The 119,188-nt window shown below is 51.5% G+C and overlaps 5 protein-coding genes across 10 annotated transcripts; 2 read left to right on the top strand and 3 right to left on the bottom strand.

The window, feature by feature from the left end:
- Positions 1 to 19,062: 19,062 nt before the first annotated feature.
- CNTN2 (contactin 2) lies at positions 19,063 to 34,394 on the top strand. The gene is made up of 22 exons (XM_074163519.1): positions 19,063 to 19,117; positions 23,572 to 23,716; positions 23,984 to 24,159; positions 24,491 to 24,586; positions 24,770 to 24,979; positions 25,567 to 25,666; positions 25,922 to 26,097; positions 26,780 to 26,916; positions 27,452 to 27,581; positions 28,456 to 28,606; positions 28,889 to 29,016; positions 29,385 to 29,560; positions 29,695 to 29,815; positions 30,086 to 30,244; positions 30,387 to 30,536; positions 31,287 to 31,357; positions 31,549 to 31,783; positions 32,219 to 32,334; positions 32,701 to 32,887; positions 33,219 to 33,331; positions 33,420 to 33,588; positions 34,285 to 34,394. The coding sequence occupies exons 1-22, from the start codon at positions 19,063 to 19,065 to the stop codon at positions 34,392 to 34,394; spliced, it is 3,111 nt and encodes a 1,036-aa protein (XP_074019620.1).
- A 10,859-nt stretch (positions 34,395 to 45,253) lies between these two features.
- On the bottom strand, positions 45,254 to 46,120 carry TMEM81 (transmembrane protein 81). Its single transcript, XM_074163481.1, has one exon. The coding sequence runs from the start codon at positions 46,073 to 46,075 to the stop codon at positions 45,254 to 45,256; it is 822 nt and encodes a 273-aa protein (XP_074019582.1). The 5' UTR covers positions 46,076 to 46,120.
- A 1,518-nt stretch (positions 46,121 to 47,638) lies between these two features.
- RBBP5 (RB binding protein 5, histone lysine methyltransferase complex subunit) lies at positions 47,639 to 58,904 on the bottom strand. Of its 3 annotated transcripts, none has more exons than XM_074163320.1 (14): positions 58,856 to 58,904; positions 58,685 to 58,710; positions 58,402 to 58,574; positions 57,422 to 57,562; positions 56,784 to 56,946; positions 56,211 to 56,320; positions 55,915 to 56,034; positions 55,472 to 55,625; positions 55,289 to 55,360; positions 54,568 to 54,685; positions 53,743 to 53,812; positions 53,399 to 53,628; positions 52,892 to 53,086; positions 47,639 to 49,577 (listed from the first exon to the last, which is right to left on the bottom strand). In XM_074163320.1, the coding sequence occupies exons 1-14, from the start codon at positions 58,872 to 58,874 to the stop codon at positions 49,549 to 49,551; spliced, it is 1,620 nt and encodes a 539-aa protein (XP_074019421.1). In that variant the 5' UTR covers positions 58,875 to 58,904; the 3' UTR covers positions 47,639 to 49,548. The 3 variants fall into 3 exon arrangements, with proteins under 3 accessions (XP_074019421.1, XP_074019422.1, XP_074019423.1); XM_074163321.1 differs by having other exon boundaries at positions 47,730 to 49,574; positions 58,856 to 58,874; XM_074163322.1 differs by having other exon boundaries at positions 47,731 to 49,577; positions 53,009 to 53,086; positions 58,856 to 58,874.
- A 2,243-nt stretch (positions 58,905 to 61,147) lies between these two features.
- On the bottom strand, positions 61,148 to 87,732 carry DSTYK (dual serine/threonine and tyrosine protein kinase). 2 transcript variants are annotated; one of them, XM_074163385.1, is made up of 14 exons: positions 87,489 to 87,720; positions 83,740 to 83,748; positions 79,973 to 80,358; positions 72,735 to 73,398; positions 69,987 to 70,261; positions 69,514 to 69,597; positions 68,175 to 68,351; positions 67,755 to 67,884; positions 67,348 to 67,504; positions 66,493 to 66,625; positions 66,190 to 66,303; positions 65,597 to 65,711; positions 64,341 to 64,475; positions 61,148 to 63,336 (listed from the first exon to the last, which is right to left on the bottom strand). In XM_074163385.1, exons 1-14 carry the CDS (start codon positions 87,718 to 87,720, stop codon positions 63,149 to 63,151), a joined length of 2,799 nt encoding a protein of 932 aa, XP_074019486.1. In that variant the 3' UTR covers positions 61,148 to 63,148. The 2 variants fall into 2 exon arrangements, with proteins under 2 accessions (XP_074019486.1, XP_074019487.1); XM_074163386.1 differs by lacking the exon at positions 83,740 to 83,748 and having other exon boundaries at positions 87,489 to 87,732.
- Positions 87,733 to 88,701: 969 nt separating this feature from the next.
- TMCC2 (transmembrane and coiled-coil domain family 2) lies at positions 88,702 to 114,720 on the top strand. Of its 3 annotated transcripts, XM_074163261.1 has the most exons (7): positions 88,858 to 88,869; positions 97,877 to 98,341; positions 101,515 to 101,530; positions 105,978 to 106,015; positions 111,546 to 112,480; positions 112,741 to 112,876; positions 113,451 to 114,720. In XM_074163261.1, the coding sequence occupies exons 2-7, from the start codon at positions 97,904 to 97,906 to the stop codon at positions 113,760 to 113,762; spliced, it is 1,875 nt and encodes a 624-aa protein (XP_074019362.1). In that variant the 5' UTR covers positions 88,858 to 88,869; positions 97,877 to 97,903; the 3' UTR covers positions 113,763 to 114,720. The 3 variants fall into 3 exon arrangements, with proteins under 3 accessions (XP_074019360.1, XP_074019362.1, XP_074019361.1); XM_074163259.1 differs by lacking the exons at positions 101,515 to 101,530; positions 105,978 to 106,015 and having other exon boundaries at positions 88,702 to 88,869; positions 97,877 to 98,383; XM_074163260.1 differs by lacking the exons at positions 88,858 to 88,869; positions 97,877 to 98,341; positions 101,515 to 101,530; positions 105,978 to 106,015 and adding an exon at positions 107,509 to 107,848.
- Positions 114,721 to 119,188: the final 4,468 nt, after the last annotated feature.

Below are 119,188 nucleotides of genomic sequence, written 5' to 3'. Positions count from 1 at the left end.
CTCAAGTATTATAAGGCACAGTCAAAATTTTAACATTTATTTGAAACTTCCCCTAGAAATTTTGGAGCTGAAAGAAAACTCTAAGTTCAAAACTCATCACGAGCTTAACATTTTTTACTCCCTTTAATAAAGACTCAGTAGGTGTTTGCATGTGCAGTTACTGCATCGTGGGGAGCAAAGCCCTCACTTGCTCCCACCACCAAAACCTCTGACAGGGTGACCCCCCCCAAAATGCATTTGCCCCCCAGAACCAGCCAGGGCCAGGCTGCACCAGCACGAGGGCCACGTGTGGATGGAGACCCTGCACGAGGACCGGTGGTGCTGAGGGGTCTTGTCCACCCAGCTCTGCCTGTCTGGGTGTCCGCCTGTCCCCAGTGTCACCCCACGGGAGCTGCTTTGCTTCTCCATCCCGGGCTGTCCCTGTCCGGAGGGGACAGGACAGTCCCCTCAGCTCCTGCTACCTACAGCGTAACCCCAGGGTTCGCAGAGATGCTCGGGGGAGCCCCATATCAGCACCCTCTGCTCGAAGGGCAGGACCCCTCCAAAGGGGCCTGTCTCCATCACAGGGGACCATCCTTCTCTGGGACCTGCACAGCCTCTCTGGAGCAGGACACACTTCCACCTTTTCTTCTGCAGAAGATACATCTTCATAAAGGGTTTAAATTAGGGGTCAACACTTAATAGATACGTAAACAAAGAGAAAGAAGAGCCAGACCCAAAATCAAGCGCTCCCAGAAGCTGGGGAAAAGCAGTTTGGGTCCAACTCCCAACTTGCAAAGTCGAGCCTGTTTCTAAAACGCTCTGAGCCAAAAATCTCATCCATGTTCTGGAGGCGGATGCAGACTCTGCCGGCTGCATCCGGGCCCAGGGACACAGCCTGTCCCTCCCTGACGCCTTCTGCTGCTTGGAGCCCTGCACGTGTATACAGCAGCCGATACGAACCGCAGGAGCACGAGTGCGGGATACGAAAGGACAGTTGCCACGTTTACGTGATCTTGGGGCTGCTCCTGTTCTCCCTGAAGGGATGTTGGAGCAAGAGATGGAAAAGCAGCGGGGGAAAAAAAAAAAAATAATTGTGTTTTGGTACAAGCCTGGAAATCCCACTCCCAGAAACACCATCGGTCCGTCCCGCTGACCCCACACCACCTCCCCGCCAGCATTGCCTTCTCGCAGATGACGGACCCCGAATCCATGTGATTTGGTCACTTTGGACCAGCGGATGAGGAGCCAAACAGCTCCTGCCGTCGGGGGAGCGGGACGGGTGGGAGGGCAGAGCCGCGCAGCATCGCCCCTCGCCGGAGCCGAGCCCCTCGCCGTGCCTTACCTGGCATGCAGCGCCCGCTCCGTCCCTGCCACCGGCCCTCCTGGCAGTGTCCCCACACCTCTCCTCGCCGCGTCCAGGTCCCAGCAGAGCCGCGAGTTCAACCTGCAACGTAACGTCCGTCGTACCAGGCTTAATTGTGTACTAGCAGCAAACGATTTCAGTTAAGCAATAAAGATAAACAAACCTTATTAAAAAAAAAAAAAAAAGAAAAGAAAAAAAATAGAGACCACATTCTATTTCTTGCACTAAGACCTGTTTTATTAATGAGAATAACGATGCTTTTCTGGTCCTAACAAAACCCCACCGCATCAGTAGCTCCCCTTGCCCAGCAGCGCCTGTCTCTCCATGTCCTTCGCCAGTGGGCATCGGGCTTTGGTTGTCAAACGCCGTCTGAACCCCGTGTCAAACCCGCAGAACAGACTCCTTCCTTCGCAGTACAGAGTTTTAAATGTTCGTTCCTCCTGCTCACATCAGAAAGAAAGTATTGGACTGTTTCGTTTTTCTTTAATTTGTAAATATATTGCCAGCCATCCATCCTCTCTGTAAAACCTCCTGGTTGTTCTAAAGTATTCTATGTATTTATTTGCCTTTTCTTTTTTTTTTTTTTAAAAGCAAAAAACAACACCTTTGCGTTAACCCACTTGTTCCAATGAGAAATGTATAGCTGAAGCTGTAAAAATAACAGTTTACAGCGAGAAGATTTACGGACTACAGAAAAAAAAAGTTTAATATAAGGACTTATAAACCGACTGCATGAGAGATGAAAGAAGGCCAAAATACTCAGATATCATTTTTTTGAATCACTGTAAAAAGAAAAGACTGGATTTTTTTGTATAGAGAACACTAAACATATAATAAAACATTGTTCAAAACTCACACTAAGCCTGAGATGTATTTCTCTCCGCTTTCTAAAGGTAAAAGCCAACCCCGCTGCCCACCCACAGCCAGCACCGGGCGAGCGCTCCCCAAACACGTGGCCCTGGGAAACCCTGCTGGTCCCCAACGTCCCCCGGGTCACAGCCTGCCCCAGCACCATCCTCCCTCCCCAAATCCCTCCGAATCCCCTCATCCTTCCCCAGATATTCCTCTGAAACTATCCGAAGGGGAAGCATTGCCCGGCTGTGGAGACGCAGCACATCCTTCCAGCAGGTCTGTGCTTCTGCTGAAGAAAACTCAACCAAGGGGTTTAAAAACCTCACTGTCTCCTCGGCCACCCTTCTAGAACACTTTTTTAGGTTTATCCAGGCGAAGCAGCACAAACCCTGGGCCAAGACTGGCAGCGACAAGACCCCGTGGATGCTTTGTTTTCAGGAGCATCTCCCAACAGCCAGGCACAAAGCTCAGGGCGGCTCAGGACCACGCTGAGATGCGAGAGCAGCAGCCAGGGTGGTGGGACGGGACCGGACCCTCCAGCACAGCCCTCTTGTCCCAACTCATCCATCCTGCGGGCACGGGGCGGAGGGGATGTTAGGTCCCAGTCCGATTGTTGGTCCCCGAGGGGTTTGTAAAAGCTCTGGCAAGCTCAGAGGAGCTGCAGTTCCGCATTTCTGCTGCTGCAACAGAGCACAAGAGGCTCCCAGGAGGCTGCAGAAAGGGCCTGGGGAGCAGTGGGTCTTCACTCCGAGCAGGCTGCAGGGATGTCCTGGACCAGGCAGGACAGATCTCCCCGCTAGAACGTTTACAGCCGCCCCAACCCCGACTCTGGGTGCTCTGACATCTCCCACCCGCAGCCAGGAGATCTGCTCAGCTGCATTAAACAGCGGGAGATGCTACGTTCAACCTGGTAGAGGTTGAAACATGGGAGTTTCAACGCCAGGATACGATGCTGTCTCTGCTCCGAGCCCATCAGGAGTAATCCCGGTGAGCGGGATGAGGGTGGGTACGGGGGTGGGGAGATGCAGAGCTGGCACATCTTGCTGCACATCACCCTTCGAGGCTTGTTTGCACCGGGGGAACCACTCCAAGAGCAGCAATAACCACTCCCAGGGCAGGAACTCATCACAAAACCCTTGCTGAACGCCTTGGGCACCAACAGGACCTCAGCACAGGCAACAGCATCCTGTCCAGGTGGGGAAACTGAGGCACAAAGGAGAAATGGTTGCTCACGGACAAGCCCTGAATGTGGCTTCCTGGCACTGCCCATGCCCGTGATGCTGGTTTGGCATCTTTGAGACACCCTGTCCTGGCAAACAGCGGCTCTGCATCCTTTCCGGTGCTGGCTGCGGCACAAACACCCTTCAGAAGCACATGATACGAGCAGGAGAAGCAGCCCCCCCCCCCGCCATGGCCCAGCAAACATATGGGAGCATCAGGGTTTAACCCAGATCCCCCCTCTTGACCCAGCACGTCCTGGCAGCGAGCGATGCCTCCCCCCAGGACCAATCCTGCACCCCCCAGCCCTTCCTGCCCCCGAGGCTCTGAAGTGCTCTTAACAGAGGCTCCCTGGTGCAAAGCCTTGACGAGAATGGGCTGAAGGAAGGGGGGTGAAAAAACAGCAGAGCCAATTTGGCTAATGAAGATGTAATTGCTGCAGCCTTTGCTAATAGGATGAAAGTATTAGTGCTTCCTGCTCCAGCACTACAGAGGGGGCTTTGCGTGTCCCCCCCCACCACTTACTTGAACAGCACCGAGGAAAAAACAGAAAAAGCACCTTTTGGCCAGTGTAGGAGAGTTCACCAGTGCAGACTGGGGCGATGGAGGCACCAGTCACACTCGGTCCCTGCCCCAAAGAAGGATGAAGAAGGGATTGGACTTAGCCTTTGATGCAAAAATTCAAGGTACCTGGAGCCCAGGGACCCCTGCATTACCCCAAAGCCACCATGTCCCACTGCCCACAGCCACGGGAACCAGTGGGGCCCGAGGTCTCAGGCTGTGCAGGCAGCTGCTTCCATCATTCCCACCGGACACATGGCGTTTTTATCATCCAGGAGCGAGCGACAATGGACCCGTCCTCATCCTCGCGATCGATACCGGGGCAGACACGCACGCATTAGCACTCGTCCCTTTTTATGGCAGGATAACGACACCCATATCTTGCCTGACCTCTGCCTGCCCGGTGGGGCAGCAAGGCTGGATCAATGCCGACAGACTGCCTCCAATTACCCTCCTCCTCCTCGCAGAGGCAGCTCCAGCCCATTGCCCATTACCGTAGATAAGAGCCATCCACTGTCGGCACCGGGAATATCCGAGGGAGCCCTTACAGAGCCCCCTCCTCCCCCAGCCACTATCGCTGCGGTCTCAAAACATGTCTGCACTAGGACGAACACCCGAGAGGTCACCGATGCCATTGTCACCTGCAGAGAGACCCTTGGGGAGCTGCAGGTAACAGAGACACAGAGTAGAGGGGACAGAGGGCAGGTCACCGTCCATCCACTGGGAACAGGGCTCGTCACCTCTCTTGGGTTTCCCTCTGCATGGTCCCTCCATTAGTCCTTTTCCTGGGGGTCAGGATCCAGCCCTGTTCTTCCTTTCTGCCCAGCAAAAGTAAGTGGAAAAAATACGCGCCAGCTTTTCCAGGTGAGGTCTGCAGGAAGGATTGTGGCCAGTTTCTCCCAGTCTCACCCCAAAATGGCAGCAGGGAGCAAAGGATGGGGCAGCTGGGCAAGGGGAAGAAAGGTGGGACCAGCAAAACGTCCCGCTCCACCATGGGCACTCTCCTGGCTGCACCCATTTGCTGGAGGAGTCTGGGCCGCTGGAGCTTTGCCAATAGATAGAGATACTAATGCCTTAATTACTCCTCCGTAATTGCAGACCATTAACCTGTGGACAGCCCCAGCGCCCATTGATCTCCTTACATCGTTAACAGGTCTGGGCTGGAGCTGGGAGGGATGGAGAGTGCAGGGTGGTCCCTGCCTGAATCCTCCGCATCCCACCTCGCTGCGCAGCCCAGCGGCAACCTGCCCCCAGCAAAACCCACCGCGGGGGTCCCTCGCACCTCAGCAGCGATGGGATCGGCAGCATCTTTCTCCCAAACCTCAAGTGCCTGCAGGGTGTCGTGGAGCAGGTCCTGAAGCGTCCCTGTCACATCTCATAGCATCACTCGAGATAGGGGGCACATCCACTGTTTGCAGAGCGCTGCCAAGGCGGGCAAGCCCAGCCCTAAGCCCCTTGGACCACAGCAACAGCCAAAGGTGGCTCTGCACACCCAAAAAACCCAGAGCTGACCCCGGCTGCCACCCCCCGTGTCTCCCCGGCAGCCTCTTGGTCCCGTTCTGCAAATCCTGCTGCGAGGAAATCCCGTCCTCCCCTCCCCAGCGCAGCGCAGGTCGGGTACCACCTACGACAGCCGCCCTCGGCTCGATGGAGCTTCCCAAAACCCTGCCATAAAGCAATCTCCCCAGCGCAGATGTAAGCCTGGTTATGTGTGTGTATATACAGATATACATATATATATTTAAGCACGGGGGTGTGCATATATACAGAAACATGCACACACTGCACAGTGGGGGGTGTCCCCTGCCGAGACACCCCCTAAGGGCTAATCCCTTTCCTGATTCCACCCCACAGACGTGGGCTCGGACCCCCCCCACCGGGCTCACACCTGCTCCAGCCCCAGGGACGGGGGGGAGCCGGGGGCGATGGGCGCAGGCGAGGGGTTTCTGCTGGGGACTGGTGGCTGAGGAAGGGCATGAATTATGCATGATGCTGCAAGTCGCTCTGCCTCCCTGGCTGGTCCTTGGACTGTGGCAAGTGAGGTAAAGGCAGAAGAAAAAAAATACCCTCTCCAGGGACCGGCGTGGTGGTTGGCAGCGAGCGAGGGAGCGCGCACGCAAGGAGGAGGAGAGGGAGGAGCACATCCTAATGCAGAGATGCTGCAGTGGCTTTGGGCACACACATCCACACTTGGGCAAGCACCAGCCAAGCGCTGCCTCGCAGCCGAGCCGCCAGCACACGTACCCACCCCGCGCAAGGTAAGCGACTTCTCCATCCTTCCTCCATCCCAGAGGGAGGAAGGAGGCTCCGGGTTTCAGGGCACCATTCCCCAGTGGAGTCAACTTGCAGGCGCGCTCAGCTTTGCTCCGGCGAGAGGGAACCTGCCAGATCCCACTCGCCTCCGGCGGGGACGAGGAAGCAAGAGCAGGGCTCGGTTTGGGCATTTCTCGATGGCTTTTGCAGGCGATGCGGGCTCTGCCTGCGCTGGAGAGGAGCCGGGGGTGGAGGTGGGAGGGAGAGGGGGGGCTCCGGCTGTGTCACTTGTGGCAGGGGCTGAGCAGCCGAGGTCGATGTGGCTGTCAGTGGAAATGTCTCTTATGGAATAAGTCTGAGAATATTTTTTTTATTATTAATTATTACTGCTGTGCTTTTCCCGGTGCATTCTGGCTGGGGGCACTTTGAGAGCCCGCTGGCTGGGTCAGGCATCTTGAACGTGGCGCCTGGGAGGGGTTGAGGGGGGGCTCCCACAGCTTTTGCTGCACAAAACTACTTCAGCATCTCCAGCAATGGGCTGGCAGAGCCCGGAGCAGCCCAAGAGACCCGGGTTTCCTCTCTAGGGAGGGGGGATGAAGAAGACCGCGGTGTCCCAAGTCCTTATACACCCCCCACGAGGGCAGATGCTGGGTAAGGGGTGGCAGATGGGGCTGTTCTGGGCACCCGGGAGTATTTCTGTGTCTGAGGCTGGTGGGGGCTTTGTAGCATGTCAGGGAAGCTCAGGGCAGTGGGGAGCTGGAGGGGCTTAGTGCAAAGTCGTGGACAAGAACTTGCCTCCCCCCAGGGCATGGGGGACACCATCAGGCAGGGCGCTGCTTCGCCCTTTCCCACTCGCAGCAGGATGGATGCTGGGAGGGGGAGGCAGCCGGCAGCAGGACAGGCTGGGCTGAGATTTGGGGGGCTCCAGTCCTCATGTCTTAAACTTCCCAAGCTTCCCCTTCCCTTTGCCTCTCACCCGCCGACTCCCCCAGGCTTGCACCACTCCTACCAGCCCCGGCTTGGTTTTTCTGGCTGGACTGGGGAGTATTCATAAGAGCTTGTCATCTCTCTAAGGAAACACTAGTTGCTTTGAGAATGGGAGGCAGCAGCCTCTACATCCGAGGGCTTGGAACAACCCCAGCCCTCCCCAGCAGCAACCCCGGCCCAAGACTTCAGCCAGAACCCCCAGAACGGCTCTCGCTCCTCCAGGGCCACCTCCATAACAAGTTCTCAGGGTACAAAGCTGAAGCACAGGCTCTTACACGGAATTTAGGAGCAGGTTTGCATCCACAGATGCACCTCTCAGGGCTGTATATTTGGCACTGAGCGCACCCGACAGCAACGACACCAACCCCAGAAGCCGCTTGATTTGCTAATACAGGAAAACAGCGGGTCCCAAACTTTCTAGAAATAACTGTACTTCCCAGGGGTAGATTAGAATTACCCAAGACTAAAGAAAACAGAAAACGAGAGGGTCATGTCAAGCCCAGCTGCGTGTTCTCCCTGGAGCACGATTAGAGTAGACCGAGACAAAGGGATGCTAATGCTCTTCTCCATCACCCGATCAATTACTACCAAACAGAGCAACCACGACTTTTGTCACTCAAAATACATCTGCAGAGAATTTAATGGCCTGTGTTATCATCCGCTCTGCAGATTTACCACAGGCAAATCATAGAAGGCAGAAAACCCAACCGTGTCGTTAGGGAGGCAGTTCCCACACACGCACCAGAGGCACCTGAACGCGGTGCAGGGAGGGTCTGACCCACGGAGCCGGGAGTCCACACGGAGACTGAGCTCACAGGCATTAAACCACCCCACATGCTTTGTGCATGTCCAAAATCCAAATTATCCATGAGAAGTCATCAACCCCCATGACAGACAGACACCTCCCTGTCTTTCTCAGAGCCTCCTCCCTTCATCAATGCCTGTGAGCCCCCGGGTCCCCCACAGCACTTTGTCCGTTTGCAATGGCCATGCCACCCCCAGCCCCCCCAAGTCTTTGAGAGTTTTCCTTGAGGGTTCTGGGCATGAAGCAAACCCACGCAGTCACCTGGAACACATCACATCCTGAGGGAGCCTCCCGACAGCTCCCCAGCCGAGCCGTGCAGGACTCCCTGCTCACTGGAGCAGAGCTGCAGGAGCTGGCTAGCCCCAGGCTCAGTGGCCATAGGGCTAGCTCCCAGCACCGGGCTTGCCCTCACCAGCCAGCCCTTCTGCTCAAGACAGCGATGGGTTTTGCTCTGTCTCGTGGGGACTGGCTTAGCAGAGTTAACTACTGCCTGTAGTTATCCCGCACAGCTGGAGGCACGTCTTCCTCCTTCCTAAATCAGTGCCGTGCACTCTCAGCCCTGCTTTCCAGGGATGAGGAACCACAGATGCCCAGAAAGGTTTCAGGATGGGCTGATGGCAACCCTGGAAGTCCAAGGCTCTGCAGCAAAGGGAGCATGTCGCTGCAGACACCCCCTTTGCAACAGGTTGGCTTCCAGTGCTGCCGTACAAAAAAAATACACCACGCAGGAAACCCCAGAATTGACCCAGGGGCTTTTAAAAATGCTGTTAAAAGCACAGACACACAGAAAGAGATACGAGAAGCTTCCTTAGAGACTCCTTTAAGAGTTAAAAAACATAGAGGGAAGGGAAGAAACATTATTAAAATCTGCTGTGATAAGCTGTTATCAGGCTCTTTCTAGACACTTTCTGTCTTTTTCTGACACTAGATGTCTTTGGGTGCTTGCAGAGCTGTGGAGAAGGAACGGGTCTCGGCAGACTCAGAAACAAAGTCAGGTCTCAAGCTATACAAAAGCGGTTTCCTTGAACCCAAAACGTTTTCTTCTCTATGACAAATGCTCTTGGTCCCATTGCCACAAGGCAGTTGTCGGGTCCAGGATCCTCCTGGGGAGACGTTTGACACAACCACGAGGGAGTTGTCCCAAGACCTCAGGGAGCACGAGAGGTATTCCCACCCACAGCCGGCTGTGAAATACCAAACCCAGCCCCCAACAGCAGCCTAGGTCCTAAATTATTACATGTATTATTTATTGTACAGCCCGTAGAGCTGTCAGTCCCGCACCAGAAAGCCATAAAACAGGGAGCCTACACTGGAGGAAGGAAGAGGGATATACGTTTTGTGCTGGTTCTTGCTTGTCTTTATAAAGGAGAGAGCAGCCTGGTGCTATTTGGAGACTGGATACTAAAAACCACTTTAACAAAGGCAGGCGAGAAGGTCGGACACAGAGATGATGCCTTCCAAGGAGCAAAATAAACATGACACCGTTGCAGGGGATGCCCTAACCTTCTCCTAGGAGGGAGAGGATTTTAGCGCTGCTTCAGCAAGGTCCCTTCGGTCTGGGGGTACCGCATCCCCCCAGCATCCCAGTGCCCATCGCCCCCCAGCATGGTCAGTACAAGCACCACTGGTGCCACGGCGAGGGCTGAGGAGCTCCGTGGGGCTGGGACAGATGCCCACAGGGCACCATCCCTGGAGGTATTTAAAAGATGGGTAGACATAGCGCTTAGTGACGGTTTTTACCAGAGTTAGGTTGATGATTGGACTCGATGATTTTAAAGGTCCCTTCCAACCTGGACAATTCTACGCCTGCTGCCCTGCACGGACCCCCATCACACCGGGAAGGGTCCTGCCCTCGCTGCTGGTGTGACCCTACCCAGTGACACCAACAGGGCAGCCAGATGTTAGGGCTTCCCCATATAACGCATCACCTTCCCGGGGCCGCGTTAGCCAGAAGGCTTCCCCAAGCTCTGCACTTGTTTTTCCTCCCTGCAGCCTCTCCCAGGCTCCTGCCAAGCGATTTTACCAGGCAGGAGAGGGGAGGGGAGGGGATGGGATGGAGCCAGGCTCCATGGCAGGTAGGGAGCTATTTATACCGGTGCCACATCAAAGAGTTTCTGCTGCTGACGCCACGGTGGCACTAATAGCAGAAAGTGGGTGGGTTTGCGGGGCTGGCAGCGCTGTGGATGTCCCAGGGTTTAGGCAGAGCTCCCCACGGCCGAGCTGTGCGTGGTGCCGCGTTGTAAGAGGAAAGGAAAACCTGCAGTGTGAAGCTTTATTTTGGGAGTGTTATTTTGGGGAGACGATGGCAGCACGTGCAGCCAGACCTCGACTCCCTCCCCGTCCCTTCTGCTAACACAACAGCCTGACATCCTGCCTGTCTCAGCATCCCCGGGTTAATAACCTGCATTTCCTAAGCAAAGAGGGTGTAAGCTCATGCTCAGCTGGGCTTAGAGACTGGTTTGATGTACAGGGAATCTGCAGGGGACCGTCTGTAAGACAGGCCCGATATTTGGAACTTTGGCAACTGTAATCAGAGCATTAACGAGGATTTCAGGCAGACATCACCTCTCAAACACCCGCGCGCTAAACTGAAGTCACTTGTGGCCTTGTTTTCAAAGACTTTGAGCATCCTTCCAGCTGCTATCGACTCGGGCTATTGATTGAAATACAAGTCTTCGGGGAGAGCTTAGGAGCCACATGCTGGCAGCCTGGGTCGGACACGGTGCTCGTGCCCAGCCCGGGAGGCAGCGGGCAGCTCCTGGGAAATCCCCTCCCCAGCAAACCTTCCTCCATCCCCCTGCCCTCAGCATCCCCAGCCGGCAGGGGAAGGTCTCCAGGGCTGTTTCTGTCGCTCTTCTTTGCTCTCAAACACGCCGTCCTGGTCCCCGCAGCGTTTCCTTGGGGCCAGGGACCCTGAAGTCTCGCCTGAAGGTGGCAGGAGCCTGGTCCGGCTGCAGGGAAGCCTCCAGGTCCCACTCGGAGCTTCAGCTCCAGAACCCTGGGGATTTACCAAGGGTTTATTGCAGGAGAGCTGAGAATTTCACAGCTCGGGCCAGATTTCCAGCACCCTGAGGCAGTAAGGTGATTGCAGCCAGAGATGGGATCTGGCAGGTTCAGGGTGGAAGGAAAAAAGGAGGAAAAATTAAACAAAACAAGAAACAACAAAAAAAATGCAGCAAAAACACTAAGTACAAAGCTCAGATCTAAAATTCAAACTGCCTGAGTAGTAAAAGCCCATTCATAACATCACCTGTTTTATTACAATTATTTATTACAAATTTACTACAATTTATTACAAATTTTACCACTGCAGTGACTCCGGTCCCAAAGCCATCACATCCCAGCCTGTGTCTCCGCACCAAACGGAGATCCCGGCTTTGTCTCCTGCACAAAGAGGGACTGAGCCGGGCACAGGCACCGGGGTTTGCCTGTCTGGGGCGGGGGGGGAGGAATCTTGCTGGCTGGGGGCTGAACCAAATGGAAACTCCCACCGAGACCCTCTTACAATGAGGTGCCGTGACCCGCGATGTACATGAATGCACCAACCAATTATTAGGAAAAAAGCGCTTGAAAAGACACAGAGAAAACAGAGGGTACTTGAAGACCATGCCTTAATGCAGCTGCCCCGCTGGGACCACATCAGAGAGCCCTGCCTGCTCCCTGGGCTGGGATGAGGAGGACTAGACAGGTCTATTTTGTCCCCAAGTGATGCTAAACCTCTCCCTGCCATTCGCAGGAGCTGCTCTTGGGTGTCCGGACCACCCTGCCTGTGACACACCACATGCTTGTCCCCGGGGTAATGGTTTTAAGTTGGAAGAAGGGAGATTTAGATTAGATACTAGAAAGAAAACCTTTCCTGTGAGGGTGGTGAGGCACTGGCACAGGTTGCCCAGAGAAGCTGTGGATGCCCCATCCCTGGAAGTGTTTAAGGCCAGGCTGGATGGGGCTTTGAGCAACCTGCTCTAGTGGAGGTGTCCCTGCCCGGGGCAGGGGGGTTGAAACTCGATGATCTTTAAGGTCCCTTCCAACTCTAACCATTCTGTGATTCTATATAATCTACTTGGAGTAACACAGCCCCAGAGCAGCAGCTCTTCTCCCAGCACTTTGCTCAAACATGGGTCCATCTAACTTAAAAATAATTGACGCAAAAGGCATGAGCGAGGGAGCCTCAGTCCCCTGCCGGCAGCACAGGGCTCTCCCCAGTCACACCAACAATACATTTACTGAAGCAGAGTTTCCCGTGTCCCACTGGCAGGGCTTTCCCTCCCCTCGCAGAGATTTTTCTCCCATCTTTCCAGGATATTGGATAATCTGTGCTGCCCCCTCTCATTGCACACACACACCCCCATCCCTGAGCCGCCCCCCTTCCTTCACCTGCCTCGGCAGGAAAGTGCAGGAGCCACTGATCAAATATCGATCCTTATCAAGCCAGTTCCATTACAATTAAATTAATCACTGATTGATAAGACACAGCAGCACAGCCAAGGGGCTGGTGCAGCTGAGAGCACCCATCCCAGCATGTCCCCTTCCCCGTTGGTCTCTCAGCCCTGGGAAAGAGATGCCCAAAGCCTTTTCCTCCCCCGGGGCAGGCAGCACAGAACTTCCTGAACAGCAAGAGTATTAATTACACCCAGCTGGGGTCACTACTAACCGTTCCCTGCTGCCACGTCATCCCAGGCACACACAAGCCCACGTGTGGGTGCCCCACACGTCGGGATGTGCCCGTGCCACCCAGCAGGCTCACACCTGAGGCTCTGCCCTCCACCCATCTCACACCCCAAACCCCACAGCCTCCTGCGCTCTCAGAAACAATTAATTAGGGCCCATGCACACACCTTGGCCCTTACAAGGTCTGCTAGACAGGGAGCAGGAATGGCATCACTCCTGATGCTCACACGTTAGTTTCCATGGATATGGTGATTCAGAGTTGCTCCCGATGTCAATTGTTTTGCAGCGAGGGGGCCCTGCAGCACCCCCTGCCCAGCCCCACGAGGCAGGGCCAAGGCACCGGGAGCATCCAACTAAAAAATGACAGGATCAGAGCCAGATCCAAACCAAAGGAACCCCCACCCCAAATAAAAACCCACCCCTGAGCTCCAGAGGTGCCCCAGCAAACACACCTAACTTTTCTCCTAGCAGCAAGCAAAGCAGGTTTGCAGAGACTGGGATTTGGCTGCTTGACTTCTTTTTTAAAAAATACAATATATTTCAGCCGACAGCCCTCAGAGGCTGGCAGGATTCTGGAGGCTCTTGGGAGGGAAGGGACAGGGACACAGAGGTGATGCTGGGGGTTAAGACCACACTCAACTGGGGCAGGACACCCCAAACTGGCAGCAGTCACCAAGCTTGCAGTGCGAAGCAGCCAGGGCTACAGACCACCCAGAGAACCAGAGCAAACACACAGCACCAGCTCCCAGTCACCCCAGTGATACCAGCCCCAAGGGAGCTCAGCCCACCCTTCCCAGCCACGCTAAGGGGGAAACCCCCACACCATCATCTCCTGATGGGGTTCTGCCACACTGCAGCTCACCACCACCTCCTCCAGGCGCTTGAATACCCCCAAATTAAAACCTTTTTCTCTCCTCTTTTCCCCCTTACCTCTCTCCATCACACCCTCTGGTCTCTGCGCTGAGCTGGGAGGGCAGAGCCCAGCCCTGCCTGCAATTATACTAACGAGGGCTGGTTGCAATTGCTCACACCTGGGGTGCAAGGCGAGGGCAGCGGCTCTGGGGGGTTCAGGTCACCCTGGCCTGTGAGAGCCCCCTCTCCCTGCTTGGTGGCTCTGCTCTCATCCTGGGGCTCAGACCCTCTGCCATGGACTGTCCCCCTTGTCCCCGAGCCAGGTGGTTGAACGTCACAGCCATGGCATGGATGTCCCCTGCCTGCTGCCTGCCTGGCCCAGGTGCAAAAGCATTGGCGAGAGCAGACAGACAGACAGACAGACAGACTGGAAACACCGGCTTTAACCCACCCCACCTGGGCACGAGCTCCCATTCAGCTGCCCCCTTCCCCCAGCGAAGCCTTCCCGAGGCAGGACACGCCGTGCTGAGCACTGCAGTGGGGTGCAGAGCGTGTCCCCCCCTCTCCGCGCCAACGCCTCAGCCCATCGGGCAATAACAAATGCATCCGGACAGCAGAGCCCCGGGTCCAGCCCCGGCTGCGGGGGGCATCGCGGTGGCTCGGCAGGGAAGGAAGCCAGGCTGTGAGCACCATCTGCTCCCACAGCCCCGGGCTGGGGGCTCCAAGCATCCTCCACCAGCCTCGGCTCCTCCTGGGCAAGCACAGCCTGGGGGGAGAGCCCTCCTCTGCCAGGTCCCCGCTCTGTCCCATCCCTCTGCCCCCCTGCCCGGCTCCTCGGGGCAATGTCAGGAGCACCAAGCCCAGGGGAGGTGAATGTGCCCAGTGAAGGCGAATCCCACCCTGCAGCGGTGGCAGCAGCCACCCCCTGGGCTCTGTCCTGGGATGAGGGTGACAGGCTGGGACAGGGACAGCAGGATGTAGCTGATGGCCGGGAGCCTCCCCGGGGAGAGAAGCTCCTGCTGCTCCTCTCCCTCAGCTTGCACAGCAGAGGAGAAGACCTGTCCAGAGGTCTTCTCCAAAGGCAAAGCTTTTGGGACTTTTCCAACATGCCAAGAGCCATCCAAACCCACCTGGGCAGGAGAGAGGGCACACAGGACACCCCCCCAGCTACTGCTAGAAGTGTTTCTGGGACACAGCTCTGCTCCAGCTGGGGACAGAGCCAGCATGCCGTGCCAGCAGCACTCCTCTTCATCAGGTCCTGACCCGTCCCAGGGAGCAGGACTCCCCCAGTGACTGCAGACAGGGTTTGGTGTCTGTAATGGGGAGACTGGTGAGCCTAGGGAGGGCTGAACTCCACCACTGGGCTCTGAACCCCTCCGAGGGGGCTTGTGGTCCTCCTTTGGACCTTGGGGACTTCACTGCATAGGATGGGGTTTGGGTGGCCCAGGACTTCTGCAGCAGGGGCTGCATCAACAGATCTGAATCCCAAAATAAAGCTCAGGAAAGGCTGAATCCAGAGTTTGCATCTAAATCAACCTCTCCCGAGCGCAGGTGGTTTTACAAGAGCACAGATATATTACAAGAAAACCATTTGCAACTCATTGAAACACGCTGTTCCGGAGACGGACAAAATGTACCTAACCTTGAGCAGGTTTTGTGAGCCAAAAAATCCAGCAAAGATCAAACGCGTGCCCTTTCCAGCCTTCGCGACGATCCTCAGTGAAAGGGACGCTGGCAGTACAGGACCAATTCCTGCGTCACCCACCCTCAGGAGCAATCCCTCCCCGGGGAACGCTGCAGCAGAAGGAGCTGCCCCACTTAGACCCAAATGCTCATCTCAGCGCCTCACTACAGGAGATTGAATTACACTCATTTAGCCTGGTAATAGATCGCACTTGGCCTGTGATGGCCGTGTCATCTCCCATTAAAGCCTGTCTCCTACCAAAAGCCATCTCTGGCCCTCTCGCCCCATCCCGCGCTCCTGCCGGAGCTGCCTCCTCCAAAGGATGCTGCTCCACACTCAGAACTGGAGCTGCGGGCGCTGGACCAGGCAGCATCTCCTCTCCCAGAGGCTCAGGAGGACTCAGAATCTCTCCGTAGCTCTTTAACTCTCCCTCCGTGATAATGGATCGCTCCCAGCTCCCAGGGGCTCCCGAGGAAAGGGCTAATGCACGTTGTTTTCCAGTGTGCCCATGCCTCCCTTGCTACTGGAAGTATTAATGACAGCATCCATTAGCAGGGATGACAGATCCCCTTTCAGTACAACAGAAGGCTCTCGAATGATTGTCAAAATACCCTGTGAAGAGGGGAAAGAACAGGTCCCCCGTGGGCCCCCTCCTAATTAAGGACGGAGAGCAGCCCTAAGTATCAGATGCAAAGCGCTCGCCCGCGCTGCGGAGAAGTTCAGAGTCAGATGCAGGATCCACGGCACGGGGTCGCGGCTTTGAGATGCCCCCAGGGTCCCAGCGCAGCCCCAGGTGCCATCTCGCGGTGTCAGGCCCTCGGGCACAATTCCATCGCGGCACTTAGGTGATAAGACAATCAGGAACACGCAAACCAGTATCCGAGAGGGTCATTTCATCCAGTCTCTAATTGCGAACAAATACAGCGTCAGCACTTGTAGAGATTACCCTGTTACTCTCTTAACGCGTGCGTTTGCCGTGGATCGCACTGGAGCTCTCCCTGGTTATCCCATTCCTCATATTTTACACAGGAATTAAAGCAGGGGGTTGGGATGAGGCTGGATTTAAAAGAACAAACCAGTAGCATCTCCCCGTGCCCCAGCTCAGCCCGAGGAGCCGCAGCACCGCACGTCTCGACTTGGGAAAGGGACCCAGGTGTTTCAGGAGCAAATAAATACACGTCTGAGTGTCGGGAACAGGGAGGATTCCGGACCAATGGAAGGGATGGACACAAGGAAGCAAGAAGAGAAAATGATGGAAACGTTACAGACCAGAGCAGATGTGGATGTTGGGGTGGAAAGAGGGAAGCTGCAGAGCCGGAGCTGACAGCAGAACCGGGGATCAAAGCCCTAGTTTACATTATAAATAATGAATCAATAACTAATTAAATAATTCAAATCAGCCTAATTTTTACAAGATACTGGCTTTGCTCGGCCACAGGGAAGGAAGCTGAAGGGTGATGCTGGCAGAAGTGTTCCCACAGAAGGGCATCGCAGCTCTCCCTCCTCTCCACATCTCAGCTCAGCCCTTGGGAGCGCTGCTTGTCTGGGTGAAAGCACCCAGGAGGGCTCAGGTGCAATATCCCCCTTTCCTACAGCAGAGAGTGCAAAGGGCTGATAAAATCAGAGAGGCTCAGGAGCAGCCTCGAGGAGCCTCCAGCCCCCCAGGAGGGCCGACGGCTAATATCACCCTCCCCGACCTCCTCGTGCTGCCCGCTCCTTATTAAATACAACAAAATCTGACTTTCCCCCCCTCTTTGCTGTTTGTTTTTAAAGTGAGAGGGGAAAGGAGCAGAAGGGAGCAGAGCCACAGCCAGGCAGAGCCTTCGTGGGCAGCTCCCGGGGCGCAGGCAGAGGATGGAGCCTCCGGAAACGGGGCTGGCAGCGACGGAGCGAGACTCTCTCGCTTTGATTTGCTGCCGCTGGGTGTAGGACCAGCTTCGACGCCCGCTGCCTTTCACAAACCCTGGGCGTTGGGAGAAGAAACCAAACCGCAGAGACCGGGAAAAGTCAACTTATTAATTAGCCCAGCGCCTGGCGTTGCCCGCGAGCCCACTCCGCAGCGCTGCCTGCGCAAACAGAGCCGGCAAAAAGCTGGTCCTTGTCCCAAAGCGCTTACGCCGCCAGCACCAGCCACAGGAGGGAGAAGGAGGCCGAGGGGGAAGGCGGGGGGGGGGGGAACAATGGGACAGTGTTCGCCCAGAGGCCGTGGGTTCAGGACACCGTTTGGGGCATGATGCTCGTTGACATCAAGTGATTTCATGTGACTGACTCACTTGGGGGCCGCTGGGACGAACCGCGCCGAGCAGCTTTCCTGTCGCTGCGTCTCACGCTTTGTCCCCAAATCGCCTGTTTCTTAACGCAGCGCGGTCCCCTCCCGCCGTTTCTTCACGGCAGGGGTCCCTCCTTCCCCGGCCACGCAGTGAAATTAGGATGGAGCCTTATTTAGGGGCCTGGCATCTAAAATATATATATAACCAGGGGGCAGGCAGGCTGGGCTCTGCTCTCAGCGCTGGCCCGGGAGGATCCAGCCCTCCCACCCAAGCAAGATAAAAATCGAGGAGGATTTGGGATGGGGGGCGGGGGGGGGTCTCCTCCCTTTCAATTGTTGGGAGCGAAACCTTCTCTTTGGGGTGAGGACACAAAGAGGGTCCCCACAGGCGGGACGAGAAGCAAACACGGGACTATCGCTGTTTGCTCAGGTGCGTTTTCAAGGGCTGCTGTTAATGAGCCGGGCTGCATCCCGTGGGATAACGAGCTAATCCCTGCTCAGAGGAGCTCGGGAGCAGCGCTGCCTGCTCGGCAGATGGGCAGGGAGAGGGGTGGAAGCGGCACCAGCTGGAGCAGAGGGATAAGATGCACTCGCAGCCCGGCTCTTGGCAGAGCCTTCAGCAGCAGCTCCCCGGGGGTGGGCGTTTGGGAGGGCACGGGGGAACACGGGGCTCCGCCGGGATGGGGGGGCTCCTCGATGTGTTATTTCAAAAGCGTTTGTTAACAAAAAGGGGAAAAAAAACCAACCAGCCCAACATCCCCCACCGGAGTTACGAGGACAGGGGTGCGTGTCTGAAGCTGGTCCCGTGGGGGGGTTTAGCCAAGGAGAGAGCAGGGACCGGGGGCTGCACAAACAGCTCCGGGTTTTGGTTGGGTTTTTTTATTTTGGAGAGTTGCTGGGAGACAGGAGTCTGCAGAGGGGACTGGAAGTCACCGCCCCACCTACTAACGTGTCTCACGGCATCAGGAAATGCCCTGGGGCTCCGTTATCTCTCGATTAACTATTCAAATGCATTAAACTTAGCTGGGGTGCAGTGCATGGGGACGAGCTGGGGCCCCCCAGCTTCTCCCGAACAAGAGCCGTGGGGCTGGCACGACACTCGGAAGCAGCCACTGCCTGCCTGAGGAGTTTCAATTAAAGATGCCTTTTTTTTTCACAAAATAACAAGAATGAATTATTCCTTCCTTCTCCCTGCCCCCCCCCCCAATATCCTGAGCGCTTCTGGTTTTGCATTTTTTAATAAAAACTGGTAGGAAGGAAGCCTTCTTTTTGGAGGAGGGAGAAAGAATAGCACGTAGTAAGGGAGGAGGAACAATTTCCCAACCAGATCTGTCACATCAGAAAGAAAAAGAGCTCCTTCAGCCCCCTGCCTGTTCCTCACCAGGCAGCTGGGTGTTTGCTCCCCAGTGACTGTCACCCCGGGCCAGTGGCCAGCGGGGACGGGCAGCTGGAGGCCGGACCCTCGAGCGGAGCGGCAGAAACGCTGCAGATCACTCATTTCTCTGTCCCTCGCAGGGCTGCCCTCCCCGCTCTCCCGCAGAGGCTCCGTGACCGGCCGGAGGCGCAGGATGGGAGTCACCGATGGATTTCTCCGCACGTCCCTGCCTGTCCTCACCGCCCTGGGTAAGAGCAGCCCCTCGCCTCGCCGGGCAAGGGGGATTCCATAGGGAGCCGAGAGGGGCTCTCCGGAGGTGCCAAGGGGGACATTGCCCAGGACGTGCCATGTGCTTGTCGCGTTGTCCCTCCCTGCTCCGCACGGGGCTTGTGCGGCCGCAGCGATGGTGATGCCCTATCTCCTGGGTGGTTTATGCAGCCAGGGGATGGGTCTGTGCTACGTCCAACCTCTTCGTCCCACTCAGGAAAGAGGACGGGAAGGGCTGACACACAAGTCTCCCCCTTTCTGAATTCAGATGTAGGTGAAACGCAGGAGATGCAGATCCTCAGGCAAAGCCTTGGCAGGAGCAGTGCCCTCCGCAGCCCGCACCGCCCGGGCTCCTCCTGGCCCCGGCACAGGGACTCGCTCCCAGCAAAGCCTCTTCGCCTCCTCTTTTTTCCAGGGATGCCTTTTTGGCCATATCCTGACTGCAAAGATTCCCCCATCCATCAGGGACCCTTTCTGGATCTCAGGGAGTCTCAGGCTGTGCTCTGAAGGCCCCTTTTCAGCAGGGAGACATTTCATTTCAGACAACTGAGAATTAGATAATGTCTTCAAGCTAATTCATCATCCCGGGCAGAGACCGCTCGCCTGTCCTTATAAATATCTAATTACCTTTTAATGTTCTCTGGATCCCCGAGGAGGCAGAGGGAGGGGTGGCTGCCCTAGATTGGGAGGCAATTAGCCCGTTTGGAAATTGGTCTGACCCAAATCTGGTACGCAGGCAGCGAGATGGAGTTGGGTTCTCCCATTAACCAGCTGAGTTCGTGCAACTTGCTCCCCCTCCAAGCTGAGCCCACCAAAAATGACTCACTGTAAAGCCTGGGGGGGGTGGTGTTTATTTTCTCTTGACCTTTGGCTGATGATGCAATGGATCTCGGGAGGCAGCTGAGAAATCCTCACTGGGAACATCAGTGAGGGACCAGGGACAAAATGATGCCAGCTATTAATGAGGCTCAAGGAAACATTCCAGGGAGGGCAAAGACCCGAAGTCTCCAGATCTGGGCTGTTGGCTCCAGCTCTGGGGAGAGGGGTTGGCAACGTCACCCCTCCCTTGGCCCTATCACCAAAAGGATGGCTTCCCAGCCAAACGTAGAGGTTTAAAGCTTATGGAGCACAGAGAGACAACTCTCTAATGAACAGGGCTGTCAGGGAAGTCTAAAAATCTCTCCGGCCTTTCCTCATTCAGTCAAAGCCACGGAAAATTTTGAAATCTCAGGGTAGCCAAAGCGCCGTCCCTTTGTTCCTCAGACAGCTCCTCGTTAAAAATAACTCTCTGTTCCTCAGAGAGCTGCTCTTTAAAAATAACCTCTTTGATTTTGTGCACGTGTGCGTGCGTGTGTGTTCAGATTTCCTATAAAACCAATTAATTGCCCACCTCCCTCACGTGCCGAGGCTCCAGGCTGCGGTCAGTGCTCGGGAGCTGCCCGTGCTCAGCAAAAGGATCGCTGCCGACGGCCCCAGAACCTGGAACACATCTTGGAAAACGTTCAACTGAGACATTTATCATTTCCTGGTCTCCACAGCCAGCGCGGAGCTCAGCATAAAGGCAAAGCATTGGGCCTCCTGGACACCTGGGCTTTCCAGGTCTGACTTTCAGCAGATTCCAAATACTAATAATAACCCAAAATTTGCCCTGCCAGAAACAGGCCACCGCACGGGGCGGGCACTGGCAGCCACCCCCCTGCTCGCTGCAGGGGCAAAGGAGAGAAGGTTTGAATTTTGTCTATTCCAGCAATATCTGGTATAAAATTTGGAATATTTTTTTTATCAGCACAGAGACCGCTGTGTCCTTGGTGGTGTATTTCATGATACGGTATATTTTCTCTCCCAAACAACAGCACAAGTCACTCCTGGAGCACTGTGGGGAACGTACAACCCTTTCTCCAGCTCTTTTTCCAAATCTTAATTTTCAGATGTTCCCTTTTCACCTATTCCTATTTATTTTGTTCACATTTATTTTTCCTAATAACAAATGTTGTTCCAGAGAGGCGTAACAGCATATTTACCACCATTTCTGCTCTACTAGCTGGATTTTTAACACAGAAAGTAGGGCTGCATAAGGCATGCCCAAATCTGAGCCCATTACTCTGCACACTTGGCTTGAAGACCTTTCTTTTGTGTTTGTCTTCTCCCCGCTACCCGAATGAAACACCCCAAGGAAGGTACCTGTTTTGATACCATTAAAACCTAGAGTCCTGGGGTGACAGAAGTAGCCCAGAGGATCAGGCTGAGGGGTGCTGAGATTTACCGCTCCGCTTCGCTCTCAATCCTCAGTCCTAACCGTGCCCTGAACTTGTAACTGTTTAATTATTACTTTAATCTCACAGTTGCTTTGCTTAATGAGTGAGATCCAGGCATTTCACCCCCAACGCCAACCAGACACCTTGGAACCGCAGATAAAAATTCATCCGAACTTCTGGCATTGATTACCTTTGAGAAAATCGATGTCTGACAGTTGTATAGTCCATAACCTTGGCGGGGAAAAAGGGACAGCAGTGAAGAGCAACGGGGTGCAGGCTCCGGGTGGAACCAGAAGGGATGATTAGCATAATTTGGCTTGATTGGGAAAGAGCACCCCATGAGAAAAAGCATGCATGTGAGTGTTAATAATATATATTTTATTTGCTAAATAAATAGAAATTATTTACCATATGCTACTGATTAATCTCAAAATGTAAAGCTGTTAAACCTTAATCCATTCACCACCATCTACCAGAACACAATTAATACACTACTTTCTTACTAATTCTCCATTAACTCATGATTATTTCACCTGCTGGCCAGAGGAGTTATTTCCAGCTGAGACTCGCTCAGCACAGCTATTGCTGACCCAACTGAGAGAACATTTCCAGCTTACACAAGCTTCTCCTTCGTGAATATAACTAGTTTTAGAAGGAAAATGGCACCTGCACTGATTTGGAGAGAATACAACCCTCAAAATGTTGCTTTTCTCTTATTCCAAAGTCCCTCTCCCCTGTGTGACAGCAGGGACATCAGGCTCCCTCGCAGCAGCACGTCCCGGCTGCCGGAGACGAGGGCTGGGTAATTGGCTGCTGGTCGGACACAAGGAGCAGCCACCAGCTGCTCTGAACCCACCGAGCCAATTAGCGGAGCCCCTCTCCCGTCTCACCCTCCTCTCCACATGCGAGAGCAGCCGGAACATGAGAGGAACCCCAGGAGCTACAGGTAAAGGGCTGCTCCCCCCCCGAGCCCAGGAGAGCCCAGCCGGCCGTTCCCTGCTGGAAGTTACTCTTGCATAAAACATCATACTTACTGGAGTCACTTAATTTAACCAGCGACCGTGCTGCGTACTGTAGGGAAGGAAACAGATTGCCGGTTGGCATGGCGGTTTTAAGACAGTTATTAATTCAATTACAAAGCATGGAAGGATCCTGGGGCCAGCTAAGCATCTCAGAGCTTATCGCTGCAGAGGCAGAGGGGGACCGCGCTGGGAGCACACTGCCTTGGAGTGGCTCTGTCCCCACCAAGGGACAGGCATTTCTCAGGGTGCCAGGGAGGGAACAGACCTGCAGTGAGATTTCCAGGCAGCTTCTGCTCTGTTCTTACTTATTTGTGCTGCTGTTTCCATAACACCTGTGTGGAAGGGGCTCTGTTAGCTTTTGCCATTTATCTGACACACAGAGCCACTGGGGACAGCTGGCACTTTGCAGTGAAACATCGTCACCATGCCAAAAGGTGGCCCAGGCACAAAGGAGGAGAAGGCAGGCAAGTTCTTACGTTCCCCTTGTGCCTGGTACCTGAGCCATGCTCGTGACAGCAAGATCAGAGTCAAATCCATGTCTGAACGCTACAGAGGAAGCTTCAAGCTCATCCCGTTAGTTCAGAAGGGAACCGATACTGGTTTGAGCACCAGCAAACAGCAAGGTTGGAGTCATCAAGAGTTGATGATGTTGTCAACGCTGGGATGGAGGGGATCTGCCAGGCATGTGCAGGGAGGCAGCAACAGAGCTGGGAACTCACTGCGACCATCCAGGTTCTCCTCTCTCCTCCCTTGTCCTGGAGAGGACTCAGGAGGAACCAACCAGTACAGACTGAGGAGGAACCAGCTTGTCTTCACTGCCAGGGAGAAGGAGGGCATCCAGGGGTTCTCAGCTCCAGTCTCATCTGTGCATGGTTTTCCAAGAGGCCTGTGTCAGTATTCCTTCATCTGGACATCTTTAAGCGTGTCCGGTCCCCCTGGCCCGGCAGAGATGGTGTGAGATGCTCAGGAAACGCACGCTCTCTGCCCAAAGCCATGGCTGGGGCTGGGCCGTGGTGACAGATGGGTTGCAATTTTCACATTGCTCCTTCTTTTATTCTAGATGCCGTTCTCAGGCTGCCAGGGACACCCTACAAAACTAAAAATGAGAATTTTTAGAAAAAGCTAAATTGAGCTGAGCAGGTTTTCCCTCTCTTACAGTTTGGTGCCAAGCCCAGAGTAGCACAAGGAACTACGGCCCCGTGTTTGAAGAGCAGCCCGTGCACACCCTCTTCCCCGAAGGCTCAGCAGAAGAGAAAGTCACGCTTTCCTGCCGAGCCAGAGCCAGTCCCCCCGCGACCTACAGGTGAGCTCGCTGCTCTCTCTCCACACCAGGGCTGGAAACACAACCATCAAGAATTTTGCTTTCCCTTCTCTGCTTTTATATAAAGAAAATCACGAACGTGGGAATCGGCCTCCTCGTCCACACGTGATGTGCATCCTTCCCAGGTCACAGAGCAGATATAAATCCAAATCCCGACACACCACAGCTGGAAAAACACACATGCACAGCCTCCTACGAGTGCTGCGATGAGTATTTACCCCCGTCACTCTTTACACTCGTTCTTGGCAGGTGGAAGATGAACGGCACAGAGATAAAGATGGAGCCAGACTCCCGTTACAGGCTGGTTGCAGGCGACCTAGTGATAAGCAACCCCGTGAAAGCCAAGGATGCTGGCTCCTACCAGTGCGTGGCATCCAATTCCAGGGGCACGGTGGTCAGCAGGGAAGCCTCCCTCCGCTTTGGCTGTAAGTTTGTCTCCACAAGGTAAATGAAACGCAGACACAGTTACCCTGGGGGTAAACTGAACCCCCCCTGCTCGCGTTAATAAAGGTTGGAGAGAAGAGAGAAGCTCTCCTGTGCACGGTACGCTTGGAAAAATCCCCTGGCACTTCCCATTTACACGGATGTGCCGTAGAAATTTGATGCACTGCAGAGAAATTCAGTAATATCTTTGGATCTCCCTCCGTGTACAACCACTGAAAAGACCAGCGTGTGGAGGGGGAGATAAAATACAGTCATTCCTCCAGCTGGTTTTTTTTTTTATATCCACGGACAGGTTTCACTTTGCATGTTTAGTTTTGCAGGAATTCTCCGCAGAGGAGCGAGACCCCGTGAAGATCACAGAAGGCTGGGGAGTGATGTTCGCCTGCAGCCCTCCTCCCCACTACCCAGGTAAGGTACAGACTCTGTAAAGCAACAAAGCAGAGGTAGGACTTAGCACGTGGGGAAAACAAAGTACCATCCCAGGACCAACTTCAGCTTCGGCTGGTCTAGAGAGGGGCTGGTTGGGTTCAGTCCCACCCAGGAGGTGACAGGCAACTTGTGCAGTTTGTTCCTCTTTTCTTTTCCCCACAGGTTTATCCTATCGATGGCTCCTGAACGAGTTTCCCAACTTCATCCCAGCCGATGGAAGGCGTTTCGTCTCTCAGACCACAGGAAACCTTTACATTGCCAAGACAGAGGCTTCCGACCTGGGGAACTATTCGTGCTTCGCCACCAGCCACATCGATTTCATCACCAAGAGCGTTTTCAGCAAGTTCTCCCGGCTCAGCCTCGCTGCAGAGGGTCAGTGCCCTTGGATTATCATAAGGGGACTGGGCAAAGTGCAAAATTAACAAGCCACCGCAAAACACTAGGGCTTCACAGCACTCCAGCAGCCTCTCAGGCGAGCTTAAGAGCTTACAAAAATATTAATTAATTGGCTGGAAACTGGGGGAAGCAGCCCTGTCTCCAGGCTTTGCTGCTTGTACAGTTGCAAACCCCATCCATGGAGTTTCCCTGTTTGTTTGTAAAAGAGAAATAGTGGAAAGTGCAGCCAGTGCTGGCTCAGATATCCCTGAAACTCCTCTCCTGCCTTCGGTGGCCTTGCAGAGGGGCAGCTAAAGAGACTTCTTGGGAAAGGTGAAAGGACTTAAGCAGGTAGGGAAGTAAGGAGAAATAGCCCTGAGATGTTGTAAAGAGGTTTTTAGAGACTTTAGTAAGAGCTGTTTTAAGAGGAAAATTAAACTCGGTCTCTGCCACCTGTAAATTACCCAAACACACAAAGATTTTGCAGAGCAGTGCAACCTTGCGGGTACCTCTGCCCTGTAAGACCTCACATGTGCCATTTTGAAGTCACCCAGAGCTCCTCAACGGTGCTTTCTTTTTACCAGATGCCAGGCAGTACGCCCCCAGCATAAAAGCCAGGTTTCCTGCAGACACCTACGCTCTGGCTGGGCAGGTGGTGACTTTGGAGTGTTTTGCCTTTGGAAAGTGAGTGCAACGTCCGTGTCGCTCGGGCTGGGGACGGGGAGGGCAATTCAGAACCTGCAACTTTCACAGCCCCTCTCTAAAACAGGTCTGCTGTAGACCAGAGATAGAGGGGGGACAAGAGGAGGGAGGAGCTGGCTAAAGCCATCTGTCCTGCTGGCCAGGGCCCAGCTGGGATGGGACCCGGGTGTTACACTACGTTGTAGTGCAGCACGGGGTACCTGAGAGCTGGCCTTCACCGGATTTCCTTTTACATAGCCCCGTTCCTCGAATAAAGTGGAGGAAGCTGGACGGCTCGCAGTCCTCCAAGTGGATCGGCAGCGAGCCCCTCTTGCAGATCCAGGACGTTGGCTTTGAGGATGAAGGCACTTATGAGTGTGAGGCTGAAAACATCAAAGGGAGAGACACCTACCAGGGCCGCATCATCATTCAAGGTAAGACATTTAAGCACGCACCTTCCCAGGGCACAGCAAGATGCCCCCAGGAACGGACTGAGCCTTTGGGAGTGAAACCACCACCTCTGATCCTTCTATCAGCCCCAATTAAACCTATTGCAAAGCCCTAACAAGACCTGCAGAGATCACTGATAGCTTTCCTCAGTGGAGACATTTAAGTGATGGCAAGTAGAGAGAGACCTCCTAACTTGTTCTAAAATAATACTACTAAAAATGAGGTAACCAGGGAAGGAAGCATAGTGGTAAAAATCAAACTTGGCTCTCAACCAAGATCCAAGCCTGAGTTACTTCCCCAAGGGTTAATGCTTGGATCTAGTCAAGTTACAAAACTCAACCTGGTTCTCTTAGTCTGAATCCAGTCTTTCCTGAAGTTCAGGAATGACTGTATTCACTCTTAAGAAGAGAAACCATAACGTTCTTCCTCAGATCTGGACTCTGCTGTAATTTTGTGCAGTCCACACGCACAGCTGCAGCCAGACCCATAGAGGACTCAGCCTTGCATGGCTGCACAAAAGGCAAAGGCTGTTACTATGGTGAAACACGCTGTGAGAAATAAATCTGCCAGCAGAGATGACACAATGAGCATCCTTCTGCTTGCCTGGCATGACAAACCCTCTCATCTGATCTTCTTGGCTCTGCCGCCTCTCTTGCTCCTTCGCAGCTCAGCCGGAGTGGCTGAAGGTGATCACCGACACGGAAGCCGACATCGGGTCCAACCTGCGCTGGAGCTGCGCGGCCGCCGGCAAACCCAGACCCACAGTTCGATGGCTTCGAGACGGGCAGCCGCTGACCTCCCAGGTACTGCCGGCGCAGGTCTGGCAGCGAGAGCCAATGCACAGCACAACCTGCGCTCTGGAGAACCAAACACGCGACTCCAGACTTAGACCCTCTCCCGCCTCCCTGCAAACGCATCTCAACCCCCTTTGATCACCCCGCATCCCTATTCCATCTGCCCCCCATGAGGCTGCAAAGCGATGCCACAGTCCTTACCGACGGCAAGTTCCTTCTCCCGTCGCTGTCATCCCAGCCATTGCTTCATGCAGCCACAGGAACTCACGGCCAGTTATCAGGGCGGATAAATAGCACCTTGTGCTGGTCTCTGTGTGACCTGCACGTCGCTGCTCAGACACTCAGAGGTCTCAGCAAACAGAGCAGATTGACGTGGAGTAGTGACAGGACACACAGAAAAAACGCCCTGCGTTTTCTCCCCTGGAAAACCAGGCTGGCTTCAGACTGGCAAAGAGTCTGCGATGAAACTCAACCCTGAACACATGAGGCTTGAGTTCCATTTGTGTTTTTCTCATCTAACGGGTTCATCCTCTTGTTTGCACAGAACCGCATCGAAGTGAGCGGTGGAGAGCTGAGATTTTCCAAGCTAGTCCTGGAGGACTCTGGCATGTATCAGTGTGTGGCTGAGAACAAGCATGGCACAGTATATGCAAGTGCTGAATTAACAGTGCAAGGTAATTTCTCATTTCCCAGTGCTCTGGGTTTCAATGGGACACTGAAGCATTTTAGATCTCTTCCTAATATCCCACGCTTGTGATCTCAGAGTAAGATAAGAGCAGACAAAAACTGCTTCACTCACCATTGAAATATAGTTACTGGTTCAACAAGACACTCGACAACCCTTGAAAATTTACATCTTGTGCAAATTCAGTAATGCTGAAAGAGAACAAGGACATCTGTTTAGCTGCAGAAAGTGTACAGGACAGACGGCAGCACAAGCTCCCTTCCGCCACACAGCCCTCCTCTTTTTGGGGGGAAAGAGGGGAAAGAAAGGCGTTCAGTATCCATTCAGCCCGCTTTGATGGATGGCGACTGGAACTGGACTGATGCCAAACCTGTTCCACATGAGTCTAAAAGCTTATCTTCTCCTGGTCAGTAGATGCCAGAGATAAATTAAAGGCCCTAAAGCATCAGCTCTTCAACATTAACACACTGCAATGCGTGAGGGCAACAGATAAACCCCAATTGTATCTCTGTAGTTCCAGGAGCTGGATGTCTGCATTGGTGACTTTGGTCAGGATATTACAGAAAACACCCTCTACATTTTCAAAAGCAGCTGTTCTTGTGTCTCTCAAAGACCTTGCACTTGTTAGGGTCATATCCCATTGCTACCTACGGCCCGTACGTCACGTAACATCTGCCTCGGCAGGTGTTAGAGACCACCCGGCAGCAGAGGAATCGCTCCTTCATCCTGCTCACCAGATACTGCCACGCTTCTGTTACCGAGTCATCCAACAACAAATCAATACCTAGTTACACAGCAGCTAAAAGGCTCACATAGCAGGGTTTTCTAATCATTCCTTAATCCTTTTTTTTCCCCCCCTCTAGCCTTAGCACCAGATTTTAGACTAAACCCAGTGAAGCGACTGATACCTGCAGCCCGAAGCGGGAAGGTCATCATCCCGTGCCAACCACGAGCAGCACCAAAAGCCACCGTGCTCTGGACCAAAGGGACTGAGCTTCTGATCAACAGCAGCAGGTAGCAGCACAGAGTCAGCTTCTACCTAGAAACCATAGCTAAAATCACATCTCTTTTTCTTGCCAGAAGACCGGACTTGATGACCAAAGCGTGCTGCTACATCCCTGAATAAAGCACTATTTTACTTCTCTAGATTCTTCTTTAGAAAACTCCTATGTAATATTTTGCAGTCCTGTCGTTATCACCAATTTCTCTAAAATCAGCAAGTTGATGGAAATTGTCAGATGTACAGAGTGAACAGACATTTTAACCTTCCTCTTGTGTGGTTCTTCTCCTTTCCAGGGTGACTATTACCACAGATGGCACCTTGATCCTCCAGAACATCAGCAAATCCGATGAGGGAAAGTACACCTGCTTTGCTGAGAATTTTATGGGCAAAGCCAACAGTACTGGAATCCTCTCTGTTCGAGGTAGAGATTTTTGCCTTGATTTGGGGTCAATCAAGCAAGAAGCATCTAAGAATGCCATGATGTGATACTTCTCTCCTTATACTCCCCAAAATTAATGCAATACTCAGGGAATCAAAGACATTTCAACCTGTGGAGCAGCAAACCTTCTGCCTGACCCACCAAATCCTACCTACAATCCTATCTCCTTGAGACAAGCATTTCCATTTTCTAACCACTGTAATCCCTCATCTTCCTCCTGAAAAACTACAGCCGTTAGAGAGGGGTGACAACAAGTTGGAAAGTGTTGGTTTGGATGTTCTGCAGCATTAAATATACATCTGGTATATGGACATTTACATCTAACGGCCCTCCCTGCTCTTTCTCTGCAGATGCCACCAAAATCACGTTGGCACCATCTAGTGCTGATATCAATGTAGGTGAAAACCTCACGCTACAGTGTCATGCGTCCCACGACCCAACTATGGACCTTACCTTCACCTGGTCACTAGATGATTTCCCCATTGACTTTGACAAGTCGGAGGGGCACTACCGGCGAGCCAGTGTGGTGAGCAGAAAGGCCAATTATGTACCACTAAAAAGGGACAGACAACCAATACCGGCCTCTTTGTTTGCACGTTGAATGCTGGATTGTGATGAAGCGTGTTCAAATGCTCTCCCCGCTGTCTTTTCTCCATGCAGAAGGAAGCTATTGGAGACCTCAGCATCTTCAACGCCCAGCTGAAGCACTCGGGGCGATACACGTGTACAGCCCAGACAGTTGTGGACAGTGCTTCAGAGTCAGCCACGCTGACCGTCAGAGGTAATTTCTCTGTCATAAGGTCCCCTGCTCCTTACAAGCCCGAAGTAATGACATAGTCCCTGCAAGGGTCCTCCTCATCACCTAATATTTGAACTGGATGGGATGGGATAAGCTTCTGAGTTTTTCTGGAGGCCAAAATTGGACATGAGGCTTCCCAGCTTCCAGAAAAGAAAGGCCTGATTTTAATTTATGACTTGTACACTATAAAGAGCACTAAGCCTCCAAATCTTTCCTCTTAGTAACATGTCCATTTGTCTCTCATCACCCCAGGACCTCCAGGCCCCCCCGGAGGGGTGGTGGTGAGAGACATCAGTGACACCAGCGTCCAGCTGAGCTGGAGCCGTGGTTTCGATAACCACAGCCCCATTGCCAGGTACATCGTCGAGGCGCGGACCCTCCTCTCCAGCAAGTGGAAGCAAATGCGTACCAGTAAGTGTCTTGAGGGCAGTGGTGGTGGCATGGTCCGTGCTGGCCATGGGCCACCAGCTCGCTGACAAGTTCTTGCTCCGTGCTCGTACGCTGGCTGCCACTCACTCTATTTCTTCTCCTCTCATCTTATTGGATTATATAGATCCTGTAAATATTGAAGGCAACGCAGAGACAGCCCAGGTGGTGAACCTCATTCCTTGGATGGATTATGAGTTTCGGGTCTTAGCGAGTAACATTCTTGGAGTTGGGGAGCCAAGTTTACCCTCCAGCAAAATCCGTACCAAAGAAGCAGGTATGTGCAGATACGCTCAGAGGCAGAACGGGGACTTGGAGGTAACCGTCTCTACGTGCTGGATGGAGGAGGGAGGCTGGCTTGCAGCATGCCTTGGGCCCAAACAATTAGTCATCTCCTTGAGTGCTCCCAGAGGTGATGCAATCACAACATTTTCTGCCTTTTTGCCCATTTACATATCAAAGACAAAGCAGTACCAGAGCTGGCAGCTAACTTCACCAGCATCAGATACATATAAACCATTATAAACCCTAGCTTCAAATCCGGCACCTTCTGGGCAGTAAAGATTTGGAAGGGGGAAGAGCCCTATTATATCACAGAGCACAGCTCTGCAAAGACAAGGGAAATTTCCCAGCAAATGGCTGTGAATGTTCGTTCTACCTTCTGCTGCTTGAACGTGCAAGCGGAAGGGATGCAAGAACAGCGGGAGAACTGCTCTCAACACACCAAATGCATATTAACTCCTTTCTAGTAAAAGCTCTCCTCCATATCCCTGCTTTTGAGCTTGATTCTTGTCCCCTCTGAGAAATGCTGCCTTCAAATAAGCTTGTTGGGCACTGGCCAGTACTCTAGATCTGATTTTCACAAACATCTGAAATACTCACGGGCTGAAAACATAGAAACCAGCACTTTCATACGAGCTGTCAAAGCCTGGCTACCCCAAGTCCGCACGGTGTCTGTGCTCATCTCCATCACTATTGTCTCCTTAACTCAACCTGTGCTGTCTGCTTTTGTTTGGGGACCCGACAGCACCTACTGTGGCACCATCTGGGCTCAGCGGCGGCGGAGGGGCTCCCAACGAGCTGATCATCAACTGGACAGTAAGTGGGCAGCAGGGCACCAGCCGTGGGTGCTGGGAGAGGGCCAAGGGGAGGAGCACGTCCCGTTTCTTTGGGAAATCAGTGCTGCCATTACAATTTTGATATGTAGTCGAGCCAAACACTGTGCTCAGTCCAAAGACTTGCTTGTTTGAACGGACCAAGGCTCCTCTCTCTTCTCACCCCCCTCACAGCCGACGCTGCGGGACTATCAGAACGGAGACGGCTTTGGCTACATCCTGTCGTTTCGTAAGAAAGGCACCCAGGGGTGGCTGACGGCAAGGGTGCCGCACGCCGAATCGCTGCACTACGTCTACCGCAACGAGAGCATCGGTCCCTACACCCCCTTCGAAGTGAAGATCAAAGCGTACAACAGGAAAGGAGAGGGACCAGAGAGTCTCACGGCCATCGTGTACTCTGCAGAAGAAGGTAAGGTGGGACTGCAGCGATCTGGAATCCACCCTGCTTTGTCCAACCTGTCCTCAACCAGCTCCCTGCAGAGCTCTGTCTGTCTGGGAGCTCAACGATAGGAGAGGTTTCTTTTACTCGAAGAGCAGCCGACAGTGATTTCAGCACAGCATTTTTATCTTCTACTTCAAATCCACAGCGAGATGTTTCCCTAAGCCCAGCCGTGGCTGTACAGCCAGAGCTGGAGAGCAGACACAGATCCTCCCAGCACACAGCTGTAGCCCTGCTTGTCCTGCTAAGTCCCTAAATCCCTTCCCCTCGCTCCGCTCCGTACACATAATACCAGCCGCCTGGCTGCTCGGTAACGGTGCTGAGGAGAGCCCCTCGCTTCAGGATGGTGATTACGCTGCCCAGAGCGAGGAAAAGGATTTTATTCCCTTTTGTTGTCTTTTACAGAACCGAAAGTGGCTCCTTTCAGAGTTATGGCCAAGGCTGTTCTGTCCTCAGAAATGGATGTGTCCTGGGAGCCTGTTGAGCAGGGAGACATGACTGGAGTGCTTTTAGGCTACGAGGTACGAGCCTGCAATGGGAATGAGAGACACTGAAACTGAGATCCAAGAGCCCAGCAAAGAAAATTCCCCCAGGCCAAGTGAGGTGAAAGGAAACAGCATTTATTTCCAAAGATGGATGATAATTTATGGACAGCACGAGGCTCTAACGGGGCCAGTCCTACTGCTCACAAGAGAGATTAGGAAGAGAGAAACATCCCTTTTTTTCTGCTTGCCTTTCCACACAGGCTGTCACCTTATTTCTGGGCACACACTAAGGAAAATGCATAGGAACAAATACCAAAGGGTCTCCAGCGCTGGTGGTGGATGGGGCTGGTATCTGCAGATGCCTCTACCCTTACTAACCCCATCACACCCTTTTCTATTTAGATCCGGTACTGGAAGGATGGCGATAAAGAGGAGGCAGCTGACAGAGTGAGAACAGCGGGGCTGGTCACATCGGCTCACGTAACAGGCCTAAACCCCAACACGAAATACCACGTGTCAGTCAGAGCTTACAACCGGGCTGGGACCGGCCCCCCCAGTCCCTCTACCAACGTCACGACAACAAAACCACGTGAGTGAGCCCTGACCACCTCCACTGAGCACCTTGTACTCCCTGGGGGTGCTGAGTCCTCCAGAGAATCCCCAGTGATCAGCTTTTGCATCTTGGTGTTCTAATGCCATTTAGTTAGTCCATAAAACAGTTCCCTGAATTCCCTCAGATCAGCCTTATGGTCTACGCATTCCTTGCCTGAGAAGATCTGTGCTCAGAGTCATGTTTGCTGGGTTCTTCCCTCTAAACCAGCCACCAGCCTTGTTGATGGTTGTAGAGTCTCAGGAGATGGTTGTAACCTTCTCATCGGTCCCTGACTTACTCAATCCTGGTCTTGTTTTCTGTCTCTTAGCACCGAAGAGGCCACCTGGCAATATCTCCTGGACTTTTTCTGGATCTACAGTCAGCATCAAGTGGGACCCAGTGGTGGCAAAGGCAGATGAGTCTGCAGTCACGGGGTACAAGGTACAGGCAGCCTGTAGCTGGCCTTCTCTTATAACTGACCCTAAGGAAACCCCAGTGAACATAAACTCAAACTTGCCTCTTCCAACAGATGCTTTACAGGCAGGATTCCCACTCTGCTCCCACATTATACCTGGCCAGCAAGAGCCGGATCGACATCCCCGTCCCTGAAGACTTCACTCACGCCTTTGTACAGATCAGGGTGACGGGCCCCGGGGGAGACGGAATCCCAGCAGAAGTTCACATCCTCCGAAACAGTGGTACGTTCGCTCCTCTGACTGTCCACACTCCATGCACCAACGCTCATTTACAGGGGGTTTAACAGACCACTGGAAAACGAGCTCAGAGAGAGGAGTTAACCTGCAGGACTACTTGTCTGCCATTCGCTACCACTCTTCTCTGATAAGTAATGACTTAGTCATACCTCCTCCCCTACGGTCACAGCACAGTGTAATAACAATAATGCTATTCTGTTTTTAAATCCCACTCGCCCTTCCAGGAACACAGGGGAACATCCAAGCCCAGTGTTTTAGGCTGAGACTCTGGTCTTTGGTTCCCTTGTGCTCTTTGCTCAAAGGATCTTCTGATGTGTTCTTCCCCAGCTGACCTCTCCCCAGACTCTGAGACCCTTCCAGTCTAGTCTGCACCGGCCTTAATTTTATTTGCAGCTAAAGCCCTCGAGGCCCCACGTGAGCCCAAATCACATTCACTAAGAGTGAAATCCCGACCGTTTGTAGGGCCCCAACCCCCAACTCCAGCAGGTTCCCTCGATTCAGGGGGTAAGTCCTCAGCGCCCATTCCCACATACAAGTGTTCCTGGGAGGTTCATCAGCAACAACCACAACATGAGCACAAAGAACCCCAGAACTAAGAATTTACCGACCCTCCCAACTCTTTCCTCAAGGTTGTGTCTGTGCAACAGGACAGTTGCTCCTTCCCCGTTCCCTTTCTTTCAGGGACAAGTATGATGGTAGAAGACTCCGTGACGAGGCCGGTGCCACACGCTGCCGTTATCACAACTAACTCTCTGGTAATGGTGGCCCTGATCAGGTACCTGGAGCTCTGACGATGGCCAGCGCGGCTCAGGACGCCCAGACACGCTTCCTCCCAAGCCAGCGGGGAACTACGTGACACTTGGCTGCTGCAGCTTCAACTTTGTACCACAGCAGCATCACAGGGAAAGGATTTGACAACGTTGTTTTAAGGGAGGAAGAAAGAAACAGCTTGGTTTTGTTTGTTTGTTTTGGAAGAATATAAGCTTTCATACAAGACATGGGTCTTTAACCAATTAAAATTTTTTTAAAGAAACGAGTAATCAACGAAGAAGAATTCGACATGAATTCTGACAGCCAACTGCCCCACACACTGTATCCAGTAGGTTTTCTGCCTTATGAAGCCATGTACTAAAATAACCAGACTGCTAAACTTGACTTCTTTTTTTTTTTTTTAATATGTACAGTGAATTTTGGGGAGGGGGGGAAGGGGGGGACGGGGACTGAGGATTTCACAGCGATCAGCATGTTCCATACCAATCCCAGTCACAGCCATCTCTAACGAATTATGGGACAGGATTTTTCACACATCCCCTCACCCCCCCCATAATATGAGCCAAATTCTGCAGCAACCAGCCCAAGGAGAAAAAGCCACAGGAGAGACTGAGCTCTGCCCCATCCTGAAGATGGGCAAACACAGAATTTAGATTGTGAAAAGCTTGGTTTTTTACGACACTGGTGTTAATTTGTAACCCCAGCCTGTTGTTTGTATCAACTGTTATGCTGTGAGGCACAACATTCAATGTTACCCATATCCCACATGCTTTTGGGGTGTTTCTGCTATACTGTTTGCTTCTTTCCTTTTTTTTGAGAGGGGGAGGAGAAGGGGTAAGTGAAAAGGAGATACTTTTCCAGCATCCACTAAATTGGGGAGGCAGCTCTGCCTAATAATGGAGATGTCAACATACCCAATTTCAATAGACAGGGTCTTAAAGGAGGAAGAAAAAGGAATATTACAGAATTTAATCAAGAACTGGAGGCTCAAGGAAGCCATCACTGGAGTAACAAGGAAAATCTGGACTCAGTCAGATTCATCTCCCTGCACAAACAGTGCCATCCAGCCAAAATACCAGTCTCAACTTGGGAGTGCAAGACTGAGATTCAGTCACTAAGTCAGGCTGGTTTCAGGCCCAAGGCTCACACAGCTGATGGAAATGGGAGGGCTGATACCCCAAAGACGCATAGGGATGTTAACTAAAAAAATAGTTGGGAATGGATATTGCATATTAAAATCTCTCTGTCTCCCAGCAAAGCAAGCAAACGACCAAAGTTAACTAGGAGCTGATTTGCATTGCTTGCTGGTTAGATCCCAAGGGAGCTTTTAAGGACCTTTACCTGCCCATACCTTCCCCTTCCCAGTGGACAACGCTGAGCAATCTCAGTTCCAGAGTTACCTGACAAAGGGTTACACTTGCAGGACTAGGCAATGGCAAGGGACTGACGTACAGTTTCTACACTAGATACCAATTCCTTGCCCTTGCTAATCATTTTAAAATTCTCATTTCTTAGGCCTCAGTGAGCATTTGAGAGATTACATGCGTAAATCCCTGGCCTCCCCGAGGAGTTACATCTATTGCATTTATCCACAGTATCCCTTTACAATTCTTTTAGCATCTGGAATCAAGCAGCACCGGGAGGTTCACATGGTGGGATGCAAACAGGAAAGCTCTGGAGTGAGGAAGAAGGGCTCCTAGGTATTTAACAAACAAGAGAACTGTTTCTGGAAACAGGCAAAGAAAAATAAACCTAAGAGTCTAAACATTTAGAGCACAGCTGCAGCAGAAAGGGTGCCTCACCTTTTCCATTACAAGTAACACCTGGGATAAAGTGGAAAAAATAAGACAAGAGCTCCCACTGACACAGGGCAGAGCGAGGCAGGGAACCATCACCCCAGAGCCCCTCCTGAGCTCCCTCCGGGTCCCTCCACAGCTCTCCACGAATTACCCCTCGGTCCCTCGAGCAGGCTGAAACACTTCTTTCAGAAGGACAACAGCTAAAAAGAAATTCTATTTTTGTATGATTTATGTTCTTGAAGATTTTAAAATATTTTTATTGATGTTTGGAAGCTTTGTTTGGCAAAAATATTTTATGTTGTTGATTCTCCATTTTCGTTATCACCTCCATCCTGTTGGGCCTTCAACCTTTCTCTCACAAATGATGGGATGAAAGGAAAATTAGGAATTCAGTGTTAGCTCAAAAGCAAAGCAAATTAGGGTTTGGGCAAGAAGTTACCTGATCGATATGTGGAACTGGCAGTAGTCATGATGATAAAATTAGGAAGCATAAACTGGACCTATGGAGCTTCAGAGCCCTGTGGGACGATGCCGCCCTGCAGAAGCGTGGGCCCAATTCGGGAGAGGAGCAAACAAAAGCAGCAAGGTTAGATGACGTGCCCAGAACCTTCACCAAGTGGAGACGGAGATGCTGGAGGCAGGCCAGGTCCTGCAGAGCAGCCAGCAATCTGCAGGGGGACCAGAGCAGAAATCCCTCGCACTGAAGAAGTTTGCTGCGCTCCTCAGGAGGAACCGCTGGGTGGGAGGGAGCCACTTCGGTCCACAGCCCGGCCACTGCCACGAGGTTTGTACTGGTTTCAGGCACAGACTCTGTGAACCCAGCTGTGTTCACCCCATCGTGCATCAAAGTCGCATCCAGGGCAGCCGAAACACCGGCTCCAGCAAGTGGCTGCTCCGCCTGCACGCCCACGGACACAGCCAGTTCCCTTCAAGGGGGACACCAGGCACCTCCAGGGCTGAAGAACGTGCTTTGATGGACCACATGGTGTATGAACTCTCACAAGCAAAGCAAAGCAAGGTCCTCCTGCCAAATTCAAGGGCTTGAGGTTCAGTACCAGCCCAGGTCTGACCACGCAAGGTCTCTTGCAGAAACTTGGTCTCAACAGATGCTTCCAAATGTGGCTGGTAACGCTGGAGGCTCTGTTTTATTGAACTTTACAGTGTTGGAAAGCAAGATGCTTTACAGCAGGGTGAAAACAGTATCTAAAGTGGGTTTTAAATAGCAGCCACCTGCAACATTTCCCTGGTAAGCTTAATACATTCCCTATACGTTTCTCTGTTAAACTAGATCACAGGCACATTTTATATAAGAAGTGAAAAACTACATGAGTTGGATTTCAAATGTTCCACTTTGCACTGCTCTGCATTGCAAATGGGCTGAATATATTCCAATTTGTAAAACTGACGGGATAGTATTTTCTAAAGCCTTCAAATGACGAGTAGATCCTCTTGAAAGTTAAATGTCTTCAGTCTGAATTCAAGCTATGCCTCTTTTTTTTTTTTTGAGAATGTAAATTGTCAGTGCAGTTTCATCAGTATGTATTTTAAACCAAAACACTGCTGAGTTTTAGCAACATTTTAAGGATGACACATAGAAGCAAAGAGGTATGACCTAGTGATAGCCACAATGGAGCAGCGAACTCCTGCCAGTGCAGGCTGATCAGTCCCTGTCCCAGTCCTCGGTGACAAACCTGTCCTCATACCCGTGCTGGCTCTGCTGCCCACTCCTTCCCTAACTCGGCCACCGCAGCTCAGCTGACAGCAATGTCTCCTGAGCATCAGCATGAAGAAACTCTGAAAAACGTACATGGCAAACAGGCAGTCTCTCCCCCACAGATTTTTTTTTTAAATTTTGGGGAGAATTTGTTGATACTCCAAAGCTGCAGAGGGGAAAAGATAGTGGCACGTTATGAAACTGCACAGGGAAACACCCCGGGCGAAGGACAGGGGACATTGGGAAGGGAGGGGGACAGAAAGGCCAAGTTCAGGCCCAGACAGTTACAGGCTAAACCCCACTCCAGACAAGACAGCTCAGTTTTTGTGTGCAGACACGAGCCACGTTAACACAGAAACTGTCTTGTCTTCAGCAGTCCCTTCTGCCATTTCATTTATCGGGGGTTAGGTGACCCACAGAAAAGGAACTGCACATGCAAAAGCAGCATTTGTACCTAGTTAAACTTCATCCAGGTTATAAAAAACCTACATATAAAGCCTGGCCAGAGCCACCAACATGAGAATAAGGTGTGGAAGAAACCTTCTGTGAAGCCACTTAGAGCTTCCTAATATGCAGCACAGGGGCTAAAAGGAAAGGTGTTCAGAGCTGGGGAGAAAACTTAAGATTTCAACATCTTAACAGTTTACTGGCTTCACGCTATTGCATTACATTGCAAATCAATTTCCTGTCTCATTAAGAACCCCCTACATTTAATTGCTCTGAGCATTTGCTTTAGAGATTAATTTACAGGGATGAGTTAAGCGCCGTGGTTTCTGTTCTCAGCACTGTAAGGGCTCACTAAGGAAAGTCATCTCATTTCAGAGGGTCCACCCGACCCTGTAGTAAAACCCACCCCGACAAGGGTGCTGTGAGGAGTTTGCAACAAGGGTGAAATGTTTTGAGACTCCCAAATGAGAGGGGTTTTACAGAAACTCTCTGCTGTGAATATTTTAATCCAGCTTCACTACACAAACAAGGCAGTTTTCTTCTCAGTAACTTTGTTGTACGCTATTTTTTTAAGAAAATCAAACAGGAACCATTGTAAGCATACTGTAACTTATTGTAATTATGGTTATTTATTGGCTACAGTAGCACGCAGTTCATAAATAAAGATCTTCAGAGACTTTAGAAAACTACAGGAGCCTGAAGTACTTCTGTCCAGCCTTAAATGCAATTAGTTCCTCGCTTGCTCAGGAATCCCCCTGGCCTAGGACTGTATTTTTCCTGACTGCCAATTACACCTACTAATACAAACAAGGAGCCCAGCGAGACCCCATCTGCACGGAGCTGGTCCCCTCAGCAAAAGTTAAGTCAACTAAGATATAGCAAACACGAATTCTATCCCATGATAGTGACAACTAACCAAAAGAGCAAGGAATTGCAGGTGTTGAGGGTCTAGTTAGAGATGTTAATATAACACGCTCTCTCTGGCTGACATTCCAATGGCGAGGAAGTCATGCTAGAAAACTCAATAATTTCATCCACCTTATTAGTAGAAAAGGTAATTGATTGTTGGAATAACTTGCCAAAAAGCTTCATCATCAATCAGAGCCTTTAAACCAAGGCTGGAAGTCTTCCAGGAAAGATACCCACTAAATCAGCCAGGAGCTAGCAGGATTGGGAAGGTTCACTTAGATCACACAAAATCATTTCCTTCATTGCAGGAAGAGCCGCATGAAATCACCTCATCCCCATTATGTCAGATTAATTCATCACAGTCATTCCTTCTTAAGAAAAATAATCTACTGGCTTCCTTCTCCCTTTGGGAAGGATGTCAAGAGATCAGATAGAGCAACTGTACGTGGAACAGGCCTGAGGGTCTTCGCTGGAGTTCACGAGCTGTGCTGGGGAGTGGGCAGACGGGAAACTGGGCTCAGCAGTACCGGGTCATGGGGAGTCTCACCCCAATCCTTCCCTCAGCCCATCCTGGATGCATTTGCTTTCCCGCAGCCCCTACAAGAAAAACCATGTTTGACCACGGGGTGCAGAGGGGGGCTCAGGCTCTGGCTGCAGCAGGATGTGCTCCCAGGACCCCCTCCAAGCTCCTAAGGATGGATGGAGGGATGGACGGAGGGATGGAGCTACTCCTTCTTTTCCCAGAAGCTAAGCTCGAGGGGACGAGCGTATTTGATTGCCATGTAACACTGCCCAGCTCCAGGTGCCCAAAGAAGCCGGGCTCAGCTGTGTTCAGACCCCAGGCAGGCTCCTGCCCCTCTGTCCCCTGTTCTGCAGAGTTGCAGGCGAGGCAGCTCATCACCGGGGCTGTAATTAGCTCTGGGATTTATGCTTTGTAAAGGTGAGGGCAGTATCATTAAAGAAACCAGCAGGGAACAGCCAAGATTGAGATAAATCCCTCCCCGGTTCACCCCCCACAAGGGCACTCCTGCTTTCTCGGGAGCCATCATTAAATGCCGCTGCACAGGATATAAATCAAGGAGACAAATGCGCCGCCGCTGAGTAACAGACGGGTCCTACCGGGAAGGCAAGCACAGCCCTGCGGAGAGAGCACGGGGATGAAGGATGCTGTGAGGCATCACTTGCACCCATCAGCCCCAGAGAGCCAGCACCAACGGACCACGGTAACCTCAGGAGAGCTCAGCTGCATTTAAGACCAAAACCCAGTTTATCCAGGAGTGTCAGTGTGTTTCCAGCAAAGGCTCCTACGCAGGTTTCAGGCATTGAGGCTGTAGTCACTATGAGTACAGCCCTTGCCATATTTTGCCAGGCCTGGTCCCAACAGAGTTATTTTTCTACATGTAAATACCAAAGGGAAATATTTAGCTAACTCTCTATGAAACTTACAGCATTTCAGTGTAAGGTTCAAATTATTATGAGTTGTTTAGGGTTTTTCCTGGAGGGGGAGGGCAGCTGAAATGGTTTAGTGCTCCTTTGTTTAAAGTCGCAGAAAAAGATAGTTCAAGCAAATCCCTTTAAAACGGTATCAAAACAAAACACTTCAAGAATTGCAAGGAATCTACCCCAGAGCTAATGGTTCGTGTCCCACCTGAGAGAACATCCTCCTCCTTACTTCCCCATGGGAGTTTTAAAGGATTTCTTGTTTCTAGGTCTTACATTGTTGGGTCTCACATTTGCTGCCTACACAGCCCCGTACGCTGCTGACCGAGACCCCAGCCCGGACACTCACAGAGAGGTTTCCTTCATCGCTTTCTATACATCACTTTACTCGTAAATACCAAAAGGGCGAGCAAAGGATTTACACCGATCCCAGCCTCCTATCACAGAACAGTCATAAAGAGACAAATAACAATCATCAGAATTAAGCACAGAAAAAGCCTTGTGGTCTGCATCTGACTCATCATACGCTGATTTAGAGTTAACTAAAACACTCCTCCTTAGGATTAGTGCTGCATTAGTGAATTTGCTTTTCTACACTCAGCCTAAGATGACACATGAATTAAGCCCACGGTATTCAGCTCGCTTTACCAAAACACGCTGCTCTGTACACGAGTTCCACAGGTCTATGCTGGCATCACCACAGACAGGCAACAAAGGAACATATTCATGCAAAAAATCACTGCCAAAAAGCTGCAGTTTCCTGGAATAAATGCAGGGAAGAACACAGGCAAAACATCGATAGCGGCTCAATATATCTGTGCTGGGAGAAGGACAGAAAAAGGGAAGGGGAGAGTGAACTCTGAATTTCCCTGGTTTTCAAAAGCATCATTCCATGGAGTTGGAAGGAAAATGTTCATTGGCAAAGTGGTTCACGGTTCACCACACCCCGGCAGGTCGCTGAACCGGTGCCGGCAACCGCGGGAACAAGTGAAAGAATTAACAAAAATGAAGGTGCAGAGGATGGAAGAGCCCAACAGCCCCATCTCGGCGCAAAAGCAGCATATGGGGTTTGTTTTTCTCTTTTTTTGTGCTGCCACTCGAGTTCCAGCAGTTAAGGCAATCTAGTTATTCAATTTAGATAAGCTTCAGTAGCTAACAGCAATTTAAACAGCTGCCTATGCCTCACCATTCTGTTATTACCTCCTTCTTTCCAAGTGCTAATGCCATTAGCAAATTGACTTCCTCCCTCATACAATCTGTCTGGCTTTAGTATGTACAATACTAATTGCTTCCTAATACTTAGGACCGTCAGCAGAAGTTTGTACCACAAAAAAACCCACCCCTCCAGCTGGGAACTGGCAGCACACGCAGGGTCTGCATGCAGTCCCGGCCATCCTCTCCTCCAGGTGAGGCAGGCAAGGGTAGGAAAAAGATGTTTAGGCACCATATTACCAATTCAGAGCAGAAAGAGACCCTTTTCTTTTCCTGCAATTCAGCCAGTTATGTTGGGAAGAATGGGGAGAGTGAGTAAGAAAACAGGCAGATTACAGGGAGACACAAAGAAATGGAGGGAAGGGGAGAACATGCTGTTTTGAAGGGTCCCTGCTCCAGCTGCTTTCGCTGACCTCCCTGTACCTTCAGCTTTCCCTGCTCCCCTTTTGTGACCTTTCTTTCCCTCAGCTCAGGCTGCTCTCCCTTCCTTCCCCTCCATCCCGCAGACCTGCTAATGTAAACATCAGCCAACCTACTTTATGTTGTTGTAAAGCTCAAAAGCTTACACGGAAAGTGCCATTTGAAACAGCACCTACACACAACAGCCTACAAGGAGAGTGTCATTTCAAACAGCAGCTACACCAGTCCCATCCTTTCCAATAGCTGGAGTGACACTGCCCATCACAGCCCTCCCTCTTAAAATAAGCATTAAAAAAAATATATATTAATCTTCCCTGCTCCAGGCATCTGTCTCCCCTCAGGAAAAAAAAAAAAAACAACACAAAGGGAGGACACAATGAAAAGCCGAAGGACCCTTTTGGTCCCACTCTGACCTCCCGAGCTAAGCAGTGAGAAAATGGATTGCCCTGGACCTTTCATGTCATCTTTCTGCATTTCTAAAACACAGCTGCCCACAGGATGCAAGCCCTGCATTTACATTACAAAGTGCAGAGAGGGTCTTCCAGATGGGACAGCTTCTCTTTGTGGATTTTAACCATTAGCTCCTAGCTCCCACACCAAGCATATGTCTGTTCCCGCTGTCCAGAGGCTGTGGGAAGAGGAGAAATTCCTGGGGGTGAGAAGAGTTTTGTGGGATGGAAATCTAGGGTTTTTTTTACGCAGAGATCACTCACTGTGGTGTTAAATCTGGGCAAAGGGCTGAGTCAATGTGTTTCCCCCTGCACAGAAGAGGCTCACTCTGTTTTTCCTCAAGTTGATTAGAAATTGGTTTTAAAAGAAGACAGTTGACCTAAAGCAGGTATCAACAGGGCAGCTGAACACTAAATCAATCCAAAACACGGAGTTTACTGGAACCTTTTTTTCACATTTATCTTATAAGCACACTTGAGACACAAAGATACGATTTCCTCTCCCACCTCTGCAGCAGAACGAGGAAGCAACTAAGAGCCCTACCTGCAGAGATCTCCTTCCCCAGTCTGGAGAGATACTGCTGAGCCTCTGAGCAGTAAATGCTGTAGTGGAGCTACTGGTTTTGGGGACTGGGGAGCTCTTTGGCAAAGCGAAGGAATTCTGCATTAAGGAACAGAGACAGGGAAAAACATGGCAGAGCCAGAGGGAGCAGCCAAGCAAAGACAAAGCCAGTGCTGAGCACAGGAGAAACCTCAGCGTTGTGGAGCTGGGTCAGAGGAAACTGAGGAAGAACCAAAGCAAGAAAACCATGGACAACTGGATCACCATCCAGGAGCTTCTGACCCACAGGATCAGGTCACCAGATGGAAGGAGGACATACAGTCCCCTGGTGTCTGTCACAGGTGTAACAACCCTCATGTCCCTTCCCCAGGCATGAGGAAAGGACAGTGCATCTTCACCAAGGCATCTTCTGCCTCTGCAGAATGGTTCCCCCCAGCATTTCCAAACTTCTGCCAATTATTGTGCCCATTAAAGTCTCCCCACAGAAACAGGGAACTCAGCAGAACTACAAACTAGGAATTCAGGCCCGATGAGAGGCTTCATTCTCCACTCAAATACAGGTTGACAAGCCCAGGGTCCACAGATGGTTGTATTGATACAGTTATTACCACCTTCACTGTACCCAAAAATTTGGATCACTACATTTCAGTCTGATTTTTTTTTTTTTATGTAGGATTCTCTGCAAATAAGGTATTTACACCCATATCCATCTCTTTCTCTATTAAAGCTTTTTTGTTGTTGTTCTGGTAAAAAGAAAAAAAATAATAGTATGCGTCAATCTTTAATAATAGAGAGTGGTATCATTATTTTCCCCAGAACTGCGTGTGCTCTGCATTCCTGTACTTCAGTTCCCAGAAAAAAAAAAAAAAAAAAAAAAAGAAAAGGAAACAGACTTGGTAAATATAGTTGTTTACTGTAAAATAAAAGACAGAAAGTAGAAAGAAGGCACTTAATAGGTCCCTATGTGGATTCTGCTACCAAAGGGGAAACAATACTCCCTACTGAGTTGCTGCATGTTTTATACTTATTAATCACCAGGAAAAATGAAAGATCCACAAAGCCCACTGAACTCTTCCGTTCCTCCCCCTTTAAAGATTTTTAGGAATGAGCTCAGCTCCGATTCTTTATTAAAACCGCCCAGTTATGTTTCTAAGCAGCAGTGCTCAAACAGAAGATTTGCTTGTGTGCCCCCAACATTCCCTGCTTTGCTGTTCTACACTTCAAAGGGAACAGGACAAGCTCCAAGCTGTGGCTTGAAGATACTTAGAGTTTTCTGGGCTCTAATAGAAGGAGATAAATCTCTCTGGAGGAAGCAGGCAATGGTGGCCCACCCCTCGTCCCCATGCTGCCCCACGGCTGCTGAGACCAGAGCACTTGGAGCTGATGGAAAGGACACCAGAGAACCAGGAAACCTGGTCTGAGAGCCCACCTCCAGAGCATCCTTACTTCTCTGCACCTCTTGCTGGAGAAACACCATCTACCAAATACTGACCTATGCCAGCTCACACCACCACAGAGCTCTGGGCAAAGCAGAAGAAATAAGACAGAAATCAGGATTGTAAATTATTAGCTAAATAAAAAAATCCAGACACCTAGACGTAGAATAAAGGGCAGCTAGAAGAGCATGGCAAGGGAGTTCGCAGCAAGCAGTGGGCAGTTTCTCTGCCTCAGTGTCCTCTAATTCCCACCTGGACCACTCCCGACCATCCTTTCACACAACGTGGCTGCAAACTGCCTTGCCCCATCTGGAGCTACTGTCTGCACCGCTCCATTGAGACTCGAGCTCTGGTGCTACCGTCCTGCACTATCTCAGCAGACTCCGAAGCTTAAGAAAATATTTGGCAATAAACTGCGTCAGCCAGAAAAAAAATTACAGATATTGCCATGAAATACTGCATCAATACTAATAGAGAGACAAGCAATTGCATTAAATTGCAGTTCGTTTCTTTGCAGCTCTCCTTCCCACAATCTTCTGCAAGTAGTAGAGAGCCATGCTCAACAAGACACCCCCTAGCACCCCGCTTACAACTCCTATCAAGCCTTCAGAAAACAACCCTCCTCGCCAAAAATACCGCTGCTCTTGCACTTCTTCATGGGTGCTATTGTCTGGGTAGTATACCAGCTCCTCGTTTGCTGCTAGCTTCTGTTCCCAGGTCAAGAATTTTTCAAAGTTCAGATCCACTAAGTTCTTTTGCACCACTCTGACCCCAAAGTAGACCCTCTTGACGACTTTGAGCGTCTTCAATATCCGCACATCGCATCGGTAGGTCCCAGCATCAGACTCCTTGGTAGGGGAAAATTTGACGACAGAATCCGGGTTATTGAAAGGTTTGTACAGTACATCGTTTGTGGTGATAAGGCCCTGGGCAAGCCTCCACGTGTAGCTATAGTCTTGGCTACCAGAGCTGGCTGGGTCCGTGGTCAGGCAGCTGAACTGGAAGGGTTGGCCCACAGGGACGGTGAAGTGGAGCAAGCCACAGAGCCAGCTGGTGAGGCAGTAGGACCTGCGCAAGGTACAATTCCTCCTCTCTCCAGAGGGAGTGATCTCGCATATCTCCTCCAGCTTGAAGCCCGGCCCACAGGTGACGCTGCAGGACGTGGCGTTGACTGGGTATTTGAGGACAGCCAACTTCACCTCTGCTGGGATGGTCACTTTTTCAAGGGAAACTACCAACGGCAGATAGAAAGCACAAGATAACATCCCGAGGATGTGGCTGTTCCCCAAGGTCTTCATATCAGGGTTATCCATCAAATGCGCTGCTTTCTAAAGCCATGCAAATTCCGTAGTCAAAAAAAATAAATAAAATTATTCTTTGTAAATCTTCAAATTAAGTATTTCTGAAATTCCACCAGCATCATCTTCAAGACCTAACTCTTCCATTAGGAAAAATCCTCCAACAAGAGAGGCTTGAAGTACAGCACTGCTAAAAGAGATGCAACACATTACTACGTCGGTCAGAATGTGAATGGTGAACTCCAGTTCTTGTAACAGGGCAGCAGAATGTTTTAACCCACTATATATCCAAATTTGCATATATTTGACAATTTAATAAAGATGAAGTCCTCCCTTCTCTGTAAGATTTTACATACTAGTTTAGATTCATTTCCACTGTAAAGTAGTACTGTTCCAGTTTAATTTCCTCACCAAACCACAAAGTAATAGAAGTAACTATTACCGGAACCCTTAAAAATAATGCTGTTGAGCATAAGGAAATCTTAATTCCTTATGCAGCACCTGTACAGTTCTGTCTTACACACACATATCCCAAAAGCTAAAGTACTCCCCAAATTACCAGGATCACAAAGCCACGATTTCAGGCTCTAGATAATCTGATGGCACTGCCATCAAAGGGAAGCTGAACACTATTTTATGACTGATGACATCCACCTCTAGGCAGGGCTCAGTGCAGTCACCCACATCTCCGTGAGCCCAGGGTTCTGGGGGAGTGGTGCTGATGTCACAGTCCTGCTGCACGGGTCAGAACGTGGCCCCAGACCTTCCAAGGCAGAACAGAGAACTTCCCCCAAGTCTGAAGCCAAAGCGAGTACTCCGAGATGAGGACTCAGTGTAAACCCATTGTTTTAGGCTCTTGACATCCACCATCAGGCTCAGAAGACATTCAACAGCACTGGCCTCACGGCATCAGAGGAGCCGTGAGCCTGAGCCCCGTGCTCTGTGTCACATAGAGCCACCAACTCTGAGATCTGAGCCAAAACCTCCACCTTCAGCTGATGCATCTATAAAACACAAACCACTCGTGTGCTGCCATCGCAGCAAAGCGCTTCAAGAGGAGACATCCCAGGCTAACTCACTTAACGCTCATGTGTTCTGAAAGAATAATGCACTACTAAACAAAGTTCTTCATGAAAAAAAATAATAATATCTTAAGTTCCTTATTTTTGATGGAGTAACTGAACTATGGGCAAGGCAGTTCAATAATGAGCCTCTCCTTACAGCAACAGACCTATGGATTGCAGAAAGGATTTGGATTGCCACGTTCTTCAACTGTTCTGCTAATGAATATCCATATTTCTCTTCTGAACACTCCTTAATTTATTAAAATGAAGGCTTCTGAAGATGCAGTATATGTACTTTCCACACTCAGTTTCCCTGGAGGCGTTCAGCTTTGTGTTCAGCCCCACTTCCGCACGTCTGTCTCCGAGAGCCCAGGCTGTGCTCAGGTCGACAGGCTTTTATCGAGACTACAGATTTACTCCTCTCTCTTGAAAAGAGATCATCAACCAAATGAAACACTAAAAAAACCCAAACACCACCACACCAGCTGTAGGAAGGCACAATACGTTTGTGTTTCCACCCCAGGTATATTGTAGAATTTCTAAAGATTGTCACAATACAAACAATCATGGGTGTATGGAAAAGCCAAGACTTACCCATTGACTTTAGGAAATAAAACATACCTCTTTATTTACAAACACAAAAACTAACATCACTGCCATATACTACCATCAAGCCAGTATCTGACAAATATTGTACAAAACTACAGATACCAAAAAATAAAATAAAGAGATGGAAGAAAATAAACCAAAGACATATACACTGTACAGAGAAGTTTTAACAGAAATGAAGGCTGGAGTCTGTGGTAAATCATATGCTTTAAAATAATCTAGAGAAAAATGCCTGCAAAATGCATCTTTTAAAGCTCGTGGGGTTGACCACACCAGACACGGGTGGATTTGACACAGCAGAGTGCCAGGAAAGACGCAAGTCATCCTACAAGCAGAAAGAACAAAGAAAACTAATACTGTTCACATGGGAAAGGATTTCATTAAATGAAGCAGGCCACTGTACCAGAGCCGGAAATGAAAATACCAGTTTTAAAAAAACCTTCTGATTTCAAATGTCTCCCCTCTTCCCATGCTTATCTCTCCTGCAACTACTGCATACTTCTGACTGCAAATTAATAAATCTCTTTATGAGTCCTCTTCTTGGTTTTTAATGTCTGCAGGATACTTTGAAAATTTAAATACGTAGTGATAATCTCAATAATTACATCTGGGGAAAAAATGAGAGTAATTGCATAGGAACTACAAAAGTCTATAAAAGAAGGGGCATTAGGAATGAAAACTTTCCTTTAACAGGCAGTTGGTCTAGTACAGAGAGGTGTCAGGATTTAGCTATTGGATAAAGTATCTCTTCCCATTCCCACAAGGAAAATATTACAACCCTCTTTACGGAATAAAAGTTTAAAGCCTGGCTGGGAACGAGCTGTCAGCATTCATCTTTCTTCTATTCTTGATCCAGAAGTGGGGCAAAAAAAGCCTGAAAAACTACTGTTTCAGTTGTGGAAAACATTGGGTCTGTTTTTTCTCTTACTGCCAGTACCTACCAGCTAAGCAGGAAACCAATTGTTTCTGGTAGGGCACCTCACAGGTAAGAGAGAGAATAAAAACACTTGTGAGGACAGGAAGAAACTGCCAACAACAGCTTTTCATACCACAGGCTAGAGGAAAGCACATAAACTGAGTATTTTATCTACAGCTACTTTCACTTGTTCCTCCTCCCATAAGCAGAGTCATCCTTCACGTCTAAAATATTCACAATACGAAGATTCATTCTTTGCAGACTTCAGAGGCGTCTTGATTCTTCCCGTTAGATCTCTACGCACTTGAGATGAAATCAAACCCGGCACATAATCAGCAGCAGCGTTTCACTACGCACGTCAGCACAGAAGACATCACACTGAGCTAACAGAACAGCCAAGGCAACGTGGCTGGTCCAGAAGGACCTACAACTCACCGAGATAAAAATTAACAGCAGAGAAAGGGAAGCTTGCAGAATACACAGTCGTAGGGCATCAGGAATAAAAATACACACTTTGGGTATTCTTCAATCCAGGAACAACCGAAAAAAATAATAAAAATGCAAAAGACAATGGCTGATAAGCTCTGGAGTGGCAGGGTGTCGGGTACCAGCTCGCTTTAGAAATAGTTACATACGTCAACACAAAGGCGGTCCAATTAGTCTCTTTGCAAATGGCACGACCTGAGAGTCAGCATCTTACACTGTTCGACGAAGAGGCAGTTAAGGGGAAATGAAGGCCGTTTCCTCTTCCATATTCATTTCTTACAAAAGTCACTCCCTGAATCCATGAACAATCAGTCTGCTGTATTAGTCAGTCCACTCTGACTGAGCATTTCATCTATTTTCCACATTATGGCGCCAATATAGGAAAGAATACAGGAAGATAAAGAAGAGTGTCTTCATAACAATTCTGAGATTGCCCCACCTGCTAAAGAGATCAAAGACAAGTGAAAAATAAGTAACCAGACTCAAAACAGATGTTACCAGAAACCAGAGACCACCACATATGGTAGCATTGCCAGGAAAAAAAAAAAAACACGAAAGAAAACAAGGTTTTCTAGGTAAAGCCATTCTTTTCAGAACAAGATATAATCAACAAGATACTGGAGATCTTAATTTGTCATAGATGGTATTTCTGCATTTGGATGTGAGATCACGTGCACAGGGGTGGCCAAGGTGGCTGAGGAACTCTGAGCTTTTCCTCCACAAAGTCACGAGCAAACTTACCTGGCGTAAAATTTTTTTGATTCATCGATCCCAAAACCTCAGAGCAAAAGCATGACTGAAAACAACAAGTTCCACCTAAGTTTGGGTTAAGGCAGATTGCCCTAAGGTTTTTATTTTAAAACTATCAAATGGATCGAGCTTCTCAGTTTGTTTATACTGAAACCTGATTTTGAAATAGCAGCTTTAAGAACAAGACGTTTCCTGCCAGACCATACAGCACAGTGACACAGACACACTTGCAGCTGGCTCCAAGGCCCGGCCACACAGCTCGCAGAAAGACACTGTATTAGGGCATATCACAAACATTTTCCAGTAGAAATGCTTGTGTGACTGTTTTAGTGATCGATTAGTTACTTCAGAAAGCAACAAGCAGAATTAACAGCTTCATGCACGAGAGATAGAAAGGAGTCGGGCTCCAGAACCCCAGGCAGGGTGCATCTGCACATGGTGGAACATCAGCAACCCCCAAAAAAACCTGGCTGCCCAAAATAGGAACTTTAAGTGCAAGCCTTAAATAGAATGAAGGAAGACAGACACAAACTTCATGGATTAAAAGACTGCTGTGAGTTTGGAAAGACCCAAGCGACAGTTTCTTTCAGTGGACAATTTGTTCTTCTCATAACATGACTCATACAGACACCTCCAACCACTGAGATCTACTGCATGGATCCATTAGATCCTCTGAAGTCAACAGTACTGTAGAGGGAAGCACAATAACAGGTCCTAATGAGAGACAAAAGTCCATCATAGCATTATTAACTGAGCTATAGCTCAATCAAGCTAAAGAACAGCACCATGGAAAAACACCTTATAGTGCTTACGGGCAACAAAGGCTAAAAGTCAATCTCAGAAAGCTCTACCTTCCCAATAGATGGGTAAAGTAAGCAGGGAACTTGGGTCTAAACCCATTTGTTTGTAAGAAAAGAAAATTTGCATTTTACAGTGCCCAAAACCCAGCACTAACTGTACTGGGACAGGTAAGCACATCCCAAGCTCAGCAGCAGTAAAACCCCACTGTTGTCTTTTACAGACTTAATACAACAACTGCACGGGAGCGTTACAAGCAAAACCACACAAAAATCCTCCCAGGTAGGGCTTTGCAAGGATGTGTGAAAAAAAAAAAAAAACCCAAACAAAAAAAGGAGTCTGTCTAGAACATTGCTTCGTTTGAAAAGTGTTAAGAGGAAACGGGAGTGTTATTTTTCCAGCTCTCACAAAAGACGAATGCAACAGCGATCACAAGCTGCAAGAGGAAAGCACACCGAGATCTGCCCACAAACGCAGATCAAGCAAATTAGTAAAACAAGTCGATAACAAAGTTACATAAACATACCTTGCAGAAGTTGAACAAAAACACTTGCTATCAAAACCACTTCTCTGAAAACAGACTGCTTATACAGCTACTTAAACATGGAAAAGTCAAAATTCCCAGCATTGCTTTTTTGAAGCAAATTATGAGTGAAATTCATTTTGGAAGCCACATTGTTAAGTTTCCAGTGCACGATCCTTTCTCATTTATATTCTTCTGCATATGGTTGCGTTAATTAACAGCACGGTAAAAGAAAGCAATCAACAGGCCTGGTTATACTCATTCGGTCTTCAAACTGCTCTTGTCCACCCAGGGTGGTACAACAGCGTGGCAGGACGTGTGACAGATGTCAGCAAAGACACTCGAGGACCCACACAATCCAGGTAATTCCTTACTATCATACTTTAAAACATATCGGATGCCCCCTAACGACGTCAAAAGAGAATCACTCTGTCCCATAAATCCAACACTAATTGGTACCCCCCAGACCACAAACAAGGTTCAAGGATATTCTTGGCTGTTTAATTTCTGGATTTTGCAAGACGCAGCGTGAAAGGATTAAATAGAAGCCCAAAAAATATCCATCATATTTTTCCATGTATAGAGTAAGTTTCTTTTATCCCATTCCCTTTTTCTGCAAATAGCAATTACTAGTACTGGTACAAGCAACGTAAGAGGAGCTGAGCAGGAAGGACAATGAGCAAGGTGGGTAGCGTAGGACCAGCAGTGAGGGAAGGAAGGGGGGGAAATAAACTCACTTCTGTACAGTCTAAAATCCACAGCAGCAGCTGCTGAGTTCAAGGAAATGCAAAATTTGATATCTGAATTACATTGTGTCTTTGGAACTGTTTATGTATCAACTCTGAGGTCATTACAATCTAAAAAATTGGAGTCTACATCACTTAATCCAAACATGTGCTTTCTTTACTGCGTTTCAATCGACTTCTCCCGACTAAGAAGCTGAAGTAGCACATGAGACAGACGGGAAACACTCAGTTTCTCTGAGACTAAGTCTGGGCCCCAACAAAGGTGACTGCACCAGTCCTGCTTTAGTACACAACCAACAAAATATGACCAAAAAAAAAAGAGAGAAATCCACCAAAACCAATCCTCGTCTCCTGCAACTGTTACTTTCTGGAATTTAACTCCGGCTGCTGTAGAGCCAGGAATAGAAAATTCAGCTCCTGAAGTTTATCTCGGGGTTTGTTTATCAAACAGCCCATTATCAATGCTCCGTTTCCTAGTTCTGCTTACAGAACTTCCCTGTTCTTCACCACTCTGCCCAGTATCGATGGCACAAAACATCAATTTCAGCTTCGGAATCCTTCACTATCTATATTTTTCCCCCTCAAAATAGACCCACCAAAACCAAACATTATTCCTCTTTATGTACGAGTTGATAGAAGTTATTGAAAAGATTAAAGTTATCAGAAGATTTTTTGCTTCTGAAATAGTGCTCTCTCTCTTTTAAAAACCCTACACGCTCTTTCTACGCAATAAAACAGGCGTGGATATCAGTTTTATTAGAGACATTGAAAGCATTTCCACTTTAAAAAATGTAAAATTTTGCCTATCCTTGACAGCAGCTAAACGTTTAGTGAGCAGGTGCCATTTGGGAAGATAAAAAACTATGACTATATTAAGTCAGGGTCTGCACAAAGCAAGGCCACCAAGCAAGCCAACGACGCTGACGCTGGGTTCCTTACCTGTCAAAGGCTGTCCCAGCTCCGCCTGCACTTTACCCTTCGCTGCTCCTTCCAGAGGTAAAGCACCTCTGTCCCCTTTGTAGAGTTTCGGTTTAAATGGAGAATCTTTGTCTTTACCTTTTGATCCTTTAGGCCTGCCTGCTTGCTTCTTCTTGGATTTACCATCACCCTTCACACCCAGCAGCGGATGGACTTCTGCGGAGAGACAACGTGTTACCCAAGTGAATTATCCCTTAGGATGCTTTTATCAGCACGTACAGCCCTTGGGTTTACACACAAACAGCACTAAAAATACAGCTCCAGGGGTGCCTTTACTCATTCGTAACTCGCGAAATGCCAGCACATTTGCAGAGTTGGTGGCTATTAATAACTATTGTAAGAAGTGACTTCTAAGGAGAAAATTAAGGAGTGATCTTCTGAACTTTTGGTCTTCAGACAAAGCCAAAGCAAAGCTAAAAACCGTCTCAGATGCAGAAGAGGCACTAAAACAGAGCAGCTTCTACGCACCATCATTAGGTACTCCTTGGAGTTCAATGTTGGTGGTTTTGGGCTTCTTCTTTGGTGCCTGAGGTCCATCAGAGGAGGACTGCCTCTTCTTCTCAGAACCCATTCCCTCATCAGTCAGAGAGCTCTGAACCGCGTCCGGTGGAGGCCCATAGGGGTTTTCTTCTGGATCTTCCACTTCAGGAGCAATGGGTAAGTAAAGAAGAGCCTTGGAGTCCTCCAGTTCTTCATCGCTGTGAAGGAAAGAAGTTTGCTTTCATTTAAAACTAGGGGTTGTTATAACATATTATACAGGGAATATTGGTGATACATTTTGTATTCATACTTTAAACAAAATGTTCTTTCACCTGCTACAGAAGGCAGCAATGGGATCCACACTAGTTACATCCACTTCTTCATCTTCTGCAGCATCAGCACCTGAGAACCAGGGAAAAAAAAAAAAAAGACAAATTAAAGACAGTAAGGAAAAGACAAAGTTACTTAGAAAGAATGGGACTGACTGTGCTTAAATGTCTCAGAGTGCAGAAGTGAGAATTAAAGCAGAAAACAAACCTCGAGTATTTCCTCTTAAATCCATCAGGTTTTTATTTTATTTTTGTATGTTCTAATACAGACCTATTGTTATAAAACACCACTAAGAAAGCCACATAAAGGATTTAAAGTGTTCTAGACGTTTTGTTGCTTTCACTGAACTAGTTCTAAATCTGATGAAATTTATTTTAACGTTTAATTCCCACAAGCCAACATTACACTTGAATATTAGAAAATACTAAGGAACAATGAATCTAAATATGAGAAGTGCTGCAAAGCCTGGTAAGGAGGAGAGAGCGAGCTCTGGTGTGCTGGGAAAAATCCTTATTTCTTTCCCTAGTTTAAAGGCAGCCTTTCACATCACACAATTTTTTGGCACCACCCAGTGGCCAGGTTGCGCTGGTTTTGATCGCAATTCAGCATCGCTGCTGTTCAGAGCAAGCCCGTACGATGATACATTTCTGTTTGCTACTACTTTCTGCTTAAATATATATCAGAGAGGGGAGGAATTTCTAAAAACAATGTTGCACGTCAATTAGCAGGAGTCATATTGACTGTGTTAGCTCATACAACTTCATGTACCCACTCCTCTTTTGTCATTCAACAACCCACGTGTGCCGCAAACAAAGTTTCTGCAGTACCTGTCTGTTCTGGTTCACTTTTATCTTCATCTTCAATGTCAAACTCTGATTCTCTCTCTTCATATTCTACATTTTCATCCAGCTCCTTGAAGTCAGGCGCAAAGGCACTCCAGTTTTCCTAAACCACAAATTCAAAACCATTTTGACCTTCCGCAAAGGAACAGGAGCCGCAGTGAGGACTCACGCCGTTGCGGTCTCGTTCCACATCACAGCCCCCAAGCCCCGCACCGGATCACACAAATCAAACCTCATTCAGGTCCACACTCATGTGGCAAATTACAAACTGCACGAGTTAGTTCCTACTGAAAATATGACATCATAATTCCTTATAATTAATAATTCCTTAAACATTGCAATGCATGTAATAATTACCCTCTTTGGTAATAATCACCAAAGCTGTATGTTCGTGTTTAGCCACTTAATTTTGGCTCGCTCACACAGATTTTCTGCTCTTACACCACACATTCAGGACGTCCGTTTCCACACAAAGTGTCCCTGTGATGATATTTAAGGTTTAACACAAAGTTTCACTAATTCATCAACTGAAGTATGAGCATCCTCCTCACGTTCAAAGATGGCAAACATCTCTCAAGTCAGGCAGGTGAACCTAACCAGCTTGTTGAACTGGGATTTAGTGAAGGATTTCAACATGCAACCGTTCAGTCTACTGGGATGGAGACCACTGGGGAATCCTCTTAAGGAAACGATCTCAAACACTCACCACTTGATTCTGAGCCCATATTGACACAACACCACTGGAAATAGAAGCTATGATGGGTCGGACAGGATGCCACTAGATTTATTTGAAAGAGCAAAAAGGAGAAGCTTAATTGGTAAATGGAATTAAGCAAGCTTAGTTTTCAAAATAACAAAAACCATAATAATAGCAGACAACTTTTCTTACTGCTACATCCAAGAGCAGCTCTCCTCTGGTCCCGTGGAGGATTTTCACCAGGTTTCCAATACTCTTCTCCCAAATGTACAGGGCATGCTGTCGTGCTGAACCTGCCACTATATATTCACCATCCCCAGAGAAACAACACTTCTTCCACGGTGTCCTGCGTGCAAAGACAACACCACAAGTTAAACAGTTAAACAACAGCACAACACGGAGGATGGAGAACAGCGGAGTGGGCTTGTTCTATACATTGAGATCTTACACTCCCATCCACCAATAATATTTTAACTTCAAATTAAACTGAGACAGACAGGTTTTAAATGAAAAAATCTGTCCATTACACTGAGTAAGATACTGAGCTGCTCTTCATCCAGAGACTCCCATTAGCGCCAAGAACACAAACCTCACCTTTTCCAGCCAGGCCAACCAGTCATTCTGCTGCCTCTTACCTGTTGACTAAATCCTGCAGCTTCTGCATGGGTTCAGGCTCCCCATCCCGTCCACAAGTTAGAATTTCGCGGCCGTCGTACACCCTGATTATCCGGTCAGCCGTGTTTATTAAAAAGCAGCTGTAGGAAGGAGGGCACAGAACACACATTGCGTTAAAAGACTAAGAAAATAAAAAGAACCAGAATATGCTCCACGAAAGAACCGTGGGGTTTTTAAGACCCTGTATTCTCTGTCAATCTACCCTATAGTTTCCATTCATCTTTAAAGACACCACTTGACAGATGACGTAACTCACCTTCCTTTCCGAGCAAATTCAATCGATTTAATAGCTGTGGTGTTGCTGGTTCCAGTTGTCACTCTGAAGGAAGCAACAAGATCCTGAGTGTCTGTTTTTAACACCAAAATCTGAAGATTAAGGAGACAGAAGGCAATCAGTGTCTTCATTGTAACTCATTCCCCTTTCGGTACCTTTCACATCAGCTACTAACCCTGACAAGAGAAGCCTCAGCAATCTACACAGGAATAGTTGGGATCCTGCAACTGCAGTTTCTACTACAGTTTCTGCGACAGTTCTGCGACATAAACACTGCTTTGTTTACACTGGAAAAGGATCCAACAAATATGGTGAAAGACAACAGCAACACAAAGACCTAACTCATAGTATTATAGTCTAGAGATCTTCAGAGATAAAAGTGAGATGATTTGTTCAGAAGATCATATCAGCGCGATATCAATTATTCAAGAGACACTCAGGAAGCTTTATTTGGGTATTAAAACAAAGAATGTGACCCAGAGACGTTAAGTATCTTGATAAAAATGGGAAGTAAATCTAAGCTCTTGCATCCAGTGCTGCCTGCTAAAGTCTCACCTTCCCCTTGGCATTGCCCGTATAAATGTATTCCCCTCGCCTGTCAAAGGAGGCCACCACGTTGAGATCAGAATCATCATCCACAGGTAGGACAACGTGTTTGGAGTCTGACAGTGTCAGCATCACTGGCGCCGACTTCATGGGACAAACCAAAACTCTATTTCTGCAAGCAGAAAAAAACAAAGAGTTAGTAGGTTCTTCTCTGGAAAAGAAGTTTCCACATTTAGAAGTAAGAAAAAAAAAATCTCAACCCGTATCAAGAAATACAGAATACCTCTGTATTTTTATTATTTTATTTCAACTTTGTTACTTTAATCACAACACGACGTTAAACCAGTGTTTCATTTCCTTTCTTTTTCTAGGAGCTTCTCCAAATTTATGCAGCACTTGTAAAAACTCAACAAGACATTTCTATACACATTTCTAAGAACTATTCTCTTGTTCATTCTTTTCCTCTCCTGATATTTTCATAATAAAAAGAGCCACAACAAATCCAGTTAGGCTTCTAATCACAAAAAGAATTTACGCTGACAGCATCTACTAGATTTGGAAAACATCACTTGGCAAATTACAATAAAAGCAGTTTAATAACCCTTAGTTCTAGCAAAATAAGAGCATCTTTTTTACAGAGGACTTACTGGTCTCGAGGGTGGTACTGAACTTTCAAGATAGGCGAAGGAAATCGAAATCTCTGGTCGCAGTCCCCAGAGAGCACATCCCATTGCGACACAATGTTATCGGTCGAAGCACTCACCAGTTTGTGACCATCTCGACTCCAGCTACAGTAACGAGAGGCAGTTCAAGGAAAAGTTACTCCTTAAATACACAAAACACACCTCCACAGTTTAAAATTATCAGAGCAAATTATCAGACTCAGATATGTCTGTTAGCCTGAAGAATAATCTAACATCCAAAAACTTAACAGACGTAACATATTTAATAAAGGCAGAAAGGGATTGAGTTTGCCTTGCCATGACACCAAGCTGTGTGGAGCGGTCCACACGCTGAGGGGAAGGGAGAGCATCCAGAGGGACCTGGATAAGCTGGAGAGGTGGGACCATGTGAACCTCACAAAGTTCAACAAGGTCAAGTACAAGGTCCTGCTCCTGGGTCATGGAAATCCCAAGCACAAATCCAGGCTGGGCGGAGAACGGATTGAGAACAGCCCTGAGGAGAAGGACTTGGGGGTGTTGGTGGATGAGAAGCTGTGGCTGCCCCATCCCTGGAGGGGTTCAAGGCCAGGCTGGACGGGGCTTTGAGCAACCTGATCTGGAGGGAGGTGTCCCTGCCCAGGGCAGGGGGGTTGGAACTCCATGATCTTTAAGGTCCCTTCCAACCCAAACTATCGTATAGCTTCCAAACTCTCTTAAATGAAACTATCCTACAGCATAACTGATTATCCCACAACGGGCTGGCATTTCACCAAGTGACACGCCCAGGTGTTAAGAGCTGCCAGGGTATCAGAGCGCCTGATGCTCAGCAACCACGGGCACAAATGATTCCGTGAAATTCTAACAAAAGTAAGAACAGCCTCTCACACCTGGTGCACAAGCTACGAGCTCAATTACGACTAAACACCGAGCCCACTCCCTCGGAGGAAAACCGAGCCTTTTCTCACCATAGCGAGCAGACGGGGTGGATGTGAGCGCTGATGATTTTGGCGATGCCCCTGGTGAGGAAGTCCCAAATGACGATGCGCCCGTCGTTGCAGCCCACGGCCAGCAGCGTGCCCCAGCGGTTGAAGGTGCAGGTCAGGGCCATGCTGATGCAGTCCAGCGTCCCATCCGCCTCCTGCGGGGAGAGGGCAGCCCAGGGGGGCCGGTCAGCCCAGCCCGTCCCGCCCGGCCGCTGGCAGCAGCCGACGGGCCGGGGGCAGCTCGGCGGGGCGGGGGGAGGTTTACCTCAGGGTAGTTCTGGCCGAACGACTCTGCAACAACGAAACGCAAAGACGTGAGGCGCGCCCGCCGCCCCCGCCCCGGCTGACCGCGCTGCGGGGGCGGCGGCTCGGTACCCGCCTACCGACGGGCCCCGGCCCGGCCCGGCCCGGCCGCCCCCCCTCGCCCCGGACCCACCGAGCAGCTCCAGGTTCATCGCGGCCGCCGTCCCGCTCCCTCCGTCCCCGTCGCCGAAGGACCCCGTTGAGGGGACCTGCGCTGAGCCGCCCCGGCGTTCGCCTGACGAATCCCCGCTTCCCTTCTCCACCGGTCCGGCCGCCCACCGGCGCCTCACGGCTCGGTTCGACAAAACGTGAGGACGGTCGGGCTCGAAGATGCCTCCTCGCGGCGCGGCGGCGGGGCTCGGTAGCGCGGCGGAGGTTCAGGCAGCGTGGCCAGACTCAGGCAGCGCGGCGGACAACCCCGGCGCCTGCGCGCGGAGGGGTCCGGGCGGGCCCCGCGGCCGCGGGCCCGAGGTTCCGGGGGCGGCGGGTCGGGGAGCGGGCTGGGGGCGGCGGCTACTGCAGCAAAGGGAGCGCGAAAGGGGGGTACCGAGCGGATCGGGTACAAATAATTAACAATAATAATAACGATACGAAGATGCTGGGAGGGCTGGAGCCCCTCTGCTGTGAGGACAGGCTGAGAGAGTTGGGGGGGCTTCAGCCTGGAGAAGAGAAGGCTCCGGGGAGACCTTGGAGCCCCTTCCAGTCCCTAAAGGGGCTCCAGGAGAGATGGGGAGGGACTCTGGATCAGGGAGGGGAGCCATAGGAGGAGGGGGAAGGGTTTGACACTGACAGAGGGGAGACTGAGATGAGATGTGGGGAAGGAATTCTTTGCTGTGAGGGTGGTGAGAGCCTGGCCCAGGTTGCCCAGAGAAGCTGTGGCTGCCCCATCCCTGGAGGGGTTCAAGGCCAGGTTGGAGGGGGCTTGGAGCAACCTGGTCTGGTGGGAGGTGTCCCTGCCCAGGGCAGGGGGTTTGGAACTGGATGGGCTTTAAGGTCCCTTCCAACCCAAAGGAACCGTTCCGTGCTAAAATACAAGGGTTGAGCCAGGCTGTTCCCATTATCACGCTCTCTCCTACACACTGGGAGGGGAGGGCTCCCTGCATTTCCCTGTAACATTTCCTACATTTCCCGGGGCTCCCCCCAGCCAAGAACATGAAGCCACTGTGAGAACACGTAGTGCTATTTTATTTTTAAGCCCCGAGGGAGGGCAAAGCAGGTAAAGGGCTACATTCTCCTTAAAAGGGCAGCGCCGATTTAGGGGAACAGTAAAAGAAAAAAAAAAAAAGTTACTTGTGAAACTTATTTAAGCTAAAATTAGCAGGGCTGAAGGCAGGGGGCTGCGCTCTCCCTCCCCAGACACCACAGCAGGGCAGTGCAGGCTCCCAGGGTTTTCCATCCCAAAACAAGACATTTGGAGTCAGTGATAACCCTCTGAATGTGGTGCTTCAAGACACAGGGTAAATGTCCTGCAGGCCCCTGCTCCAGCAGCAGGACCCAGCGTCACTCCCCCGGGCTGCTGCAGCCCCCCAGCCCCTGCAGGGTTGAGGGTGTTTTCTCCCAGCTCATCCCACTGGCTGCAGGGTGAAGGAAAGGCTGGATACGGGGCTGGGGAATCTGGAAGGCAGAGGAGGGTCCCAGCAGCTCCTGGGCTGTACTTGAACCTTGCAGTGACCAACAGCTCTTCCACCAGAGCCACCTCAGCCATGGCAGCGTGTAAACCTCACACCTTTGTACACAAAGCTTTTCTCCAAAATGACTTTAGACCTTTGGGATGGGACAGGGGAGGTTCATTCCTCACCCTTCGCAGAAGCCAGCCTCCGCCTCTGGGATTTACTTTGTTGTAAGTAGCAATGATCAGAACAGCACACGCTGGCTTGTGTCCACGTGCAACAGAAGCCAGTCCAGTTCCTGGGTACACGTGGTACATCGTACAATACACAAGTTGTAACTACCCTTTTATAACATAAAAACATACTGTAACAAACATTTTCAGCAGGTTGAGGCCATAAATGTTGCCTTATCTGGGGGCAGACTCAGAGACCAGGCTTGGGGGTCTTTGAGTTTGGCACCACTTTCACTTTACAGGCTGTGGAATCTTTCAATACATAATTATTCACCTTGTTTTCCTTGTTTTAATGGAGGGGGGGAGAACACTAGTTTTAAAGATAAACAGGGTGTGTGAAATCTCTCAGAACAGGCAGAACCCAACGGAAAAAAAAAAAAAAAAAAAAAAGATATAATGCAGAGAAGCAGCTGGACTGAGTTTGGGAAAACACCAGCAGCTCTACAACATCCCACACGCAGAGAGACAAACCAGAAGGGAAACAAGACATCGAGGCAGCTACAAACAACACTAAAAAGGCATCAGATTAAGTGTCTGGGGATGGCTACAGAGGGAAAAGCTATACAAGACATTTCTGGAATTGCATATACAGAGATTTCAATTTTATTCATACCTTTATTATTTACACAAGCTACCTCTATTAATCGCAAGAGACTGACCTTGACTCTCCTCCTAGTTTTAAATAAGGTTACTAACCCTCGCGCGCAGTAGAACAGAGTTAATACTGTTAGTGTCATAGGTGGCGTGAGCGTGCACGGCGGCAGTGGAACGCCAATGGTTCTACTTTGGAAAAGTATTCGTTCTCCTGCGCACGTGGTTCTCGGTCGCTGCACTTTCAGCTGGCGATGCCGTGTCCGTATAGAACCGTACCGGGAATGCCATCACAGACCAGAAAAATGCCCACACGTGCAGGTAAATAATAATAATAAAAAAAAAGGTCTTTTTATATATATATAAAAAAAAGCATTAATTCTGTTTATTGCACAAAGAAAGGAAGATTTCAACTAAACTAATACTGCAGGGTTATGTATCCCTTTCCTTTGTTCAAGCTGTTTAACAGGCAGGCTATGGGTTGTAATTTTGCTGTCTACTAGCCAATAAATTCCAGCTACAAGGTGCAGTAATTCCACACGCCTACACTACTCGGGATGCAGCATGCGAGCTTTCCTGGGAAACAAAGCCATTGCGTGCCCATCCCCTGCAGCTGGGAGGACCAGCAAACCCAGGGAGAACTTGCCAACTCAGTATTTCCTCATGTAGTAAACAAGGTGCATTTTCTATTTCAGCCTCCACCCCACAGGTACGGTACACGTTAAGATCAACCGACCTTGCCCCAGAAACGCCAAAGGCAAGGGGCAAGGATATTATTTGTTTTTGGGAGCAGCCCCCTTGGGAAGGGCGGCAGGACCACCCCAGCCCATACCCTCTTTGCGAAGGATTCCCCCTCCCTCCCGTTTTTTATTCTTCTCGATACGGTCGAATTAGAGATCCCAGAGTGAAACGATCAGAGCCACAATCCACAGCTCCTGAAGAAGAATGAATGACCTGTTTTCCCTCGAGTATGCTCTCACCAAGCATGTGACTTTAAAACAGCTGAAGAAACCTTATCTTTTTTAAAAAAAATATGTCTGTCCTAGTTAGCACTATTTAAAACTGTCATTGCCTTTACAACTAATTCAAAAAACCCAAATTTAATTAAAATGAATTGGCATTTTCCCCATGGACAGTCATTAGTTGTAATGACTTTGTTTCGGTATTACAATACGTAATCTCTGAGCAGTCTTCCATTTTACCAGAAGACTGTTAAAGAAAGGTTCAGGTTTCTTCAGACATTCAAATAGCTATTATGAAGCAAAATTACCAGAAAAGAGCTCGTTTACATAAGTAAGAGGTGAAGGGTACATAAGAGATAAATAGCTTATAACTTGGGGTATTTGCACTGCAGTGGAACAGTAGATAAACCCCCTTCGGTAAAACACGGAAGCTTTGCTCCTGTCAATGTAAACATTTGGAGTGTTGCAAGAAGCTAATACAGAGAGATGCTCTCGGCTTCTAAACACTTTCTAGCCTGGAGCCTCTGTTTCTCTTTCCTCTCCCACCGCACTGTAATTGGTGCCAATCGCTAAGTGATTGGGATAGTTACGTGGGGACCAAAGCCCACTCAGGACCATCAGTTAACGGGAAGAGTTTTTCCTTTACTGAGTAAAGACTGTCGTGATCAACTCCTAGCAACGCAGACGCCACCTGGAACACACAAGATGCTTTCCTTTGATTGGTATTTTGTGGGGGACTGGCAAAACTCCCTTTCAGTTCAAGGGCGTGGATTTTCTAATCTGATTTGCACAACTCCGTAATAAAAGCTGCAGCGGGGTAACAAGCATCAATGGGGTGTACCAGGGGGGATCTCTCTGGCCGCTATTCAAGGTGGAACATCTCCGAGGTCTCACCTCTATGAACAATCTTCTGGTTGCTATTACCTGTCCCACTCACGTTAGCCACAAAGAGCTACATCTGAAGAAGCCATCTGCAGAGTTAGGGGTTCCAAATTCTCCCACAATTAAAAATTTCTTCTGTGCTTCCTTTTCAAGTAGAGTCATCCAAGCCTTTATTTGGGTGCTCAGAGCTCGACTTGCAGAGCCTGTCCATGATCCCCTGCAGCATGGGTTGAACAATCCCCAGGAGAGGGCGCTGGGAAGAGTCTCCATCCCAGCAGGCTTCCATCAGCTGCCAGCATTCCTCATCGAACACTGGGAGCCGCTCCGGGCGAACCCCTGGAAAACAAAGAGGCACATGGTTACCATCAGTACACAAGAAATCGGAGAGAAACTGTTGGATTCTCATTGCTTTGTGCAGGTTGAAGTGACCAAAGTGGACTGTCTGGGGTCTAACGCTCTTGAGAAAAGCTCACATTTCAGCAATGCCACCAAGACATCATTGGGAGCACTGCTGAAGTCACCCAGGAAATCATGCACACTCCCAGAGGACGGCCAACGCCGTTACTGTCACCCGAGCCACAATTTGGGAGCAAAACGAGTACCCTCCCCTGTAACTCCACCGGACATCCACTCGTAACGGTGCCTTCGGGAGCAAGTTTAACACGAGGAGGAGCAGGGAGTGCAGCCTTCTGACCAAATCCAAGGCTCACTCATCTGAGTTAATCTTTTTCACATGAGAAGGGGAGAGATTATATGGCCAGGAACTAAGGACACAAAGCAGTAAAGCATTCTCCTACCATGACGCAGGACGAAGGATTAAACTACCACTAAATACAGTGCTACACTAAACCTACAGAGGTGTAAGAACAAGTTTATATTTGGGGAAAAAACATCAGTGTGTTTTACTCAGCATCCAGCCCATCAGTGACAGCTTCCCCAGCACCTGAATGTACAGATCTCCGCTGTCCCCAGAAATTGCAAGGGATTAAACATTCTTTAGGGGATCACGCCTGGCTGGTTCCGGGATCTGGTTTACATCACAAGTGTTGAGCTACTTCCCATGGTGTAAGCGGGTACTACCACAGCTCCTGTGACGCTGTGGCAAGCAGCTGGTTAACTGTAAGCTTTTTTCTATCCCTGCTAATTTTAGTTAGTTTTTCAGTAGAATGTGTCCAAGTTTAGCTAGATAAATGCGTCGCTTCATTGACAGTCTGAAGAGTAACAACTTGTATTTTTACCTTTCAGTTACAAGAGTGTAACAATGGATTTCCTCATCTCCTCTCAAATTCTACTCAAGCATAAAGTTATCAACCAATAGAGTTCAAATAAACCATTTATACCTCTTCTCACATTGTTCCAAAGGTGATCTTTGCTTGCACATCTCTCAAAAGCCTCTGGTAACTTCACGTGTCCCGAACAAATGTACCAAAACAGAATGCCAAATGCATAAACATCCACTGAGTTATCGTACTTTCCTGTGACAAAAACACATTTGATCAGCAGGGCAAACAACGTCTTGACCGCTGGAGACTGAGCAGCCTGAGAACTAATTTCAGTGCTCCGCTTCCTCAAATTCAAAGCACAACAACTTTGCCAGAAGGCAAGACTTGTACGAAGCCTCATAACATCAGGAGTCATTGCCAAAGGTGGAGGGATAAAAGTTAAGCCCTTCCAATTCTCGGAGGATTTATACACGTCACCTGTACCAGCAGCTCCCAAGCTGAGTTTCATGGGCCACTGTGGGTACTCAGGTGTCTTTTGGAGACAAACATCAACATCTAAGCTTATCAGGTCAGTCTGGCTCTGCTGCTAGTCCAGGACACTGGCGGGGCCAACATCAGCCTCTCAACCCAGACTCTGGCAATTACTCATTTCTAACAAGCTCATTGATTAAGAAAAGCAGAGTGAGTGCTCAAATAAGGAAGGCTACACCAACGCTCACCTACAAGACCAAGGTCTAGCCTGCCCAAACCACAACAGAGTCAGGAGTATTTCCTGTTACTGGGGAGAACCACCTGAATAATATTTTCTAAATTGAACACAAATAGGGTTGCTTCAATTTGATTGCAGTCTTGTCAAAGCAGGGACAGCATCCCAGGCAAACCGAAAGGTTTCTGCTAAGTGTGGTATGGACCTCTAAGTGCTACTGTAAGATGTTTACTCCGGGGAAAAAAAAAAAAAAGCTTAGAGAGCACATCTGCCGGAACCACAACACACAGTGAATTTGAACAAACAGATCAGTAACAGCTTGAAAATTCCTTACTTGGCATCTATACAAAGAACAGGGGATCCCTTCTGAAGTATTTGCCTACGAAAGCCAAATATTTCCAGCTTCCCAATAGTTAATAATTTAACCTTCCAATTGCAAAAGTATTAATCACTTCAAGCAAAGTTTATGAATCCCACAGGTCTCTTTCAAGTAAACAAAGATCTAAGATTGAGACTTAAAATACAGGAGAAAATATATACACTATGCATGGTAAGCAGGTAGTCTTTTATTTTTCCCTCATAAGCAAGTTGAGATATTAATTCAAAGTAATGGCCTTCAAAATCCAAGCCAGAGTGAGACAGTAGTGGATTCAATCAACAAGCCTACCTGTAAAGAGCTCAGGAGCCATATGAATGGGTGTGCCTACAATACTGCCAGACATCATGGCTTCTGGTTTGCAGAACCCCAAATCAGTGATTTTGGCTCGATTCTTTTTGTCAAGCTGTAGAAGAATTCACACACAGGCAGCTGATAACCATACTTCTCAGGTTTAGTATTGCATTTTAATATTAAGGTTTTTAACTCTGTTTATGCTCGAAGGGTTGGGCATTTGTTCTTAAGCTCCTCTGATTACTTGGCAGCTCTTGGACCTCGTTAAGCTCAGGAACAAGACATGCCTTCACTTGTCTGCTACACAGAGGGAGCGGTTTGGCTTTAATAGAACTGGGAACTGGAAGCCCTACTTGTAGCTCGAGCTCTTTCCCTTCCAGAGAAGTCACTCTACTGCTCGCTTTCCCCTGGGGCTTTCTGCCTGAAAAATGAGTTCAGGAAACCTCACTGCAAGGCTGGCTGTGGCTAATAATACAAGTTAAAAGATCCTGTAAGAAAACTATTACTTCACTGATAGCATATTTCTCCCTCCCACTAAAAAGGGCCTCGTAAGACTTCAGGATTAGCCAGATACAAAAAGTTCTCCTTACCAAGACATTTTTAAGCTTGATATCCCGGTGCACAAGTCCCTGACTGTGAAGATAACGGATTCCTTCAACGACATCCAAGGCAATCTGTAACCGTGTTTCTAATTCTAGTCCAGCCTGAAGAACAAACACACACAGATTTAATTCTTCCAAGTGGAAGTTCCTTTTGCTTACTTTTATTTGCCAAAATCACCAAAAACTAAGCAATTATAGCTTTGTTCTACAGATTAATAGATGTTTAGATGTGATTTTTTTTTAATGTATATATTAAAAAAAGCATATGGACATACACAGAGAGATTGTTACCTTTAGTCCTGTATAGAGGTCTCTGTGCAATCGCTCCATTATCAGTAAGACGGCAATGCTGGAGCCTCCTCCATAGCCATAATCTATCACAGAACCATGGAGATGTACGAGCCGCTCGTGTGTCTGCAGAGACCTAGAGGAAGTTCAGCACAAAAAGTGGGTCATTTTTGTACCCTCCCCTCCACCCCAGACCAAGCCTCACCTTGTGAAAGAAAAATACCCAAAAGCTGCAGCTTTAGCACAACAGCAAGATACCCATGTACCATGTGCCCTACAGTAAAAATTCACAGCACCCCACGGTTCCGAGGACCATAACAATATACAGCTGCCTGATCCAATTAAACTCAGAAAAGCCTATTAAAGGTTATAGTACCAAAGAAATACTGTATTATTTCAGCTGCCTGTAACTGCAGTACCCGCCTGCGGCTGTTTACTGAAAACGAGCTGTTTTCTGCAGTGCAGACCCATCATTTTCTTTTGTGAATTCAGACAGGCCAAAGACACACTGGGAAAGGAGGGATGATTCAACACCAAAAATCAGGGGAGAAGAACTGTTTGCTATCACACTCCGTTAACTCTAATTTACTCTGCAAAATAGCAAGCATTTGAATGGTGTAGACACTGTAAAATCAGATTGAGAGAGGAAGGAGCCTGTCTGCCTACCAGTCTATGCCTGTTACATTTTTGCAGTGGCACTGGGAAGTTGTCTCACCTTCCCTGGAAATGGAAGCTTAGCATTTCATGAGGTCAAGTCACTGCAGAGTAGAACTATAGCAAGCAAGGTCCTGCCTATGGAAATGCAAGGAGTATTTGTTTGCAGCAGTGAAGTACGGGAACAGCACTTACGATACACACCTCATATAGTGAAACTCAAGTGCAAGGTCATTCCAGTGCTTCTCATCCGGAGGAACAACAGATTTCAGTGCACACGGGAAGTGCCCTCCCCAGCTGTCACACAGATAGACCACCCCATACTGGCCTCGGCCCAGCTCACGGCCCAGCTTCGGTTTGCCTGTAAGGCACAACATCCACTTAGACATTAAAATACATTTATGTCTTCCCATACACTATGAGGCTGGCAGCCCAGAGCTTTTTACAGGCCAGCAGCTGCACGATTCAAGGTACTTGGTATGTGTCAGATGTAGGCTCACTGAAATAGTTGAGTGAAAAGCAAAACACCCCTCCTACTCCTTTACACCCACCGGCTGCTGCAGAAGAAGGGAGCAGAAGATAATACAGAGACCATCAAGCACAAAGCTCACCGTGTAACAGCACATCCTGGAGGGACCTGCTCTCCAGCGAGAGCCGGGCAAGCCGAGGAGCGTGATCCTTCCGCACCTTCAGCCACAGGTCTTCTGTTTTCTCCAGCCTGCCAGAATGGCCATCTTCCAACTATGAGAGATATCACACAAACACTATAATCCTGCCTGGTCTGAAGCCCGCATGTAATGAGATTGAGGGTCCTTGTGCAACTGAGTGGAGATCCTCCTTCAAGCAAGGGACCTTGTACCAGGACACTCACATCAGCTCTGCCACCTCTACCATCAGAACGGCAGCATTAACTGCACAAGCCACTCTTTTAGCCATCTCTGCAATTAAAAACCCTCTTTCCAATTAAAAACCTTCTTTCCACAAGTAGCAATGTACAAAACAAGACCTCCTTCGCAGCTCCACACACTCACCTGTCGCAGAGAAGCTGCAAAAGCCTCATGAGAGCTGTTTAGCCTGGTCCGGAACTGGCTGCAAATGCTCTTGGCCAACTTGGAGGCGCTGAGGCTCTCGATAGCGTCCTGAGCGACTTTCCTCTTCCAGTCGCTGGTGATGGCCGGGGGGCTGACCCACGTGATCCGCTGGATTATCTAGTAAAACAGCAAACAGAATTAAGGCCCTAGCACAAAAAAACCCCAAAGGGTCAGTCAATGTACTCAGACTACCGAGATTCCTTGTTGTAATAACGCAGAGTCATCTGCACATAGAATTGGGCTAAATAATTACCTTGCAGTAACTACTACAGTTTAGAAGTGTTGATCACAGTATTGTTGTGTACACGCACTGAATAAGAGATTTGATTTTCTGCATATCTGCCCAGTTCATTCCTACAAGCCAGCCGTCCTTTTACATCTGACCGAGACCACACATAGCCAGGCAGCCACCGCGGGGAAAACCACCCAGTCGCGGTGCAGCTTGTGGGCTGGAAGAACAGGCAGCGAAAGCAGCGACCCAGAGACTCGGGAATAGAGATGTTCCTGAACTGGTGAAAGCTCCAGCGAAGCAGCTTTTTGCTGGATGCACACGCTGTCAAGGTGCGGAAGTCCTGAGTCTTGCGCCACTTCCCTTAAATTGCTGGGTGATTAAGATGCCCTGCCCCACCCTTCGTTAGAAACCACAGAAATCCAGTTGCTGCACGCCCTGGCTGGATCCTCCTCCTCCTCTGGGGCGGAATGAGCATCTGAAGGTTTGGTACCACTCAGTCTGGACTGCATCTATTTGGGAAAAACTCATATTCCTCTCACCCATCCATACAAGGAATCTCAAGAGGGAGAAGGCAGTAAAAGTCATCAACAGCTCAGAGCAGGAACTTCAGAAAGATGAAAGCTTTAACAGACAAAAATTTAAAACAATGACCTGAGGAAATCTGGTCTGCTCTGGAGGGCGAAGAGTGAATTGACCTGAATCAAGATATACTGCAAAACAAACAAACAAAAAAACCCACAGGAAACCCCCAAACCCAAACAAACAATCAGTTACTCAAAACAAACAGCGAGAGTTTCAAAATGCTGATCATCATTCCCTGGCTGTTTCAGAACAGAAAGAAAACACTGAAGAGGTATCTGCTTTAAATTTAATATTAGATCCCCAAGAATAAGTCACACACACAGCGGGGAAGCAACAGCTTTCCAGTGCACGTGCCAAGAATCAAAATTGAGAGGGTAGCTGTGAATATTCACATTATTCTTTGCTCCCAAAACATTTCACTGTACAGTGACAGGTACTAGAAATAATTGATAAAGATGCCCATACCTGTTTGATCTGTTCCCACAGCATCCTGGTTACTGTTGAGCCAGAGTGGAAAGTGACTTCAACGTGATAGGCTGCGTTCAGTATCTGGAAAGCAGGGGAAAGATGAAAATATGGGAAACTTTGCAAGCTATAGTCAGTATAAAAATTTCTAGACCCTCCGAAAACAAAAAAATTGACACTATATGGGATACTCCACGATTCACTCGGTTCAATTCAATTATTGTATTAAGCTCATAGGTGTACGAAGGCTGTAATTTGCTTACTATATACAGATTTAGGAAAGGGAAGAACTAGGCCTTTAAGAGACTGTTCCCCAGGTTTAGCACCTCCCTTAATGCCACCAGACCCACACACACTCCAGGAGCTGTGTTCCTCTAATTTCACGGAGCATCTCAAGTCTCCTCCCACCTTTGCTGGATCAGGATAAAGACAATTATTAAGAATATTCTAGACAGGTGTTTAAGCCACCATACCTGTTTGAGATAATTGCTGGTGATGTGTACAGAAACATCCTTTGACTTCTCCAAACTCCTTGCAGGATGTACCGAAACCTCCCAAGACTCCTCCAGGCTCTTCAGACATCTCTCCAGAGTCCCTACAAAGCTCTCTCGCAGATAGTCCACTGAACTAATTAACTTGTTGGCAACGGCTTGGTTTAATCGAGAAATAATCAGTTCCTGAATTTGCTTAATACAACACTTTATGTCCTTGGAACTAACAGGTTCCCCATTCTCAGGAATGATGATATCTGCACAAAAGAAAAGAAAGAGGCATCTTTTATACTCTACATATCACTGTGTAAGGATGGCTACCGAGAGCTGCTTTGAGAGTTTTGCCGAGAAGAAAGCAGAGTCCCAGTCCCACAGCTTCTGCTCCAAATGCTCCTTTGCCACTTTGCTCCTTCAGGGGTTCATTTCTTTAGACCCAGATGATAGAAACACTGTTGGCTTCAGTTTATAAATCATCCCAAAAAAACCCCACAACTCATGAGCAACAGAAGGACACGTATATTGGCTATTACAAAGGATTAAATCTTTGCTGGTTCTGCCAGTTTTACATGAGGTTCCAAACCCAATCCTACAGATCCTGAGTAATTTGATATTCTGTAATAGAAAGTACTAAAGCATTGGAGTAGCTTCAGGAATGCTCACCTGGTTACTCCAGTTTCACGGAAGCTAAAAAAATCCCATCTGACAGAGGTGGAAAATATTCTGATATTTGCTTCCATTCACTGGTGTTCAAATTCACAGGATGCTCAGCTCTAACACCTGACAGACTCTGTTCAAACATCCTGTAGCTACTATGGGTTTACAGTGGTACAGTGACAACAAGTCAACTATCATTCCAAAAATTACCGGGCAGAAGCACAAAGCTGTCTTTCTATCTGAAGAAGAGCAGCTCAGGAAATTCTTCCAGGTCCCGCTGCAATCAGTAAGCGCTGCTGGATCTTGAATGTTATGAAGAAAGTGATATAACAGCCACACCACTTACATGGAGTTTTTTTTCCTGGTACCTCGAAGAGGTTGATTACCACTTGGTATTTTTAAATAAACACTGAGCAATCGCTGCTCAGGCGCTGTAACCCCTCCGAGCAGCACTACAGTACTGCCAGGAGCTGAAGACCTCGTCTCTGGATTTTGGCCAACAACAGCCTGGCCTCCTTAAAAACAAATCCAGTGATCGGCAGATGGCATTAGCTCCTTAAAATAACATCTTCCTCCTTTTAGGGTATTACTTCACACACTGATAGCCAACAAGATGATACACTCTAAGTGATATTTGTTGTCCATATAAACACAGACACACATTTACTCCCAGTGCTTTAGGTTGTGCTGCCCCTAAACATACTCCTGCTCGTACAGACTCCTCAACTCGGGCACAAGAGCGCTCCAATCTAAGGAGTGGGACAGACAGAATACAGGAATTACCTGTCCTCATACTGGAGCAATAGCAGCCCAAAACTGGTACAATCAACACACTCACCATACCCTTGGTGTATGCTAGTTTTTGTGGGGTTTTGTAGCACAAAATAGGTTAATGTTGCAATTAAAACAAGCTCTTTATGAGGATGACATTTTGCATGGGCACTACACAACAAGAAACAGGAAAGATCTTATGCATTTCCCACCTGCAGAAGCAAAAAGATCCCAATCCTAACCTGAAGGATTAAACATAATCCATCATTTCTCCTCTTCCTCCCAGGAGGGAACACTCCAATTTGAAACTGGGAGGAAGTCAGTCAAGACAAACCAAATTATCTCGAGTTTTAGCCTCTCTCATGCCTCAGAATAGCACTCAATTCACACAAAATACTTTCTTTTAAACCAACAGCCTAGAGTTATTTCCAATGCTATTTTAAATAGAAAAATCTTTGCCCATCAGCCCAGTGAACTGCATTTCCTTAGAAAAAGAAAGGATCGTTACGGTAAACCTCTGCTTAGCAAGCAGAACAGAGCTGTGGAACATCAACCTACAGATCCTCCCTTTGATGTTTACGACAGACCACGTTTTCCAGCAGACAGAACGTGGACAGCCTCTCACCCTTCGCAGTTTACACACCGCTCTGTATACTTCCAGCTCCTGAATTCCCGGAAGTTCTGGGACTAGAAGATGTAGTGAGAATTCTCACATTTCCCCAAAATCACACACTAAACGCCAAGCGTAGGCCTCAATATGCTGTGTTGATTTTTTTTATTCCAAAACGAAAACCTTACCTACCCAGAAGAATTTAATTTTAGGAGATTCTATACCCAAAATCCTTACGCAAACCTCTCTCGGACAAAGAAATCAAGCAGAAAGTACAAATCAAGCCTTCGCTGCTAAAACTCAAACCAGCTTTTTTCCTTAGGATAGATTTATTCCCAAGTCTCAACACATCCACTGAGGCAAAGTTGAGAGTTATTTTCTTCTTCAGTAGAATAGGGAATTAAAGCAGAGAAATGAAATACCCTAACCCAGAACTGTGCAGCAAGCTCTGGGGGAAAAAAGTCTGATTTGTAAGAAACCAAGACTTAATATATTCAGGCCTCTCAGTTAAGGACAGTGCTTTTTACCCAGGAGGTACTACAGAAAAAGTCTTTTGTGTATTAGTTATGAATTTTCTTGCAAAGTCACTTGTCTAGAGTGCCGTTCACCTGCCCCTTAGAGAGAGCAAATATTACTCTGCCACTCCCCGTTAAAGCCCCGAACCAATTTGTCCCCATTGCTCTCCTGCCAGTTACCTTTGAATTCCATATTAGCAGCATCCTCCAAGAGCTCCTCTTTCATATTGCTCAGAGTCTCTACGATCATGTCCTTCATCTCCTCTTGTTTGCGGTTGGCAATGTTCATCAGAGACTCATAGAGCTCGTTCTCCTTCTTGCGGGTGTACTCCAGCCTCTTGGGGGTGATCTGCAGGTCCCGCTGCATGTCGAAAGCCTGGTTGATGAAGATGTTGAGGCAGCGGCAGTGCACCTCATTTAAACTGGTAGCCGCTTCCACGAGATGCTTCTGAAGCACCTGCCTGGAGAAAGTGCTCAGGAGACGGAGCTTCTCAAACTGTTCCACCAACATGCTCTGGGCATCCGCATCAGGCCCAGGCACCCCACAGCTGCAGTGGTTGGTGCTCAGGTACTCCAAGTCCATCAGCTGGCAGTAAAGGGAGGACTTTTCATTACCAGCTTTTTTGGGAGAGATCAGGTCAGCCCCCGACTCCGGCACTTTGAAGAAGAAAATGGGCAAAGAGAACTTCTCTTTGATTTCGCGCAGTTCGTTCTCATCCGACGAAGAAAGTTCAGCCTCGCTGATGGCAAAGATGACGACAGGCAGGACTTGATTCACGTACTCTCCCAAGGTGGCTTCAGCAGACTGGAATCCACGACACGGTGCTACCACAACGTCCACTTCCTAGCAAGGGAGGAAGTAAAAGAAATAGGTTTGTACAGATGCCTTTAAGATCTGATACATGTCAAAAAGCACCGTAATTCATTCACAAGGAGCTAAACCAGAAACATTCAAACTCTTTAGGACAGTTCCGAGTCTCGCCTACAGCATCACATTTTAGTACGTAGCCTCCCTGCAAGGCCAACAACAGCCCTCTCCCAGGGAGGGAGCCAGACGTGGATTAGCACCCACTGACTCCAAAACTCTTATTTTTGTACCAAGTACCAGCTTTAAGATTTAGCCAAGTTCAGAACAAAACTTAGAACATGCTTTCCAGGTAAGGGCTATCGCAGAACAGCTGTTATTCTTTAGCTTAGAGCTGCCCCATTTTGCAGCCACCTCTCCCGTTGATGTTTCCCAGATCTGCAGCTCATTGAGGAGATATTCAGGCTGTCAGTTTGCGGCGTAGCTTCCATGGGTAGGAAGCGTTACACCAGCCACCACCGCCAAAACAAAGGCAGCACAATAACCGATTCCAAAAAGTGTTCACAGCCAAAGGAGAGATGAGGAAGAAGAGATGGTTGTGACAAGCTTAGTTATGACTTTCTTCAAATCCAACCAAAAGCTAAGAGATGTATTTTATTTACTTATTTTCTTTCTCGGTAGTTTCACTGCTTTAGTCATACACTCCTGCTGACTTCACTTCTTACTAACCCTACTAAAAAGGGCCAGTTCTGCAACCTGCTTCCTTCCCTTCCAAGGAATCACAGAATCACATGGGGTTGGAAGGGACCTCTGGAGATCATCTAGTCCAACCCTCTGCCAGAGCAGGTCCACCCAGAGCGGGTTGCACAGGAACTTGATCAGGTGGGTTTTGAATGTCTCCAGAGATGGAGACTCCACCACCTCTCTGGGCAGCCTCTTCCAGTGCTCTGCCACCCTCAAAGTAAAGAAGTTCCTCCTCATGTTTAGGTGGAACTTCTTATATTCAAGTTTGTGCCCATTCCCTCTTGTCCTGTCCCTGGGCACCACTGAAAAAAGACTGGCCCCATCCTCCTGACACCCCCCCTTTAAGTATTTATAGGCGTTGATCAGATCCCCCCTCAGCCTTCTCTTCTCCAGACTAAGAAGACCCAAGTCCCTCAGCCTCTCCCCATAAGAGAGATGCTCCAGGCCCCTCATCATCTTTGTAGCCCTCTGCTGTACCCTCTCCAGCAGTTCCCTGTCCTTCTTGAACTGGGGAGTCCAGAACTGGACACAGTACTCCAGATGGGGCCTCACCAGGGTAGAGTAGAGGGGCAGGATAACCTCTGTCAACCTGCTGGTCGAGAAGGAAACAAGATTCATCTTTGGATATGTGAGAACAGTGTTATGATTGCATAAATCACTCTACTAAAATAAGGAATGAAAATGTCAAAGGCTTTGAAGTAAAGACAGAATTCAAGTGCCATCTTCCCAACTCATAATGGGGTGATAATTAAGAATTCTTCAAGCATTTTTCTCCACCAGAAAATTGAAAGATGTGACCAGGTCTCCTGCCTGCTCTCAGAACCCACAGTCGGTGCTGCCTCAGGACTCCTGGGGGCTGGACCCAAACCTGTCTGAAGCGCAGGAGGTGGAGCAGAAGGGGATGTGCAGTGCTGCAATACTCACCAGGACGCATGACTCAACACCAGCGACTGTAAACAAAGGAGGAAGCCAGTGCTGTCTCTAGGAGACAGGGAGAAAACCAACACAGACAACCCAATACAGCGGCAGCAACTGGTCCTTCTGTTTCCGTAGAGGCCTCTCAGGCTTTTCCAAAGAGCATTAGCAACATTTCTTGCCTTTTTTTTCCCCCTCATGTCCTACAGTAGTCTAAACACTGCCTATACAGCTTCATACTATACGGGATCAAGTCTTCCTATATGGGGAATACCTATGACTCACACTGGATTCCTGAAATTTTTAAGCTGGTTCTCACAAGGTCACACCGCTATAAACACACTTGAACGCTTCTGACAGAGCTGTAAGCATGAAATGGCTGTCAAGTAACTTCATTCATATTTTCCTTAACTAAAAGGCCCTTTTTAAAATACCAAAGCCTCCCACTTAGCAATCTGAACATCAGGTATGCCAATATCAGAGTTACAGCTCTTCCACTTAAATATGATGCAGAGGTGCTGTCAACAGCACTGCAGAAAAGACAGTTTAAAGAGAAAACCAGACAGACATGCTCTGTACCCATCTATGGATCCAGACCTGCATCCCAGAGCCCAGAACAAAAATGAAAATCAAGGATCAAGTAGGTCTTGACGAGTGGAGTCTCACTAAATGCATCCAGGGTCCATCAAAGCGTGCCGTTTTACTAAGTCAACAGATAATTCCTCATTTCCAAATCAGTTAAAATAGAATTTATTTGCTACATCCCAAGAGGGCCTTGTCCTATTTTGCTAGGCTTCGGGCAGTTTAATCACTGTTTGCTTAGTTAACTGAGGTGCTGAGAAGCTAACCCAATTTAGTCAGATTTTTACCCGAACCCCTACCAAGCAGATTATGATTGAGGGTCCAGTTCAGTCTTTTTCTAAGCCAATTTGAGTGTTCTGCCTTCCAAGAATAGTCCATGAATCACTGAAGTCTGACAATTACTGCATTTATTACATGTCATCTAATTTCATTGCCTCCCTATTAATTTGAGTTACTTATATACCCCTAGATTCTACTTAGATTTTTGTTTTAAATATGCACACACGCTTCCCTTCAATTTTTCTGAAATCTTGCCAGCTTATTCTATTTCCATGGGGTTCTGAGTCAGAAGTTCGGTAAATCCAATCTAGAGAAAATCCCAGGTAAGAAAAACAGAACTACACCTCTGGTCTCCAGCAAATCATAATTGCTTTGATTTTGTGCCACGACCCTGAACCCCACTCAATCGGGGAATTTGTTTTACCTTTGCTGGAAGGGCCAACCCAAGAAAGCTCATGAGGGGTACACACTCATGGAACAGCCTGAGAAGAAATGCTCTTTTTCTGACCATGAACTCTTCCCCTGCAAAAGATACATCACTAAGCCAGCAAATCTAGAAACAGAGAACAGATTTCACAGAGATGGAAAAATAACTTTATGGTGCTGGCATTTTCAGTATCTTCTACACTCGGTTATGCCAGAGTAAAGGGACAGAGGAAGAACTTCAGGTGTTTGATGCTGGTACACGGCAGGAGCATCTCAGCACACCCCAAAGTGAACTGATGCTACGTGGAAGGAAGAGTGTCCCGGCTAACATGAAAGCCTTTCAGTTTCCTGTATTAACACCAGAACCAAATACATTAAAAATACTCCCAAGGGGGAGATCAGGGCACGTTCTGCCAAGTTTTAAGCAGGATGTACATTAAAATAACCACCCAATAGGTACTTAACCACATTCTTTGCTACTTGTAATAACTACTAATTCATATGACCTGAATCACTGCTATATAGTACCTGAAGAAACACAACAACAAAGCCAAACTCATTCAATTCTTCTGGTAGAGCTCATAGAACCATCTTGTGTTTCTTCATTCATTTTCCAGCTTTGTCAGAGCAGCTGAATATTTTTTCTTTCCCAACGAGCCCTGGCTAAAACTTTTCAGCACAAGACTCAGTGTCCCATGAAGCACAAAGCAAGACAAAGGCATGAAAAAAGGGAGCTTTGAGCCCCATTACCCTCCTCCCATTCAGCTGCACCATCCAGACGAAAACCAATACTTCAGAGAAGTCTGTTCTGGCTTCCAGGCACAACCGATAAGATTTAGGGAAAGAGCCAACTGTTTACTCCCACTATAAATCTAATAATCTGTCTGGCTACATGGATTATTCCCCATGACCCAGATGCATTCCTGTGCAGAGTGATCCCCAAGGAACAGAGCAGCTTTGCCGAAGTTTTTCCTTCCCTGATATTTTACGTTTAAAAATAACTAAGTTGACATACCTATTAGCACAAGGTAGTGTTCTCACTGCAGCCGACCCATGCTCATGAAAGTTTTGGCTCCCTCCTCACCCTTTTTCCCTTAAAAGAAGTTTTGATTAAAGCATCCTTCAGTAACCCAGAAAAGCAAGAACAGTCCCATCCTGGGTATCAGACTAAAGAAAAAACATCTCAGGTTGCTCCACTGGCAGTTCAGTACTAAGAAGTTGTATATTCTACACTTGTATTGAATTTTTCTCCAAGTAAAAAAAAAAAGTAGTTTAGTAAATATCTGGATACTGTTAACTTACAAATAACTTAGCCTTTCTTTACTGAAATAATGGCTGATGAGTTTGGATTTAGCAAACAAACATCTGCAGCACGAAGCATGATTCAGCATTAGGTGCCTGCACAAAACAGCAGCCTGTAATCTCGGTGCCCCAGCCACCCTCTGCAATTAAGGCTCTTGGTAAGAGATACTTCAGCCTGAAAAGCTGCCCAGCATTCCCCAGGTCCTGAAGTCACCCACAGCTCCTCTGAGGGCAACCTACCGGGAGACAAGCTGCCCTCACTATGGGAAACGGATGTGACTTCAAACAGAAATCCTCACATGGAATTGTCATCTCCCATAACTCTTCAAGTCCACAATAAGGACCCGCAAATGTTTCTTCAGATGCTAGTAGGATGTTTGAGTATCTACAACGTAAGGTTATAATGAAACACAGTATTACTAATAAACACTCTGCTGCTGGGAGGAAAAAAAACAGATGAAAATACAGGGATTCTAGGATTCCTAGAAATGGGATTGATTTCCCTCCCCTTCTGCCCAAAAGGTGCTGAGCTCCTCCAAATTATTTGGTTCCTGGGCAAAATTTAAATCCTTAAGATCCATACTGGCTATCATGCTATTACCAAGCATGCTATTGTTATTAGACTACCAGTTTTGTTTTACAAGTTAAGAAAAAGCAGAAGTTCTTTCAGAGTAGTTCTGCAGACACGCAGTTTTGGATAGCGTCCAAAAAACCTCATCCATTACCGCTCCAGACAGATATTCCACGAGATACAGAAGCAGTGTCCGTGACCGGCAGATATTTACTTTAAAAACTTCGTTGTCTTGGTGTATGCTGAGCAGAAATGGAGAAAACACATTAGCTAGAAAGGTGGAAAACCCCACAAGTCTCTCAATGGGAGGTCAGACTCCTGTAGCTTCACAGGAAGCTGTCCTTACCCCAATTACCTGCTAAAATGCATTATGTTCTCCTATCAGCCTTAAAAAAAATATAATTTATTCCTCCTTTAGCCCCTTGAATTCATGTAAGGAATCCTTTGACTCCATCTGAATCTAGCTGTGATTCACCCTCCCTCTCCTTCTACTGGAAGAGCTTTTTATTTCACCAACCCTTTTCAAATTAATCTGAGTGGCTGTTTTCATCTAAGTGTCCTAAATATAACCAAAGCCAGACAGAGAGATCTTTGTCACTCACATGAGAAATCTGAAAGAGGGTTGTAAACTGCAGTGTGCCTAAACTGGCCCATATAAAAATGTAACCAAGTAAAATAAATGTAAAGCTAAATACTCTTTTATGCAGAAGCAAGGCAGGATTTTTTCAGGCAGAAGATCCAGAACAGGCATTTCCTTTGCAGCACCAGCAGCTGATTCTGGTGCTCTTTGGGAAAGGAGCTGATGCCTCACATACAGCTCACACAAACATGGCCCTTCTGTTCTCTCTCGGTGGGTACTGGAAGCCATAAATGCACTACAACATGGCATCGACTCTGCTGATCTCATTAGGGTGGGCTTCTGTTTAGCTCCAGACTGGGTTTGTAAAATGGATTTCAAACTGATGAAGCCAGACTGGGCCTTCTATTACTATTTACAATCCTGTCTGAATTCATATATCCAGAAAAAAAATTACCTTACTACTTTACTGTTCAACTATGAAGCTCATACTCTTACTCATAAGACAGCAGATCATATTCTTTGCACTTAAGCAATTTAAATTTAAGAATTAATTATCTATTCTAGATATTCAACTGCCAAACACAATGCTCCAGAAGTATTATACTGCAATCACAAAGGCTCAACAAAAGATGGGAGATGCAATGAACGCTTATGGAAGCTAAAAAAAGCTATAAAATACAACCCTCACCTTTAAAGATATTTGCTAAACACCGAACTGCAACACTCCCAGGACAGGAACACAATTTATGGACAAGTAAAAGGAAAGCCCAAGCAAGGTACTAACAGCGTTAGATGAAGCACCGAGGAGAGACTCCCACCTTCTTGTTCTTAACACCATCAATGTCCATTGACACCACAGAAATGTGAAAAGCCACCCTCTCAAATGAAGTCAGGTCATTTTATCAGATGTTGGAATTAAGAAGCTCTGAATGACCTTGAAACTGGAATAAGATTTTAGAAGACACTTGGAGTTCCATTGGAGCTGGCTTCTGAGATGGGTGGAAACCTTACAGAGGAATGATAACGCTTCAGTCAACACTGAAACAAAAGCACATGAGCATAGACAATGATGTCCAATTAAAACCCTAACACCAGACTTCCAGCTTCTCTTTAATTAAAGAAATTCCTATGTTTGAGAGTTTAAACCATTAGCTTTATTAGAATAAATGTTAGATCTTCAGTTCACTACAAGGATGGTATATGGACCACGTTACCTTTAGTAGCGAGTATGGCAGCATGACCTCCAGCTCCGCTATCCGGTGAGCAGGATCTTCGCTGTCCCCATGGATTTCTAAGTCCTCCTCCGGTATCGTGTCCCAGTGCCCTCGGTGGGCTGCCATCATGTGAACCAGTTCATACTGCTCAGGCAGCGCGAGGCTAATCCGCGTTTGTGTCCCATGCGTGAAACGGATCCGTCGCCTCTTACAGTTCTCCTCATTGCTGATTTTGGTGGTGGGGAGCAGCTTCTCGCCCAGCAGGATGTTCAGTAACTGGCATTTGGCATTACAGTTCTGGCCCAGAATCAGAAGGCAGGGGTGCCAGCTCACAGTCCGCTGGAGATGCTCTTCCTCATGGCGAGGGAAGGAAATGAAATTTTGCCCTAAAATTGAGGACAGACTGCATGAGAACAGGTTGGCTGAACAACAAGTCCCATAATCTCTAAACCAGCTGAACGCAAAAGTTCAGACACCGCTGCCCCACAGCCCACCAAGAAACCCACACAACACCAAGAATTTGCTTAAGTATCCCGAAATGAGTGTCAGCAATTCAGCATTTCTGCTGCACCAACACAGAGGGCCACGGTGGGTTGATTATGACAAAGCCATTGGGACAATTTGTTACTGTTCTCCCCACCTATCTCACTAGTTAGTGGAAGACTAATGGTAGGCCCTAAAAATCAAGAAGAAACAGTGGTCAAGGTTGAAACAACCAAAGGGCTAATTTTGCCTTGGGTTGGAACAGTATTTCACCCTGCTCCAGAGTTCAAGGAGGCCAATGGGTCACTCTTCCCAAGTTCTGATGGCTTGGCTGTACAGAATGTTCCTATCACTTATCAGAAATAACTTCAATCAACTATGAATCGGTGACAGTTCCACCCACACACTTAAAAATGTAAAATACTTTGCATCTACCAAATCCCCAGAGCATTACTGCGCAAGCTCGTTGACCAAACTCTAGGATCGTTGGCATTAAAAACGGCAAAATCTCCTTTTAGCCTCAAGGAAAGGCATTCTTGCAAAATTGCTTCTCTACATGAAGCAGACGACAAGACAAAGTCTGCAGAGACATGGTACCAGAACGAATCACCTCTGCCAGCAATTCTCTGGGACGAAATACAATCACAGCATCTAAAGAAACTGTCATGCTTTCACCAGCCTGGATAGAGATGAGCCCAAAGGAAGACACTCTTCACCAGCAGCCAGAAGGTCCCTAGCACAGTCTAAAATACAATAAGAAATGGCTTCACTCCTTTGATGGCACTAAGAGTACACATCTCTCCTAACCTATGTAAGTCGAACTAAATAGGCACAGTTTGCCATATATTCTTACTAATTTTAAGAACAACATTTAAGCTGCAAAAGGAAAGAGTAGCTACTCTTTGGAGTAGCAGGACTCCCCGTAATCACTCTCCTTACCCACCTTCCATCTGAAGCATCAGTTGTACCATCCCACTAACCAGGCCTTTCGAATTCTCAGTCCATGATGCTGCAACTCCTTGCTTTACTACATTAATTCAGTCTAGGTACTGAATTTAGCTTCTGTATTCTTTTACAAGTCCTAAATACAGCTTTTCCCACGCTCAGTCATCTAAGCTGATGTCTAAGGAGCTTCGTGTTACCTTATGCATAGCAACAGAATAATTCTGGTAGTACAAAAAAAAATAAAATAAATGGATACAAACAAATTCCCCATCTGCTGCACTTCAGCACAAGCCCCACGAGTACAAAACAGCTAGTGTTCCACCACAGCCAGGGAGCCAGCCCGTATTCCAAGATTCCCAAGGCAGATGGCACCCAAGAATGAAATGGCAAATGGAGACACCAGTCCCAAAAAGAGCTGCCAAATCCAAAAGCTATAAACTGGTACGATTGCCCTGATATCAGGCAAACTGACAAGAATGACAGTTTACAGATAGACTCAAACACAATGCAGCAGAAAAACACCAGCAGGGATTTTGTAGGGGAAGGTCCTGTTTCACCAGGGCTATTCAAATTCTTTTAATGAGTCATATTCTGGCATCCAAAATTGTTTCAGCATCTCAAGCCACAGGAAAACAAGATACTCTCATATACCAAGATATTCCTCAACACTACTAAGCAAATTAAAGATAACATATAACAGCTATTCCAGTCCTCATTCTGATAGCATTCTATCCCTCTATTTTAATTAGCATCAAGCAAATTGGGAGCAGCACCACGTCATGTCTCAGGCCTAGTTTAAGGCTTCTTTAACATCTTGCCTAAGATCTACCTTTCCTTCAAATCTGCAGGCTGGAAATAGGGCTGCTGGAGGAGCTCTATCAGAGGGGTCCTTCCATCTCACACAACATTAGGTGGAACCCCTCTCGGTGCCTCCCCAAGCCCCTCTCCTGCCCCTCTGCCCCACACAGCTCCAGATGCTGACCCACATAAACCCACAGTTTGGAAAAGGTTAAGGGAGACATCACTTCTTGAAGTGTGACTCTTCGTAACTGTTTCTTAAATAAGCCTTTCAAGATCCACAACCATAGCAGAGCAGCCACATCAAGCAACTGAAGGGCAGAAGCTGGCTAGCAGCTCACAAAAGATAAAAATCAGCAAAACCCCACAAATAGCACATTTAAGCCTTCATCTACGAGATAAAGAATTTCTTTGATCTGGGGGCATCTATTGAAACTTCGACTGGAATTCAGGCTCGCTTTTCAGCTACCGAGCATGAAAAAAGCAATTCAGAAGGCATTGTACGGGCTAAGCAGCCTCCTCTGCACAGGCTTTTGAAAAGAAAAGAAGCGGCAGATTGCACCCTCTCCTCGTTCTGGGCAGCCTCTGTATTTACGGGTACTCAATGCCAGCACAAAATGATTGAAATACAGCAGCTTAGCCGAAATTACCGAAGCACAGAATGGATATATAAACGCTACACCTTTAAAACACCTCTCGTCTTTTCACGCACACAGCCTCCCTGTGATCAGCATTTATTTAACAAGGTTACTACAAGCAGTATCAGTAACGAATCCATTACATTTAACATCATGTCACACTGATATTCTAAGTATGTGAAGTACAAACCTGGAACCAGCACCAAAAGTAAGATTCAGCCGTACCACAACTAACCCAGTGCACCATCGAGGCACCCAAGCCCTGACAGTGGTTCCAACCCCAAACATATTTATCACGGAGTATCTTACAGCGACCTCGAGGTCTCAAAAACCTGACGCAAGTTGCAAAGCGATGGAGCTATTGCTCATATTTTGATTGCAGAAAGAATATTGCTATTTCTGCACATCAGAATAAGACACAGGGTAAAAAACACTCCTACAGTACTTCACCGGTGATGCCACTAATCTGAACATGAAGAATTCCAGTTGGGAGGAACATAACTTCCCGTGGTACCTAACAAAAGGCAGACTTAGAATTTGTGTGTTGAAGAGACGCCGCGATATCCCCGTATCTGTGTGAGCAGCTCCTGTTTGTGACAGGAATTTTGCCAAAGATTTTAGCTGGTGCTACATACTGTATCCATATACTGTATTATTTGGAGACATGTGATAACCACTTCAAAAAAATGGCTGCAGGGGGAGTCCTTAAGCGCGTGCATCCTATTAAGGTCCTGATGATGAAAGGAGGCCTGTCCAAGAACAAGGACGTCTCTCACCAAGACTCATCTCAAAATTCAGTCAAACACTTGGCAGAAAAATCTTAGGTTGAATTTATGGTATCTATAGAACCCTAAGCACTTACTCATCACCTTTTCAAAGAATCTTACGTTGAAATTATGGAACCTATAGAAGCTCTAAGCATTTACTCATCCCCTTTTCAAGGAATCTTAGGTTGAATTTATGGAATCTATAGAAGCCCTAAGGATTTACACACTCCCTTTTCAAGGAAGGCCAACTACACTGCCAGTCTCATCTTACTATTCTATTTCCAATAATACCAGACAACGGTGCCTAAATAAGGCCAGACCCTCATACTTCTTACTGCAAATACCAATACCTTTTTAGAAACCCTTATACTTCTGCGGTGCTGGAGATGACTTTCAACATGCTTTGACTACAAGACTTATGATTAACATACTCAATTATATAAACCGAGTTTTAGTTCCGCCCCATCACCCATCTCTGAGCACGGTGGTGTTAATTCCAGGAGAACACATGCGACTAATCAATATCCCAACATAAGCAGCTCCTACAGGAGCAGCCGTTCTAAATTAGCAGCCTCCATGGTCTGCAGAAGCAAGCTTCATCTCTAGCCTGTTAGCAAGAGCCTCCTCCCATCTATTTGAGGAGTTATTTCACAAGTACCCTCCCGACCACCTCTTCACACATTATCTAGTCTTAAAACCCATTTTCTTCTGTTGACATACCCAACAGCACAATAGGAGTCCCAACCTTCTGAGGATCCCAGCAACACAGGCAGAGCAGTCACATTTTAACCAAGATCCAGACCCTCGGTCAATACACATCAGGAGGAAAACTCTTCCAAACCCTCTGGTTAATGCATTCACCCCCTATAAAATACATTTCTGTGTGAGTCATTAGGCTGCCAAGCCTAGGGCTTTCCCCCAGCCCACACTCATTAAGATAACACCACAGCCACTGACCAAAACTCTGGAGAACTGTGGATATCTGTACAACATGCACTGCTCGGCTCAGAGAAACTTCCACATTACGGCAAAAGAAAGATCAAAAAACTTCAGGTTCCTACATCAAAAAGTTCAAATTATTTCAAGCACAGAATGAAGAAAACAACTACAATTAGTAGAAACCAGGGTTTCCAGGTTTTTTTTCTTAGCATCTTTACATATTTTAGTAAAATCTGCTGCTGCTGAGTCCCTAATTAAGATTTTCTTTTTACAGAAAGTCAGTCCAAAACACACCAGCTAACAGCACCGAGAAGAAAAAGCTGTCAGACCTGTGGAGGCTAAAGCTACAGGATTGTCAGAGTACTTTAACAAATCATTCTTAAAAGCCTATTCATGACAAAGCAGACCTAGAGAACAGACAATATTTTGTTGATTGCTTCAGAAATGCAGACAGAGCAAACAAGACTTTCTCCCATCCCTCATAAACAGTAGCTGGAAGGCAATTATTTTTTTCCCTTGAAGTTATTTTACTTCTTTTACTCTGAGGAGCCCTGGTGCTAAGGCCACAGAGGCAACGTTTGGTTAATGATGAGCCTTTAGTGACAAATATTGCCTGTCATCCTCCTAAGGAGAGGAGGGTGGGAGGTAAAAGCAAGTTCACAATTTGCTTTTACCCAACCCAGACCGTCCCACCTTACCTGAAACCTCAGTGGCTTCTGCTCAGCTGAGCAGATACTCAAAGGTCTGGTTTTGGAGAGAGTAACCCAGGCTTTAGGTTGCTTGAGTTGTGTTGATTCAGAGGGCAGTTACCCTTCTATGCTGTTATACCCGCTTCACAGGTGTTTCGAAACCAAACCCCTCCACATTTATTTTGTTTCCAAGACATCGAAATTTACTTTCACAGTTTATTTTTCCACTTCAACTGTAGGCAGTAAGTGTCCTGGCCATTTCACTTCCAATTCCTTTGTATTTCACAAAACATTAGCCTTCATGCCTGGACACACTGCAGAGCTCTGCAGAACTGTTCAGTCAAAATTCCTCTCGCTTTGACACCACCCGTAGGGCAGATTCTAAGGAAAAGTGGTTCTGAAGTCAGTGACAACCGTGCTCCTTAAACCCTCTAACACTTCAGGTAGTCTCCCTGTGTTGGATGGGGGAAAAAGCTTTGTTACCAGCCCCTAAGTTTCAGTGAGTACTGAAAATGTCCAATTCAACTAAAATTTTACAGAAACAGGAAGCTCTGTCCAAATGTGATTATTCAGACCAAGGTAATAAGCAATACCAAGGCCCTGGGATTTGGGCAAAGGCTTGTATCTTCTCATACCTTAAAAAAATTAATTATCATTGGTTCACAGTTATTTTGCAGTTGACTCATTTAAGAAAACTGCCAGCCTCCAGTATTTTACCAAGTCCTGCTCTCCATCCTCTCCCCTCAAAACTGCCACCACATCCCATCTTCTAACAGGGAGCAGGGATTATGAACTTGCTCTGTGCCCCACCTGGACCATGTCACCAATTCACCGGCTTGAAAACTACCGATTTCAGTTTTATTTTTAAGAAGAGTAAATGTTATACAACCTCTGGAGTCTGAACTGACACTGTTATTACCGTTTGCATGACCAAGCTCCAAAGCAGTCAGCCTTTCCCTCGAGCCCTGGTACTTCAGGGCCAGTCGGTAACACATTAAAGTCAAACTCGGTCCCCCATCTACAAAGCCCTACAAGCAGATTTTCCAAAAAAATGCAATTGCAATTTGATTCACAATGTTTTACAAGAAGTAACCAAACAGAAGAGCAGCTCCAGAGGAGCGCTACCATTCAACCAGCATTGAGACCCACAGAAAATGAGTGAAACCAAGTAGTACCTCTTTCTGTGGCTTCCAAGAAGTACGAAAACAGAGACAGCACATTTTTACAAAGCTATTCGCTTCTACTCTGACAGTTTACGTGGAACACTACTTTATTTACAACTGACAAAAGAGCTCAACACCACTTCAATTTTCAAATCAGGATTGTAATAAGCATAAGACAAGCATGGACAAGTATCTTGGACGAGTAGCCAACAGAGATGACTCATGAGCCATTTGGAAATGAATAAAGAAGATCTTTATATATATTTAATGTCACGCTCAAGTCTTCTCACAAGACAGTCTTATGGAAAGACGAAGTTCTGCACAAGGGCTCCCACCAGCAGCGATGTTTGTCAACAAGTGACAGATGAGGAGAAAGCAGATGAATGAAGCTGGGCACTATTCCCACAAAAAAACCCACACCAAACCCACAAGCCACCCACTCCCAGGTGCTACATCTTCCTAACCCCCACCCTGCAGCTCCCAGCCCCCCCAAAGAAGGGGAGCTGCGGGTTGAGGGTTAGGAAGATGGAGAGAAGGGAAGGGGGTTAGGTGGGGGTTAGGAAGATGGGCAGAGGGGACCATCTCCTCAACAGCCCCCATCACCCCCCGGCCTGCTCACTTCACCCCACAAAGCCTCTTACACCTTCAAGACACTGTAGGGGGGGCTGGAAGCTACAGGGGACATGGCAAGGGGGCTAGGGAGAGGGGCAGAGGGCAAAGGGACTAGGTGGGGGTCAGGAAAATGGGGAAAGGGGTCGGGAAGATGGGGACAGGGGCCCATCTCCCCAACAGCCCCCTCACCCCCAGGCCTGCTCACTTCACCCCATAAAGCCTCTCACCCTCCCCAGCTCTCCACATGCGCCCACAGCTCATCTACCCGCCCCCCCAACCATTACAGACCCTACAGCCCCCCAGCAGCACCCTTTGCTCCCCACAGCCCACCCACCGCCTCCCATCTGCACCCCAACCCTCACAACCGCCCCCTCACCCCGGTTGTCCCCCACAGCCCGCCTCCATTCCTCCACACACACCCCCAAACACAGGCCTCTCCGCCCGCCGCGGGCCCTGCCCGACTTCCCCCGTCCCTCTCTCACCGGGGCCGTCCCGGGGGGCCCCGTCGCCAGCCCCGGTGGGGGGACCCTCGCCGGCCGCCGCCGCGGTGAAGGGATGGCCCTGGGAGTACTTGACGTCGCGGAAGAACTTCTTCGTCTCGCGCAGGTTGTGCTGCAACCGCGCCAGGTGCCGGTTGTAGTGGCCGAAGGAGCGGCACAGCTCGCGGATCACCCCGCCGGGACCCCGCCACGACGGGCCCCCTTCGCCCTCCATGTCCTCCGGGTCCGTTCCGCTATCCCCTCCCCACCGCGGGGCACCCTCGGCCCCTGCCAGGCTTTACCGCTCCCGGGCCTCTCCGCCCTCCCGGATGGAAACGGGGCGCGCCCCCGGCGGCCGGGTTTTCCTCGTTTTCTCTTCCCCCCCCCCTCCCCTCCCGCCTCCCCTACCCCCGCCGCCGCCGCCGCCGCCTTCCTCCCGAGGGGCAGCGCCTCAGCGAACCGCGCTGCGTGCGGCGCGGAACCTTTATCGGGGCGCCGCGGGGCAAAGGGGGAGGAGGCCGGGCGGACCCCGGGAGCGAGGCATGCCGGGAGTTGTAGTTCTCCCGGAGTAACGGCGGCTGCGCGCCGCGCAGGGCACGCCGGGAATTGTAGTCCCGCCAAGGCTCCCCCGGGGACACGCCCGCACCGGGACGGCTCCGCTGCGCGGTCCGCGCACCGCGGGGCTGCGGCGGGCTCCACCGCGGGGGGGGGGGAGAGGGGAGGGAGAACATAAAAAAAATAAAAATGAATTAGAGTTAAAAATATATAGATTTTTAAAAGTGGAAAGCGAAGGCAAAGCGGCGGCGCCGGGGCAGGGCGGGGCAGGGCGGCGGCGCGGTGCGGTGCGGCTCCCTCTCCGCGCTGCGCGGAGCGGCGCGGCCGGGGGCGGTGGGCCCGGCCGCCCCGCGCGCCGCGGCAGCTCCGCCAATCGCCGCCGCCCGCCCCGCCCACCGCCCGCCGCCATTGGTCGGCGCGGCCGCCACTCAGGCCCCGGCGGCGGCGGCGGCGGCGGCGGGGATGCCGGTGCCGATGCCGGCGGGCGCGGAGCCGCCGCCGCGGCGCGGAGCCGCCGCCCGGCCCGGGCACGGCGGGGCAGGCGCGGGCGGGGCTGGGGCACGCAGCCCCCGGGCCCCGCAGCGGCCGCCCGGGCGCCGCCCGCCGCCGCCGCCGCGGCCGTAGGCGCCCCCGCTTTCCCGGGGGGAAACGGCGCACCGGTATGAAGCGGTGCCGGTCGGACGAGCTGCAGCAGCCCGAGGAGGAACCCGGCGCCGCGGGGGAGCCGCCCGGCCCCGCCGCCATGGAGGCCAAGCCCGGGGAGGCGGCGGCGGCGGCCCCCGAGGCGGGCGCTGTCCCGCCGCCGCGCACCAAACCCCCCGACCTGAAGGTGAGCGGCGGCGGCGGCGGCACCGGCCGGCGGGTACCAATGGGTCGGCAATGGGGCGAGCATCCCGGTGGGGTCACCGGAGGGGTCACCGGTGGGGTTACCCGTCGGGCAAGCACCCTATGGCGTTACCCTTGGGGTTATCGGCGTGGTGGGCACCGGTGGGATGTACACCTTGATGGGGTACCACCATCCCCACACCCTGGGCCCCGCTTTGCTACAGGTGTCACCTTGGAGGATGCGGGATGGCCCTGGGATGGAGATGCTCCTGGATGACAATGCTCCTGGGATGGGGATGGTCCTGGGATGAGGATGCTCCTGGGTTGGGAATGCTCCTGGGATGGGGATGGTCCTGGGATGGGGATGCTCCTGGGATGAGGATGGTCCCAGAATGGGGATGCTCCCGCAATGAGGATGCTCCTAGGATGGGGATGGTCCTGTGATGAGGATGCTCCTGGGACAGGGATGATCCCAGAATAAGAATGGTCCCAGGATGGGGATGCTCCTGGGATGAAGAGGTTCCAAGCTGGGATGCTCCTAGATTTGGGGGTGCTCCTGCACTGGAGATGATGCTCCCAGGGGAGGCCATGCCCCTGGGGTGGGGGTGCCCTCGCAGTGGGCCACCTCCCAGGGCTGAGATGCCTCGTGGCAGGCTTGCACAAGCACGCGTGGGGCTGGGCACCACCGAGGCCGTGGCCCTGCTGCAGCCTGGCCCCCAAGAGCAGCAATAATAATAGGGCGGCGGTGGGAGAGGCGGGGGGACCCTGGTGACACCACCCGCCCTCGGCAAGGGGGCTGCGGGCACGAGGGATGCACCCCGGGGCAGGTCTGGGGCAGGCGGCCCTCACCCAAGCAAGCTTTTTGGGGGTAACAGGGCTATCCCCCTGCCGAGGGGCTGAGCAGACCCCGGTAAATAACCAGCAGAGTCACCCCAGCGTGGGGGCGATGCCCGGGGGACACCAGCCGCTGGGATTCCTGCTGCGGCAGCCGGGAAGCGCCGGTGTATAAATGGCCCCGGAGGCTGCTCCTCCTGTGCCTTCGGGCTGTGTCCGGTTAATGAGGAAAACAAGTTAACGCGGCACTGCAGCGCTGCGGGAGCGAAGGGAGCCGGTCCCCGGCGGCAGGGACGCGGGCGGGCAGGACGGGGCGGTCCCGGGTGAAACGGGGCAGAAATTTCCCCGTGGGTTTGGAAGCGGAGCAGCTCCGGAGCCCCGGCCGTTCGACAGGGTCCCGCTGGCGTGGCCACGGCGGGGTTTTGTGTTGCAGAGATGAATTCCCTGCTCGTAACTTTGGTGTTTTGAGGCGCCGCAGCACGTTGTGGCCGCGGGCAGAGCGTGCTCGTGGCAGCGCTGTCAAAGGCGATGGGGTGGGACGGAGGTGCCGCTTCCACTCTTTGGTTTCAAAAAGACCTGGATAAAAGTGGGCAATGTCCCTGGTCACCCCAGGCATCCAGGATGGAGACCCTTGCTGTGGAGCACCCCAGCCTGCCGCTTGGCTTAGAAGGTCTTACCGGCACCGTCAAGGTCACATGGGAGCTGGGAAGCATGGCCAGGACTTCCAGGCTGCTGCCGTGCCTGCCTGCATCCCTTCCAGAAGGGCAGCCAGGAAATAAAAACCCCCGTTCCTGCAGGAGAACTCAGCTGCTTTAAGCACAAGAAGCCCCAACAGTCACAGGATGCTGTTTGCTGTGACACGCGGTGCCTTTTCCTCAATGTCCGAGCAGCAGCTCCTGCTCCTGAGGCCGTTCTGGCTTTGCTGATGCGATGATCTGAAAAGTCCCTTCCAACCTAGACAATTCTGTGATTCTATGTACAGCCGCTGCTGCTAACCAAAAAAAACTCTGGAGGGGAGAGCCCTGTGCCAGGAGAAGGCACATCCATGGGGATGTGGTGCTCGGGGCCACGCAAGGCTTGGTGGGGTGGGACACCCCTACCTTGAGGAGGCTCAACTTGGCTTGGCAAAGGTGATGCTTCTCATCCAGGTCATCCCTGGGCCTCTCTCCGTCCCACCCAGGGCCCTTTTCACCCACAGAGGGGTGGGAGTGTGGGGCAAAAGGAGCCACAGCCTGTGATGGGGACGGCCACCAGGCCAAGCGTTCCTTGGGTGGCACGTCCAGCTCAGCTGGAACTCAGCCCGGCCCAGCTCGCGGCAACAGCAGTGGCCAAACCCCCATTGATTTTATCGACGGGAGCAGGATGCCCTAATGCAGGTTTGCTTCGCGGTGCTCACCTTTAACGCATTTGGAGCTCAGCAATTAATTGCCCGCATGGAGCGAGCCCTCGAACCTGCTTCGCCGGGCAGAACGCATGAAAAATTGCGTCTCGGTGCTGGCCACAGCTCCCGCGGCAGAGCCGGGCACCCTGCCTGGCCCCGCCACAGACACCGCCGATTCAGCCACTTCGCCTCTTCTTGCTACAATTAGTGGCATCATTAATATCATTTTAAAGTTTTCCTGCCCCAAACACCACCACCACCACCACCACCACCACCCCCCCCCCCCGCCGGGTTCGCCACGGTGGGGTGGGTTCCGACCAGCCGGTCCTTGGCCCCTCTGCTGTCCCCGGGCTGGCCCGGTGCCACACACCCGGACTCATCTCCCCCGTGGACGCTGAACAAGCGTCAGATGCGAACTTTCGCTCCTGCCAGCCGCAGATGGATTTGAGCTGGCAACCTGGAAACAACAGGCTGCCTCGTGTCATCTCCAGCCCCTAACCCTGGCGGATCCGCCGCAGCTCTCCGCTCCCCAGCCCCGATTCCAGCTCCTTCGCTGAGAGCGAGGGCTCCATTAGGGGAAAAGAAAGAAAACAAAAATGGAAAAAAATAACAAAAAAAACCAAACCAAAAAGAAAGTTCTGGCAAGGAGCGAAGCAGATGCATGACACAGTTCTGTTCAAAAATATGTTGGGTGGCAGAGATTTCTGTGCTCTGCAGCAGAGTGACTGGATCCATACAAAACACTGCAGGAGGAGACATCCAGCCTCTCGCGGCTGCCGGGGTGTCCGAGGTGTCCCACCACCGCTTGGTCCCACTCCCACTTTCCCCAACCTCTCAGAGCTGGGTGTTCGTCCTGGGTGTCTCTCTCTCTTTCTGATTTCCCAAATGGGCTGATGTGGCCAAGGGCTGAAAGTTGAAGCCCGACATCATTTCCATCTCCAGTTTCACAATCTTGGTCTTCATGGCTCCCACCTTTCCCTCCTTTGAACCTGAAAGCCGAGATCAGCAGGAGCAAGATCAGGCAGTGACCTGAGCCCTTCCCTCTTCCCAGGGCCTGATCCAAACTCCACATCCATGTACAGAAAGCTTCCCTTGGGCTTCCTGGAGCTGGGGAACCTCTCCCGGAGCTGGAAAACGTCTCCTGGAGCAGGAGAACATCTCCTGGAGCTGGGGAGCCTCTGCTGAGGAGGAGGGAGATGAAGGACAAGGGGAGGTCCCACCATGGGATGTGCAGTCCCCAGTACAGGTCCTGCCCCGAGCAATGATGTTGGGACAGGGGTGGCTGGAGGGGACAGGGTGAAGGATTAACCTCATGGTTATTCATGGCGGGTCAAACCCACTCAGCTCATTTATTTTTTCCAAGGGTCCCTCGCTACGAGGGGATGGGTCTGGGGGTGGAGACCCCTGATGTGGTTCAGAGACACTCCCCCCATGGTGGAGCCTGTGCAGGCTGCTCGCTGCAGGGAGGATGCAGAGGATTCCTCCTCTCCGCAAAGGTCACCAGCCCCTGTTCTAAACAGTCAGGTACATTTATATTTAATCCCTCGCACGAACAATTTTCCAGGCATATTTTGGTCCTGAAAGGACACTGCCAAGGTGAGCCGGCTCCCCTGCGGTTCGTGGGATGGAGCTGTTGTCAAGCAGCTCGAGCAGGAGCAGCGCGGTCCCTGGAGCGGCCGCATCCATCATCTCCCGGGGGCATCGCCCAGCAAAAGCTCTCAGGCTGTTGGCAGGGACCCCGGCAGGTCCCCGCTGCGGAGCGACATGCCGGGACCCCCCAGGAAAGGGGAGCAGCCCCCCCCCGGGCAGGGTGCAGCCAGGAAGACAGCGTGTTTCCCCGGGGTTTGTGCCAGGCGCGGTGGAGGAACGAGGGCTGGGGCCGGGTTGCGCTGCCCTCCCGGGAGCTGTGCCACGCTGCCCACGCTCACGTTGCTGTGGGCCACTCAGCTGAGGCCAAACGCTCCGTGCCCAACCGCCTACGGTCCCAGCTCCCCCCAAGATCTGACACACCCCCCCCACCCCCATCCTCTCTTCCCACCGAATTTCATCTCGCAGCATCCCCGCAGTCGGTTTGGGAGACGCAGAGGTGACAGACGTAGGAGAAGCGGTCGTGGGCTGCCACTCGCTGTGTTATTCCCCCGGGAACACATCTGGCTCCTCTCGGCACCGGCAGCAGAGATCTCGCTCCGCAAATGCCACCCAAGGTCGGGAGCTCGTGGGGGTCCACAGCCCCCCCCACATCTGCCGGCCCCACAGATGTTATTCCGGAGAGCATTTAAGGAGCTGTGTGTCACTACAGCGTTTTGGTAGTGCATTAAACAACATGACTAACGTTTGTCACATGTTTGTTCTCTCATCCTGTCCTCGGGAGGAGAAGCGTGTGTGGGGGAGTGCTTTATTTTCCATTTTAGAACATCTATACGTTTTCCTCGGCGTTTGTGGCCACGGGAGGAGCGGGAGAACCGGGGCTCGGGATGCTGGAATGAGATAGGGCTGCGAGGGGCAACCAGGCTGGCTGCCACCCTGGGGGGCACATCTCTGCCCCCAGCCCCAGCCTGGCTGCTGGCCGTGGGGTACAGGGTGGTCGTAGGACCCCCTTGCTGGGGACCTGTAGGATGATCAGCTGGAGGAAGCAGCAGGAGGACTAGAAACCTTGTGTGGAGGTGAGCAGGACCTCCTGGTGTCCTGCTGCTGTGTGTGGGGCTGCAGTGGTGTGGCCCTTCCCTGTCTCCCTGCGCGGGGAATGGCTCCCCCGTGCCTTAACATAGAGAGTGCTGTGGGATGGGATGGGACATGATGGAACAGGATGGGATGGGATGGGACAGGACAGAATGGGATGGGATGGAACAGGATGGAACAGAACAGAATGGGATGGGACAGGATGGGATGGGATGGAACAGAATGGGATGGGATGGGACAGAACAGAATGGGATGGGACAGAATGGGATGGGATGGAACAGAACAGAATGGGATGGGACAGAATGGGATGGGACAGGACAGGATGGGATGGGATGGAACAGAATAGGATGGGATGGAACAGGATGGGATGGAACAGAACAGAATGGGATGGAACAGAACAGAATGGGATGGGACAGGACAGGATGGGATGTGATGGAACAGAATAGGATGGGATGGAACAGGATGGGATGGAACAGGATGGGATGGGATGGAACAGGACAGGATGGGATGTGATGGAACAGAATAGGATGGGATGGAACAGGATGGGATGGAACAGGATGGGATGGAACAGGATGGGATGGGATGGAACAGAACAGAATGGGATGGAACAGAACAGAATGGGATGGGACAGGACAGAATAGGATGGGGTGGAACAGAATGGGATGGGATGGAACAGGATGGGATGGGATGGAACGGGATGGAACAGAATGGGATGGGACAGGACAGAATGGGATGGGATGGAACAGAATAGGATGGGATGGAACAGAATGGGATGGGGTGGGACAGGACAATCTTCCACTGTGTCTGTGCAACACCTCCAAAGGGCTGCAGAGTCTTGGCTTGGAGCCTCTGGGCAGGGATATAAATAATTAATAATAACAATAATTGAGCAGGACTTCACAGCACGCAGCTGTGCTATAAGGTCATGGCAACAAGATCCCCCCCATCTGCGTCTGCAAGCCGAGTAAGAGGTTTGGATGTTGGGGCAGAGCTGGAAAACCATTTAGTGAGAAACTGGGAGGTTTCATGCCGTGTGGCCATTTGGCAGCGGCAGAAACACCGGCCCTGGAGAGCCCGGGATGGGGGATGTACCTGGGTCTCCCACGGGACATTGCCAAAGAGCAGCATTCCAGGCAAAACCAGCCATCTGAGTCACTGTTTTCCTGTAAGATATGATGGTTTGGGTTAAAATGGGGTTTTTTTGGCTCTTGGCTTGTCCCCACGGTGTCCCCACAGGGCTGAGACTCTGTTTTCAGGACGGGTACGTGGGGGGGTTCACGCAGCCCCCTCCCGGCTTCTCACATTTTAGCAATTAGTTATCATCAGTGAATAAAGAGGTAAGAAAGAGGCAGAGGGAGCGACCGTGCTCAGCCCAGCGCTGTGCTCAGCCGAACCCTGTGCCTTGGCCTTCACCCCACCCCGGCAAGAACCCATCCACTTACGGGGGCCGTGATGCAGGAGCCGCTCCTTCGAAGTCCATGGAAACAAGTCCCCGCTGCTGCCGCCGAGCAGGAGACCCTGGCTGCATTAATGGGAAAGACAAAAGAAATAAAGATATTTTTGTATTTATCTTAGCATTTTGCAGCTGTCTACGTTGAGAAATTAATCTCCGTATCCATTGCATCAGTTATTAAGCAACGGCTGTTCCAAAATAGCCCGGGCAGACGCTCTGTTCTGAGCCACGAGTAGTTTTTGTGCCAGAAAAATGCCTCTGCTTGGGAAGCGCAGTAATAACCCGGAGTGACATAAAAACCCGGAGTTTTTACATCAGCAAATTCACTGCAATAGCCGTTGCAGAATGGCTTGGTGGTGGTGACCGCTCCTGACAGCTCTTTAATGCAGACAAGCCTTTAGCTTGACGACCCCCTGATCCGGTGGGGGTTCAAGCCCAGGACAGCAGGGCTGAGATCCCTCTTTTTGCTTCCCTCCCCCTTTTTCCCATGCAGATCCCTTACCGTCCCGCTGGAAGCCCTACCTGCAGAGCCCAGGAAAAATTCTTTCAGGAAAACTTGGAAAGGGCCTGAGGAGGGTTTCTTTTAAAAGGTGAATTTCTATCAGATGGAACTGTTGGGCCAAGAGGCCCCTGAGGGCAGCTGGCTTCCACCTCCTCTCCGGTGCTGGAAAAACATCCTCTCCGTTCCTCTCCTTTATTGCTGGCTTGGCTTTTACTTTGTTTTCGTTACCCTCAAGGAAGGGAGTTGGCTGTTCCTTTTCACTTGGACCTTCTAAAGGGCAAACTGCGCATCCAAGGGTACATATGCCATACCCTTGGTGGTAGAAATCTGTGGGTTTACAGTTGTTACCTATCTAATGCTGTCTCTGTTTCCATAGAGACTCTATAAATAGAATAAAATTTAAATCATTATTTCCTGGAGTAGCAATTTGGCACCGTGGATTTATTATATATTTCCTAGGAAAAACCAAAAGGATAGAAATTTTCATTATGAATGGATAACAGGAGGATTAAAGGGTTTGCCTATAGAGTTTAGTGACACAGGATCTAATTGCTGATTCCTTGTCAATATTACCGGTGTGACGAGAATTAGGCCCCTATGGATTTGGACCTCGTGCCTTTAATGTCTGGGGGTTTTAGGAGACGGAGTCCTTTGTGTATGGCCATGAAATCCCCCACAGTCTGCAGCTCCCGGAGGTCGTGTCTCAATCACTGCTTTTCTAAAAGCCAGGGCTTTTGCCAAGTGTCTGCTGGGGGCTATAAGTAGCTCCCAGTTCTGTGCCCGCTTCACGCTGGTTTTCAAGCATGAGCTAATGGCAGCACCGCCGTTACGGGAACCAGGGTCCCTGGGGAGAGCCCCAGCCGCAGTAAATCTGGGCTGAAATGCCCCTGAACGTCAGCAAGGCCAGGACTGGCGTCCTCAAAGGTAGGGTGCTCGGCTTGACTCCAAAACAGAGACAGAGAGCACCGGGGCAGAGCTCCTGCCTTGTCATCTGCTGGGTTCCCAGTAGCTGAGGCTGCCTCGGGAGGTGAGAAGATCTTTCGATGTCCCAAGGTTGTTTACGTGCTGCCTGGGAGCCACGATGGACCGGGGATCTGAGATCCACTGAGCCCTTTGCAGATGCTGCCCGTGCCGCTGCCCCCCCCCGTTCGATCACACACAGGGGATTGTGGGGAGCACCCAGCCAAAATCTCCCGGGGATGCAAATCTGGACGTTCCAGTGACTGCGGGGAAACCGCTCCGGGCTGACCCGGCTGTAATCAAGAGCACGATCTGTTCCACCATCCATATTGCATGACTTCGCTGTGGCCAACGTCCACCCCGATTCCCAGGAGCCGTCACGAGAAAAGCCATGTGCTCTGTGGGAACGTGAGTCTCGGCCCCCTGGGAGAGGAGACCCGGGGGTACCCAGGGGAGCGCCGTGCCCCCATCTCCTGCTGGAAACCAGTTGCTGCCCAGCGGGGACTGGATTTGGTGGCACTGGGCCATGAGCTGCGGTTTCACCCCTGTAAGTGAGGCCAGCCTGGTCCGTGCTGCGCTCAGAAGCCATGGAAAATCCCTCCCCAGTGAAAAGTCCTCCCTGATCCTTCCCGGAGGAGGTTTGGGAGAGCAGGTGGCTCTTGGCAGCGCCTCAGTGGCCCAGGCTCCAAGGCTGGGGATAATCCTGGTGTTTCTAGGGAGGGAAAAGGCAGCTCCATCCCCGTTCCCCGCAGGGTTGGGGTCTCTGCGTCTGGCATTGGCTGCAGCAGGGACCCTCCTCCCTCCATTGCTCGGAAGGGTCTTTCTGCTCCTCTTGCTACTTTTAGGGGTAGCCAGTGCTCATCGGAGACCTCCCTCCGGCATGGGGAATGCTGTTGGAGCTGCAGATCTGCTGTCCCAAGCCACCGTGTTCAGCCCTGTGTGCCATCAAATGACAACTTATGCTTAATACTTTTCCACGGGTATAAAGTGCAGCGCCGGCAGCAGGGCTTCTTCCCTTCCGCAGATCCCTTTCTGCTGGTGTGGAGTCCCCAGAGCCCTCCAGAAGCTCCTTAATCCCTTGGGCTTCATGTTGTGGTTTGGTGCTAGTGTGGGCACCATCCATCAGAGCTCTGTGTGCAAAAATGGGGCGACGCTGGTCCTTCCTGACAGTCACAGGGGTTGTTTTCTCTCCTCTCCTGCAGAAAATCCAGCAGCTGTCCGAAGGGTCCATGTTTGGCCATGGCTTGAAGCACCTTTTCCACAGCCGCCGGCGGTCGCGGGAGCGGGAGCACCAGAACTCACAGGACTCGCTGCCGCCGCACTACGGCATGTCTGACCACGACTCCCCCGACGAGAAGGAGCGCTCCCCGGAGATGCACCGCGTCTCCTACGCCATGTCCCTCCACGACCTCCCGGCGCGTCCCACCGCCTTCAACCGGGTGCTGCAGCAGATCCGCTCTCGCCCCTCCATCAAGCGGGGCACCAGCCTGCACAGCGGCAGCCGGCGGGCCAAAAGCGGCTCGCTGGAGCCCCAGAAAGGGAGCCCCCACCTCGTCCGCAAGGCCCCCCAGGACAGCAGCCTCACCGCCATCCTGCATCAGCACCAGGGTCGCCCCAGGTCCTCCTCCACCACCGACACTGCCATCCTCCTGGCCGAGAGCGGGGCCGTCTACCTGCTCACCGAGGACACCGAGTGCCTGGCCGATAAGGTAGGGCTGGCACGGGGACATCCCTGGGTGGTTGGGGGGTACGAGCCCATGCTGGGGCAGGACTGGGTGTGGAGCACCCCAAAATGCTGCCGGGAGGACACCATACCTTGGGACAGCGCTGGTGACACCAGGTGTGCAGGACGGCGGATGGCAGCCCCTGCCTGGGAGCGAGTCGGGGTTGATGCTCCTCTCACGGGGACATGAAGCCAGGGACATGTCCCGGTCCAATTCCCAGAGTGGGATTTGAGGGAAAGGGACCTGGCAAGAGCTCTGTGACCGTGGGATGGGACCCCCGGCGCAGGGTCGGAGGGGACCCTGGAAAGCCCAGCGCTGGGTGTCTACAGGGACTCAGCCAAGTGGCTGCAAACTGGTCCCATCTGAAGCGATTTCTAAACCGCTCTGTGCAGAGCTGATCGAGAGGATGGTATTTCCATCTAGCGTTTAGCCCCGTTAATTATGAAACAGCTGAGATTAGCGCGGTGGCACGGCTCGCTGAGGACAAGGCGCAGGTGGTGAGAGGCGCTCCGGGTGCCGGTGGGATTCCCTGTGTTGGCTTCTCTCCTTGGCCTTTGGAGCCTGGGGGGTGTCACATTCTAAAACCACTCTGTGCACCCTGGGAGGCTAGAAGCATCCTCCTCTTTTCTTTTTTTTAAATTTCCCCAAGAATACCAGTAGTGAATTGGCAAAGTGGTAGGGCTTGGGGTGGGGAGATGGCCGCGGCACCCGGCGGGGGCTGTTGGGTGGGCGTCAGGGTGGCTTTTACAGGAATGGCTGTGTAATAGGGTGGCAGTGGCCGGGCAGAGCTGCCGGGGTGGGACAGTGGCGGGGGTGTCAGGTCCACGCGCTCCTCCCAAGCAGAGGGACCCAGCGGGTGTAGGAGCTGGGGGCGATGCTTCCCACGCACCCCCCCGCCCCCGCCAGCCGCTCCTCTCTGCTTGGCACCCAGTCTCCCAGAGGGAAATCTGACCTGGAGACTTCTGCTGCCCTCTGAGCTAATGGAAAGAGGATCAACCAGATACTTTTTCTTTCTGTTTTCGCTCGGCTGTTTCAGGGCCGAGCCGCAGCTGACGCTCGCAGCCCGCGGTGGGTGCCAGCGCTGCTGCCCTGCCACAGCCGTGCGGGGACGGGGCCACGGCCGGGACGTGGGAATCTGCTCCCAGAGGACAGACAACGTTATACTCACAAGAAACGACTACCCAGGTCCTCCTCTCCCCCTTTACAGTGTGCAAATCAGGGCACCCCGACCCTTCCCTGGCAGTCTCCCAGACCAAGTGCCCGAGCAGGGCCGGGAGTCCCTCAGGTTGTTCATTTGAGCGTCTGCAGCCAAAAATTCTTCCATCTGGCCAGTGGCATCGGCCTTGCAAGGAGCCCGGTCCCACTGAGCCCTTTGGGGTTCTGGCAGTGGGACAGAAGTACCCGGAGGGAGACGAGAGCAGAGCCGGTCCCCGTCCGCTCCGGGAGCGGCACAAAGAGCACAGAAAGGGGATGAATAATTAACTGCATATGTCACAAAGAGTAATAAGAAGAGAGGCGATACTGGGGCCTTTGTGAGGCAGTGGAAAAATAACCTATTTAGAGAAACAAGAGCTATGTGATATTCTCATGCCGTGTTATTTTTCCGTAGCCCTCAGTAAACCCAGCCTCAGGCCCACGGCAAAGGCAAACTGGGTTCCTCTTCCGCGGGGACGGCCGGTGCTGCCGTGCCCTGGGCTCCAGCACGCCCCGCACGGCTCCGCCAGACCCCGGCAGGCGGGTTCGCACCGGGGCTTTGGGCCAGCAATCACTTGACATCCCCCTTGCCTTGTCCTGCCGGGGTCAGACACCTCCTCCCCATTTCACCCTCCGTTTGGAAGCCAGGGGTGCACAGGGCTCCTCCGAAAGAGCCGTTTCCCCCCCCGCCCCCCGAAATTTCATGCTGAATTTTCCACCCGTTGCGTAAGGGCCTGAGCACATGCTGGATTAATCCCTCATGGGATCGCTCAGCCTCAGCAAGCGCTTTTTGAACAGCTATTGATATTTTTTTTTCTTTTTTTTTCTTTTTTTTTTCTCAATTAGGTTCCTGCAGTTTTCCCTTCCCTACCTTCACCTGCATCGGTCCCTGCATATACGGTTCCTCCCCCCCTGCACCCCCTAAGTCCCCCCAAAAGGCAGTGGGGAGCAGATGGGGTGGCTGGAGGAGGCGAGAGGGACCATGGCATGGTCTGGGCATTCGGCTCTGGGCACCGGTTCTGGCTGGGGGTCGTGGTATAACCCAGAGATGCCTCACTGCCCTTCACGGGGAGCATCGCCAAGCGGTGACCCCCCTACCTGGGGCTGGGGGGGCCAGCAGTGGGCAGTCACCACCGCCAGACACTGGGGACAAGGCTTTGCTTTGCAGGGTGATGCCCACCTGGGGTATACGTATTTGTGCCTCCCCCCGCAGCCTTCCACACCGCACTCTGCCCACCTCGTGCATGCAAAGAGCTGCTCCCGATGAGGATGGGGCGACTGCGATGTCCCCTGCCTCCCACTGGCAATTCCATGCAGCTTGGCACCAAGGTTTTGTAGGGTGACTCTGCTCTGAGAAGCGGTATCCGGCGAGCTGGGGGGGCCGCTTCTCCGGGGCTGTGGGTACCAATGGCCAGGAGCACCCCTGGATTTCAAGCAGCCGCTCTCCCGTGCGTCCCATCACACATGGCTCCCTTGCTTAGCCAGAACGAGGTGGCGTATTTGGGGTGCACATCGGTGTTGGTGTGTCCGAGGAGGCACGTGGCCGGTGTCGGTGTTTCACACGAGGACATGCCTGTGGACACGGTGACACGTGTGACTGCGGTGGTGACAGCGGCACATTTGGGGCAGGGGGAGGCTGCGGGTCGGGACCGCGCGTGGCGATGGGAGCCATGGGAGCGTGCTGGAGAGCCTTCTCCTTATCTCACTAATCTCCTGCTGGTGACCCGCCAGCGCCTTGTGGGAGAGGCGGGCGGACGGGCATTACCGGCTGGCACGGCCGCCGAGGCCCCGGCAGCAGCGGCTGTGGGGTCTCCCCGCAGCCCCCGGTCCCCCGTGGCCGTGGGGTCAGCCGAGTGACAGTGCTGGCGGGGCAGAGCATCCCGGGGGGACCCTCGTCCCCGTCCCCCTTAGGGCGGCCGGAGCTGGACCGGGGCGGCCGTGGGGTTTTGTGCCTGGTGCTGCCGGGGAGCTGCGCGGACGCCTGCGGGGACTGCGGGATGGTCCACGTCCAGGTGAGCCCCCCCGTCCCCCCTCCGGCACCGGGGCCCCTCCGAGCCCCACCAACCCACACCGAGCGGCGGCGAGCGGGAGGGAGCCCGGGCGAGCGGGCTGGATCCGGGGCCGGTGGCCGTTAGAGGGCAGCGTTACCGCACCGGCGTGCACGGGTGTCTGTCCGTTCGTCCGTCCGTCCGTGCGCACCCCGCCCGCCGGCTTCTCCCCGGCATCCCAGAGGGACCCGCTCACAAGTGTCACGAGTGCAAGTGCTCAGCCCCGGCCGGCAGCGCGGCTCGGACCCGCGGAGCATCCCCCGAGGGGGGCGAGGGGCCGGACCCTGGCCGGGCTCGCTGCCCGCCTGCCCTTGGCATCCCTCGGCAAATGACAGCACCAGCTGCCACCGCTGCCCGTGGCCCCCCGTGCCCCTCCCGGAGCCGCCTTGGCCCCCCGGCGCGGATGCTTCTCCTGTGAGACACAGGGGAGGGACGGGGGGCAGCAGGGGGGCTTCGTGCCACGTCTCTGCTTTGGGCTTGCGGGCCAGGGAGGGCTGCGGAGCAGCTACGAGCCACGCTTATTTATGGGCTGGTAGCCCAAGTGTGCTGTTTCCCTGCTCCCGTCTCCTCTCTACTCCCCTCCTGCCTGCCCAGTCTCTGCGGGAGGTGGTCTGGGGGCTCTGCCTTGCAGGGGGGCCCTGCCCTCACAGCCCCATCCCCGCCATCCTGCTGCCTCAAGGGCACCAGCGCTCCCAACGCAGGGCAGGATTCATCCCGCTAAATTTAGATGCTGCCGGGTCAGTGGCTATATCAGGGTGAGAGGGATTAGAGCCAGCAGAGAGAAACCCGCGGTTTCTGAGCATCCACCCCGCGGGCTGCTGTGGCCCATGGGCACGGAGGGGTTTGGGTGAACGGTGGCCAGGAGGTTCTGGGACAGCTCAGCCCTTGCCCCAGAGCCTCAGGGCCACCAGGCGAAGTTCATCTCCCCTGCCCAGGCATCTGCTTTCTGGCTGCAGCGTGGCCAGCTCAGCCCTGGCGCCCTCCGGCCCCACTGGCATCCATCCGCCTTCGGTTTCAGGGTGGGGACGTGATTTCTCGCCTCCTACAGCTCCGGTTACCCAGAACCGGTCTCAGTTGACAACTGGGATGGGGACTCCGCACAGCCCAGCCGGCACCCCTCAGGGTTGGCACAGCCTGTGGAGGGGCTGAGCAGCCTGAGCCTGGCTCCAGCTCAGAGGGGAGATGCCCCAGAGCCGGGGACTTACCGGTAGGATGGCGGGTTTGCTCCACGGTGCTTCTTGAGTATCCTTTCTGTGCGGTGGGTGAGGACGTGGTGGTGGCAAGGGAGGTTAGCTGGGCACGCTGGGGTGGCTCTGATGCTGGTGAGTGCTTTCCTGCCCCTAAAACTCACTTTCGATGGGAATTTTGGGGTCCTGGGGCCAGCGATCCTAAAAGCAGAAGCATGAAGCTGAGCTCCTGAGCTTGTAGCCTGCTTTCTGGAGGTGCTGAGCACCTGAGGATCCCCGAGGAGCTGGCAGGAGCTAAGGGGATGCCGGACCTTCGAGTTTCATTGCCTTGGTTGCTGTCCCCACGTGCCTAACCCGGGCAGGGTTTCCCCTCACTCTCTGTCTCCCCAGCTGGGAAGCGGGGCCAGCACTTCCATGTGCTGGGGAAAGTCTCTCGCATCTCTTTAGGAGGATTTGCTGACAGAGGCAAAGCACATCCTCCCCTCCCACCCAAACTCCGGGTGAATTCTGGTGTTAAAATCCCAGAGGAAGGAGGTAAAATAGGCCAGCAGTGACTGCAAAAGTGAATAGAGGGAGCGGTGGTGTAAAGCTGCCCTCCCTGCAGCCCCCTGGCATTTGGGGCAGGGTCCTGAGGGGGTGAGCTGGGGGTGCAGAGACCCTACAAGTGCCAAGGGTTTTTTGGGGGAACTGCTGAGCTCCGCTGCAAACCGGGCATCCCAAAACCAGGGGTGCGAGAGTGTCCAGGTTGGCTCCTACCTCTGTTTCCTTACGTGTCGCAGGAGAATGAGAGTCTGTGAGGGAAGGGTGATGGTGGGAACTCGTTCCCTCACTCCCATCGGGATGGCGCTTCGAGGAGCACTTTGGGAAAAAGCAGATAATAGCTGTGAAGACAAAGATACCCGAGATTGCTGCTTAATTAATTCAGGAGAAGAAGAATATCAGACTCTCGTACTGATTCACCCCCCAGCAGAAGACATCGTGTTCCTCAGCCTTCGTTTGACATATGGCTGTTGTTTCCAGCCCACCAGCAGCTCCCGCTCCCGGAGAGGCAGGGACTGGGAACGCCACCGGCCCCGGGGGGATTTGGGTCGAGCGGGTGCTGGTGTGTGGGGCAGATGCTCAAGGTGGACAGGGCAGGACTGGGGGAGCAAGGGTTCATGTCCGTCCCGCAGTCTGTCCTGCCCGTCCCCTGCCACCGTGGGCAGGATTTGGCTCCTGAGTCAGGATGAGCAAAGCCAGGTCCTGCCTTGTGACTCTGACAGCGCCGGGCTCCTCACCCCGTGGCTCTGCCTCCCCCTGCCTTCTCCCTCAAACCCTTCCTACGCAAGCTGTCAAAAATTCCGCCCCCCCCCCCCCCCCAGTTGCCCAAAGCACCCTGTTAGAGGTGTTGAAACCCGGCAGCGGCATGGGCTGGGGGTGCTGCTGGTGGTTTCAGTGCTGTGTCACCCAGCACCATTGCTGGGGTTCCCAGGGTTACTCCCTCCAGTAAAAACAACAGTGGGAATTTTCCCAAAGATTCTCCAAGCGTAGGAAGGGCCCTGAATAGCTTCGCCCATGAGGGATGGTCACTTAATCATCTCCACAGAGGTGTCCATCCCGGTGACCTGCAAGCCCAGGGCACAAGGGATCGTCCCTGACCCGGGGGATGTGGTGTGGAATTAGGAAACGCTGGGATCCGTGTGGTATGGATGGGCACAGAGTCAGCGGGACTTCCCAAGCCCAGGGCAGGCAGCGGGGACGGATCCCCACCGCCCCCAGGATCTGCCCGTCTGTTCCCACGCAGCCGCCTTCCATGCAGGGCTCTTTGCCGGGTGCCGTGCGGGAGCCTGCTGCCACCCAGAGCCCCGTGGGATGGTGGCACCATCCCAGCTCAGACTGGGGACCGAGGAACCGCAGCGGCTGGTCTGTTTGTTCTCTGCGTGGTTCGGAAGGCAGCCCGGGCAGGCAGCGCTCGGCGGTCCTGTTTGTTCTCCCAGCACAGTTGGAGGAGCGGGACCGGTCCCTGCGGCACCCAGCCTGTTCTCGCTCCCCGAGGCTCCCTCCCGTGCTCGCCAGCCTGTGCTGCTTGTTCTTGGCTGCTTCGTCCTGCCTCCTCTGCAAACACACGCCCTGCCATCCTCTGCCCCTTCGGCTCCTTAACCGCAGCCATGACAGACGGAGAGGATCCGGCCGCCTCACGGAGCACCGGCCCGGCGCTTTGCCGGAGCGACCAGGGCATCCTCATGCCGGAACCACATCCTCCCGACTCCTGTCCCGGGAAAAGGATATTGCTCTTTAATTCTCTGCTGGGTGTCTTTGTAAGTATCCCCCCCTCTGCTCTCCTTCCTGCTCCTAGGCACCGGCAAGGCAAGGACTCGGGATGTCCAGGAATAAGGTGGTACCTGCAGGCTTCCCCAAGCGGGGAGCAGATGAGTTTTGGGGCTGGCCCCAGCGCTTGAAATGAGGGAAATGGAAAGCAGAGCTCGGAGGCCGCAGGGAGGGTGTTTTCCAGAGTGTCTTGTGCAGCTGGGGTTTTTTCCTGCCCTGCTGAGGCTGCAGAAGAGCGATGGGAAGTGACCTCTGGCTCCTGTGCTAAAAGGAGAAGTGATGTTATGAGAGATATTAAAGCAAAGATGAACGTCCCTCAGTAATCTGCCCCGTGTCATGCCCGGAGCCATCCACGGCTGGGGGCTTGGCCAGGCTGCAAAATCCACCCCCGCTGGGGCAGCTCGGTGGGACCGGAGTCCCTTCCCCAGGGTGGCTGCGCACCGTACGGTAGGCACAGCTGGTTTCTGCTCCTGGTGGGTTTAACTTACCGGGGAATATGCTCTTCTCTGTGCCCTTTGGCACACGGACGACACCGCAGCCCGCTGCCAGTGCCTGCGAAGGGCAGGGGTGTGCGGGGAAGGGGCTCAGCACTGGCAGGGTGCCCTGCATGGTGCCGGTGCCGCAGCGGTGGGAGCTTGGGCTAGAAAGGGCCAAGGATCTTAGTAATTGGTGTCAAACTGTGCTTGGGCAGCTTCGCATCACAGATCGGTCCGTGATGGGCTGCTCCGGCTCTGCCTCTTCCCCATTCCCAGTACCTAGAGCTGCGAGCGCGGGCACCAGTGCTGGAACTGGTCCAGGAGGGTCCGTCAGCGCCAAGCTAAAGGATGGGGGGGGGATTCAAAGAATTCCATTCCCAGTTCAGAGCTGCCCAAGCGGAGGCTGTTGCTTCTGTGCCTGTTTCCTCGTGTCACTCCGGTTATCTCCAGCCACATGTCTTCCCGTGGCCCGGCAGCCCCTGCCCCAGACCCGTCAGAGCCCATGTCTCCTGGAAGGGAAATCTTCCTGCAGGGAACATTCGCTGCCGTCACAAGGGCGGTGTCCGTGGCGAGGTTTAGACGTTTGCAGGATATGGGGGGACTGAGACCTGGGGATGGTTCTTTTATGGAGTTGTCGAACCAAACCTTTCTGACCCATCTGTGCCAGGGCAGGTTGGTTTTGGTGGCACCCAACCCAGCTGCTAAACCCAGGCAGGGGTGTGCACCACAGGGTAGCTTGGAGGTGCAGCCCTGCACCCAGAGCCTCTCCGACATGGCAGGTTACGCTTCCAGAGCACAGACGGACGTAGGGACAGCCTGAGAGATGGTGGGAAGCAGGAGGCTGAGCGGTGCTCGGCTTGTCTCAGCTGCGGGAGCAGCACGGTCTTCCCCATTAAACATGCATCTGGGTCACCATCAGCTCATCGGTCCGGCCGGTACAATTCAGTGTGTGGCTGAAAAGACTTCCTAAGCTGTTGTTGTTTTGTTGCCTTTTTTGAGAAATAACTAAACCGGAGCACTGCAAACGGAGCTCTCTCATTTCGCCCATTGTCTGCGGCTGCACAGATGCTTTGGTCTGTGGCCACCGTCGGTTTGAGGTTCCAGCATCCGCAGGGCACGCTGAGGGCTTTGGTCTGGCACAGCGTGGGGCCGTGGGCTTCAGTCCTGCTTCCCTCAACCGCTCTTATCCAGGTCTGATCCTGCAGCACTGGCCACATCAGCCCCGCTCTGTGCAACCCCATGGGTTTGGGCTGAGTCAAACGCACAAGCTCCGGGGCTCCTTTCTCACTCAGGACTTTTGTTTTGGCCTCTCACCAGCTCTGCTGGCCCCAGCATAAATGCGGCACCTGGGGGGAGACTCCAAAATGCCACCGGCTTCTGCAGAACCAGAGCCTGCTGCCATCCCCGCTTGCTTTTCAGCCATCCCATTTAATATCTTTTTAATTGCACATGAAGCATCAAATGGTTATTATCTGGTCAGTCGGCTGGATGTTTTTTCCGTGCATTGCGTGTTCTCCCGTGGCAGAATGGGGTCGGTGCAACCTTCCCCATCGCTTTCTGTGGCACGAGCGGGTCGGCAGCATCCCAGTGCGTGGCCAAGACACTGCCTGGTCCCGACACAAGCGGCCAGTTCCCAGCTTTAAGCTCCCTCGGGCTGCCCCCTCCTTGCTTGGCGGCTATTTTGCCCCACACATCGGTCCCACCCAGGGTTTTGCTTTACGTGTGCCTCCCCCCCTGCCTCTCCTGGGCGTTATGTCCCGGTGTGTGACACAGCAGATGACAATGGCCCATCCCGACCCCCTGCGTCAGGGCACAGGCAGCGTATGGAGCTGGAGGCGTGTGAATATCCCGCCACAGGGACGAGGAGGGGGGGTTTGCATTACAGCCCTGAAAGCTCCAGTCGCTGAGAGCTGTAAACAGCTCGGGCAGATTTTCCTGAGTCGGCAATCCCTCTGCACCCACCGGCTCGGTGCCGACGCTGCGCTCGCTCCCGGCACGCTCGGCAGGTCCCGGGGGACACAGGGCCAGCCCTGACGGGGGGTTTGCAGGAGGGATCTCCTCCTCCCTCCCTCCCTGCTGCTCCCCTCAAACTTTGCTGCCTTCAGCTGCCGCTTTCCCCCAGCCATGGCAGCCAGCGCTGCCTGCCCAGCGCTGCCGGGCTCCCTGCCGTGGCGAGGAGGTGGCCGAGCAGCCCACGCCAACTAGCCCTGGGGGACCCGAGCCCTGCCTGCGATGGAGGTAGGTCCCGGCAGCCGGTGGGGTTGGAATAAGACCGTGGGGAGGATGGCGATGGGGAGACAGGGACCAGCCAGGGCTTTCGGTACCTCCATTCCTAGTGCTCAGTGAATGAAACCCCCTGGCATGATCCGTGCCGGCGCAGCAGAGATGGGGTGGGAAGCTCCGCTGCGAGATGAAACCTTTAATGTGCCTCCCTACATTATGTAAGAAAAATTAATTCTCAGGCTGGTAAATTAGTGGATGCAGCTGCTGCCGGCCCATTGTGTCCATCCAGGGCTGGCACAGGGGCAGGCAGGGCACAGAGGGGGACACGGGGCTGCCTGCTTCACTCTCTGATGCAGGCTTGAAAGGAGGGTGGGAAGTGTGAGTCAGGGCTCCTGCTTCTATTTTCAACGCCTGGGGTGGGTAACGCGGTCTGGTGGGAATAGCAGCTCCGCTCCGGGAGGCACAGGGCTGCGAACACATGTGGGGACAGGGATGGGGACACCCAGAGTGACCCCTGTAACGCTGGGCTAATTGCAATCACCAGCTCACAGGACAGATGCTGTCCTGAATTATGCTGATCAAGTGCTCTGGGGAAGAGGGGCTGTGGAATCACCCACATTTAACGCTGCCTGTCCCAAAATCAAGCTCCGCACGTCCACTGCCCACCTGCATTTCTCTGCCGGCTGTGGCCTCTCCATTGTGGCTTTCCAGGGCCACCAAGGGCTTGGGGCATGGTGACACCTATGCAGCAGCTCCTCGGGTCCGCCCTGCCCGCCAGCATCCCCCCACAGCCTGGTGGTACTTATTGTTTCCATGCTTGAAGGTGCATATGGTCCTTCCCACGGCCGTTTTGTCCCCGTGTTGTGTCTCAGCTGGCAACCACGGTCACACCTCGTAGTGAAAGTCCTCGCTCGGGGTCGATGCAGCAGAAGCCACGGCATTAGCTCATCCGCTGCGTGTCCCAGTGGGCTATAGGCTACGGAAAACAGAATAGTTCAGGGCATGAGTAAGTGTCTTGAGAGTTTTGTTATGAACTTTGCAATAATTGTGCAATTTCTTAAGAATGGGTTTAAATCCCTTCCCGGCGTGGGTGTGCCGGGACACCCACATCTCCGCGCTGGGGACACGGCCCCGAGCGAGCTGCTGGCCCCGAGCTCCTCACCTGCCACCTGGGCTTTCTTCCATCAAACCTGCAGCAGCAAATAAACCAGCATTGCATAATTGCGCCCGGCCGTGGCCCTCTAAGTACTGTTTGCTCAGCTTATTAGCTTGAGCCTTTTGCATATCTCAGCTCCCCTGGGCTGAACTCTGTTGATAAGAATAATTTTTTTCTTCCCGCGTCCTGCATTCCTCCTGCATCCCACATCAGCCCCTGCTCTCCCCTCCGAGCCCGCCTGGAAAACAAGCCCTGGAAAACAAGCGCTTTCATTTCGATGTGCCTACCAGAAGGTTTTCTGCATGTGGGGAAAGTGTGGCTTTTACTAATCCCCCAGTTAAATCCACCGCACAGTCATTTAGGCTTGCTGGGATTTAGCAGGCGCTGTCTGTTAATACTGCAGAGATCGGTATTGTCTTTTTTTAGTTGTTGTTTTCAAAGCAATAACCTGATGTGGCTTTTCTGTGATGTGCCCAAGAGAGCAGAGCTTTCGGTGGGGCTTGGGGAAAGGATTTCACCCCAGCCAGGTCAGCGTGGATGGGCAGCATCGGATCCACCCCCCTGGTCACCCCCCATCCTGCCCTCCCTTCCCCCTGTACCCCCAAATATACTCCCATGAATAACTCCAAAAGAATAGCTTTGCACGGGCAAAGGTTTGGGTGATTCCCAAACCTTTGGGTGATTCCCAATCTTCTCCCTGTTGGGAAACACAGTTTGAGCAACTTCTCTCCTTCACTGGCCCGGTTGGGGTTTCCCTGTTTCGGCATCTCCGGCACTGTCTTTTCCTTTGCCGTGACCAGTTTGTCCCTCACTGTACAGAGAATTGCAAACATCTGGGTAAAAAGTCTGTTTCCTGCTGCTTCTAATTTCTGCCCCTCGATAAGAAACCGAAGTGAAACCCTTCGTGGGGCAGCTGAAGGGCCCAGCCCAGCTGAGCGGCTAAGAATAGCCTGGCAGCGGGGTCTGAAAACTCTGCAGATTTTTTGGGCATTATTTAAAAAAAAAAAAAAAAAAAAACCAAACCCAAAAAGGTGCTGATCCAGCTCCCAGCTCTGCCCCGTGTCCGCCTGCGGGCTGGGAGCTGCCAGGTCTCCCCTTCGCTCTCACCCTCCAGCCCCTGCCCCATGTTACATTAACGCTGCTGCAATGGAGAGAGGAGAAAAGCCTTGGGGAAGGGGCTGGGGGTTGCTCCCCCTGAGCTTGTGGTTGTCTGCTTTGCCTCCCAAGGAGGCTGAGACCCCCATAACAACACCACCCCACCCCCCCCGCATGAAGCACCAACACCCCCAGGCTCCCAGCAGGACAGCAGCGCCGGGGGAAAAGGAGATACAAGTAAATAAGAGGAGGGGAACGTTTTCTCCTGCTTTTCCGAGCCCCGCGTGGGACCTGCTGCAGACGGGAGTGTTTATAAGCAGCATCTTGAGAACATTCCTGCCTCCCGCACAAGGCATTTCCTGGTGATAACACACTCCTAAGTAATGATCTCGCAGCATTATCCCTATTAAAGGGTCATTCGGGGAAAGTGTGATGGAAATTAGAAATTATTCAGGTCTGCCAACAGTATTTAACTTTCAAGCAGCTCTTAATTAGAAGCCAGGAGCCATTTATACAACCACTGAGATTTGCATAAGAATCTGCATGTAAAACCCAGCAACTGGAAAGATTTAGTGATTTATTTTTTTGTTCAAGTGGCAAAGCAGCGGTGCCCGGGTGGGGGAGCGTGAGGCAGGACCCCGGGTTGCACCCAGGCTCTGCCACTGATTTTAAGCGTGGCCTCAGGCAAGTGATTTCCTCTCCCAAAGCTCCTATTTTTCCATCTGTGAAATGAAAATCAGCACGTGTCCGAACTCTCTGGGTGGCAGCTTGTGCTCACAGAGGGGTCTGGCATTGCCAGGTGGGAAACCTCGGAAAAGAAAGCAAAGGAGCCCCTGCGCCTGTAGCCCCTGGGGATCGGGAGCTGCTCCCGAGTCACCCACAAATTGGGGTTATGGCAGAGTTTCTCTTCAGCTGAAAAACTCCTGTGTGCATCTCGGCTAAAAGCCAAAGACTGAAATCAAGACTGAAATACCTCCGGGTTGCTCAGTCTCTGCTCTCACCACTGGGTTTGGTGGGAGATTTGGTGACGGGTTCCAGTTTTAGCTCCTCTCTCCATTTTCCCGGGCTGGCGCTGGGTGTCCAGCAGCGCAGAAACGCCGGTGCCCGTCTCTGCAACAGAGCGAGGGTGGAAAGTCAGAGTCAAGCTCCCGGCGGCGGCTGCTCCTTGCTGAAAGCAGTTGGCCAAAAACAGCCCCCAAACCCTAATTATTTTGTTGCTGCACCCTCTAACTGGCTTATTCCCGGGACGGCAGTGGTATGGCTGGGAAATGCTTAACCAGCCGGAAAAAACAACAACTTCTCGCTCTTTCTCTGGTTAACTATTCTCCTGCCCAGCTCTTGTCTCCCTCTCCCTCCTCTGCCCCCCTACCCTGTTCCTCTCCTGCCCCCTCCCCAGGGGGGCTGCCTGGGTGTTCGCTCCCCCCCATTGAGCATCACCCTCCTCTCTCTTTTTGCTCGCAGCTGGACAAAGGGGACGTGACCGCGCTCAGCCTGCCCTCCACCGCCGGGCACGGCGACGCTGACGCCACCGTCTGCCTGGACGTCCCCGATGGCACCCCTGACCCTCACCGGACAAAAGCCGCCATCGAGCACCTGCACCAGAAGATCCTCAAGATCACCGAGCAGATCAAGATCGAGCAGGAGGCTCGGGATGACAACGTGGCCGAGTACCTGAAGCTGGCCAACAACGCGGACAAGCAGCAAGCCTCCCGCATCAAGCAGGTTTTCGAGAAGAAGAACCAGAAGTCGGCGCAGACCATCGCGCAGCTGCACAAGAAGCTGGAGCACTACCACAAGAAGCTGAAGGAGATCGAGCAGAACGGTCCATCCCGGCAGCCCAAGGATGTCTTCCGGGACATGCACCAGGGTCTTAAGGACGTGGGTGCCAACGTTCGCTCCAGCATCAGCGGCTTCGGCGGTGGCGTGGTGGAGGGTGTCAAGGGAGGGCTCTCGGGTCTGTCCCAGGCCACCCACACCGCCGTGGTCTCCAAGCCCCGAGAATTTGCCAGCCTCATCCGGAACAAGTTCGGCAGCGCGGACAACATTGCCCACCTGAAGGACACGTTGGATGACGGGCACCCGGAGGAGGCGTCGCGGGCTCTCAGCGGCAGTGCCACCCTGGTCTCCAGCCCCAAGTACGGCAGCGACGACGAGTGCTCCAGTGCCACCTCCGGCTCGGCTGCTGGCAGCAACTCAGGGGCAGGACCCGGTGGCTTGGGGAGCCCCAAGTCCAACACGCTGGACAGCCACCACAATAACTTCGACACCATCCTGGAGGAGCTCCGGGAGATCAAGGACAGCCAGTCGCACCTGGAGGACTCCATGGAGGACCTCAAGGCCCAGCTGCAGCGGGATTACACCTACATGACACAGTGCTTGCAAGAGGAGCGGTACAGGTAGGGACGGGTGGGTGCCAGGGTGGCTTTTTGGGGACCACAAGGTCACCGTCCTGGGCTCCTCACTGCCAGAACCCCCAGCAGCACTGCTCCCATGGAGGATCATGCAGTGCTTCCCCTTCATCAGCCATAATCATCTACAGCCAAGAGCGGGGTGGGTCAGAGGGGCCGGGTGGTTTCCCCAGTGTCTGGGGAAGGAGGGCAGGGGGTCCCTGGAGGGACCTGCCCACCCCAGCGTCCCTTCACCCCGCCATGCGCAGGTACGAGCGCCTGGAGGAGCAGCTGAATGATCTCACCGAGCTGCACCAGAACGAAATGACCAACCTGAAGCAGGAGTTGGCCAGCATGGAGGAGAAGGTGGCCTACCAGTCCTACGAGAGGGCACGGGACATCCAGGTAGGGGAGCACAAGGGCTCAGCCCCCCCCACTGCACCCTCCATCCATGGGGCAAGGGAGGGACCCTGGGCTGGGAGGGAGGGTGGGCAAGGGGCATCCCTTTCTCTTGCACCCTGAAGATGAAGTCCTTGCTGCAACCCTGTCACAGCAAGAAGCAGGTACCTAAGCCATGTCCCCAAAACCCCTGTCTGTGCCTCAGCAAGTCCCTGCTGTGCTAAAGTCCCCAGGTGCAGGGCAAGGCTCTGGGGGGATGGCTGCAGCGCTGGGCTGTTACGAGCCACATGTGGGCCACCACAGGCCCCAGTGTCCCAGTTTGGGTCATCTCCCTTGCTGCAGTAGGCACCGAGACCTTGCCCATCGCAGGCAGTGTGGGACGGGACATGCCTTGCACGTCGCATGGGCCAAGGGTTTGCAGAGGGAAGCCCCTTCCAGAACAGCCGGGGTGGTCACCATCACAAGGGTGGCACACACTGGAGCAGCAAGGTCTCAGAGGATGGGGCAAATTCCAAAAGCCCTCCTGGGGCATCCTTGGAGCCACTCCTGACGTGCTATCCTGACATGTTGTCTGTCGCAGGAGGCGGTGGAGTCCTGCCTGACGCGGGTGACCAAGCTGGAGCTGCAGCAGCAGCAGCAGCAGGTGGTGCAGCTGGAAGGGGTGGAGAACGCCAACGCCCGGGCTCTGCTGGGCAAGTTCATCAACGTCATCCTGGCCCTGATGGCCGTGCTGCTCGTCTTCGTCTCCACCATCGCCAACTTCATCACCCCGCTCATGAAGACCCGCATGCGCATCCTCAGCACCGCCCTGCTCGTCCTCTTCCTCTTCTTCCTTTGGAAGCACTGGGACTCCATCACCTACTTTCTGGAGCATGTCCTGCTCCCCAGCTGATCCCCAGCCTGGCCACGGTGGCCCCAGGGGCTTTCCATTTCCCACAGAGGAGAGGGCGGGGGGACAGTGGTCCAGAGCCTTTGGGTTGTTTCTTCACGTGCTCGGTTCCGTTGCTTTCCTGATCCTCCATCCTTGCCGCAGCTGGCGGCGATTGCTTGGAACCAGGATCCGTCAGTCCTCTGGGATGTTTGAGGAGGGTGGGATGAGGAACACAGAGGAGTTTTGGAAGAAACTGGTGATTTATGAGGCACTGGGTTTTTCTAGAGTTTTTTGGGTTGTTTTTTTAAATTGTCGTTCTGTTCTGAAAGTCCATGAGAAGAAGGTCTCCTGCAGAGCTCTTCTGTCGGTGGGAAGGATTGAGCTGGACTCAGCTACCCAGCTCTGGTAGAACTTTCTGCAGAGAGAGGAGAGGGGTTACTTGGGGCTGGGGTTTCTCTCTCATCCTTGAAGACCAGGATGGCAAAAAGCTTCAGTCCCGGCATGGAGCGAAAGCAAAGTACGTGGCGAAGGAGAAAGCGGGTCCAAGGCAAATGCAGCAGGACATGCACATCCCACCAGCCTCTCCCAGCCCCACCACAGCCTGGCCAGGACAGAGCAGGGCTGTGACACTGTCCCTGTGTCCCCATGGGAGCCTGGGCAGACACAGTGGACCCGATGCCGGGCACAGCCCCGGCACAAGTGAGATTCCCTCTGCTGTTTTCCCTTCATTTATTTATTTCCCCTTCCTTTGGCTTTAGTTGATCTGATCTCTTCAGGGACACCCGGACTTTCCAGCATCACGCCTCTGAGTTTTACAGCCTCTGCACCGTGTCGTGTGTGTGTGTGTGCGTGTGTGTGTGCGGTTTTTAATTTAATTCAAGACTCTGTTTCCATTTGTGAATCAAAGCTGGTAGAGCCGGAGCAGGGAGGGGGGAGGCGAGCAGCTGCCTTCCCAGCCTCCCTGGCCCTACACAAGAGCACAGCATGCTGTCTCGGATGTTTCTTAAATTATTTCATACATATATATTTATGTAATATATCTATACACACACACATATATATATAAATATATATATATAAAAGCATATGCACAGTCAGATCCTCCTCTGGTGCAAATGGGTGACACCCCACCGACTCTGGAGGCCCTGAACAAGTTTGCCTCAGCTGAGAATTTGGCCCTTAACATTTCTGTGGCACGTGCCAGCCCCGTGTGCAGGGCACGGGGGGCTCAGGAGGGACAGGGGGTCCCGCAGAAGGAGCATAGGCAGTTCCAGCATGTGGAGGGAAAGGCGTGTGTCCTCTCCCACCTCCCAAGCCAAGCCCAGCTCCCCGCACCCACTCAGTGCTTGAGCATCACCCCTCACATTGGCACAGCTCCCAGCACGTCCCAGCAGCCAGGCTCGGTGCAGGAGCTCTGCGTGGGGCAGTGGGTGCCTGCAGGAGCCCTGAGCTCTGCCAGAGGAACCAGCAACACACGGGGGGGAGGCTGCAAGGAGGAGGGCTGGGGGGCACAGGGCTGGAGACCCCCACATGTACCCTAGGGGCATAGCTGAGAGCTCTGCGTGGGAACCCCGACCCCAGGGCGCTGGGTCTGAACACATCAGCAAGGAGAGAAGTGGTGGAAGAGACCGAGGATGGAGAAGAGCCATCACTTCTGGAGGGTGACCACAGCGAGAGGTGGCCCCGCTGTCCTTGCGGAGACCTGGCAGCAAGGACCAGCAGGTACCAGAAACATCCCAGCCCATCGGTTTGCACCGGAGTTAAACCACACATGCTGTGATGGAGCTCAGCATGGGGGAGCAGGGGGGGGCAGAGATAAGCCTGCACTATTTCTGAAGCACAGCAGGCTGGGTCTCAGCTGCTTTGACCTGGAAAGGTGGCAAATGGGTTTGAGGTGGCTGCTGAGCAGACACGGGTGGGGAGAAGCAAAGCAGCAGGGCTCTGAGGGGACCTAGCAGTACCTCTGTCTGGTGAGGGACTGGGGGCACGCGAATGGACCCCACTCCCAGGCACCCCCTGTACTGACTGGAAAGGGCATTTAAGAGGTGACATGGGTTTAATATCAGAGACAAGGCAGCTGGACCCCAGCAAGCAGGACGATGCAGATGTCTGCAGACGGTCCCTGCAGCCCAGCCCGCTGCTGCAGGTGACACCCAGGGCACATCCTTTCTGGAGTGAATGGTCACATCTCCATGGACTTCATTTGAGCAACGGGGGCTTACCCAGAGCTGGGGAACCTGCTGTATCCTCAGCTTCAGCAGGGCTACCTGCCCCGCCGCATCCCGACAAGGTGTGTGCTGCACCAGGTCAGCATTTACACCGTTAAATACCTGCAAGAACAAACCAATGAGTAATTAAATTTCCAAGTCTGAGCTCCCTAAACCCAGCTCCCTTCGCTGCTTGGCCCCACCTGAGCCCCTGAGAGCCCGGGGGCCGGGGGGGGATCAGCTGCCCCACCGCTACGACACCCCCACCGGCAGGCAGGAGTGGGGAGGACTACGAAAACTGGGAAGAGGAGGGGACTGGGAAAAGAAGGGGACGGGGAAAAGCCTCTTTCCTACCGGTCTGCGGCGTCCCACCGGGCTGGGGGCTGCGGCGCTGAGGGACTCGCGGCCGCAGGGGGGCTCCCGGTCTCCGCCGCGGAGGGACCGGCGATGGGCGGCGGCCCCGGAGCCGCCCCGGAGCATCCTCCCTAAATGGTGTGGAGGGGCAGTGGGGTCCCTGACCCCAATTAGCGCTTTAACCCCTTTAACCCCTTCCTGCCTGCAGCTAGGCACTGCCCCATCTCCCCTGCCCTGGGGGTCTGGAGCAGCGAGAGTGGCCGGGGGGGGTGCTGGTGTCCCTGAGCTTTGCAGGAAAAGGGGGCAGTTCTGCGGGGGACAGCCAGCGCCTTGTCTCAGGAGGGTGCAGGCTCCCTTGGCAGCGGGAGGTGGGTGCAATAGGGTGTCCAAGCACGGAGAAGGTGTGTGCCACAGCTCAGCCCCAGCAATGGCCGTGTCCTCTGCAAATTGGAAAAGATGTTGGGGTAGGAGCACCTTGCATGAGCCCTGCCACCTCCCCCGGCTCAGGAGAGCGCTGCCAACCTGGGCAGCCCCCGGCAGCAGAGACTGGGCAGAGGAGCAGCCTGTGACGCTATGGGACAGTCACATCATGTCCTGGCACAGGCCAGCCCTGGCGACCTCCTTGGCAGCGGCCAGAGGAGGCCCCGGTGCTGGGGCGGCGAGCAGAGCTCCTCCACCCTGCGGGGCAGAGAACATCCCAGTGGGAATATGGGGAGCTCTGATACCTCCTGTTCCCAGACCTGCCTGTCCCCGCTGCCCAGCATCCTGGGCCGGTCCCCACTTCCACCCCATCCTGCCCCGGGGAGCAGCAGAGCCCGTGGGCTGGGTTGTGCCAGCCAGGAATGACATCCCCGCTGCCCCTCTGGCATCCAGCATCCTCCCGCTCCCCACGCCTGGGCACCCAGCCGAACCCCACTCCCATGGGCAAGCAGCTGGCAGACGGGGCCTGCCGGCATCTTCCCATGCCTGGCAAGGGGGAGGCAGGAGCCAGAAAATCATGTGCAGGGAGCCAGGGAGCTGCCGGTGACATTTGTGCTGGTCGCAGGGACAATTCCCGTATGGCATGTGCGGCGTGCGGCTCCCTGAGGACTCGCATTCTCCCAGTGGGCACCGGCACAGCGGGGCCAGGGGGGCTCATAACGGCCCCCTTTGTGCGGGTGGCGGGAGGAGAGGTGAAGCTTTGACGTCAGCCCGGGAGGAATTCCTTAATGCCATTCAGGCCTCCCTCGCCCGCATTGCTAATTGCATTTTATGTAATAGCTGCAGCTGGGCTCCCAGTCCGCTATTGAGAGCGGGATAAGACAGAGTGACAGGGGCAGCGGGGGCCCGGGCAGTGCCGGTGGCTGTGAGTCACGCCGAGCTGGTGCCACCGGGCACAGGGACCCTCACAGCCCCTCATCCTGTGTCCCCGGGGCTCAGCCACCCCCTGGCTCACTGCAAGCCGTGTTGCAGGGGGTTGGCGTGGGCACACGCAGAGGCTGGTGCCCGCTGCACGCCGGGGACAGACATTGGGAGCTCAGCAGGAAAAGCCAGAGATGGGTCAGGGGGGGTTCTGCGGGGACAAGGGACACTAATGTGGGGTGACACCTCTCCGGCTGGCACAGACAGAGGAACCCTTCCCTCTGCGGGGTTTGCCTTCGCTCCTCATTTGGGGCCGGTTTGGAGCATTGCAGCCACACCATCAGTGCCACCCAAAGGTAGCCTGGGGTGCCCCCAGTGCTGTGGTGTGGGGCGAGGGATGGGCAGGCAGCGCTGGGCCCCTTCCCCTGCCTCATGTGCGTGATCACCCACCACCACAGCCAGCTTGCAACACGTAGTAATAATAAATTGTTTTGGTATCTATGGGGTAATTGCACTTAATGGAGATGAAGAAGGCAGCGATTTATCTCGCTAGCGTTACGCCGCCGGGTTTCCAGCTGCACGAGCCTCAGATGATAAAATAATATATTTGCTGCCCTCTGCTCTGCTGGTGGATCTCCCAAATACCCCCGCGGCGTCCCCCCATTGCTCTGGGGACCTCCCTGCGTGCTCAAGGTGAGGAGCACCAAAAGCTGGAGGCTGCTCCCTCATGCAGGGACCCAGAAGGTCTTGCCTCCTTTTTGGGGTGCTGCTGGCATCACCTTGCCCCTGGCTTACCCCCCCTTCAACCCACGGCAAACCCTGACATGGAGAACCTCACCCAGCACCTGCCGGGATGCCTGACCCAGGGATACCATGGGGGTGCAGCTCAGAGGGGGAGTTTTCCCAAGGAGGAGGAGGAGGAGGAGGATGAAGAAGGGGGATTGAGGGGGGAATGTTGGCAATCATCAATGGGAAAGACGGCGGGACCCCAGACGTCCCCTCCTCCCCTCCAGCGTGGCCAAGCTTAGGCCGTAAAAAGAAAGAGCTGGTACCAAGGATAACATGCTTTGCATTCCTGCGCTGTCTCCGGGGGAATTTCGACTGATCTACATGAAAAATACTCGCTGCCCCCAGGGTCAAAGTGTCTGGAGGAAAAATTTCCGAGCGGAAAAGCTTAAAGCGGTGCAGAGCCACAGCCGGTGGCTGGATCTGGGGCGCTCGGGTCTCACCTGGTGTGAGTGGTGATGGCCAGTGCCACCATGGCTGGTGCCAATGCCACCATGGCTGGTGCCTGCACCACCATGGCCAGTGCCTGTGCCACCGTGGCCAGTGCCCGTGCCACCGTGGCCACTGCGTGCACCACTGTGGCTAGTGGCTGTGCTACTGTGACTAGCGTCCCTGCTGCTGTGACCAGTGCCAATGGCACCGTGGCGCTCCCCAGAGCACAGCAGGGCGTAGGGGGTTCCTTCCACCACCCGTGAGCCCATCCCACCTCCCTCATCCCCATCGGGGCTGTGGGGGTGTCTGCCTGCCCCCACCTGCACC

Source organism: Numenius arquata, chromosome 24, assembly GCF_964106895.1.
Source record: "Numenius arquata chromosome 24, bNumArq3.hap1.1, whole genome shotgun sequence".
Taxonomy (NCBI): domain Eukaryota; kingdom Metazoa; phylum Chordata; class Aves; order Charadriiformes; family Scolopacidae; genus Numenius; species Numenius arquata.
Note: the sequence above shows the minus strand (reverse complement) of the source record. Positions and strands in the feature narration are given on the sequence as shown.

What these genes read in the sequence shown, in the direction of transcription:
- CNTN2 (XM_074163519.1), top strand. Translation starts at nt 19,063, where the DNA reads ATGGGAGTCACCGATGGATTTCTCCGCACGTCCCTGCCTGTCCTCACC. An exon ending in TGCTGAATTAACAGTGCAAG is followed by an intron (nt 27,582 to 28,455) that starts GTAATTTCTCAT and finishes CCCCCCCTCTAG; the next exon opens with CCTTAGCACCAGATTTTAGA. An exon ending in AGCTGATCATCAACTGGACA is followed by an intron (nt 31,358 to 31,548) that starts GTAAGTGGGCAG and finishes CCCCCCTCACAG; the next exon opens with CCGACGCTGCGGGACTATCA.
- TMEM81 (XM_074163481.1), bottom strand. Translation starts at nt 46,075, where the DNA reads ATGGATAACCCTGATATGAAGACCTTGGGGAACAGCCACATCCTCGGG.
- RBBP5 (XM_074163320.1), bottom strand. An exon ending in AGCTGCTCTTGGATGTAGCA is followed by an intron (nt 55,361 to 55,471) that starts GTAAGAAAAGTT and finishes AAATAAATCTAG; the next exon opens with TGGCATCCTGTCCGACCCAT. An exon ending in ATTGCTGCCTTCTGTAGCAG is followed by an intron (nt 53,629 to 53,742) that starts GTGAAAGAACAT and finishes TTTCCTTCACAG; the next exon opens with CGATGAAGAACTGGAGGACT.
- DSTYK (XM_074163385.1), bottom strand. Translation starts at nt 87,720, where the DNA reads ATGGAGGGCGAAGGGGGCCCGTCGTGGCGGGGTCCCGGCGGGGTGATC. An exon ending in TGCCATACTCGCTACTAAAG is followed by an intron (nt 73,399 to 79,972) that starts GTAACGTGGTCC and finishes CTCCCTTGCTAG; the next exon opens with GAAGTGGACGTTGTGGTAGC. An exon ending in CCAGGATGTGCTGTTACACG is followed by an intron (nt 67,505 to 67,754) that starts GTGAGCTTTGTG and finishes TGTGCCTTACAG; the next exon opens with GCAAACCGAAGCTGGGCCGT.
- TMCC2 (XM_074163259.1), top strand. Translation starts at nt 88,702, where the DNA reads ATGAAGCGGTGCCGGTCGGACGAGCTGCAGCAGCCCGAGGAGGAACCC. An exon ending in CCAAACCCCCCGACCTGAAG is followed by an intron (nt 88,870 to 97,876) that starts GTGAGCGGCGGC and finishes CCTCTCCTGCAG; the next exon opens with AAAATCCAGCAGCTGTCCGA. An exon ending in AGAGGGCACGGGACATCCAG is followed by an intron (nt 112,877 to 113,450) that starts GTAGGGGAGCAC and finishes TGTCTGTCGCAG; the next exon opens with GAGGCGGTGGAGTCCTGCCT.